A 122,268-nucleotide genomic window follows, 5' to 3' on the forward strand; every position below is an offset into this window, starting at 1 on the left:
TGCTCTACAAGAAACGACGCGCTTCACTCTATTTCGGTTAGTGCATGGTCGCGAAGTCACAACCATGCTAAAAAACACACGTGTCGATAAAGTACATTTCAGTTCCCTGAAAGATATTGTAGGAGCAGGTTCGTAAATTCAACGCCAACTCTGCTGCTCTCACATTTCCGCTGTTGTACACACGAGCTCCTGAAACAACAGTTGAGTGTCACGCATATGTGCTTTCTGTCCCGTGTTCTCTGCCCGCTCACGGCTTCTGGACAGGGGCTGAGAACGGAGCAACCCGTCTGGTAACGCGTATCTCGGATGTGTCGCCTGCAGGAATGCGCAATGCATGGGGCATTTCCCCTGTTTTCTTCAGTTTTCGAGGTACTAAAATGCTGCACACAGTCGCGTCATGGTAGGTAATCGGGTGAGGGTTGCATACGGGTGCATGTGAACCGGTCTGCAACTCTCCACCGCTAGACTGACTTTCTAGATCTTGTTATCCTGTATTAAGCTACGTAGAAATTGGTCCGTCGTTTAGCGTCTGTGTCCATAAAGTGTATCACATTCTGGTTATCATATGCCAGCCATAGGCGGCATATCCGTTAAAGGAAAATATCGAGAGAGTTGCTAAAGATGCCACATCGGAGACGAACGATATTCAATATGCCAGCGGAGTGCCACCGAAAAAGCTCTTAGGCGATCCTCGGTAAATCGTTTGAATGCGTTCGTTAGATCCAAGGTTTACACACTGAAATTTGTTATATCCGAGGTCAACGCACTAACTTCGTTACATGCGAGATCCAGAGAGGAAAGTTCGTTGTATGCGTGATGGCATAATTATGTTCGTGACATCCGAGGTATGACATGAAAATTTGGCACATCCGAGGTTAACACAAAACAGATATCGTCGCGGTTAACACAGAAAAGTTCGTTATATGCGAGGTGGCATAATTAGGTTTATTATATCCGAGGTTAACACACTAAACTTCATTATATCGGTGGTTAACATTGGAAGGGTCGTTATATCCGAGGATGCGTAGCAAGGTTTGTTATATGCAAAGTAGTATACCAAGTTTATTCCTAGCTCGGTGGCTGGTTCCCACCTGCCACCTGCTACATCCACCGGCTGTCGCCATTTCCGCTTGCGCAGTCCCTCATAATGCTAACGAATTCATGAAATGTCTCTTCGTAAAATATGTAGCCTATTTTGTCAGTAAAGGCATTCCCGTAGAGTAGAGGCATTTCTACCACATATCTTGTCAAACGCAGTAGATGCTCTGCCGCATATTTGCGTATTTTTTTACGCGTTTAAAACTCTGGCTGCCTTTCGACATCCTTGACAGAATAACCACCAGACGGCTGTCGTCAGCCGCGTAGGCATGTGACTAAATGGTGTTTTTGAAATGTGCCACCATTGTGAATCGAGCAATTTTAAGGGGCAATAAATTACCACCTGACTTTCCGTTCCAGCGCTACGCTTGGGACCACGCTTCGAAGGCTGTTGCTGCCTGTATCGCTCTTGTTCATAACCTCTGCCCTACAACCACTCCTCCTCCCTTCTCGTGTACAGGCACCCCGCCATGCTACAACGGTGCACCGGGAAGACATGACAATGACTAAAAAGGCTGCATTGCGTTTTACCTTGTTTTTCAGCGTTGTAGCTTTCTCTTTACGAAAAAAAACCGTGGTCATTGTGTGCGTGTGTGGGCGAGCGTGTGTGTGTGTGTTCCACCTTCCAGATGCATCCGGCGGTGCACCATCATGCCTCTCGCAGCTACGAGGAGCCCTCACACACCAACCACCCACCCACATCCTCCCTCGAGAATTCCATGCAGAATCAAATTCCAAGACGTTATGACAAGGCGATCAATGTAAAAGCAATCAATGTACAGCTGTCAATGCTAACACAGATTTCCAGCATGAAATCGCATGATCGCCTGTGAATTTTTGACTCATAAACTGCTATATTTCTCAATGACACTGCAAGAAGCCGCGTTCCTATTTCATCTCAGTACGAAGAAACACGTCCAATTTTTTATTTGAGCAATGCGAGTTGGTATGTCTGCTCCACCGTGACGTACACCAGTACACTTCGAAGTTTGAACATCTACATCCCGAAAAAAGGGAAGAACCGAGTGAAAAGGTCAGAACACAGTACGAAGTCGAAATTCCGTTGTGTTTATAACGTCACACGCGTTCGCAGAACACTTAGAACATCGAAAGAAATGAAAGCCTCGTCGATTCTGTTCAGCAGCAGACGTCATGCATTCTTATCTTTTTCTGTAGTGTTTGGCGCGCCGCATCGCTAGACCGACGTGGAAGCCTCATATAAGTTCTGTGAGTGTCAAAATATACATAGCACTCTGCCCCGGATGATTTCGGTGTACTCTATCACACAAAAACAATGAACAATGAAGTGAACGAAAACAGCCATTACAAGCTGCTTTAAAGTTTAAGTACACGTTGCATGGTAGTATTCTTGTATGGTTGCATGGTAGTATACATAGTTAGACGCCATATTGAGCTCGCTGCCACATGAAGAAAATGCGAGATATGGCACGCAATAAGGAAACGCTTAGGAGAAAGCATAACGCATTTTTAAAATATACACGTGAATAAGTTTGTCCCAGCGCCGAGCTGTGTGACTTTTGGCATCAAGAACGTACGATAACTTCTACATTTACAGAAACTACTTTCATCAGTCCTCCAACGATTATAGGTCCTGGGTATGATGTTGAGCCCATTACGTGGCGCAGTGTCAAAGTTTATAGTTTTTATCACGAACTCATCGCTCCTTGAACCTTCCTTCCTGCTCTATTTTAACAGGTTGCCGTAACACTTCAGGGAGCAAGAAATAATTACTACACTATGTAAGGTTTTGTTTAACTACAATTACGGCGGCTTTTAAAGAAACTGCGTATTGAGACAGTCAACTGAACAGCCAGTGCTCCTCGGATTACAACCATAAACAAATATGGGATGGGAAGTCAGTAGCTTGGAGGAGCAGCAAGTGATAAAAAGGGCATATTTGGTACAAATGTGGGCCAAAGCCCTTTGCAAGATTTTACCGCCATTTGACGTTTTGTTCGAGAGTGACTGCGAATTCGCCAAATGCCCTGGACGTTTCCCTTTGCCGGATCAATCGAACCAGTCTACATGCCAGGCTTTGTCGACATAGGCTCAGTCGTAAAATCCGCTTGCATGATGCTCAGAAGCCCGTCAGCCGGGCTATGAGCTCCGCAGAGGCGTGACCATTGCGATCTATGGAGCCAAAATCACTTTCGCAATATCCGGCCACGGTTGACTGCGACCAGCTACTAGGATAGGAATATTGCTTATTGAGGACCAATATAATATGCCTTTCCGGCACCATTGTGTGTCACGTGTTCTTAGGGACGACATATGGAAGAGTGAAACCTTGAAATGAGTGGTCACATCACGAGCCACCACAGACGACAGCGAACAAACAGTGACCACTGACGGGAGTGATCCATTGAGTTCACCTTGAACTCAACTTCATAGGACGCATTTATAAAGCAACGTTCGTGGTGGCTCATGGATTTGGCATTGGGCTGCTGATCCCAAGGTCAAGGGTACGATCCCGGCCACGGCGGTCATGTTTGGATTTAGATGAAATACAAATCTGCTAGTGCGCTGTGCAATGTCATCGCGCATGAAACAATTCCAGGTGGTTTACATTAACCTGGAGCACTCTACTAAAGCTTCCCTCACCGCTCATGTCTCGCATCGAGGCGTTAAACCCCACAAATTAAAATCTGAGTTGTTGAACATTACATTGCTTTTCTGCAGATTAATCTTTAGACCCACAGTACTGCTCTGCCTGGCTAACTGATTCATTATGTTTTGCAGTGTTTTTCATTGCAGTTCATTATGTTTTGCAGTATAGCAAGGCAACGTCAATAAGAAATGCACAGCGACCATAGTCACTCTCAGAAAAAGTGACATTTGAATAAATAGGCCTTTGAAGCAGGAAAACAAAATATTTCCAGTATTGTTCAGTGCGTCTTTACAGGAGGTATTCACAGAGCTCTACTGCGAAGACATGGTGATAAAAGTTAATGTTAGCTTTTCGTGTGTTTTATGGGGGGTTAACGTCTATAAGCGACACGGGCTATGGGGGACACCGTAATGAAGGGCTCCAGAAATTTCAACCACCTGGGGTTCTTTAAGGTGGACTGACATCGCACAATACACGGGCCTCAAGAATTTCGCCTCCATCCAAATGCGACCGCCGCGGCCGGGGTCGGACCGGCATCTTTCGGGTCAGCAGCCGAGCCCCATAACTGCTGAGCCACCGCGGCGGCCTAATAATGGCAACTTTTATCCCCAACTTGGTAATCTCTGATTTTCTAATTTCGCCATGATAGGTAACTCAGGGTACTAGTTGAAGAGGATCATTCAGGGTTTAAGGAGACGGAGAAAACTGCGTATATGAAAGTTATTGTGAAGAAAATTCCAGTAATGCTGCGCAGTTTGTGAAAGGGACAAGAGTTTACGCTCGGCAGAGAAGCATTGGAGATAGTAAAGGAATGCATCCATCTGGGGCATGTAGTGACTGTAGCTTTGGATCACGAGGAAGAAAGAAATTGGCGCAGAATGATGCGAGTGAGCTCACCAGGTCATAAACAGCAACATACTCGTTTCTGTGAAGAGCGAAAGAAGTGGTACTATGCGACAGGAACTCGGTTGCGTGGGTGAAAAGAAGAGGCTAAAGAGAAAGCTTGAAATTAAAATAAGAACAACCAAGGAGGGTTTGGAAAGGAAAAAAATAGTTCTCACGGTAAGAGAGCGCAAGAGGGTAGAGTGCATTGGTGACGAAACTTAAGTTAATAACTTTTTATTTGAAACAAAAAGAAGCAAAATACATGGTCATGGACAGAACATATAATTCAAAGAAGATATAATCCATCGTTCCTTAAGCGGGCAAACTCCAAGAGCGGGCAAAACGTAACAGGGTCAAGTATGAGGACGAGATTAGGAAGTTTGTTGCGATATGATTGCCGCAGCTGGATAGCAGGTTAGAGGTCAATGGAAGAAGCCTCTGTCCGGCATGGACGCAAATGTGTTGCTGATGATGGCGGTCCGGCTGTCGGAGTTCTTTTGGAACACCGACAGCCGGACCGCCATCATCGGAATCGTGAGCGCTGTTGCCCTCAAATTTCGCACGAAAGCATAATGTCTTGTAGACACATCAGGTAATTAAGGCCCTGTCGCACTGGAACAATCAGTGAAACTTAAGCACTCTGCCACTTTAACTTGAGACCGACTTTCAGCCAGATTTATGATCATGAAGTCCGTTTTACAGATTTGGGGCTCTGCCTGCGGCCTGTGTAATGCAAGTCCTTTGAGCTCCTGGCCCCACTATACGTTTGCAGACAGACTTCCATGGTCGTCCATTTTCGGAAAGTGGCGGCTGAAATTTTGTATCTTAGTACTAAAGGAGCGTTGTACCTCAAGATCCAAGATCACCGCTGATTCTGTGCTTTTACAACCTCATATTTAATAGTGTCGCATAGTCATGTTTCTCTCATGGTTGTCTCATAGTACAGTCGGTGAAAAGCAATACTGCACGCAGTTTTGCAAGCATGCAAAATGTCATTATTAGTGCGAAAACACTAATCCGGTGATTCTGGCCCAAGAAAAATCCTCTCACATTTCTGTGTCTGTACGAGGGCGCACCGGATCGTACAAATTCCCCCGGCGGCAGCACCTGCCATCTCAGGGCACTGGCGCAATGCTCGAACCGCTGCACCACAGCGCCAGGAGTGGTATGAGGACTCCGAGGGATCTATGAATGTTACTAGAGAAAGACCAATTCTGCATAAAAGGATACGCCATGTTTTCGCACTGCATACGTATGTTGTAAACATTCTCATTTTCTTAGCTTGAATTTATTTAATGCAGCGTAGGTACCTACTTTTACCCAGAGGATTACCAAAACATATATACAGCTAGTTACCCCTTGGGAGTGCAATACACCTGAAAATGCGCGCGCTAATTTCGCATAATAGGTTGCGCACGTATTTAGTTTTTGTGAAGTTCGCCTCGTGCAGCCTATTGCAACGGAAGTATACTTTTTCGTGCAGTGAATCAGTACAGGTGTAACTTGTGACAAAAATGTTTACAGCCGGGCTAGAACACGCAGAAAGAAGATAAAGGGTTACGTTTATCGAAATTAATGTATATTTAACACCCCATCAGAGAGAGTCAATGCACTGACGCATACATGTGCCTAGTTTAGTGATAGCTTTATTTGCTTGTTTATTTATACATGCTTCATCCTTCAGCCGATGACACTTGTTATTTTAGGGTCGCAGTTTTTGAAGACAGACTCTAGGACACCTATGAGATCTTTTGATTTCTAGAAAGCCCCTGATCGAAATCCACCCATGAATTTACCTCTTTTATAAATAAAGTTGAAGGTCTGCTTAAATTTCAAGACATTTGCTCGCTTCTAAAAGACTGAGTATCAAAGTATAAAGGCTCTGCTATTACAAAGAAAGTGTCCTCGAAATGTCAGAAGAAAGCTTCACCTCTACATATCTTTTTTGGCCACTGCCTGACACATATAAGCACAGGGCATAACCGCAAGAAAACAGTATAATATAGACAGGCTCGTGTTGAGCCCTTCGCTCTTTTATGACCACTGCAGTGACCTATGATATGAAAGGTGATTTATAGCTGATGCATTTATTTGTGGCGACAGTTTCACCATTTGCTTTCTGATAAAATTCTCAAAATATGTAAGTGTAGCAAATGACCTTCGGATTTCGCTGACAACTGTTTGGCTAAGAGCACGTGGGCTTATCGAGTTCAGTGTACACATGTCCAGAAAAGTTTTCAGAGCACCGAAACCACACGAACACTATTTCCTCCTTGACCGCAGTCGCTGTGCCGAATAGAGGGGTGCATCTTGCCGGCCACGCTGGAAAGTGTAAAGAACATTCTTGGGGTTGTGGCTACAACGTTATTTTTGACCAGAAATTAAAGGTCCAATAAAGAGGATGCTGAGCTCGTCTTTTCACCCCGGGAACCCGATCTGCACGCTACAAGCATTGTTAGAAGATTAGAATTACTGTCTTGTGCGGCCTATTTTCCTATTAAATAGGATTAAACGTCTCAGCTTTCGCCTTTCTTTAACTGATCTCGAGAGTATACGGGGAGTCAACCAACGCATTGAGTGTATTTCAAGCATTCGTGTCCCAGCCTCACTTCCGCTTTTATTTTGTTTTTTAGGCTTCCTTGAATAAATAGCTTCAGTCGCACGTCCACGGAACTGAGCCCACGGAAATAATTATACGTGTGGACTTTTTCTTTCTCAGATCACTCCGCGTACTGCTATGTATTACTCTGCCGATGGCAGAGCGGCAAGCCGCCATGCGACTGGCTGAAAGGCATTCTACGCATCGTTTGACTACTCCTAATCTCGGAGGTCAGTTAAAAACAAGGCGGGTGCCGGGACGTTTAATCCGATTTAATAGGGAAATCGGCCACACAGGACAGGAGAGTCAACGATGACTCTCCTGTTCTATGTGGCCGATGACTCTCTTGACAAGATAGTCATCGGAGTCACGGTGCTCTGCCGAGGCATGCATTAGCGCTTCGAACATCTACATTCCGCAAAAATGGATGAACCCAGTCAGACGTCCAGAACACGGGACGAAAACAAAATGGCATTCCTTTTATAGAGAAACGCGCGTTGACTAGACACCGTCCGCTTGGTATGAAATGAAAGTCGCTGCGACTCTGTTGAATAGCAGACTACATGGAATGTTCTGTTTTTCATCACTTTTTGGCGCGCCGCATAGCTACACTGATGTAGAAATCGTACCTCACCGAACCCTGAAGAGCGTCACAATCTAAGCAGCCCTCTGCTGTAAGGGATGTCAGTGAACGCGATTAGTCAGAACACCATGAACAATCAAGTGAACGAAATAGCCAAAGCAAAATGCTTTACTTTTTCAGCACACTCTCAATAGTATTAGTCTTGAAGCCATAGTTAAATGCCATATTCATCTTATTTGCACATGAAAAAAATGTGATAACTAGCACGTAATTAGACAGGAAACGTTAAGGCAAAGCATAACCTGTCGCCAAAGTGTACACGTAAAAAAAGTTTGTTCCAGCGCCGAGCTGCGTGACTTTTTGCGTTGCCCGCGCACCAAACCTCTCGAGATTGAGAGGAACTGCCTTCATTACATCTTAAATAATTAGGGGCCCGCTGAAAGAGCCCTATTACTTGCCTCAGTTTGCGTAAGATTGTCCAAGAACCTACCTCCTCGGGAAACCTTCATCCGTGCCCTCATTGAACCTGCGGTCATAAACTTCGGTGAGCAAAGAAAATATTAACTGATCAATGGCCAATTAGTAGTTTTGACAATGACCGCGTGGCTTCAACAAAACAGTGGTTCTCGCACTGAGTTAGTCGACTGAATATCCAATGCGCCCCGTATTCAAAGCAACCTGTACTGTCTTGACAAATATCAGGTGCAAAATGAGTAGATGGGAGGAGAAGCAAGTGGAAGGAAGGACATATGTCATATGATTGTGTAAAAAAGCCCTTTACAAGGCCTGACCACTGTTCCACGTACTGTTCTACAGTGACTGCGAACTCGCCAATTGTCCTCGATGTTTCTTCTTTGACGAATCGTTCGAGCCTGTCCACATGCAAGGCGTTTTGAACGCAGGCTCCGTCATAATAATCCACATGCATGAGCCTCAGTGGGGCGGCGAAGTCAAAGGAGGCGGCGCCATAGTGGCCGACTGAGCCAAAGATCTCTTTCGCGATATCTGGGCGCGATTGATGGCGAGAGGCTATAGCGCCGACAGATTGTCGAGTAAGGTCTAAGAAGAGAGACCTCGCCTGTACCACTAAGGATAAGTGCTTCTAGAGGCACCCGTCGTGGTGGCTCAGTAGATTTGGCGTTGGGCTGCTGATCTGAGGGTCGCTAGTTCGATCCTGTCCAGGGCGGCCATGTTTCGATGCATGCAAAATGCAATGATTCCCGTGTTGTGCTGTGCGATTCAAGCTCATTCAAGAACCCTAGATGGTCAGAATAATCCGGAGCCCTTCATGATGGTGTCCTTCACAGTTTAGAATTAATTTTGCATGCATAACGGTTGAAGGTGTTCTTATCTTTCAAGAAATATAACTTACGATGTACGAATGGTTTTCTTATCCTCAGGGTTTAAGACTATGGGAAGGAAAACATACCTAAACAAATTGCTCTTCTGTGTAATACGTACCAATCCCTTGTATGAACTGCTTAAGGAAGTGCCAGAGTGTTTATCTTCAAGAAAAACTGAAGATGCTCTTTCCTCGTGTTTAATATTTATCTGTAAAAGAAACTTACTATTGCTCTAAATATTTATCGTTTTGTTGTTATTGTTCATAATTTCAGTTTATTTTTCCCCGAGTCTTCGATTTTATTACTGTAATGTGTGTTTTTAGTTTTTCAAGTGTTTGTTCCAATCTAGGCATTTTACTGCTTAGAGAATTCACCGTTTTTTTTCATACTGTTACTGCTCAGATTTTTGCATTGTAATTCTCATTTCACTGCGCTTAAATTTTAATTTTCACTTCAGTGTGTGTTTATTTGAAAAGCGTTTTTTATGAACGCGTTTTCCCGGTGTTATGATTTCTAATTCAAGCCGTAGGCCTCCTCAGTTGGAATGCTTCGTATGTCTCGTTTAGCTTCTTATCGAGGCCATACTGTGTAATAATGCCAGATAAACACTTCATCTACATCTGCTAACTACAGCAACGGCACTGCAACCACAGCCATCCACACGAAGTGAAAAATTGCCACGAAGGCTTCCGACGTTTGTTTGTTCGTGCTAATAGCTGCTAGCTTTATCCTGGCTTCATCGCTTTCCTTGTGATGAAAGATGCGACCAGATTTAGGTTTGGTTTGGTTTTGTGGGGTTTAACGTCCCAAAGCGACCAAGGCTATGAGAGACGCCGTAGGGAAGGGCTCCGGAAATTTCGGCCACCTGGGGTTCTTTAACGTGCACTGACATCGCACAGCACACGGGCCTCTAGAATTTCTCCTCCAAAGAAATTCTAGCCGCCGCGGCCGGGATCGAACCCGCGTCTTTTGGGCCAGCAGCCGAGCACCATAGCCACTGAGCCATCGCGGCGGCACGCGACCAGATTTACGTCGAATGATAGCAGCGACGTGCAATTGCTTCGACGTTGTTCGAAATTGTTGCGGTCGCATTACGTGCTTTATCTCGAAGGTTCTTTATGAACATCAAATTGACCTCGGCTGAGAACAGGGGTGATTTCCTTCTATGACGTCCGTCGAGCGTGTTTATTGCAATCGTCGTCACCGAGCTGTTCAGCTCTTTGCGGGCTAAAGTCAGCCCAATATAGTGCTTCTTTTGGAATCCTTTCGCTGTCTTCCTCGGACATCGACCACCACACGCGACATCTGGCGGATATGATACATCGTCGTTTTCACATCCGCGCTGCTCTGCGGGTCTACAGCGCCTCCAGCGAGGCAATCAAACGAAACCCCTGGCACCTCCGTGATTTGACGTTTTGGGGACTGCACAGTTCTATCTAGGTCGCAAAAAAAAGGATAAAACCCTAATAAAGAGGCCAGAAAACAAGCAATTATTTTTCTTTTCACGCGTAATGTACGCTAAAACACGGCTTTTGTACTAAAGTAAGCAGCACATGCCTACTAAATAACAATACTGACATTAAAGGTATGAGCTCAATGTTATCCTTGGCCCAAAGCCTCGAGGACGCAAATTTATGCCCACAATATCATTACAAAATGCTGCCTCGTGACGGAGAGCATGTGAATAGAATTTCAGGACGGGTGTCAATTATAGCACAGAGCGGGATACCTGCTCAAGAAATACAACTAAAGACAAAATTTTAGGTTTATCCGCTCTGTGTAGCCAATTTCAAAACAATAACGGTATGGTCTCTGTACTTTCTATAACACCTGACCACAACAATGGAATATTTAGAGGAGTTCCTCGCGCTGCAGCAACGACAGGAAAGGCATTTTCAAAATTCTAAAAACTGGTATGAATTGGTATGGATATTGCACACCGTGTACAAGCCTCTCAATAACAAGATGCCCTGCAGTAATAGTTAAAAAGTCAACTATTCAATATTAGCTAACTAACATGCATGTTAGCACGTCGTAGCTGTACTCGGATGCACTATACCGCTGATAATGCAATGCCGCAACAAGCGTTGTTCTAACTCAAAATGAACACTTTTTAAAACTGCTGACAGTCTTAGGTTAAACACCTTTCATTCACTGCACAACGCTTCGCCATCTCTACGAGGCTGCCGTAAAGGCGCTCTTGAATTTCTTGAATAAAGTTTGGATTGCATGAAAAATTATCGGAATTGTGCGAAAAAATAGTCACAGGGCCTTTCCTCGAACCCGCATAACCACCATCGAGTCCTAGTAGTTAGCTGTCTAGAGCTCTGGCAATCTCTGTTGCCAAATCATATCAATGCTTTAAATATCAGACGCACCTTGCTTTTGCATCTCGTCCTATAGACGAACATTAGTGAGGTTTCATTAAGCGTGCTCGATAACTGATCAGCTCGTTCGCTTACAACATTCGTTCTGAGAGGCGCTCGTACACAGGCAACAACAATTTTTCGCGGTCATGGACGGTGAAAAATCCCACGACGCCACCTGGAGGTCTGACATCCCAAACGCCCTTGTGCTGAACAATTCGCACATTAATCATCCCCAGGTGGTCGAAATTATTGCGGAGACCTCCACTACGGCACCTCTTTCTTCCTTTATTATTTCATTCCCTCCTTTACGGCTTCCCTTACGGCGTGGTGTAGCCAAAAATTTTAACCGGCCATTTTCACATGTTTTGAGTTTCTTGCGGCTGGGCGATTCTTATACGCCTATTGGCTTCCGAGATACTCAGCTTCGTTGAACGCTTTTTAAAAGTGAAGCCGACAGAAAAAAGGCTTCCTTTAAGGTGCATTGAAAGGTCAGACTACTTCATATTATCAACCATATTAAAGCGACATTTTCACTACATTAGGTAAAGCCAATTTCGCGGTGGCCGCAAGTTTGACCTTCAAATGACCTTCGTAACCATGTTGTTTTAGTGGAGATGCGAGATGCCGCGGCTAGCAACACCTGACCCTTACATTTTTTAAAGGTCAAACTTGCGGCCACCGCAAAACTGGCTTTACCTAGCGCAGTGAAGGTTTCCGTTCAATATGGTTTATAATATGAAGTAGTCTGACCATTCAATGCATCAGAAAAGGAGGCCTTTTCCTGCCGCCTAAAGCCCATGCCACGCTGCCAAGAGGTAAAGCAAGGAATGGTGCATGACTGGCCCCCTGGGACAGTGAACACCTTAGCCGCGCTTTAAGCTACAAAATCGATGGAGAGCGGGAGCTTTGAAAGCAAAGAAAAGGCGCATAATCCCTGGGACAGTGGACATCATTGCGCTTTAAGCTTCGAAACCGATAAAGGTGGCAACTTCGAAAACAAAAGAAAGGCGCATAACTGCCCTCTTAGAACAGCGGACACCTCAGTCGTGTTTTAAGCTACGTGGCGGTAGTGACAGATGTACGCTGCATGCGTTGGCATTGACAACGCTATGGCAGACACGCGGCACTGAAGCCATAGGCCGTCGGCGTTCATTGTGTTCTTTGCCGTTTGCGTTGACAACGTTCTAGACTCCGATGATTTTGAGGTAAGGAAGTGCGCATAACTGGCTCCCTGGGCCAGCGAACGCCTGAATCGCGCTTTGGGACACCAGAACCGCGCCGTAAGGAAAGAGATAAAGGAGGGAATGTCCACCGAATTAACTGCCACCTGCCAGGTTTGCACGGTGGGCGCGCTGCCTAGCCAGTGTGCGGAACGCATTCAAAGTTCCAGATGCCAAGCCGTATATAGTTGCCCAATACGCCGTAGCTTTCGATCTCTAACCAGGTTCAAGAGAAGCTGAACCGCTGCTTTTTTTATCTGCATGGTACTGTGATGCGCTTTTTTTTCAATTGGAGCCTTTCGCTTGGTAGGCGGAGTGTGCAAGCTCTGACGCCAGAGACGCGACTACGACTGCCCACGGCGAAGGCAGGAAATAGCGCGAATATAAGATGCATCACTTTCCCTGAAACTATAGTTAACGTACTGAGGCGGTGTAAAGACCGCTGTAAAGGTTACTAAAATAAGACCAGAGATATCTAACGCCGATATTAGCAACGGTATTTAGTCGCCATCGGCAGCTCGGCTAACCACAAAATAGTGTTCCCGACGCCGATGACGTCGCCGCTGTTTTCATTGGGCGAGTAAACCGTTTACAAGCATTTCAAAAAGCTAACGAAAAGACAGCTAAACCTACAAGTAGTAATGAATAATGCCGAGAAAAATCATTAAGGTGCGTGAACATTGCTCCAACGAGAAAAATTTTATATCCCCCTTGGCCTCTTTTATAAAAAAGCTGCAAGTTCATTATAGTCAACACACTCCGCCTAAGAGACAAAATATGACCGGAGTACTCCGCCACCGTCGGATCTAGACTCGCCTCGGTACAAATTGAAGATACGAATTACTGACTGAGCCACGCCAGTTTTCCACTCGTTTCTGCCACTAATGAGCCGGGCCTGCCAAAAATGCCAATATTTTATTCGTTACCTAAAGTAGCTTGACTCTTCAAACTTCAATCAAGTTATCATACGCGTTTTATACCTGGGGGGTCCACGGATTTTTCGCACCGTTTAGTTAGTGTGCATTGGAGCGTTGTGGCCAGAAATGTCTTTGCTCATAAATATGACGGAGTCCTCAAAAGTATATAGTAGTTCTTGCTTGTGTCTTAAGCAATTGCCTATGACGACAGTTCCTCATTTCGACAATTTGTTATTTCGGACGTTTGTAGTTTTTTGAAAAGTTTTCGAGAAGGAATGCTTCGTGAGATAAAGCAAATACTGCTTTAAAACTTTTTGCATTGTCTCGACAATTCTCTTGGCGACATATGTTTCTCAGGTTGACACGTGTCGTTTTTTTTTCTTTATACCTCGATGCACACAAAGGAATGAAGCATCGACTTGAGTAGGCTTTCTTCACAATCGGCCAACTGATACCTAGAAAATACAAAGAGCGCGCAGAATAACGCAGAACACGGTCCATATGTCGACACTGACATTTTAAAACCTGAGCTAGCAGCGCCATCCTCAGCAAGATTCCAGCACTTTTCATTTTGGCGAGAAGTTGCTCTGATGTGATCTCTGCTGGTCGCGTAATACAATATAGTTGCGATATTTTGCTTTCGCATCAGTTTAAAAACTTGCACTTCCACTGTCTTACGACGAAGAGGACTAAAGGTATTTGGTACCAATTCCCGTTATTCTCACCACCTTAATGTTTCGTAGACGAAATTATTGGATTGTTTCTTCATTGTATATGTGGCGTTCGAAAATGTATAGCTGGAAGTTTCAGTACCAAGAGTGCTTTCGGCCGAAGTAAGTTCTGACTAAGCTTTCCATGTTCGTTTGCTTATGAATGTGTTGCATTGAAAAAACAGAAATGCTGTTTTCAATGTCAGTTTCAGGTTTCAAAGATAACCTGACTCCGATGAATGCAATGGCATCCGCAACTCCATTCGCCATTGTCATTTTCCTGTGCGGTAAGTTATCTGCATTCGTAGTTAAAAAAAAATGCTGTGTTTTGAGTGATTCCAGTGTTATGGATGTCTTTCTGAAAAGATGCTGTGACAGTTGTGTTGTGCCATCTGCCGAATGCCTTTCACTGGAATGCTAACCCGTATTAAGACAGAATCCCGACATTCTTGGAGGCCAGTACATTTAGCCGCATATTTTTATTTACTCAGGTTCCTTAAGTGTCGTTATGGCCCTTTCTGCTGGGAAACCCAATAAAAACCCTGTAATGAAATCCCTCCTGAACTGTCTAATGTCTGCCCGCATATGGAACCTGATTATTACAATATGCTGGATGCCAGGTCACTGTGGTATACATGCTAATGAGAAAGCTGATAAGCTTGCTGCGTCAGCTGGCGAACAAAGTCTAATCAATGTAAATCAACTTCCATACCAGGACCTCAGGCCACATATTAGAAATGCACTCCGCTGAGAGTGGCTACAGGATCGGGAGAAAGAAAGAGAAAACATACTGCACACAACACAGTCACGCATTGCAAGGTACGCCACAGAAAAACAAAATAAATTCAAAGAAGTTGCTCTTTCTTTGCAGACTGAGGGTACGAAACGCGTACAATACGCACTCAAATCTTTTAAAAGGTATACAGTCACCACAGTGCTCGAGAGATGTAGAGCCCACATCTCAGTTCACACGCTAATTATGTGCCCGAGAATGAAAATAGAAAGGCGACAGCGCTTCCCAGAACTGTACTCATTTAAAATACCAGTTCATCCTTCTTTTTTTTAGCTGATTACCGCATATTTTCACTGGATAGGGCTTTTAATTTTTAACTCATGTAGGTTATTTACAAAAGATATCTTACCCCAAGTGATCTCAGCCCCTCTTCGGTGCTGAGGAGAAGGTTAAGCTTAGCCGCAGGTCCCAGATGTCTCACCCTTCTTCCCCAAGCAAGGACTCATGGCTGAGGCTCCCTGGCTTCGTCTTTTGTATTTGAGAACTCTGACCACAATTTTCAGTCGCTACGGACTGCTTTAGGCCATTCCACCTAACTTATGCACCCTCACAACTAATTGTATACATGCGCATACTCACTACCCTTAGGCCTCATACACACGGAGTACGTGAACATGTTTTAGCCTGAGCCGACTAAAAACCTTGTGTTTGGCGCTCTTTGGCTTTATATGCTCTTGCGCAAAAAAATCTCAGCATCGTCATGAAACAGCCTACATCAATGTAATATTGCCGTTGAGATGCCACTTTGCAACCGCTTACAATAGTGTGAGCTTTTTGTTCCTGCATGTAACTAGTCCCTTAAGAAGCATTAGGCGGATGTCCGCCAAAGAAGTTTGCGTAACACTTCGACTTAATTGGTGCTTATACTCTTCAATATAAAGAAGCTTTTGCAGACGTTCCTAGCAGGTTTGTGTTTTAGACATCTGAGGCTGTGCGAGCCCTGTGCCGACAGTTACACTTGCGGTATAATTACACAGAGATATTTGCAGCTTTGGTCAGTACGTGCTGAAAGACATGTTTGCGATTAACGCTATTTCTGTCGCATGGGTGTCTTTTTTTTTCAGCATTTCAAGCAGTGGTCGGCTTTTCTACATCTGAAGGTAAGAAAGTGAATATGCACATCGTGTATATGATAGCTGCCATCTGGAAGCAATTGCTCTGCTTGAGATCGCAAAAACTTCGTGCTGCAGTGCTTCACGATTGTACCCTTATTCCTTCACCCTTGATGAAAGCTGGAACTGAGCCCGATCGATATGTACCCAAGCGTTAAAGTTTAAATGCTTCAAAAATCCTATTGAGAATTCTCCTCGAACCCTAAAATGAGATAACTAAATTTCAGAGTTGTTTTAGCAGTTAGCAGGTATGATGAGGCGTGTTTAAAATTTGTTGAACTAGCATCCCAGTACCCGTTCAGGTTTATTTGCCAGCCTTATCCTTAAAAGGAAAAGTCACTTCTATACGGCAACACTGCGTGCAAAGCGCGTGGTTGGAGGCAATTCCGTTTAAAGCCCCCTTGATTAACTGTGTCAGCAGCGACCAGCAGGTGTCATCGCAAAAGAGAGAGCAGTGTCCATCACTTGGGCACCTCATCATCATCGTCATCATCATTTATTGTACCCTTAAAGATCCCGTGTGGGACACTACATAAGGGTAGGGTAGGGGGGGGGGGGAGACAGTGGTGTGAAGCGGTCATACAAAGGCATATGAACTTAACAAAAGCATATCAAAAATAACAAGAATAACAAGTTTGACGTGAAAGTAACGTCAGGTCATCCGAATAATACATAGAATATATGACAAAGCAGTAGTATATAAAATTATAAAGTATATAAACATTAAAATATGCGGAAATTAAATAAGTGAGAAAACACTTGCGGGGGCTGACGCAATCACACAAGCAGTTCTAATTGCAAGCAGAGCAGCACGAGGGAAGTAGCTATAGTTGGTTGAAGTGGTATGTTAGTAGCTGCCTAAATCTGGTGGGATTAGATTCGATGGCAACGGTTTCAGGAAGGTTGTTCCATTCTTCTATAGCGATAGGAAGGAAAGATTTGTTGAAAGCGTTATATGAACCGTGCAACCGCTGAATGCTGAGGGTGTTGAATGATCGGCGATATGAGCGTAAGGGAGCATGTAACAAAGTTTGGAGTAGTGCAGAGAAGTTAAAGTATAGTTTTTGTAAAAGACAAAGAATTGATACTTTTCTGCGGGTGCTAATGGTTCACGGCCGAGAGACGATTTTAGGTTGGTAACGCTGTGTCGAGACGAATACTGCGACGATATGAAGCGAGCTGCTCTGTTAGCATACCTGAACTTATCTAAATTTTTAACCTTTCCGCGTCCAATTTTCTTCTTTTCTTTCTTCAGTTGGCTATGATTTCATAAAAAAGACACACACAAAAAGCTGGTGCATGTTCCGGCTATGCAAATGAAACAGTCGTGCGACGGTACTTAGGTACTGCGGCCAGAACATAGAAAGGTTAAAATAAGTACCTAACCACACGACAAACGTTTCAGGACGGCATCCGAGCAGATATGAATAATAAAGAGCAGCCTTATATTAGAGCAGCCTAGAGACCGACGCAGTCAAAACTTGGTGTAGGAAATATAAGGAAAGACACGAGCTACAATTCGGAAAACCCGGCGACAGCCGATGTGGACCCGCATAGAAAAAGCAATCAGAACCTCTTGAGGAACACATGGGTACATGGGAACAGCATATCGCTACTAACTCTCGGCGCCAAACAAACGTTATTGTGTTTGGTGCACTGCGTTTTTGCATGTTTCACAGGGGGCACTGCTGAATACATAAATAAGGGAAGTATTCAGTAGTTTGGGGCTGCCCTAAAAAACTGTAAAATAAAAGGCCCCAGCCTGTACCGCATCAACACAAAAGAATTAATCCAATCACAACATGAAATAATCCGTCTAAAGGATCCGTCTATCATTGGAATAATCCGTCTATCATTGGAATAATCCGTCTATCATTGGATACAGTGGTGAAAAAAATAGGTAATGTGTTGCGGATGGAACAGATGGTGAAGATTTGCAAAAGCAATCGGGTTGCCATGACATGCACCCTGAACGATATGCACACGCACCCAAATAATTAGCGTGAGATGGTTCTCGCTGCCAGATCACTGAAAGCTTGCCATTCTTCTCCTCCTTGTAGAACTGGCAATACCTTCGCGTTCATCTATTTACACTTTGCTCCCCTGAGTGGTGTAAGCGGTGTGCAGCATAGGAAAAAATAGCTTCTAAATTTATTTTTGCAAGAGCTCCCTAAATCGTTTGTCTTTTTGAAAAGGAATAACAAAAGAATGCCGAGAACAGCACAGATGAATAAACTCTTGGGAAAGCCTGTGAGCGCCAATCTGTAAAAAGTGCGCGTTGAAGGACGTCAAAGCCACCAGAACGCTAACTAGCAACTTATATGGCACATTGGTTATTCAGGGGGTCCTAAAAGGCTATACTATCTAGCTAGAGTGACATGTTAGCGTCACATCACAACAAATGCGTAATTTTATTACAAACAGAGCATTTCTCCTCGAGAAATTAGCGTAAAAGCAAAGTACACATGAAGATACAGCTAGCGGATTCCGAGAACTGCGCCTGAGCACGTGGATTCATCGTCGGTCACGATTAGTTCGTCGGTTTCTCATGCAATGCTATTCGCTCCCAATGGGCACTTAAGGTCGAAATACAAGGTGATCAAAATTAAGCTTTGCAGATTCCTTGCAGTTAGGCACCTGAGCGATAAGTAAAATCCACGACTCCGTACAAGTCGTGCGGCCTAGGGAGTACAAGGTGAGATGATAATTCTCACTACCTGGCTGCTAATTAACTTACATATAGTACTGAACTTTGTAGCCACTGCGGCTAGCGTGAATGCTGATATTATAAACATAGAGGAAGTCACATTTTTAGGCTACTCTATTTGACAGAATTCTCTTATAGGAGTCGTCGTTCAGATATTCGTCCCGAAAGTTTCCACCGATTTCACCTAATTACGCATGCTAGGCGGTAACTGTCGAGGCGAAACTCCTCCCAGATGTGACGCAGATGTGGCTTCGGGTGTTCTTTCTACCTCGATCGCCGAAAGGGAATGGGGAACAGCTGTCAGCTGCACCGGTAGCTCTCTACGCCATTTGCAGACGAAATGCCGCGACAGACAGGGAGGGGATTCGCGCCGATCGCCACCGCCTCGCATGCGCAATTAAGCCGATCGAATTTGTACGCGAATGTCTCGGTACAGGCGTGATCTAGAATTCTACAAAATGGACTAATCTAGAAATGCCGCCACCTGTATGTTTCTAATATAAAGATTCAGGCTGGGCGCAGTGGTTAAAAAGTTCAGTAATATATCTTACTTAACTATGGTTGCCAGGAGGTGACGATTTTTATCTCACTTTGTCTCCCCTTGTCCGGATAAGTTGTGTAGAGAGGTGGATTCTATCTATTACTCAGGCACCTAACTTTAAGAAATCTGTGCAGCTTAATTTTGATGACCAGGTACAAAAAAAGCAACGTGGCGAGCGTTATCAAGAATGGGACAAGTCTCATGACAAACATGGGGCAAACCAGACAGCGAACAGAAACACAAGACACAAACATAAGCGCTGTGTCTTTGCCCTCGCATTTTATGCACTCAGCTGGCGTGTAGCATTGTACGAAAATGTTCAGAACCTTATACTCTCAGCGGCATTCACGTTTGGAAATATTGCCTTCGCTGGAACGAGTACATTCCGCGAAGACAGATCATAAAAATTGCGTAACTATTGCCTGGTTCTGGGAACCGTGAAAACGGAACAAATATTGGGAACTTCATCTGTCGTTTTATCATCAACGCCGCTGCCTTTCTGTGCACAAAATAAAGCGCTTTGGTAGTCTTCCCAAGGCATAATCAATCCGTCTGTAGCTTAAAGTCTTGCTTAGTTTTTTGTTTTCTTTTCGTGTTGTTTTGAAGAAATCAGAACAAGAAAAGAAATATTCTACGCACTCCTTCAATTTGCATTCATACCGCAAGCCTCTTTCAACATAAACAGGTGTGTTTACCTGCTAGTATGTCCTGGGGCACTCATCAACGGATGAAAAAAATTAAATAAAATGCATGAAATTATCAAATAAGAATTCCGGTGTAGCCGCCGCGGTGGCTCAGTGGTTTTGGAGCTCGGCTGCTCACGTGACAGACGGGGGTTCGATCCTGGCCGCGGCGGTCGAATTTCGATGAAGGGGAAATTCTAGAGGCCCGTGTGCTGTGCGATGGCAGTGTACGTTAAAGAACCCCAGGTGGTCGAAATTTCTGGAGCCCTCCACTGCAGCGTCTCTCATAGCCTGAGTCGCTTTGGGAAGTTAAACCCCCAGAAAAAAAATTCCGGGTAATAAAGTTACATTGCAAAAGAAAAGAAGTCTAGGCTATGTTGTCGGGATCGTGTCACCAAAACGTGTCCGCAGCGGTTGTGACGTTCTCAGAAAAGGTAGCATCAAACGAGTCGTTGAAATCGAAAGAGGATAATGCGAGGATGCTGCGCAAAAAAATATGTCGATAGCGTGATTAGTAAATTAATGAGAGCAAAAAATGTCGAAAAAACGTCGAAATAGCGTGGACGTCGATATAGTGAGTGGATGGGAAAACAGCCGTGGACGGCAAAATAATAGATAAAGAAGCAAAGGAGTGAAAATAAAGCTTGAAATCAATTGAAATGTATTAGATGAGTGATAATTAATCAATTAAAAGGTTTAATTTACATAGAGCAATTAGTTAATTATCAGCAGAACCCCCTCGACGGTTGGATAGGCTGGACGGGGATATACTGCGGCTCCAAATTTGAAAAACCAGAATGGTTGGTTGAGATAAAAGAAGGTACAAACAGAGTAAAAAATCGATCTTTAATTAAAGAGTGAGATAATCACGCTGATTCGCTAGTTAAATTAAGTAACAAACAAAAAGAAAAGGATAAAGAGAGGCAAAGAAGGGTAACGAGTACCGAGGAGGTGAATTTCGCATTCTCCCAGTGCGGGTTGCCGCAGAGATCTCTAATTTTTATTGCTTTGCTTCCTTATTTCTTTATTACGTGTGTCTTTTACGAAAATATACTGAATGTCCTTCTTTTCTACGTCCAAAAGACCAAATATAGTCCTTCCATTTTCCTTTTTTTGTTTTAACTTTCAGCGCCCGATTCATCGGAAGAGGAAGATTTTTCTGAAGAAGACTGCGACCCTCCCAGTAAGTGCTCATACACCGAAAAAATAGTATTCAATCTTTTTGCGACCTGCGAAAATGTTGACGACTACCCTTCCAGAAGGCAGTTGCAATCGTAAATCTTTTACGCTTCAAGGAAGCGTAGAATTTGTCCGGAATAGAAAAAGGGTAGGGGTCGCTCTCAAAAAGCGTGTTCCACAGGGATCTTCCTCTCATATATGTGAACGAATACTCCTTGAGCGAAAGCAGACTGAAGGTTTTTACGCATATTTTACAAAATGACGATGACTGGTGGCATGATTTTCGCTGATACATATTTGCTTGTAGCTTGTTCACTACTTTGTGGAGAGAAATACATTTTTTTAAATGCTGAGGCTTGAGGTAGACCGTAATTGTTTGAGGAATCGGCCACTTGCGATCCACTCACCGTCTCTGGGGCTCGGTACCAAGACGCTGGTCACTCCTGTTGTCCGGCGTAGTTGCTAAGCACCTTTGTTTCAGACATGGCAAAGTTGTGCGAAAAGAACGCACCCAAAACAAAATACTGGAGGAGCGCGACACCGAAGCACCGAAGCTCGTCCGAAGCGATGGTCTTGTGATAGGGCATCCGCCTCGCATTCGCGAGGTGCTGAGTTCGATCCCCGTGCCGCTGGGTTCCCACCGGTTTTCCAATAGATACAAGATTTCCTCCGGCCTGGTGCTCAGCTTTGCGGGGTGAAGTGCTTGGGAAAACGGTCTTCGACCAAACGGGGGATAGAACTCAGAACCTCCCGAATGAGAGGCGGGCGCTAATTCACAAGGCCACCGTTTCGTCGGCCCCAAATGGGCTTTTACCGCACGAGGCGGATTTAGTGTTCGTTGACGGCGGAGCAAATCACTGCTCGTCAACGCAACGGTTTGGTACAAGACCCTTTTCCCAAGCGTTTCACTCCAGAAAAGCCGCGCACCAGGCCGGAGGAAACCTTGTATGCATTAGAAAGCCGGTAGGTACCAGGCGGCACCGAGGATCGAAACCAGCACCTCCCGTATTCGAGGCGGATGCTCTACCACATTTTTACTTGATAACCTGCGTGTGCAGACAGCCAGCTATCAGAAAATGACCCTGCCAACGTTCCACGCAAGAATATAATCAATACAACCGAGAGCTACGGCGTTGGATGCAGAACTAAAGGGTAGTAAAGGCGGAAGTTTCGTGCTTAACCAGGTTAGGAACTCTAGTGTGGCAGTTGTCATATTAATAACGGCTCGCATTTGCACATGGCCACGTGGCGTGTGTCGATGCATAAATACATACGAGAAGCGCAGTGATATTTAATGGCACATAGGCGGCAGTTGAGATGGAAGTTCCGTGGTGCTCGCATTCATGCATGCGGATTAAACAAGCTCGTGCTAGGTTTCATCATCATCATCATCAGCCTGACTACGCCCACTGCAGGGCAAAGGCCTCTCCCATGTCTCTCCAACTAACCCTGTCCTCCGCCAGCCGCGGCCACCGTATTCCCGCAAATTTCTTAATCTCATCCGCCCACCTAATTTTCAGCCGCCCCGTGCTACGCTTGCCGTGCTGGGATTAGTCGTTGCCAACAGTAAACCATAAAAAGAAAGAGTATATCTTCGTATCCAACTTGTACGATCCTATAATTATCTACGCGCCCCATTTGCAAGTATCTACTGTGGTGGGAGCTCGTTACAATCATAATCTCATACCGAAATAAAAAAATAAAACAGGTCTCCTTATACGTAATCCTTGCGATGCCACTCAGTATGATTGGTTACTTGCTTAAAGATCATTGAAATACGCATCCGCCCTTTCATACCCAGAGAAAGCGTACCTCATTACTCTCAAGCTGACCAAAACAAAGCCACCCAATTCATTCATCGCTCATACTCATACGATATCAGCGTTTGGTTTCCCAAGCCACACTGCGAATTATGCACTTTTTCCCGCCATCGCCGCGCTTTCTAGCCTCTGATTATTTCCGAACTTTGGTCTCTTTAGCGCAGGCAAGAATCATGGATCTTCACATGTCTCACCGTATTGTCCATTCGCTAAAAGTTTCACGCCAGCATGCTTCGTTCAAGCAGCAAGAGTCTGAAACTTCCTTCCCCACGAAATCGCTGCCATAACCTGCTCATCTGCTCTTCTTGATAATGTAACAACACACCGTTCATCACGAAAAGCTGCTTGGTCTCTAATGTTCGCCACGCTCCTTATGTAACATCTTTAAAAAAGAAGCTTTTAAAGGGACCCTACAGACAAATAGAAGTCGGGCTCTTTTGGAAAGGGCACCGTGTTCTAATCACGGAGTCCACTCTCACCGGAAACAGAACAAAAAAACGAAATACAGGTGCGCCATCATCGGTTGATCTCTGAATTAAAGTGCTTTCGTCGGCACAAAATTCTTGGTACAGTTCCTAGAGGCTTGGGTACGCCTCTGTTCGCTCGAAAACTGTTGTAAACAGTGCCTCTCGGTGTAGACGGTACGAGGTTGAGTGAAGTTCTCGAGAGATAATTTTCACTTTCTGCACCATAAATGCGGCTTTCGCTGTCGAACAAACGTTAACACAAGCAGAAACGGCCAGGCAACGTATTTATTGTGATGATTACAATAAATAGTATATATGGCGAAAGCACACCTTTGGCTATTGCATCCAATTGTACCATAGGTGGGTACCCGGAGGCACAGGGGATTCAACCGCGCAACTCCCGCATGCGGCGAATTCGTTTTTACGCAAAAAAATAATTTCATCTTGGTCTCCGCAGTGCCCCTTTAAGAAATTAAAACTGAAAATCAAGTGATATAACCGACATATTCGCCCTATACATATAAATGGGATGTAACCTGGAGGCCAACAGGCCAAGAAGCTTCAGGTGTCATCAAAGGAAACGTTATGGCGGAACAAATGGTTGCTGAATTTCGGAGGCTAAGGCTAAAGGCGCCCATGGAATAGCAGACAAGCGCGCACTGATGGCGTTTTAGTTAGAATTCCGAAAAGAAAGCTCATCTGGGCAGAAAATTGATATGGAAAACATACAGCTGGCGGTGCTTAGTCAGAAAATAGCGCGGGAAGAAAGGTTGGTGAGGAGCTCGAGATAAGGCAGGTGGTCAAGAGGTTAAGAAGTTCGCAGGCAAAGACAGCCGCAGTAAACGCTGGAGAGGGTTGACGGAGATCACTGCAATAGGTTTTCTACGGCAGTGCAGTTCATCCGGCTTATGTGCCATTCGTAAGATTACTTGTACTTCTCATGAAGGCAGGGACTGCAGGCAAGTAGGTGGGAATAGGAGGTTAGAGAAATTTCCTAGTATAACTTGGCTGCGACTGCCACTGTGCAAAGCTAATTGGCGATCACTGGCAGACATGCTTCTCTCTATAAAAGGAACTTGACCAGTGATAATGGCGTGTTTCGTAAAACGGCCTGTTGCTATCCAATGTTGGCCAGATATTTTTCAGCTTGCGTAATTTTTAGTTCTAAAGGACTACTTAACAGGGTCAAACCCAACCAAGGATCTTGTGGGAAGCCACAGAGTAACTCGGGTAAGTTCGAGTAAGTTAGGAGGAGCGTCGCGGCAGCTGTAGCCCATTAGAGGACGGCGTCGCGCCAGCTGCCGCTATGTGAGAGAGGTTGCGAATATGAAGAGCGAGAAACACGGTTGCTTGCATATGCAGATGTGCGAAAGAAGAGGTGAATAAGGAACGCGTGTTTTCGCACGTCTACTCGGTTTAAATACATTAAAACCCTACACTTTTTTATATTTTTGTCTTCGGTTGGCACTTCTTCAATTCGCTCATCTACCTTGAGGCATCTGGCAAAACACAGAAGTCAGCTGAAATTATATATTATATACGGTGCAAACGAAACAAGAGCAGCGATCCAGAATCACTTTCGAAATTAGCCGCAGAACTGTGCAGACTTCGTTTGACCTGGGCGGTTTGACGCAGCGATTTCACGTCATCCTGTTTCTATGCATACAATCCTTACGCACACGTAATGAGCGGCCAAAGTCACTATACATGAATCACGAGAATTTTATCAGCTCTCAGGCAGTGCTGTGCGCTCGTGCCTTTACTAATTTACCCTGCGCATATGGCGGGTAAGTGGGCACGTGGTGTGCGCATATTTATATGGTGATTGCTCATTTCTTATAACACTAAGAACTTGAGTAGCGCAACTTTACCTGTTAAGTCCCCGCTACTCACACAAAATCATTATAAAAATAATTTTTCTCCTACTGATAGGGTCTTAGATATCTGAGTTTTCAAGGAATATTGTCATTTCCCTCCTACTGGTGAATGATTAGGCGGGCACACTAATCGAAAAGTGTCTGACAACTGACTCAGTTCCTCTGGCTCTTAAAAGGCTGCAGGAAAAAGTTAATCCAAAGGTCTCAGTTAGTACTAGGCTTTAGAAATAATTTTTACTGAAATGATTCCTCAGAATACTAGCACAGTGATTCGTCTACGGTTTGACCGCCAGCTTACTGCTGATTTCTGCACTCCCATATTGACATGCATCTCTGCTGCTCTTTATTTTTCTCTGCACTCACTAGCCGACGACAGCAGTTGCATTATACAAGGACTCAATACTACGGGGCAACCGGTACGTTACCTTTTTTTTTTGCGGTTTCATGCATACAGTAAAGAACCTTATATAATGTACACCGCCACAGTTTATTTGTCTTTATCACCAGCTGTTACTGTAAAAATCAAGTTTTCAGAACTGCACTCCTGACAATGTCTGAAGAGTTTCAAATGGAACATCACCTTCAGGTTTCAAAATAATCCGTACTGCTGGCGTTGCCATTGCTCCAATGTCCCGAATTCACAACATTCCTTAGTTCATAACCTGCCACCCCGAAAAAAAAATACTGGATTTGCACCTGATGATGTTTCGCTGAATCTCAATCTACTGAATCTTAACAAGTTGGGAAGTTGGGCTTGTTGGTATTGCCTTTTGTACAAAGACGGCGTAGAAGAACAGGATGAAGAAAGACAAGCGCTAACTGACAACAGAAGGTTCCATTCTAAAATCACACTCGAAGAAAAACAATCCCCAACAATGCGCCTGCCCTGCCGGTACAGAGAGAGATTTTGATTACAAAGGCTGATCATGGAAAAACAACAAAACACAATCACACACTCAAATGGACGTAAGGAAAAAACTCGAGAATGCCCTACCACGTAGCGCAAAAAAAATACGAACAATTTTATTTCGAATTATACAAGCGAAGTTCGTTTTGCAGCACAGTAAGTGACGTATCACTAACGCAGGTGACCTTGCCAAACTTGCGAATAAGCGACACCTCAAGAATTTTTCTTGTCAACTTGTCTATTCATTCACTAGCAACGTAGGCATTTCTCAACAAAGAATGGCAACCGCAGTCCTCGCAATGCATTGACAGAAGCCTACCATTCAAAACTTGCTGTGAATTACCATGTTCGCTTGAACGATCGAGTAGGCGCCGACCAGTTTTCCCTATAAAAACACGCCCGCACCTTAGAGGAATTCTGTAAACAACACGCACTACGCACTCAACAAACTTTGTTGTATGCTTGATATTAGAAAGTGCTTTTTTTTGGCCAAACTCTTGGTAGTAAGACTGCAAAGTCTTGAAAGCTTGCGGGATTCAGTAAAGGCCATATCTAACTCGTACATTCCTGCTACTATTTTCAAATTGCGAGAGATGCTGTGGACGTAGAGCAGCACTCTAAATTTCTTATTTTGCTTTCTTTCTGGACACAATTGGCGTTAGTTCGTGTTTCATGTCGAAACAATTGTTTAAGAGGCTGCCTGCCACAGCAGACGTTTAACATGGAGGCCAAAACCTTAACCCAGTCTGTGACAGAAAGACTTAAAATGCGCGGCTTTAAATGCAAAAGTTCATCACGCACTACTCAATAAAATAACTTTTCAACGTTCACTGAAATATCACAGTTTGTCCCATGCAGGTCTTCACGAAGCACTTCAACAACTAGGTTTGCGCCGCTCACCTTAAAGGATCTTCAAATTGTGGCTTCGTGAGTTGAAGGTGCAAAAACTTGCCGATCTCAGCTTGCCAGGTTTCGTGCTCAGTAACAATGGCTCTAAAGGCACTCTATGGTTTATGCGTATTTGCACTAAAAAGAACATGGGCTTCACTGTTCTTCAGACTTTTGCTAAGCTCTTCCAAACTTACATTCCTGAGAAGAGCAAGAGCCCTGGCCTTTCCTTTCTTCGGCTTTGAAGTTTTTCTCATTCGCCAGCTCGTGTTTTTCGTCAATGAAGCCTTTTGGTAAAGCAATGAAACTTTTTATCCGCAAGCACTTGCGGGAGATCGGACTCACGAAAGTATACAGAGGTGTAATGCAGCACAGATCGGTGGTAAATCTGGCGACTATACCTCCTGCTTAGGAATCCACGCCTTCAGCTTGGCATCATTCTTTGTGATCCTTTCGTGTCTTTGCTGCGACTCTGCGGACTGAATCTAGCCACTAATGCTTGTAAACCGCTGCTCCCAAGGCAACTCTGGACCTCGTTGCAAAACTCGTTCGCTGACTGGAGGGACCGGGGGGCGTCTCCCAAGAAAGTGACGGGAACCGGAGGTGTGCTTTCCGCTGCAATTCTAGGAATTCCCAGAAGGGCTCTCTTGCCTTTCTTCGTCTTGCTCTTCCGCGCTACGTCTTTTTGTAAAATAAGTCTGCTGAAATCTGGTACTATATGCAGCGCAACACAGCCTTGGACGCGGACATCGGCGTCCTCACTCGTTCTATCTCTAAACTCTTCTGAACGAAAGAAATGTGCGTTTTAGAATATACTAGACTACAAAAAACAGTGACGGTAAAAGTCAAAATGGCAGACGCGGAGAGAAGAGCCTGGATCACGCTTCGGCGGTCAGCTTTCTGACGCGTTATCTAGCGAAATTTAATGAATGTTGATACGTGTGCAAGTAATATTTGTTTTTGCTGTTGCATATAAAAACACCAAATATTTAAATTTCCGTTAATCAATGCGATAGAAGAGATTGAACGCGGCAGCTTGGTCTATATTATGTCCAAGACCAAGCTAAGAAAGTAAGAGGGCAGGTGGGCACCAAAAGAGACCAACAGGGTAAAAAAGGTGGTGTCATTTAAGCGAGTAGTACTTGTTAGTATAATCAGAGGTGAAGCATTATCTGCTTTTTTTTTTCCTCGTAGAACTTTTCTACTACAGAGGAGAATTAGAGAAAGGTACATATCTTCTCTTTGCATGCTTTGGCCGCGCTGAGGTAAATGCTGATCTGTAATCTCTGTTTCGCATAAAACGCACTCCACTTTAAGGAATTCAATTAAATTAAATGGACTAAGGGTGCTAACAATTCGTAATGGGGTGCAGACGTTACAACGAGAAGGCTTCGCTTCATCATGACTGCAGAGGTAGCCCGATAATCCCTATTTCACGGTTTATATATAGGTTCATAAAGTTTGGAGGCCACGAATGCTATGGATAGCCCTTATGACTTGGAAGCAGTCTGGGAGACGCATAATGTCAACTCGTGAATACGTGTGTGGCATTGTGATGGTCTGTTTAAGTGCAATTTAATAAACAAGTTTGCGCTTCCGCCACCTTACCGCAGCTCTACCCTAGCGTTCCCGTGCATTATTCCTGCCACAAAGAAACTTTTGATCTTCATCCATCTTTTTTGTATTGAATATTTTTAACATACTAAAAACTAGCCGCTTCTACACGACCTGATTCAAAGGTCATTAGTACCGTTAGCCTCCATCCCACTGCAGCATGCTTCCAAAGCTACATTCTCCAGTTTTCAAGTGTTTTTTGTGACTTCGTAAAGTTTTTTGTGTGCGTAACGGCATCGATAGATTGCTTTGACTCGAAAGCTGAAACACCTGTTATCACTTCTTGGAAAATGCGCCTTACTGAATGCGCCGCCGGTAGTTGGAACCCACCGCCTCTGTGGCATACCAAAGAAGCAGAAATGTGGAAACACTGGTGTAATGCAATTGCAATGCACAGTAAAGCGCCTCAAGTGGTCTAGGTTAATGCGAAGCTGTTGTCTTAACGATTATTAAGTTGAAATAATTTTTTTCCTTTGGAGTGAACTTCGTGCTATTAAAAACATTGATCCTGTGCAGGAAAGTTTACTGTAAAACAGAAAATAAAAATAAATCACACCAACTGGTAATTCGAAACGCAAAACCTACGACTTTGCCTGTGATTTTTTATATTTGGCGGAAGCATGTTTGTCTTATAAGCGGTCCTCTCTTTTTTTAACAGCTTAGCGTCGGCTGTGTGATCACGTGCGAGAATTATACACTACACTTACCAAACGGAACAGAATGCTTAGTAAGTGAACCTTTTCCTGTCCTTATTGATAAGAATGCATACAACTTTAAGTGGCGGCAGAAAACGAAACAACTGAAATTCTGAAGCGACCCCAAGTTTTGCATTTAGAGCTGAATTGTTAGATTATCAATATAGCCGGACAGCCGGCCTTCACTGCGACCGGTGTGAGCATTGCGAGCAAGTAGGGCTGAGAGCGACAAATTACAGTATGCCCTTTCCACAACATCGCAGGCCTCGTCAGTCTTCACTGGCTCACACAGTGGTGCGCGCAAGCGTTGTGATCTCACAGTAAATTCCGATCAGTACGCGTTAATGAGATATATCACGCTTCTTCCCGCTTCGGCAATCACGTCGATGCTTCTGTTCCCTGTAATCTGTCAGGCGTCCTTGCTTTCCGTGTATCCCGAGCGACTGCCAGGATTTGATAAAGCACCTGGGCTTTCAACTGTAAACACGTTGCGGGCCCTCGGCATAAGCACATGGAATTCTTCCTACGTCACATGTCTATACCCAACGTTGGCTGTTCCTTAGAACACACAGAAATCAGTTTAGCAATGTGCCGGTTAAAGCAGCTATCACTGAAAAAATCACTGACTTGCACTGTTTCGCGGAGCGTTGACACTAATGCATCTAACGTGCTTTCTTCCTACAAAAACGTACACATTGCGGAGCTCGCTTGGATGTCGTGGCCGTAAATATGCCGGGTGTTTGTCAGAAGAATTTTTCTAACATTTTTCGAAAAAGATATGGCTTTTTCGGCATAGTATTACTAGTGGTGTCGGACACCAGACAGCATGTGAATTGTGTTATCTAGTTTCTAAAAATGAACTTTCTAGCTATTAAATTTTAGGCGTCTGGTTAAAATTACAGATTTGTAGCCGGTCTTTAGTAACAGCGATGCCAGTTTTTAGATTTTTCAAAACGTGATTACCTTGGGCGCAGTGGCCCAAAACATTTCGACTACAGTGTGCCAAAATACATGCGCTTTCGAAAAGCATGCTCGCAAAGCAACCACCTAACTAGCCAAAGTACCCAAATTTGAGGAGCCACAGCGCCGAGGGTAATCGCGTTTTCGAAAATCTAAAAACAGATATGGCTATTATTAACGACAGACTAGAAACCTTTAATTACAACCAGGCGCCTAACTCTAGTAGATAGAAGTTTATTTGAAACTAGTTAACCAGCTTACTAGTTAAAAAATTCACTGGTTTTCTGGTGTCCGCTAGCGCTGGTAATAATATGTCGCGAATGCGCCATTTTTACCCCCAAAAGCCTATTTTCGGAAATTACTTAGTCTTCCCTGAAATATCTGGCATTGTAAACCCTTCAGGGCACTTACTTATGACCCGCACGACCACCTTACGTAGTCTGATGTTGAAACAGGTTTGGAATATTTGTTGCTGCTATAGCGTTTCGCGAGGAACAATAATCAAAGAACCCACCAGCATGTCACCTCTCGGTGACATGCTGGTTTGAAATAGCTGTTAAAATTTGCAGGAGATTATCAGTGCCCACAGCCGCGTTTCAAACACGATGTGAAACATTGCTGCCACTATTCTTACAGACCTGTATTACGACATTTGCTTCAAAAAGAATGTAGCTTACTGTTAAGAGTGGACAACGTGGTCCTGAGAGCCGGGTGTGTCTCATCGCAAAGCAAGGGATATGACGAGGCCTGGCGCCGGCGGCAGAAGCATTGACGACGACGGACGGGGTTGTTGCACTCCAAATCACCGAACCTCCGAACCGATCGAAGGGCGCTGTGTCCCACGGACCTGGGAGAAATTACTGTCAGACGAGTGTCGTCGTTAGGCAAAGATGCGGCGACAGCTTGCGACAGCAGCGGCAACGGTGAAAGCAGAGATGCACAGCAGCACGGCGGAAGCAGCGGTATACGTTGGCCGAGTCGGCCTTCGGGTCACCGAACTGGATGATGCTACGCAGGGTCACGCTGAGCGAGGCTGCTAATTGAAAGACGCTGTGTCGAATGGGTCTCGTGCTTCGGCCATCCGGCGGGGGAGTTCGAGGAGGTTCAACCACGTGCGAGAAGACTGCGGGATTCTGCTTTCCCACGGAGGCAACGCACAGAAAACTTGCGGCAGTGGTCAAGGTGACGCATCTGTGTTTGATGACTGTCTTCCCCTTCTCATCCCCCGAGCTGTGAGAGAGCGAGAGGGCATCAGCACCGCCCTGCCGTGGGTGGTACCGCCAGCATCATCAACTGACCATCCGATTGGACAACATTCTTCAAACTAAATTCCCCAGTCAGGGATCTGGGGAATATGAACCGTATATAACGGGACGTTGTTTGTGATCGGAGCATTCGATTCCATTCTCTTCTGTAAATATGTAGAATAAACCCTCTTGTACAGTTTCCTCGATAGCGCAGTCCGTCAACGTCATTCGGAGCCGGTACCTGTGAGGCTAAACGAGTTAGTCATCTCCAGGACCCCTCCGTTCTCAACACTGGTTGGCAGCAGCTGGGATGGACCGTGCGACATCGTGCTTTCTCCACGGGTGAGCGTTTTGGCTTTTGCTATGGGATTCGCCAGGCTTTAGTTTCAGAGAAAAATCTTGACTGGGAATCAAGGGTTTGTCATTTGAGAAGGGTTATTCTCAAGGCATTTTTTTTTTAGTTAGCAGAGCCAAAGCGGAGAAAGCGTCACAATGGACCTAATGAGATTGTTGAAGTCGGACTTGCTGTTGATATGCGAGGAACTGTCAGTGGAAGTTCAGAACAAAGTAACCAAAATTGAACTGGGCGAAATCATTCTTAAACACGTCAAGGATAACGATCACCTAGAAGTTACATGGAACTTGATACAGGAGGAAAAAGAAAAAGCCCGTAGAGAAAAAGCCGAACAGGAGGAAAAAGCCCGTAAAGAAAAAGCCGATCAGGAGGAAAAAGCGCGCACAGAGAAAAAGCGCGTAAAGAGGAAGCTGATCGGCGTAAAGAGGAAGCTGATCGGGAGTGGGAAAAAGAGAAAGAAAGAAAAAAATGGGAAGCTGAAAAGGCTGAATGGGATCTAAAGCGTATACAGCTTGAAAACGAAAAACAAAAAGAGGGCGTTGGTGCGAGAGCCGGAACTCCTGAAAGAGCAAGCGATGCAGAATCGTATCGAATGAACAGGTACATGCATTCGTATGAAATTGGTCGGGACATAGGACTGTACCTGGGCAATTTTGAGAGAACTTGTGAAAGAGAGAACTTTGCTCGCAGTACATGGCCACAACGGCTTCTGACCCTCTTGCCATGTGAAGTAGCTGAAGTCATAGCGAGACTTAGCACGAAAGACGCAGCAGATTATGACAAGGTAAAAGCCAGCCTGCTGAAAAGATACCGGCTTTCAGCCGAAGCTTTCCGACAGCGCTTCAGGAGCACAATCAAAAACGATAGCGAGGGCTATCCGGATTTCGCGTATGGCCTTAAGGCTAACCTGCTAGAATGGCTAAAAGGAGCTGAGGTTTACGAAAGCCGAGACAAAATCATCGAGTGTTTTTGCCTTGAGCAATTTTACCGAAGCATTCCACAAGCAGTGAAACTGTGGGTTCAAGACAGGGAAAAGGTCGACACAGTTGAAAGAGCCGCTGAGCTGGCAGAGGAGTACGTTTCGCGCAGAAGGTTGAGCACTGAAGGGGGTGCGTCACACGCTCGAAACACAATGCGAGATCAAGGACCTAGCCGAAAGAAGCAGCTTGCTAGAAGTTCTGGACAGTCGGAGGCGTCAAAGAAAGCGCCAGAAAAGCAAGAAGAACAGTCAAAGAGAGAGGGAGCAGACAAAGCCGGGAAAAAAGAGTTCGAGGCTAGTAGGCCACAGCGTTGCTACAACTGCAATCGTGTTGGGCACTTTGCAGCCAAATGTCCAAAGCAGCGTGTTGTGTTCTCGTGCATCAATGATAGCGACGAGAATTTAGAGCTCCTTAGGCCGTACTTGCACGAAATGCAGGTTAACGGGAAACCTTGCAAAGTGCTTCGTGATAGCGCCGCGACGATGGACGTTGTCCATCCGTCCTATGTTACAGCGGACGATTTCACGGGGGAAGTGTCGTGGATAAAACAGGCGGTAGAAGAACACAGTGTATGTCTGCCGATGGCTAGAGTGAGGATTTGCGGGCCGTTTGGAGAGCTGTTAACTGAGGCCGCAGTTTCGAAGGCCGTGCCACTTCAATTCCCATACCTTTTCTCGAATCGATCCGACCAATTGCTACGCGAGAGAGGCGAGAAACTCGGAAGTGGGGTGATACAAGCTTTGACAAGGTCTAAAACTCTCCAGCTCGCTTCTCAATTGAGCCAGATTCCCGAACTTCAGGTAGCTAGAGATGCACCAGCCAACTTATCGTTGGAAGCCAATCAGGAGGGTGAAGAGCCACCAGGGCATAAAAGGCAGACGGATGACCGAGCAGATGAGCGACCAGACACTTCGATCACTGAGTCGGTAAATGAGGCAGAGAGGGCTGAAGGGTCCGTTTTATCTCCAGCTTCGCGTAACTTTGATCGCCTTCTGCAGGTGAACAGGGAGTCCCTAATAAAAGAACAAAAACAGGACCCTACATTGGAAAGATTGCGCCTTACAGCCGAAGAGGGAATCGCGAGACGCAACATAACGATGCATGAGAAAGGAGGCTTACTGTACCGACACTATCAGGACAGAAAAGGCAAAACACTTGATCAGTTGGTCGTGCCTGAAAGGTACCGAGCGGATATTCTGAGTCTCTGCCACGGTAATGGCTGGTCAGGACATCTCGGAATCAATAAAACAAAGGAGCGGCTGTTAATGGAATATTACTGGCCAGGATGTTTCAAAGATGCAGAACGCTACGTGAAATCGTGCGATGCCTGCCAGCGCGTGGGCAAGCCGGGAGAGACATGGAAGGCTCCACTAAAAATTGTGCCATTGATCTCGGAACCTTTCCGCCGGCTTGTAATAGACACAGTAGGCCCGTTGCCTAAAACAAAGTCAGGCTATAAGTACCTGCTCACTATGCTTTGTCCCGCCACAAAATTTCCCGAAGCAGTTCCATTGAAGGATTTGAGCTCCGCAGAAATAGTTGACGCTCTTTTGTCGGTGTTCGCGCGCATAGGATTTCCGGCCGAAATCCAGGCCGATCAAGCGACAGTCTTTACAAGCGCTTTGACGACCACGTTCCTAGAAAGGTGCGGAGTAAAAATGCTACACAGCTCGGTGTATCATCCGCAGTCTAACAGTGTAGAAAAGTGGCATTCGGTGCTGAAGCGGGTGTTACGTGCTCTTTGTTACGAGCACAAAGCCGACTGGGAGGACTGTCTGCCGGCCACACTGTTCGCTTTACGAACAGTGCCCCACGAAGCCACGGGGTTCACCCCAGCAGAACTTGTATACGGAAGAACCCTCCGCTCTCCCCTACGAATGCTGAGAGAAATGTGGGAAGGGACAGGAGAGAACCAGACAGTGGTTGTGTACGTGCTTCAGCTACTGGACCGCCTTAACGATACAAGGGAGTTAGTAAACCAAAATATGAAAACTGCCCAGGAGGCCGCCAAGGTCTATTATGACAAAAACACCCGCCTTCGAGCTTTCACCGTGGGCGATCGCGTGATGATACTTCGGCCATCGAGAAAGAACAAGCTAGAAGTTCACTGGGATGGTCCAGTGGAAGTTTTGCAGAAACTTTCAGACACTAATTATGCGCTAAAGGTTCCAGGCAGGGGAAAGCAGGTGAAAATTTATCACTGCAATCTGATGAAGCCGTTCGTGGAACGTAGCGGGATCGTCAATCTGACGCTAAATGAACCGGAAGAGCCGGACGGCGAGAGTCCAGATTGGAAGGAAAGCGTTGACGCTAGTGGCCTCATGGAGAACATCTTGGCTCTTTCCGTAGGTGCAGAATTTCTAAGCTCGGCCCAGATCGACGCGCTAAAGCAGTTGTTGAGCAAATTCGCCGATCTATTTAGCAGCCGCCCAGGAAAGACATATCTCCTGACACATGAAATAGAGCTCACGTCTGATGAGCCGATTCGGTCGAAGCCCTACAGGGTATCACCACGGCAAAAAGAGGTAATGGAAGCTGAAATTCAGCGCATGTTAATGTTAGGGGTTATAGAGCCCGCGGAAAGTGACTATACCTCACCGCTGATCCTGGTTGAAACCCCAGGCAAGGATCCTCGCCCATGCGTGGATTACAGAAAGCTGAATGCGATTACCAAGGATCAGCTTTACCCGATTCCCAACATAGAGGAAATGATAGAAAGGGTGAGCGGCGCAAAATTCATTTCCACCCTCGATCTCGTGCGCGGATATTGGCAGGTTCCCCTCTCGGAAAGCGCGAGCCGGTATGCTGCTTTCATATCGCCAGCAGGCACCTTTCGACCCTTAATGCTTAGTTTTGGGTTGAAGAATGCCCCCTTCAGCTTCTCGAAACTCATGGACATCGTACTAAAGGATATGCAGGGCTTTGCGCTCCCCTATTAAGACGATGTCGCTATTTTTTCGGACACCTGGGAAGAACATCTAGAGCACCTAACGAGCGTGCTTTCTAGTTTGCGACAGGCCGGACTGACGTTGAAAAGGGAAAAGTGTAGGTTTGGTTGCGCTCATGTGGCCTACTTGGGCCACGTTGTAGGCCAGGGAACTAGGAGCCCATCCGAGTTAAAAATTGCCCCGATAGCGGCATTTCCGCAGCCACGGACGAAGACAGACATTCGCTCCTTTTTGGGATTGGTTGGATACTACCAGCGGTACATACCGAGCTACTCACAGCGGGCAAGTCCCTTAACTGACGCCATACGAAAGGGAGCACCCAGTGACGTACACTGGGATGACCTAAAAGAAAACTCCTTCCGGAGCCTGAAGGAAGCGCTCGTGTCCCGACCTTTGCTTCGGACCCCTGACTATGGTAGGGAGTTTATAGTTCAGTGTGACGCCAGTGATAGAGGACTGGGTGCTGTTTTAAGCCAAGTGGGCGACGACCACGAAGAACACCCGATTCTGTACGTCAGCCGCAAGCTGACCTGTAGAGAAGAAGCGTACAGCGCTTCAGAAAAAGATTGCGCGTGTTTAGTTTGGGCGGCACAGAAGTTGTCGTGTTACCTGTACGGCGCAAAGTTCATCTTTGAGACTGACCATTGCCCTCTAACCTGGCTGCGACAAATGTCTCCCAAAAATGGTCGCTTGCTCAGATGGAGTCTAGCTCTCCAACAGTACAATTTCTCGGTGCGTTACAAGAAGGGAAAACTGCACGGAAATGCTGATGGTTTAAGCCGACTATTTTAAGCGGGAGAAATTAGGACAACCTACTGTGTGTGTGTGTGTTTTTTTTTCTTTAACCTTGGCCCAAGAGGTCCGTCTTGGGCGATTTCAAAGGGGATATTTTGCGCTTTCTTGGCACCAAAATTACGCCAAAATTCAGTAATGTTTTATTAAACATTTATTGCAATTGTGGGAAGCCTGGTGGGTCTTTGGCAAATTCCGAGCGCTTGCTTGTGGGTCAGTGCCCTGTCTCGTGGAACAGTCCACTGATGCCATTCTTTGTTCAATGTTCGAGCTTGGATGCCATTTCTGGAAACCAGCCCTTCCACCCGACTCCGGCCTCATCTCTTCCTGCCCAGCGGTCGTGAACGCTGGCCATTCGAGATTTTTCGGGCCGCGGACGAGCTGTTAAGAGTGGACAACGTGGTCCTGAGAGCCGGGTGTGTCTCATCGCAAAGCAAGGGATATGACGAGGCCTGGCGCCGGCGGCAGAAGCATTGACGACGACGGACGGGGTTGTTGCACTCCAAATCACCGAACCTCCGAACCGATCGAAGGGCGCTGTGTCCCACGGACCTGGGAGAAATTACTGTCACACGAGTGTCGTCGTTAGGCAAAGATGCGGCGACAGCTTGCGACAGCAGCGGCAACGGTGAAAGCAGAGATGCACAGCAGCACGGCGGAAGCAGCGGTATACGTTGGCCGAGTCGGCCTTCGGGTCACAGGACTGGATGATGCTACGCAGGGTCACGCTGAGCGAGGCTGCTAATTGAAAGACGCTGTGTCGAATGGGTCTCGTGCTTCGGCCATCCGGCGGGGGAGTTCGAGGAGGTTCAACCACGTGCGAGAAGACTGCGGGATTCTGCTTTCCCACGGAGGCAACGCACAGAAAACTTGCGGCAGTGGTCAAGGTGACGCATCTGTGTTTGATGACTGTCTTCCCCTTCTCATCCCCCGAGCTGTGAGAGAGCGAGAGGGCATCAGCACCGCCCTGCCGTGGGTGGTACCGCCAGCATCATCAACTGACCATCCGATTGGACAACATTCTTCAAACTAAATTCCCCAGTCAGGGATCTGGGGAATATGAACCGTATATAACGGGACGTTGTTTGTGATCGGAGCATTCGATTCCATTCTCTTCTGTAAATATGTAGAATAAACCCTCTTGTACAGTTTCCTCGATAGCGCAGACCGTCAACGTCATTCGGAGCCGGTACCTGTGAGGCTAAACGAGTTAGTCATCTCCAGGACCCCTCCGTTCTCAACATTACGCAGAAGTATTCCCCTGTTAACACCCTGTTTTCTGTGCTTTCCAGAGCCTGTCAACAGCAGCAGCAGATGCAATGCAGAGCAACGTCAACTACACATGCCCCGTCGGCTTATGCTATAACGGCCAATGCGAGCACAATGGCCTTGGAATTGGCTGTTGGCATGATACGCCACCACCAAATTCTACAAGTGTAACTACAAAGGCTCCTACAACCACAGCTACATCTGCGACTAGTGTGTGATCTTTGAAGCCACATCCCATTTGAAATGGGCGAGGAAGCCTTTCACTTCTTTTTGTCGCTGAAAAGTAATAAAAACTTATATGCCATCGCAGTCTAGTTTTGTTTACTTTCATTATGCATTTAAGTAGCGAATTTGCCGGAAGTAGCCAGGCTTCCGCGACTACTAAAAAAATCGACCTAAGAGTGGAGCGTCGTTGTTGTGGTGGGCAGCACACGTCTGCAATAATAACCTGCGCGACTTGAACCTGCGCCATCGCTGTCCTCCAGTGCACGGTAAGCCTCCTCATAGCAAGGAGAGCAGCAAAGACAGCCTGATTGTTTTGACAAAGGAACCATGTAGCCTGAACAGCAAATAGAAAGCGATGAGAAATCGGAATGGAAAGCCGCGTGACCGGTCTTTCCAGGTATCGTGGAGAATATCGTAGAACTTAGCCTCATGTATTTCTTATTTACTTGTTTTTACAGGCGGTACGTAATGTGAAAACTATATAAAGGAAACGGGCGATCTGACTTGCTACGCACTGAGAAATGTAAAATAGAGTGATGAAGTCTAGAACTTGAAGAATAAAAAATTACAGGACGATCAGACGCGACAATCCTGCGAACGCAGCTGTATTTGCCCTCGTCGATTGGTTTGACGCTTTTACTCTCAATTTTGGGTTTACTCTAAGCCGAGGCTTCACACGCGACAAGATTTCTCTGTAGTGTGGAAGTAGGCGGAGGTGTGTCGAGGGTGAGGATGGGTGGTGTGGCCGGCGCTTTTGCGTTCTGTTGCTGCTGAGGGGGTTTCTAGCGGGAGGAAGCTTTGTGGAGGGGGGAAGTTAGGTGGATGATGGTGGATAGCTCTTTGGTGGTGGATGGCGTTTCTGCAGGGTGAAGGTGGGAGGAGGTGGAACCAGGGTGGCGGTGGGCGAGCGGGTGGCCCCATAATTAGGGCCTCCGGTATACGCAGATGACTGAGGCTCTTTCAGCAGACTTCAAACTTGCAGGGGGAGAGAAGTGACGCTAGCGCCGGTTTAACAGTAAAATGCATAAGCATGCTCTCTAAAATCAGGCACTTCTAACGCAATAGCGTCGAAGTTCCCGTTCTGCAGAAAACCCAGCGTCGTCGTCAGCGGCGTTGTAAGCGAAAAAGCAGTTGCCCCACCCACTACCTAGGTCACGTGACCTTGTGATGTCATGACAACCTGCCCACCGGACAGTGAGCAAACTCGCCATTGTGGTGCCTGGCAGTTAAATTACATATTGCTCGCGTGAGTTTCCTAGCAACCTCGGTCTCAAAAGCCCCATCGATGGCTTTGTTTGAAACACCCATCATAGCGGTGCATCACTTAAGCTCCGCACCACTGCTCCAGTAGTGGTATGAGAACTCCCAGCAAACTATGAATGTAAATTAGAGACCAATGCCTCATATATGAGTATTAATCTATTAACGCTCCCTCGTCCCCTTCAGTTTTTCTTCATCATTCTTGTACAGGAATCTTTACACTTTAAAAGCAAAAGACTGGACACTCTAACGAACAAAAGCACATCTACTGTCGCCATGATTTAGAAAGGATGCCGTAAGAAAACACTTCCGGCTTAAAAGAGTTGGCACGCGCTGATCTAGAGCGCAACTGCTCTAGCAGTTACGCAGGACGTGCCAGAAAACAGAGAACGTTTATTTATCGCCAACGGTCGGTGCGGGCCGTGGCTGGTACACACGGCACATCTGTATCTGATAAGATATATATTGCCCTCTTGATCAGCTCTTTGAAACATGTCAGCGATTCACGTGGTTTAAGTTCTGACTGTAGTTAAGCCAGTTCGGCTGGCCCGTGTTTCTGGAGGACCGCCATACTGTTGGAGTTGACGCCCGTCCGTGGATAGCGCAACTACATGTCTTCGACTAGGCACATGCTCATCGGCGGGCTCGCATTCGCTGTTCGACTCGTCACTTTCAACTATGCTACACTCGAATGGTTTCAGCGTCGCGTTTATGTGCTTGCTGTGGCGGCGAAGCAGCTTAATATCGTCGTTAGGCACCCGGTATGACCCCGGTGCTGCCGGCCCCTATACTCTCGCTTTGCGACTCCACTGCTTGTCACGAACCCTAACCATTTATTGCCTGGGGCTCGATAGAAATTTCGCATCAGCAGCCAGCGACTTGCGTTTGAAGACTTTGGCTGTCTTGTCTTTGGCTGTCGGCTGAAGTCCAGAAGTCGCGCGCGTAGTCTTTTGCTTTGCAGGAGCTTACCCGGCGAGCGACCGTCTTCCAACCAAGTCCAAATGTAAGAAAGCATCTAGAAGTCAAGCTGTGTCGCTTGCAGTAATTTTTTTTTTTTTACGAATCGAATGCCTTTCTAGGGAAGTTAATTACATTTTGGGATCTGGAGCTGGACGTAACTTGCTTAAACTCGTACCTGGATGTAAAAAACAGCGGAATCGTGAGAGGAGACTAGGGGCCAGTTGTCGCTGAAAACTTGTACTAGAATCCCGTAACGGGCAAAAATGTCGCCCAGTTTGTCAACGACAGTGTGAGCTGCGGTTTTTGGTTTGCTTTATGGGGTTTAACGTCCCAAAGCGACTCAAGCTTTGAGAGGCGCCTGAGTAGGATGCGGATAATTTCAATTGCCTGGGTTTCCTTACCGCGCATTGACATCGCAGAGTAAACTGGCTTTTAGAGTTCGACCTTCATTAAAACGCGACCGTCGGGCTGGAACCGAACCCGCGTCATTGGGCTCAACAGCTGAGCACCATAACCACTGAGCAACTGCGGCGACTGAGGTGTGGTGTCGCTTAGTTGTTCAGTTTGTCGAAGGTTGGATGCGGCATCGTAAAAGCACTGGTAAGAACCACCGCCGTGTTGGAATATAACGACGCCGACTGTGTACCAAAAGGACTGTGGTCTTGGCTGCATCAAGAACGGCTCGCATTGTTCTTGGTATGCAGATTTGTGGCAAAGAACCCGATCTATTAACATCCTCTGGATATCAGAACTGAGTCCGGGCTAGAGAACTACCTGTCTAGCTCTTGCTTTACTTTTTTTCAAGCCCAAATGGCTCTCATGTGTAGCTTGAAGAATTGACGCTCTCATGGACTTCGGGATGCGTACTTCGGTCCATCTTAACGCTGTTCCTTCTACGATGGACAATTCTGCAGCAAATTCTTTCATGCTGCCGAACAGATTACAGTTGTCTCTTATGTAACGTATAACTGGCTGCAGATCAGTATCCCTTGCAGTGACCTCGACAACTCGATTCAGTGTTTCGCTACTCTCCATGTCTCTGACCGCTTCAAAGGCATGAGCCTCTACGACGTCTGGGGAGCCGGCGATGTCCGCTGATTTCTTGGGCGATGACCATGACAGCATGTCGGCCAACAGCAACTCTATTCCTGGTACCAACTGAAGGGAATAATCGCACTTCAACAAGTGCAAGAAAAGCATTGAAGTATTGGCGGCATATCGCCGACTCTGCCGACGTAACCGCTAGGAGTGGGCGGTGGTCGGTGTCAATAACAATTCTACGACCATAGAGGAAATGGGAAAATTTTTCGCTCTTCAATTTAATTCACCATTGCTTCTTTTTCTATCTGCGATTACCTTCGCTCAGTTTCATTCATGACACGCAATGCGTATGCCACAGGTAGCCTGCTATCCCCCTAACGTTGCAAAAGCCGTGCTCCTAGACCATTCTGCAGAGGTGGATGTTCGCCACCTGCTGTGGGCTTGTGCAGGGGCAAGGAAGGATGATTTCACCATGTGGCTCACCGACAATAAGAGCAGGAGCCTTCTTCGTTTCCTGCTTGAAATCGCCTTATATGAATTCTTATAGTATACAGCGAACCCAAATTATGCCTTTATTGCAATTGTGCGAAATTTAAAAAAAAATGTGCACTGCTTAGAACAGCGCAAATAGCTTCTAACTCAGCGGCATGCTTCTCTGTCCCCTGAAAGATTGTGTTCTTTTTGATAAGATCTCGCAACGCCATTTTTGAGCCCTAAAGATATTGATTCCTCATGGCAGCCCGATGGGGAATATACTTCCTATAGTAAATGGGCATCCCCCCCCCCCCCCCCCCCCGTATTAGCTGAATCACTGTCTCGTCAGCTGGACGCTTGATTTCGGCAAATGATGTACTCAATGCGGGGATTAGGGTTTCTCCCGTGTTGGCTGATGATGTTGCCCAAGAATTCAACTTCTGCGCACGCGTCCCTGCATATGGTTGTATTGGACGGTAATCCAGCCTGCCTTGCTAGTTACAGCGCCACACGAAGGCGCACTTCATGTTCTTCCTGTGTAGCACCCCATAACAGGACGTCAACAACATACATACGTACACCTGGTGCTCGGAAAAATATTTCGCTCAATATTTCTTTGAAACACTTTGGATTGCTGAAGCAATTCCAAACGGAGGTCTTCAGAAGTGGTAACTACAAAAACATGTCACGAACGTGGTTTATCTGGCCTGGTCGAACGGGATCTGATGAAACCTAGAGTATGCATGGAGGCGGCAGAAGTATTTAGCCCCAACGAGCTGTATGTGCCTACTCATCACGCTTCAGCTTCTAGTATTGCTCCCGCTTCAGGAACTCTTTGATGTTTCTAGGATTAACGCAGACCCGCAGTTTTAACGAGGTAGCTTTAAGGCTCACATTCTGCAGGAAGTCCGCTGGTGTCGTCGGCGTTGTTAGCGAAAAATCCTCGCAGTAGTAACGTAGGTGGGCCACCTAGGTCATGTGCCCTTGTGGCGTCATCACAACCTGCCCTCCGGATTGTGAGCAAACTGGCCACCGTGGCAGGTGGCACTGAAAAGGACGCGAGAGTTTCCTTGGAAAAAGCAGCCTGGGTCACAGAAGCCCAATCGGTGGCGTCCCCTGCCATCGCTGGGAAGTCGCACATCGCTTAACCGTTGCACCACTGAGCGAGTGGTGTTATGAGGACTCCCAGGGATCTATGAATGTTAAGAAGAGAAAGACCAATTGCGCATATATGGGTATTAGCCCATCACCTGTAGCGTCATACCCTTACGGCAGAGCTTAATTGTAATAATGTGTTCATAAGACCCACAAAAGTACACGTAGGAGAACCAAATTCAGTGTGAGAGCATAGTCTCCGTACGTAGTGGTGGGAGTGAGATTGGCAGCTTGGAGCTGTGGGCCTGTGCGGCAAAGGGGTGATGATGTAAGGGTGTGGGAGAGGACGCTCACGTCTTCTTCGGTGTCGACAAGAAAACGGAGGCCAGAGGTGCGGTCATGAATGAAGAAGAAGCGGTTGGTCTTCGTGCCGACACCACACGCTGCTTCTGGGGGTGCTCGTGGAAGTTTCGCCAGAAACTACAGGGCGGAGCTCACCGACGCGCCTCATTCCCGAATGTGCCGTGGCACCAGCACTTGCCGTCTTGAGCAGGTGGTGTTAGGCTATGCCATTCAGATGACAGCCGACGGCGAGGAGGAGAGCAAGCGCCGTCAGTTTACAATGCGATGAGCTGGTCAAAGAGATTGGTATGCTGTGCGCGAAACTCGTCACGAAGGTTCTAGAGGTCCAATCGGGACGGCAGAAATGACGTCGGACTGAGAGGTAGCGAGACAGCCCCTAGAGAAACCCGGGAAGAGGATGCGTCGATGACGGAATCCGCAAGCTCGGCGAGCTGCTCCAGAGACAAACCACGGGAGGTGGCGGGCACAATGCGGAGTTACGAAGGAAAGCGCTGGTGGAACAGCTCACGGATGAAGGCTTGGTGGAAGGTGGCAGCCTTGTCGCCTAGGAGCTGCTGGAGCTGCTGGAGCCGCCACAGCAACTGTGCAGGATTGCAGTCCCTCAATTCCTCGAAGTAGATGAAATATTGCAGCGGGCGGTGCACCGTCGCTGTTGTTCACTTGATGAGCTGAGCAGCCAACGCGTCAAAGCGCCAAGGCGGATGGTGTTATGAGAAGATCGCGTACCTCGGCGGCAACCTTGGGCGGGAGCGACGCACCGACGTGGTGTACCTTCCCCCTTTGTGAGGTTATGTGGGCCACAGAGATTTGGCTGAGCCGCAGCTGTGGATCGGCAGCCCAGAATTGGGAAAGACGAAGGGACAGCGAAGAGACGTCGCCATAGGCACCATCACCAGACAGGGAGGACTCGTTGCCGTCAGCGTTGGCCATCCTATGTGCGTGCGTCCTATCTGATATCCTGAGTCACCCGTTTGTCGTGTCAGCGAGTATGAGGCCGAGATGAGAGAAACATCGGCTGATTTATTGGCAGCAGTTCCAGGGTACGAGGCGCTGCCTTAAGCCAGCAGAATTACAAAAGAGTAAGGAGCAACACAAAATGCCAACGCATTTGAACGATCCAGCGAGGATCGCCAAGCAGCTCTTATTGTCAGGCAAAGCACGTATTTTTTAACATTCCTTTTTATTTTGGTTTCATTCGGTCCAGTCCTATCAGGCCTTGCCTCCCGGGGTTGCACGTTGTGGCCTATAACTTCACACTGGTTGTGGCAAAACTGTGCCCATGATGATGCTCCTCACACTGATCCCACAACACTGGCGGACCAGCAGTGACGTAAAAGAATAACACAGCACAACACATTCTTGTATGCCTGACAAGCTTTATCGGCCCTGCTTCCATCTCGAGGGGAAAGCTGCGCTGCGTTTGTGCGACAAATTATGGCACCTCTAACCCGGCCGGACTGTGCGCAGCGGCGGTACTGGTGCTAGCAGCGTCACCGCGTACAGACCGGCTGAGATTATTTGGCATGAGCTTCCCCCACCACTTGTTCCTTCATAACGACTGATGTACATCTAGAGCAAATAAAATAAATACGAAATTAAACATCGCAGTAGTGACCCAGGTACGCCCGTGCATGAAGAACCAAATTATGTGGACACTGCATGAGGATGCGGATACAGTCCAACAGACACAGGAAAGGGAAAAAATTGTTTGCACTTCGGCAGGTTGGAGTTCAGAAAATATTGCACACGTCTAAAGCCCAAATCATTTAAGGCCTCCCGAAAATGAGGCTAAAAAGTAATGCGGTCCTCAAACATGGGTTCCTACTTGTCCAAGAGACCGCAGGCCTGGGCAAATAAATACGAAATTAAACATCGCAGCAGTGACCCAGGTCCGTATAACACGATAGCATAGTGGATAAATTCTCATATATTTGGCTGGTCGTTCTCTACATCACATTCACAGATCCCTGCGAGTCCTCATACCCCTTCTGGCTCACTACGACGATGCCAACAACGGCGACACCGTATTTCGTGGTGAACGGGGCCTGTAACGCTCTCGCGTTAAAATTCACTACTGCACTCTTCAAGCACAGCGACTTACCTGGTATTGAACGCTAGCTAGAAGGCGGGGGAAGAAAGAAGAAACCCAGAAACGTATGAAATTCATTTTCCTCTCATTCTGCTCGACTAGGGTATCTGCGCACCGTCAATATCAGCAAAGCATTTTGACACCAAACGCCGAACTCATTCTCGCATCAGGATACCAGCTTACTCAAATTATAATCCTCACGTGGGTTCCTAGGCGTGCCTTGATATCCCTGGTGATCAGCGCCTTCATGCACTGGCCCAGGAACTATACTTCCGCGTCCCGGCGGATCGGAAACCCAAGCCCAAGCTGCAAACCTCGCGGGTTCTAATCGCGTGAATACGAACAAACCGCCCCTCATTAAAAAACAGCCGCTTCAGCCTCCCACCACCTCACCGTACACTAGTTTCAAAATACAGTGCGATCTGGCGGTAACTGCAGACAAACTGTTACGTCTCACGCTACCTCTTTAAATCGCTACCACCGTTCCTCGACCCTCCCACTATGATTAACACGTTGGACGGCCAAGGCTCCCCTTATGCTGTACCCGTGTGAATGCCCCCAACCCATGGCAGTAACCCCCATACCCGCACATCCCTTTCCTCACGGGAGGCTACTCTGCGAGTTGCTGAAGCACCTGGCCAAACGGAGCTAGTGCAGGTCTCCGTGATGCCCAGGCCTGCGGTCTCTTGGACAAGTAGGAACCCATGTTTGAGGACCGCATTACTTTTTAGCCTCATTTTCGGGAGGCCTTAAATGATTTGGGCTTTAGACGTGTGCAATATTTTCTGAACTCCAACCTGCCGAAGTGCAAAGAGAATCTCAGGAAATCTCTTGTAAATCACTTCCCGTGTTTGTACGCCTGCCCTGCTCCGCAACACTGTGAATCAAATTTCTTTGCCCCTCGACGGGAGAACAGCGCGTAGTCTCATACACAGATCTCTGCGCAGTGCAGAAGCCGAGCAACGCAAAAGAGGAGAGTTAAGTTTGAAACCAAAGAACACGGTCACCTCAATACTTATTCACGAAGGCGGGGACCGCTTAGACTAGAACAAAAAGAAAGCAATGAACGCCGATATTTTGAGAGCTCCCTAGCGCCATCTGTTGAACGCGGAGCGAAGCACAACTTTCGGACTGCCGCGCGAGGCGACACGACATACCGCGTATACAGTACCAGCGGCCAGTCAGAGCGCTGTATATGCTGTCATCATCATCATTATCATCAGCCTGACTACGCCCACTGCAGGGCAAAGGCCTCTCCCATGTCTCTCCAATTAACCCTGTCCTTCACCAGTTGCGGCCACCGTATCCCCGCAAACTTCTTAATCTCATCCGCCCACCTAACTTTCTGCCGCCCCCTGCTACGCATGCCTTTTCTTGGAATCGACTCCGTTGCCCTTAAGGACCAGCGGCTATCTTGCCTTCGCATTACATGCCCTGCCCAAGCCCGTTTCTTACTCTTGATTTCAACTACGATATCATTAACCCGCGTTTGTTCCCTCAACCACTGTGCCCTCCTCCGATCTCTTAACGTTACACCTATCATTTTTCTTTCCATAGCTCGCTGCTTTGTCCTTAACTTAAGCTGAACCCTCTTTGTTAGCCTCCACGTTTCTGCCCCATATGTGAGTACCGGTAAGATACAGCTGTTGTATTCTTTTTTCTTGAGGGGTATTGGTAAAGGGCCATTCATGATCTGAGAGAACCTGCCATATGCGCTCCACCCCATTCTTATTCTTCTAGTTTCCCTCTCATGATCCAGATCTGCGGTCACCACCTGCCCTAAGTAGACATATTCTCTTACTACTTCCAGCACCTCGCGACCAACTGCGAACTGCTGTTCCATTGCTGCGCTGTTGAACATTACTTTGGTTTTCTGCACGTTAATTTTTAGCCCCACCGTTCTGCTCTGCCAGTCTAACTCATTGATCATGCTTTGAAGTTCTTGTCCTGAGCGGCTTAGCAAGGCAATGTCATCAGCGAATCGCAAATTACTCTAGTATTCTCCATTAACTCTTATCCCCAACTCTCCCCCTTTAAGGCCCCGGAATACTTCCTGTAAGAAGGCCGTGAATAGCATTGGCAAGATCGTGTCTCCCTGCCTGACACCTTTCCGTACTGGAATTTCATTGCTTACTTTATGGACAACTATAGTAGCTGTGCAATCGTTATAAATATCTTGCAATATTTTCACTTAACACTCTTTCACACCCTGATTCCACAATGCCTGCATGACAGCTGAGGTTTCCACTGTGTCAAATGCTTTCTCGAAATCAATGAAGGCTATATATAGGGCTTGGTTATATTGTGTTCATTTCTATATCCCCTGATTGATAGTGTGAATATGGTCTATTGTCGAGTATCCTTTACGAAAGCCTGCCTGATGATTGGTTGACTGAAGTCTAAGATTGTCCTGACTCTGTTAGTGATTACCTTAGTAAATACCTTATAGGCAACGGACAGTAAGCTGATCGGTCTTTAGTTCTTCAACTCCTTGACGTCTCCTTTCTTGTTAAGATAATGTTAGCGTTTTTCCAAGTTTCTGGTACTCTCGAGGTCACAAGGCATTGCGTATACAGGGTGGCTAGTTTTTCTAGCACAATCTCTCCTCCGTTCTTCAACAAATCTACTGTTACTTGATCCAGCTGCTTTCCCCCTTTGCATTGTTCCTAAGGCTTCATTTCATCCTTCGTTACTGGCGGGATGTCCCATTGCTGTGCTCTACTCCCTCTCTCTGTAACTTGATTACATTCGCTGCTGTATAGATTTGTGTAGAACTCTTCCGCTACTTTAACTATTTTATCCATATTGCTAATGACATTGCCCTCTTTGTCTTTTAGTGCATACATCTGGTTTTTACCTATGCCCAGTTTTGTCTTCACTGATTTTAGGCTACTTCCGTTCCTTAGAGCATGCTCAATTTTCTCCATGTTAAACTTTCTTATGTCGGCTACCTTGCCCTTATTTATTAACATTGATAGCTCTGCTAGTTCTATCCTGTCTGTGAAGTTAGACGTCCTCATGCTTTGGCGTTTCATAATCAGATCTTCAGTCTCCTGAGATAGCTTTCCGGTATCCTGTAGAACCATCCTACCACCTACTTCTGCGGCACACTCTGTAACGATAGCTGTGAGATTATCATTCATTGTTTCAACATTACGGTCATCTACTTCAGTTAAAGCGGAAAATAATCTGTTCTGCGGCGATATTCTGAATTCCTCTACCTTCCCTCTTAATGCTAACTCGTTAATATCCTTTCGCTTCACTAGTTTCCCCCGTTCCCTCTTCAAATCTAAGCTAACACCAGACCTTACCATTCGGTGGTCGCTACAACGGACCTTACCGAGGACCTCCACATCCTCTACGATGCCAGGGTGAGCGCACAGTATGAAGTCTATTTCATTTTTTGTCTCATCATTGGGGCTCTTCCACGTCCACTTCCTGTTTGCTCGTTTGCGAAAGAAGGTATTTATAATCCGTAAATTCTTTCTATCTGCGAACTCTACTAATAACTCTCCCCTACTATTCCTAGAACCTATGCCATAGTCACCTACCGCCTGGTCTCCTGCCTGCTTTTTACCTACCTTCGCATTGAAGTCGCCCATCAGGTCAGTGTACTGTGATTTTACTTTGGTCATTGCTGATTCCACATCCTCATAGAAGCTTTCAACTATCTGGTCATCGTGGCTTGATGTAGGCGCCTAGGCATGCGCCACCTTCACCTTGTACCTCTTATTAAGCCTAAATACGATAGTGCCACTCACTCGTTAATACTAAAAAACTCCTCGATGTTGTCAGCTATATCCTGATTTATGAGGAATCCCACACTTAGTTCTCGCCTATCGGCTAATCCACGATAGCACAGTACGTGCCTGCCCTTTAGTACTGTATACGCCTCATCTGCCCTAACCTCAGTAAGCCCTATGACATCCCATTAAATACCGGTTAATTAATCCAACAGCACTGCTAAGCTAGCCTCACTTGAGAAGGTTCTTGCGTTAAACGTTGCCAGGTTCAGTTTCCAATGGCGACCTTTCCGGAGCCAGAGATTCTTAGCACCCTCCGCTGCGTCGCAGATCTGACCACCGCCTTGGTCAGTTGCTCCGCAGCCGCTGGGGACAGAGGGCCGAGGGTTAATTGGTTTGTTCATAGAAGGTTGCGGCCTAGTACTACACCAGGGTGGCCAAATCGTGTTCTGGTGAGAGAGTGCGTTGTCGGTAATGGTCCCCGAGGTCAGGCCGCACTCCAGGCCTGGTTATGCAATTCCATCGACACGCGGAGTTCTTTCTTTTATTATTATTTTTTTAATCCGGTGGAGAATTGCAGGGCACCGGGGTTCAAACCCCGGTCCTCTTGCACGCGAGGCGGATGCTCTACCTCTATGCTATCGCTGCAGCCCCTATGCTGTATGACGCCGTAATTATTGAGACAATTTCCAGTAATTGAGTTTACCTATCCTGCGATTTTCAGTGGGACCGCTGTGTCCACTGGCTATGGCTTTGTAGCCCTTCGCCTCCATCGGGTCAAATGCCTTCGGCGAATGCATGAGCTGTGCATGCGATTTTCACAAACCATGTGTCGTTAGAAGTTCGCGAAACGATTCAGCCGACTTCAATAATGCGGTGAGTATTGCTAAAGACTGTTCATCTGCATGCCTGTTCTTTGCGCGATAATTCGGGTATTCCTGCACAGCTAGATAGCAGATGTCATGCGGTTTTGTCAGGCCATCTCAAACTCTCCGAGGATGGCACCTGTTCCGAGCCACGAATTGCGAGCGAACACGCCTGGCCGCGAAGTTACGAAATCCGGAGTTACGATAAATCGAGTAACAGTAACGAAGCGTTACCCATAATAGAGAGAGGTTGGTCAGATGATTCTTGATAATTACTAAGTTAAATGTGCTTTCTTTCACAAAGTGAGGGAAAACCTTAGGGTGCTTGCCAACGTTTCGACAAGAAGGCTAGTCTCCGTCTGGGCCACGCTCCGTTGCCGAGCGTTATACAGCACATCAACACTAGGGCTACAAAAGCAAACAAGGCGGTTCCAGCGACCAAAATGGGCTCATCGCGGATCACTAGACCAAATTAGTTGGCTTCTATGTTCCACCGGTCATACTGCTAAACACCACGCTTTTTCAGCGCGACCACACAGACCATGCTGCTAACGTGCAAACGAAGCAAACCAGCGCTGCAGCGGCGGGCTGCACTTGTATTTCTTGTGTACCTGAGGAGCAGCATACCTACAAGGTTTCGCTTGGAGCGTGTTGTGGTTATTACTGTGGGCACAGGCCACCAACCGCACTGTGCACGAACTTCGCGCGAGCCGCCAGCCCCGACCAGCCGTCACCAAACACGCACTAGGGCACCGCTGCAGCGCACTCAACCTTCACAGGGAGGAGAGCGACTAAGAGGCTCGCAGCAAGGAAAGAGGAATCTAAGTCCAAGAAGGAAGCCCTCATTCACGCCGTCCTCCAGCTACACACACACACTTAGTCACCCCGTCCGGAATGCTCCGAGCATAAGAAGCATTTTCCTATAACATGGTCACTGAATGCTAAACGCACTGATATCGCCACGCAGGCAGAGCGTTTCAAACGCCGCACTTACTTGTTCGTACTTGTAATTCTTTTTTTGTGCCGCAACAATCTTTGACTCAGGTCGGTATGTTTCTCTTTATATGAACTCTCGACACACGTCGTGAACATCGCACGCAGCGCCAAACAACCGTGCTGCTTCTTTTCCTGTTGTAGTTGCTGCACCTGTAGACAGCACTGCGATGCCCAGATGACTTCTTGCACTTCCAGGAGGACTACACGGACAAGTTTTAGCGCTCAGAGAGGCTACAAAGCCCGCTTTGGGCATGGCGCAGAGGCACTTCCTGGCGAAGACCGGCGTGAGATGGCGTCTGATGCCTGGTTTTGAGAATACGCACGATCCGGTATTGATGCCGGAGTCCCAGAGTGTCGTATTCTCTGTCGTGCGTTAGACCATAGCGTGCTTAACCTCCGCTCATGCCATTCGAGGTTAAGAGCGAGTAAAATAATAGCAAAATCCACCTCCACTGGTCTCTTCCGGGAGGAAATCTAGGCGGCGACAGCAGTAGGCACAGAGCTGATTTATGTTTGTTATTCCAAGACGCTGCACAGTACCAAGAAAAACGTGGTGTGCACATATTCGTTCCTTTTCGATCGCTTTCTCGAACCCCTAGCCTCACTTTTTATTGCTTCCCCTCTTCTTGAGAAATACCAATCTCTTCAAACTTCGGCTGAGTTGCAGTGCACAGTTGAAAGCCCTTGTAAGGAATATCTCCAATTATTTGATGCCACGTTTAAAACTTAGGGGGCATTAAAGAACAAAATGCCGCATTTTCGCACACTCTCCTCTACATCTGTAGCGCTCTAACCTAAGCAACCTGTTCCAGCTTTGACGAAAGATGTTTTTGCTGCGAAAGCAGCCAGCTCTACTATGCACTCTCATGCTGATATATTTTGCATGTTTTGCTAATTATTCCCTGCTCGCCGCGATCGCGCAGCACTGAGCAGTAAGCAATGTTGAAGGCTGCCCCACGTGGAAAAAGGACGGATTCATTTATTGATGCGTATGAACAACAATTTTTAGCGCCAAAGAAACTTGATTCTCCAGCTTTTCTGCATTTTATGGGGCTTTACTTGAGCAAAGTTGCTTATCCCACTTCGCTAGGGTAACACTAAAAAAAAGCGGTAATATAAATGCAGGTGAGTATGCACACCGCCTTCGCCAGTGCCCGCAACTTAAGTCGCAGATTTCAGCCGACAGCAGTGGCGCTCAGCGCTCAGAAGTAACCAATGGCAAGCGACCGCACGCCGGGCGATTTCTGTGATCCGCAGAGCCCTTCGAAATCGTCAAGGTCGATGTCGTACGCCATTACCGACGCGATGCCCATTCCATCGTCGTACGAGTTCTTCATCCGATTTGACATGGACGTTTCAGTGTGGAGCGTCGCAATCTGCGTAGATACCAGGGTTCTGCTTTCAAATCTGACGCTTCATACACTGAAAGGTGCCTCGTACCTTTCACGGGCTATTTTTACACAATATTTTAGAGCGAAAACTCTACTCCGTGAGGCAAAAATTGTGGCAAAATACATGGTCTGTTCTGAAAGTAGTAGGACTCATTTTTTTAAACAAAATTTATTCAAGAGAATAGTACAAACGATTACAATCTTTCAAGGTAGCAAGCACCCTTCCTCACCTACACGCTGCTGCCAATGAGTTTTGCAGTTTTCGTACGCCTCCAGGAACGCCTGGACCGAAATGCTGTTTAGCTCCTTCGTCACGGCCTGTTGAACCACCTCTACCGATCCCTGATGTTTCCCCTCGAGCGTCGATTTTATTCTCGGGAATAGAAAAAATCTGGCGGGGCCAAGTCGAGGCTGTAGGGGCGCTGAAGCAGCGTTGCCGCCTTGTGCTGGCGAAAAAATCGGGGTCCTCATTCACATGATGAAGAAGATCCTACCAGTTGGCCTTTCCCTCCTCTGACAACACTCCCGGCACCAACTTCGCGCACGCTTTCCTCATGGATAAATTTTCTGTCACGATCTCAAAAACTTGGGTTAGAGGAATGTTCAAGTCATCAGCAATCATTCTGATACTCATTCTACGATCACTGTTAAGTAAATGTTTCACTCGCTACACATTTTCGTTGGCCTTGCTGGTCGAAGGGCGTCTGGAGCGGTCGTCTTCCTCCACTCTTTCCTTACGTTCTCGGAAAAGCTGGTTCCACTCAAAAAACACCTGATCTACCCATGGAATCGTCAACGTAGGCCTCCTTAATCATGTTGTGAGTCTCTTTGCCCGTTTTACCAAGATATACTTAAAATTTTATCGCGTATCGCTGATCCAGTAAACGCTCTACGATTCTGCGTGACGAGACGTTTCGACAGGGGTTCACAGTACAAGCGACCTCCTCTCTTCACGGCCGAGAGGCTACTGCCGATTTTCCCAGCATTCCCAATATCCCCCTTCAACGATCCTGCACGCGCCGACAGCCTCTCGTCCGCCCGTTCGCCCAGGACAAAACCAGTCCTACTACTTTCAGAACAAACCCTGTATGTGGCGCACGTTTTACCTTCAGCCGGCTCTGACTGGCCCGGAGAAAGAAAAGACAGAGAAAGTGCTGATTCGGCTAACACAGTTTGCTGGGAGTGAACTCAGGGCCAGAAGCGTAGCTTGTTGGGCCATTTTGTGCATGATAAGTGGAAAACTAGCGGAAAGGACGCGTTCATAAGCAGAAGTAGACAGCGCAACGCTGAAAAGCAAACAGACTAATGATGTACTGGTGCGGAAGATCGTTTTTTATGCAGTGGGAATAAAACTGGGCTTTGCAGGAGAGGTAGGTTTGTTTGGTTTCCAGCGTTCTCCTGCGTAGTTCTCCTGCTTGTGAGTGCGTCCTTTCCGCTGGTTTTCCACTTCATGATGTGAAAATAGCGCACAAGGAACACAAGGAACGGACAGGACACGACGCAGACAAGCGCTAACTCGCAACTGAGGTTTATAGCTGACACGCGCAATATAAGGTAGTCACTTTAAAAACATACAAACAGAAACAACCACACGCAGTCCCTCCTCGAAAGACCAAGTCACAGGGAAAAAAATGGAATTGAAGCATCAGGCGCCACTCATCACTGTGGAAGGATCAGTTAAAAACCGTTATCAAAAAAGGAATTCAATGCAACGCTGAGGCTAAGAAATGGATTTCACAGTCTGCCATGTTAACAGAGGGCTCACTGATACAAAGATTCTGGCATTTCCTAATATGGTATGCCTCTATTACCTCGCGTACGCGCTGATCACGATGTCTGAAAAGTGTGATGTACTAGAAAAAATCGGTTTGCAAATTTTCCTCTTGTGCTCTTCTTTTTTGCTACATTCCCGGCAATGCTCAGGAAGATTCCCATAATGATCTTTTCGGGAATTACGGTGTTCACCTAGCCTAACGTTGAGGCATCGCCCCGTTTGCCCTACATAGACAGCTCCGTAAGACAACGGTAGTTTGTACACTGCACCCAAGCTGGAGGAAACAAACGGGGCGCGGTGTCTAACGGTGCACCCACGCCTCTTTCGCTTATCGCCAACACCTTCTTGCCTTTTCCGTATCTGAGAGCATAAACTGCTCAACTTACTTGTCCCGGAAAAAACCACCTGGACGCCATAGCGGCTCCCTACCTTCTTTAACCCATGTGCCATTCTATGCACGTAGGGCACCACGCCGACTTTCTGCCGCTCCCTTCCAACATCTTGGGATTTGTATCCCCCTTTAATCCAACGCACCAGTTTGCCGCACGTCATGGAGATGACATGCATGGGATACCCCGATTCCTTGAGCCTGTTCACCTGCGCAGAGACACTCTTTTGGAACACTCCCTTGTGTTCCTTGTGCGCTATTGTCACAACATGAACGTTATCCAACTTGCCCAACTTTCGGCTTTGCTTAAGGTTTTTCACTTGCCATGCACCAACTGGCCCAACAAACTACGCTTAATTCTTCAATACCATGCTTCTTCTTTGGGCATCTTTCTACATGTTCAGCCTCCGCCAGACCAGGCTGCCTTCTGCGTCAGCACCATCGCCTACCTCTCCTGCAAAGCCCGGTTTTATTCCCAATGCATAAAAAACGATCTTCCGCCGCAGGACGCCATTAGTTTGTTTGGTTTCGATCGTTGTCTTGTGTACTTCTCCTGCTTGTGAACGTGTTCTTTCCACTGGTTTTCCACTTATCTGAACCAGAGTTCTTGCTCAACTTGTAGCGATCGCCACGATCGGTGTGAAGGTTCTGTAAATAAATTGTGTATACTCTGGGAATTTACTTCAACTTGAGAACGTCTAACCGAACCCGCCTGCGGGGCTGAAATTTGCCTGTCGGCATATGCAAATGCCATAGGCTCGAGCCAAGTCAGTCCAGCAGCACGCGGTGGGTTGGCTCTCTAGAACTCCCGCGAATGGCCCTTAATCCCCTTAGAGGTCGGGAATAGGAGTATCTGCACAATATAGCAGCAGAGACAGGAGTTGGGCTGACCATGTTCAATGCGAGGCTCGACTCGACCCACTCATGTCGGGCTCATGTAAACGCCGTTATACTGTCCGAAGCAGAAATAACTACTTTTTCTGCAAAATATCGTTGCCGAACACCGAACCATCAACAGTATCGGCATCGGTCCAATACCATAGCGTAAAAACCTGGGAACATCGAAGGTTAAATGTGCGTCGTACTTGCACGATGGTCAACGCGTGACAACAATAGCCTCAAACAATTTCGCCGGTCGTACAGTCGTCCAACTTGCCTAGCGGCTACGCTTCCTAATCGGACTATTACCGCTTGTGACAAGTTGTTTCTCCGTCTTTACTTGTTTTCGATAACAAAACGACATCCAATAATGCTTGATGTTTAATGTTGAACGAACTCCTGGCAGACCGGGAAAAGGTGCATGTGTCTGAGGTCCCATGACCATGTTTTCAGTGATCTTTTTATATAGGATGTGCAAAAAAATTCAGGGGGCACTTTGGCTCTCTAAAGTGCTGCAAGGCGAAAGCGTTTCCTGGCACACTGTTTGTTTTTATTTACTTTTTCATTTTTCTTATTTTGTATTTTTTTTAAATTTTTTTGCTCCTTTTTCTATTTTATTGTTTTTATTATTATTTTCGTATCTTAATTTTATTATATTTTTAGTTTTGTTTATTTCCTTATTTTAATTTTTATTTTTGTTTCCTTGATTAGATATTTCTTTACTCTTTTTATTTTATTTATGAAACCCATGCATTCACTAGACGCGCCTTTATTCACGCTCGAACCTTGAGCCTTCGTGGCGGGAAACCAGTTCTCTTGCAATCCAAAAAGCAGCTGCGGAGCCTCCCGAGTGGCTCTCAAGACTAGAGCCGTTGTGTATGTTGCGGGAATTTTAAGCTGACGAAGCCAGTCTCGTGCTGGCTGACCACGACAGTGTCGTATGTATATAGCGTTATGTGTATTTTTGTTGTGCAATGTCATGAGCCAAAGACAGGCAATAAAGAAAAAAAAAGCCTTCGTGGCGGAGTGGTAGCGTCTCCGCTTCAAATGCCAAAGGCCCTGGTTCGATTCCCACCCTCGACGCAGTTTCTTTTTAAGCACTGACGCCGAAAGGCGGACAAATCTGCCGACACGGCTGCCGACGCGTCTGTCGGCACGATTTCCGACGCGTCTGCTAACGACCGTAGGAGGCATTAAAGGCTTTCGCCTTAATAATGATTGACCTTAGTTTCGCAAGAAACGCCCTTGTCTGCTGTACAGGGCACTGATTGTTTCGAGACTTTACGACGAACCCCGAAGCAGAGGGAATATTTTTCTATGCTCCATATGGAACGCAATATCAATAAATTTCTGAGATGGTCACCCATGAGATGGTGACGCGACTTTTACTTTTACATTATTTCCTACTATTTCGTCTACACGCCCCGCCCCCCTATCCCCCCCCCCCCCCAAAAAAAAAATAAATAAAATGATTTGTAGGAACTTGCCCGATTTCACAGCTAAGACTTTTGAGAGAACGCAAAAAAAAAAGGCGGAAAGTGGGCGCTGTGTTGCGTCATGCGCTAGAGTCACACGTGAGCAGAATAATCAATGCACGCCTTTCCGTCATGCATGTCAAACCTGTAGCCATCATATTTATCGGCTTTGGCGAAAAAAGCCAATTTATTTAAGTGCCAATTTTTTTTAGCTGAAAACCAGCTTTCGACATGCTACAAAAAGAGAAATTATTCCGACAGCGCTCCGGGAATTCGTGTCCGTCATCGCTCAGCGTTCTGACACGAATTCCCGGAGATATACGTACTGCACGTTCCCACGTATTCGGCAGCCGTGGGAAAAAGTTGTTATATTAGTGCGAAAGCACTGATCTGGAGGTTCATGGCCTAGCAGAATCGTCTACCGTTGGTCTCTCTGAGAGCAACCTGGGTCGCACAGATTCAGGTCGATCTTGATCTGGACACTGAGCAGGAATACACAATGGTAAGGGTTCTGCCTCTCAGGCGCCGCGACCCGTCAATACATGTACAGTCGGGGATAAAAGTCTCCGGACCAAGTGTTCCTCAAACGAAGCTTATAGCTCTACTATTAGACAGCGGCTGGAGACTGCACTTGCGCACATGAAAGAACAAAAAATTGCCTTTTACCTTCACAAGTGTGGTCTCCATCCGCCGACTAATAGCAGAGCTATCGGCTTCGTTAGATGAACACGTGGTCCGGAGACTTTTGTCCCTGACCGTACTTAATGTGTATCGCCCCCCGCATAAGCCGCGTGTTACTTTCAGCGAAATTTTCTATCATGCTCTCAAATTGGCTGACAATGAACCCCTGGTGATCATTGGGGATTTCAACGCACCCAGTATACATTGGGGCTATCACTTCGAGAAAGCCAGGGGACGCAAGCTGGCGGAGCTCATCTCCACCCTTCGTCTTACGTTGCTCATGGATCCGGCTTGCCCCACACGTGTAGGTAACTCGGTCACCCGTGACACTTGTCCTGACTTATCTCTGGTTAGGAACACTACAAACGCCACATGGGAGAACCTGGGGGATACCCTGGGCAGCGACCACTGCCTTCTCCGCATCACGCTTTTGGCGAAGGCAGCCCGCAAAAAATGGGGACTGGCCAAAATAACTAATTGGCAGCAATTTCGAACTCGGGACATCCCTCCCGTACTATTCTCCGACGGCTATGTGGAGTGGGCAACGCAGGTCACCAACATACAGAAACAACACACGCGAACACTTCACAACACCGACGAGATCCCCGTAGTGGACAATCATCTCCTGCATCTGTGGGAAGCGCGCCGGAGCTTAACAACACGATGGAAGAAACACAAGACGAATCGCAAGCTTAGAGCTCGCATTGCACAACTTACGGAGCAGGCTGCGGCTTATGCCGCCAAGCTCACAGACACCAATTGGATAGAACGCTGCAACTCGGCAGCGCGTCAGATGAGTTCGAAGGGGACTTGGCGTCTCTTACGCAGCCTCATCGACCCTTCTCAAACGAAAGGGGAGACGCAAAAACAGCTCCGGCCGGCTCTGCACGGGTACCAAGCTACGACGGCGCAACTTGCGAACACTTTGTGCGCCAGGTATCTCTGCTGCACAAATGACCCGGTTGGGCCCGAGTACACGTACTCCAGCTGCCGCTGCGGTGGCTCAGTGGCTATGGTGCTCGGCTGGTGACCAAAAAGACGCGGGTTCGATCCCGGCCGCGGCGGCTGGAATTTCTTTGGAGGAGAAATTCTAGAGGCCCGTGTACTGTGCGATGTCAGTGCACGTTAAAGAACCCCAGGTGGTCGAAATTTCCGGAGCCCTTCACTACGGCGTCTCTCATAGCCTTAGTCGCTTTGGGACGTTAAACCCCATAAACCAAACCAAACGTACTCCAGCAAGCCAAATCAGGCTTTAGACGCCCCTTTTGAGTTGCATGACCTTAAGGTGGCCCTGGCTAAGATGCGCCGAGGTGGGGCACCAGGTCGGGATCGCATAACAGTGGAACTGTTGGCGAACCTCTCCGACTCTGCATACCTCCATTTGCTACAATACATAGATCAGATCTGGGATAGGGTGTCCACTCCCACTCGAATCGAAAACATCGCTTGTAACGTTCATCCCCAAAGCAGGTAAAGCCGTGACTACGGACAACTTGAGACCCATCTCATTGACCTCGTGTGTGGGAAAGCTCATGGAGACGATGGTTCGGGATCACCCCTCTCCATACATGGAGGGTAAGGGCCTCTTTGCAAACACTATGTCTGGGTTCCGCCCGCACATCTCTGCACAGGATTTCCTACTAAAACTACACAGGGACATAATACGATCCACAGCCATGGAACACAACGACAAGGCCATTCTCGCCCTCGATCTTAAGGGGGCGTTTGACAATGTTAAACATGGTACTATATTCTCTAACTTGAACACCACGAACTGCGAGGCGAAGGTCTTCGCCTATGTCAGAGACTTCCTCTCTGCGCGTCAGGCACTCCTCCGGATCGAGGACGAGGAATACGGCCCGTACTCTATGGGTACACGAGGTACACCACAGGGGGCGGTGTTATCACCGCTCCTTTTCAACATCGCCATGATGCACCTGTCCGGCTGACTGGCTGAGGGGGAGGGCATAAAACACGCTCTCTACGCAGACGATATTATAATCTGGGCCACCGAGGCGAGCCTTGGGGAGATGGAGGACCGCCTTCAGCAGGCCGCCTCCATAGTCAAAGCATATGCTGCCGACTGTGGTCTCCAATGTGTTCCCGCAAATCAGAGCTTCTACACGTCAGGACAAACCATAAGGACAACACGTCTCTGCACATATCTCTGTCGGGCGGTCCCATCAGAGAAGTGGCAGAGCTCCGGATCGTGGGCCTGTTCATTAATAACAAACTTAGGCCGGACTCTACTATAGCGAAACTCAAGAGCATAGGTGAGCAGGTAGGGCGCATGATCCACCGTGTTTCCAACAAGCGGGGTAGTCTGCGAGGCAGGGACGCGCTACGACTCGCCCATGCCTTCGTGACCAGCCGGATCCTATACGCCGTGCCGTACCTACGCACCACCAAACAACAAGACGAGCGCATTGACGCCATCATCAGGAAGGCAACAAAGCGAGCACTGGACCTCCCGGTGGCTACCTCCTACGCCAAACTGAAGGCGTTGGGAGCGGTAAACTCCTATCAGGAGTTGCGGGAGGCCCACCTCGTGAACCAATATACTGGGCTATCGCAGACGGTTCCTGGGCGCCGCCTGCTAAGCCGCTTACACATCCAACACACATGCATATCAGAGGGGACGGAGAACATCCCGGTACTGTGGCGCCACATGCTCTGGGTCGTTCCGCTCCCGCGTAACATGGACATGGCTTCACATGAGGGCAGACAACAAGCGCGGGTTCGCATGCTTGAGAGGCAACATGGATATAAAGAGGGCGTCTACTACATGGACATCACAGGGCCGTCGCCCGCTGGATTCTTCACGGCTGCCGTAGTGCACCGGAGAATGAATGTCGATGCGCTATTTTTTTGGGCCCCAAATTCAACACGAGCGGAGGAAGTCGCAATAGCTCTCGCTGCCGCCGATCCAAAATCGAGAACGGTTATCACAGACTCTCGCCGGACGTGTGAACATTGTCTTACAGGCGAAATATTGCCTCTTGCCTCCAAAATTCTAAGACGAGCTCCCGCCGATCCAACTCGGACAAAAGTTATTTGGGCTCCTGGCCACCAGGGTCTACGAGGCAATGAGGCCGCTGATGCGGCCGCCCGAGCGCTCACACACCGGGCTCCTCATCCTAGCTCTCATGGCTCAGAAGCTCATAAACCGCTTCTGCGGTTCCGCGAAATCCTAATTTGTTATTGCGACAGCCACCGTCTCTACCCGGCACCTGCCAAGGGGCTGAGTAAGGCGGAGGCGCGAACTCTGCGGCGCCTGCAGACAGGAACCCTTCTCGGTCCTGCAATAGCAAAACACTTCGATCCGAACACAGATGGCCGCTGCCCGCACTGTGGAGAGATCTGCGATATCTTTCACATGGTGTGGGCATGTACTCAGAATCCTCACCTTCCCCCACCCCCACCCGAGAGGCATGGGAGACTGCCCTCCTCAGCTGCTCCACACTGGAGTCCCAAAGGGCTCTAGTAAAGGCCGATTCACACGACGGACCGTTCGTCCGCGGCCCGCGCAGTACGTGTGCATACGTCAGCACTTTGAGAGGCGCGCTAGATGCATGGATGGATGGCGGCAGACAGCGCGCCTCTCAAAGTGCTGACGTATGCACACGTACTGCGCGGGCCGCGGACGAACGGTCCGTCGTGTGAATCGGCCTTAAAGCGGGCGCGAGACGGGGCCTCGTCGTGCGGTGTCCCGGACTAAGGATACCGACCATGCAGCAGGGTTTTCTGACCCTCAAACTCTCAATGAGTATTAAAGTTTTTCACCACCACCACCAGCGGGAATTCGTTTGCGCCGAGTAAAACTCACGTGGTAAATGCCGTTGCCGACGCTTCGTGAAACAAGGCCGCACTCCAAGAAACCAGTTTCGAATAAAACTGGGCTAGTACAGAATGCTGCTCCCACGTGGGCTTTTCCCGGTTGCAGAGTGTAGTTGTCCCAGCGGGAAGGTCCGGAAGAAGGTACCCACAGGCTCTCCTCCTTCGAAGTGAAAGTCTCCGCCCCCACCTAGAAAAGGAGTTTGGGAACAGTGAACTCGTGCGTTTCTGACTTACAACGCTATATCTGCTTTGCTCAATTGCAATGACTGATACCCTCTCGTTAATGCTTCAGAATTCCATTATGCGTGTCCGCCTCTATTGTTATTTGTACGGAAAATGAAAATGAAAATTGGTTTTTGAGGAAAGTAAATCTGTCTCGCATATCTCGGTGGACACCCGAACCGCACCATAAGGGAAGGGATAAAGGAGAGAGTGAAAGAAGAAAGGAAGAAATACTTGCCGTAGTGGAGGTCCCCAGAATAATTTCGACCACCTGGGGATCTTTAAAGTGCACTGAGAACGCACAGCACACAGGGGCCTTTTGCGTTTCGCCTCAATCGAACCAGAGCACTCCGGTTCAGTAGACGAGCGCTTTAATCACTGAAGCACCGCGGCGGGAATCCAAGCTTAGTTCTTGTCTGTCCGCCAAACTACGATAATATCGCATATTATCGTCGTTTAGCATTGTACAAGCTTCATCTGTCCTCCTAAGTTGTCTATGCACAATGACATCCCATTTATACCTGCTAGTTCCATGAACAGTAGTGCTAGTATAACCTCAATAAACGAACTTCTAGCGGTGAACGTTGCCAGATGCAACTTCTAATTGCGGCCTGCCCGGAGCCAGAGATTCTTGGCTTATAGTAATTATAGCCTTAAAAATTGCTGGCGATTTAGCATTGCTAAGCACGAAATTGTTCGGAAGCACAGTTTTTTGCAGGCGGACACCACCGCCACGTACTTGAGAGCGCGGTTGACGTGCCCACTGATCCAGGGAGCCAGTTATGTGAGTCTTCGACTTTTCACTGTCAGTATCAATTTACCAAATGTACGTACGCCGTTGGCCTACGCTTGCAGTTCCGCGTTTCTGCAGCAATGTTGCCCACGCCAACATGCAGAAGTGAAACGCCTTTTTGAACGCGCAGGTCCCGGCAAGAGCGAAGAAAAGGTGGGCTTTTTACCCACCTACCAGGTGTTAGAGCCTCTTTCCGTTGATGTGGTCACCGCTGTAGAATTTACCACGAAAGCGACCACCCTCGAAAGGGCCCCAAGTACCAGAGCTCGACAATGCGATCGGTAGCTACACGCCTTCTGCGGCGGCCACCACGATACCATGTCAGTGACGAGCGGAAGTCTACGGGAAGTCAACAGGGGGAGCTTCGCTGACTACTGCACGCATTCCTACGCGTCGCATCGAACGCGCGTTGTTAGTAAAGAAGTCCACGAGGCTTTGACTCGTGGAGTACGGGAGCCTCGACCGCAGAGCCCCAAGCCGAGACTTACGCCACCGCGGTACGTAGCTAAAGACCTCCGGTCAGCCCCGCCAGGAACCCTACGTTCCACCCCAACATCCGCAGTGGCCCGCCCGCTGATGTTCCAGCAAACTCCGCCAAGGAAAGCAGACCACTGGAGACTGGAGGACCCCCGTCCAGCGTCTCCCTCTCTCTATGACTAGGATATAGAGGTGATGAATATGATATGGAGGCTATATGAATAGCTCGGGGCAGTTAATAGTAAAGCCCGCAAACGGAAGAACAGGAAGTGGGCGCGGGAAGGCTTTAATGGCGAGAATAAAAATGCATTAGGCCTTGTACCATACGATCACTCTGGCATCGTGCAGTATACAGAGGTGGTCGGCATAGTGCGATGCAGTGATCATGGGATTTTAAGGGCTCGAATTAGCCTCGACTTGAAGACAGAACGAAGGAAACTAACACGGAAGAAGCCCATCAACGAACTGCTGGTAAGATGGAAAGTAGAGAAGTTCAGGATCTTGCTGCATGAGGACGACAGCCTTAGTATTCAAGGAATGAATGATGATCTTAAAAATCATTAAGGAATGCGCATTAGATGTAGGGGGTAAAGGCTAGCTGGGCAGTGCACTGGTAAGCTCTCTGAGGAGACGAAATATCTAAGAAAGACCAAAGGATGAGCGCCTGTGGCCCATCAGACAGAATACAAATGGCCTATTTATCAAGGTTAATAAGCGTAAGGTGAAAATTTTATACGGTAAGATCTCTCAGAAGACGGAAGATCAGATTAAGAAAGACCAAAGTATGAATGCCTCTCGCCCATCAGACAGGATAAAAATGGTCGATTTGTCAAAACTAGCGTAAGGTAATTTACATAAGGAAGTATAGTACAGCGAAAATTGGGCATGTTCTAAAGAACGGGGGTCGCCTAAAAGCGGTGAATAGGAAACTGGGCATACGTAAAAATCAGATGCACGCACTAAGAGACGAAGTGGGCAGCGTGATTACCGAACTGGATAAGGGAGTTAAGGTAGCCGAGAAGCTCTGCATAGATATACGTATGCAGCAGCCGAATTAATCAGGACGTTAATGAAGAGGCAGTAATGTAGAGCAATTAGAAATCTCGCTGGTAGCTAAAGGGAAAGCAAAGCAAGCCTTACAAGCAATGCAAGGGGGAAAGCAGCTGGTGAGGAACAGGTAACAGGTGATCTGCCGAAAGACGGTGAGGAAATTGTACATGAAAAACTAGCCTCAAGACATTCAGCATGCCGAAATTTTAGCGGACTCTAAAATTTTACTAATCTGCAAGAAAGGAGATGTCAGTGGCCTGAAAAATTAGATACCGTTCATATTTCTGTCCATTGCTTAAATGTATTTATGAAGGTAATCGCTGATACAATCAGAGAAACCAAATGAGTAGGCTGGGTTTCATAAAAGCTGCTAGACAACAGGCCATATTCACAGCATCAATCACGTAATAAAGAAACTCTGAGAATATATAGCCCCAATAGATTACGAGAAGGCATTTGACTCAGCCGAAACCTCAGCAGCCATGCAAGCACTGCAACACCAGGGTTTACAACACGTGTATGTAAAGTGCTGGAAAATATTTACAGCGGCTGCACCACCACCTTAGTCATTCATAGAGAAAGTTACAAAACCCCAATCAAGAAGGGAGTCAGACAGGCAGACACGATTTCTCCAATGCTATTTACCGCGTGTTTAAAGGCAGCATTCAGAGCCCTTGATTGGAAACAGTTGGGTATAAGAGTTATTAGTGAATATGATGATAATATCCGATTCACTGAGATTATTGCCTTGTTCAGTAACTCGGGGGACGAGCTACAAAAGCACGATCGATGGCCTAGACAGCCAAAGCGAACGGTTGGTCTAAAAAATAATATGAATAACAGTTTACGATAGACAGCGAAGCGTTGGAAGAGGTAAGAGAATGCGTGTGCTTAGCGCGTGTAGTGACCGCAGATCAGAACCACGAGAGTGTAATAAGTAGGCGAGTAAGAATGCGGTGGAACGAACTTGGCAGGGACTCCCAGATCATCGATAGCAGAGCGCTGTTAAGATTTACCGGTATTCTCCAAAGGGGCAGAAACTGGTACGCTTACGAAAACAGTCGAAATGGAGTTGAGTACAGCGCAGCGAGCTATGGAAAGGAAACTGATAGGAGTAATTTTAAGACACAGGAAGAGAGTATTGAAAGACGGAGAACAAATTCGAGTCAATGACATCCTAGTCTGAGAGAGAGAAAGAGATAAGAGCGTTTAACGCACAAAATGGCTGGGTGGGTCCTTACTCCGAGAGCCCAGTGTTCACCAGCGAAAGCTGATCACCAGCAAGGTTCACCAGCGAAAGCTGATCTTCCGAATGTGAGCCGTACAGCGCCGCCTCCAGGTCCTCATCCTAGTCGGGATCAGAAATAAAAGGGCATGGGCAGAGAATTTAACGCGAAAGGAAGAAAACCGGCGGTCGTTAAATATAACTGACTGGATTCCAAGAAAAGGCAAGCCTAGCAGGGGCGGGAGAATGCCGAGTGAATAAAGTTAGGAGTTTTGCGGGGATAAGTTGGCCGCGCCTGGCACAGGACTGCGTTAATTCGCGGGATATATGGGAGAGGCCTTCGTTCTGCAGTGAGCGTAGTTAGGCTGATAGTGCTCATATGCTATTCGAGCTTTACCCGCTACAGAGGGGAGGCGGCTTTCCGTGGTACCGAACAGCACCACGGCAGACACCACCCACCAAGAATTTGTATGGAGCCACACCTGAAGATTGCCTTCGCGGATCCAGTGGTCCAAACTCCATTGAAGGCGAAATTCTGCAGCGTTGAACGGCCCTAACGCCACCGCGGTACTTTCTGACCACGTTCGTGAACCGATCGAGCCATCTATGTCCTCGTGCTGCCTGCGCCGTTTAGCGCCCGTCCCCTCAAAGGTGTACGCGGAGCACCATGACAACAGCTTGCGCCAGTCGTGTACGTAGGTGGACATTTCACCCATGACTGTAGCAGCGGCGCGGCTGGCAAAAAGCGGATTGTATTGCTTGCGTCGTTACGTTGGCTCATATGACCGATTTGATAAGAGGCGTGTGTATCATGATTAAAACTTTACGCTGACATTTGCTGCCTGCGAAGTGCTGGTACAGTCAAGTGGACCCACGCGCTGTTTGTGATTCCACAGTTACAACGGCGTGCGCAGCCTTATGTGCACAACGATCTCAAAAGCGGCACACTCCGCTGCACCGTACCTCGACGCGGCGGCCAGTGTGGTCGTGGCGGAATTGTGGCGATGACTCTTCGGTCGTAATTTTATTGCTACTTGCGGAGCGAGGTTTGGTGTTGAATGAACTATCGTTCGCAAAATGCGTAAGAAATGAGCACACGTCAGTAAAGTGGCGTTTCTTATCTCTGGCTACATTATAATACATTTTTGGCGGTAAAAGAAGGTAATTTTTCTTTTGCGAGATTGCGACGCAAGGCTGCATGCAGTGACTGACTAGATGTGTAGTCAGCCATATATCTTCTGAATCACCATATAGACGGCCATCCTGGCGAGCGAGAGACATTGTAGTTTGCCTTAGGCGCAAACTACAATGCCCACGAGGTCATCCATGAAGACACACGGATAGTGCAGTTGCAACGTTTAGAGACACCGGACACGTCACCCGAGCAGTGGGAGGTACAAATACCCAGTGTCATCAATGCGACAGTGTCACACTGCTGATGCGCTCGTTGGCCATAGCCACTGGGGTTCTGGACTGAGGACTCCAACCACCAGCTCAGTCAACTCTTTTTCGTGCTCATTAAAGGTTTTCCTCCTTCTCCTGTCACATGGCAGCCGCTGGTGATATTGAAGAAATAAAGAATGAAACGCATGGGCCTGTAGTCTGGCCCCAAAGGGTCCATTATCGCTACCCCGTGTAGATTGGTGTAGTTTGGTTTATGAGGTTTAACGTCCCAAAGCGACTCAGGCTATGAGAGACGCCGTAGTGAATGGCTCCGGAAATTTCGACCACCTGCGGTTCTTTAACGTGCACTGACATCGCACAGTACACGAGCCCTAGAATTTCTCCTCCAAAAAAATTCAACCGCCGCGGCCGGGATCGAACCCGCGTCTTTCGGGTCAGCAGCCGAGCACCATAACCACTGAGCCACCACGGCGGCCCTTGTAGAAACAATGGGATTCACTCAAAGTTGTCTATTACAGCCGGTGTCCTCACTTGAGCGGACGCTGTTGTTGCGACGCGCGTCGGTTGTTTCAATCTTTGATTTTGCACTTTTCAACCCACCTCTGTCTGGACGTGGCAGCGATTGGGGCCTGCCCGTGCACTTTCGTTTTCAGCCTTACTTCAGACGCAACAACAAAAATAACGTTAGCGTCCTCATTTCTAGCATCCGCCTGACTGTCCTCCCATGGAAGGCCTGATATTATTGCAAAGTAAATGAAATGAAAAAGACAAAATGCTATCAAGACAGCACCCATTATTAAACTTTTCAGCTAATGCTGCATCGCAGGTAGTCTGAGTGGAAAGCTTCCCCTTTTGCTCTCTAAAAATTAAAAATTGCTTAATGTCTGAAGGTGTAGGGGCAGTGAACCAAAGTATTGCAAATTCGCCTACCGTTCTCGCTATAGCGGACCATTTCGCTACGCGTCAAGCAGTCTCGCGCAGAATATCACTACACTCAATCTCTGCATCAGCAGCCTTCAGTGAAGCGAAGGCCTGCAGTATTTTTTCTTTTTACAGTAAGCCCCAACCGACTATAATAAACGCAGTCCTTTCCACTGCTCTTCCACGCTTCGCACGTAAAATCCTCATCCCTCTCTCCCTTCCTTCCTTAGCATTGTAACGTGATGGATGTGTCATTCCACTGCACGTATTCACGCGACTTCTTTACCGCAGTTAAAGAGGCTGTAGTTTCTGCGTGAGCATCCCATAGTTATTCGGGTTATACTGGCCATTTTGTGCACAGCCAGAGATGCAATAGTCTCATGCATCCCGCTTCCAATACTGAAGTTATTTAGTAGCACCCCGGGAAAATAAACGCGGCTTTGAAGGGACCGCGGCGAGACAGCGCAGCAGTTACGGCATTTCTCTTGAACTTGTCTGAGCATGCCAAGCCTAAACAGCCGGAGTGTTGAAAGGTGGGGTATCCTGGGGCACTGGGGCCGAACGCACCTTTGCAACTGCTGCGCCACGTCGTGACCGCTTGCGGGCTGTCTTCCCGCTGCAGTTTGCCGCACGCGCCGAGCCGACGCGGCCCGCACCGCCCAAAAAGCTAACCACCCCCTTCAGAACTACCGTGACTGAAGAACTGCCATGAGCTCACGCTGCGCCAATACCAGGACGCCACTCAACCCACTCTCATACACTCCTGCTGTGCAGGTTGCTCTAGCGCTATTCAGGACTGCTGAAAACACCTATTCCCAGAGTCACATAATACTGCCATCGTCGAGAAGAGTGCCCCTCTAAAGCATGTAAAGGTGAGCCCCGTAGTTGCGATAGGCACAGTTTCGTCTCATTCAACAGGGAGCGGCTGGCAGATTGTTAGCATCATGAAGTCACCGAGCACACGTCGCTTAAAAATTATTGCTTATAACGAAGTAAATACAAGGAGATGAAATGTCACACTGCAGTTGGTGAATCAAGGCCGATAGACTGGGAAACTTCATAAAGCTACTGGAGTAAAACAGAAAATGCGAAACTGAAGTTAAATCTTGATGCAACTCTGTTTCGCTGTCATGTGCAGCACATGGGTAGAATCGTGATAAATTTCTGAGAAATGTCGTTTTTACAGCGCGGAATAACTACTCACAGATACGCTGTATCCGATCTTGTGCCAGACGGTTCTGTTGAGCTGATCGCGGATCTTGTTAAAGGCTCTTGCCGCGATCTGGCGCACCCCACTGCAGCCGACGTAGCCGGGCAGGGTGAGCGTGTGCGTCTTGATAATCACGAATTCGACGACCTGCAGAGTCTCGTTGAGGCTGTAGTGTTCCATTCGGCTCTCGACGGGTGGTACGCTGATCATGACAGGAACGTTCGCCAAACGGAAACGGCCGATTAGCTGAACGAATTTTGCGATGTCACCGGCGTTGGAGCACGCGTCGCCCGGGTAATTCCAGTCGAGATGCACCCCCTGCATAGTATACGGGATGTTTCACCTAAGAGTTAACACAATTCTAAAGATTGTGTAAGTCAGGGGAAACATGGCTGCTCTTGGGTGAATGCCAATGAGTAATTTGCTCCCTTATTGTAGACTTTTTGAGTTAAAAAAGCGCTTTTGCCGGCATAGAATTGTCAGCAGTGTAGTGCATGAGAATACAGTTAAGCTGTGCTGACTAGCAGAGCGGTTAACTAATACTGAATAGTTAATCTTTTTAACTATCACTGTTAGGCTCTTTAATTATTGAGAGGCATGTAGCCCACCGTAAGTAATATCCATATCAGTTTTTAGAACTTCGAAAACGCGGCTACCCTCGGCGCTGTGGCCCAGCAAATTTTCGCTATTTCGACGATAGAGTTATGTGCACTGGAGAGGTTGGGTTGCCTGCAGGGTTCTCCAAAGTGCATGTATTTTGTCGCGATGTAGCAAACATTTGTGGGGCCACAGCGCTGAGGGCAAGAGGGTTTCTAAACTCTAAAAAAACTTATATAAATATTACTTAGGGTGGGCTACGCGCCTCTTAGAAGTTTGACAGCCTAACGCTAATAGTTAAAAACTTAATTATTCAGTATTATGTAATGATTTTGCCAGATAGAACGTCTTGGCTGTATTCTGATCTACTTCATCGCTGACAATACTATGCCGAAAAAAAGGGCTCTTATAACTCAAAAAGCCTGATTTCAGAAACTGTTTAACTTGTTAGGTGAAATACCTTGTACATCGCATGAATAATCACAAAGTCGTCCACACACTTATCTAGAGCACTCAAACGGCGTGTCCTGTTGTGCATTTATGATAATGGCAGCTTTCTGCAGGACTCTATACAGCTTTTAAAGACGCGCGTATTTAACGAGGATTCAAGCGAATGTGTATCCACGATAATTCCCAGTTTCTAACCGTACGTTCACTCTAAAAATGACGCGATTGTATTCCCTGATGCGCTGAGCGCTCTAGATAGGTATGTGGACGACTGCACCTGCCGGAACATTTCAGCGGATCATGTCGCACACAAACTCGCGCGAAGAGCCATGCCGGCAATGAACCTGCTAAAGAAGTGTGTCGTTTGGGCCATAAACTTCTTGTTCCGCCGCAAGACTCTACGACGTTTCTAGGCCGATGTTTAAGAAAACGCAAAGCGCAACGCAAACTGAAAAAAGAAGGAATTATGGAAAACAGCATATTCAGTAGAATAGGAGAAAAGAAATGTTCTGGATCCCCAAACGAGGAACTTTGACAAATATTAAATGTGTCCTATACTAACTTTGACAAATATTGAATGTCTCTTATACTAACTACTGGTGTTCATTATGAAAAAAAATTGGAAGGGACACTAAAGCTCCGCCTTAAAGGCATGACGGGATAGAGTAGTGGATTAATTCCCACATAGGCAGAAGAACATTCTTCGCTTTACATTCATAGATCCATGGGAGTCATCATATCCCCGCTGGCGCTGTGGTGCAGCGGTTAAACGATGCGCAACTGCCCTGCGATGCCACGTGCTCTCTGCGGCGGGCCATCTGCGGCCCAGGTTGCGTATTCGCCAACTGCAGCCTGTACGGCCACAAGGCTTGAAACCACGGTGAATTGATCACGGTGACTGAAGATTGTTACAACGGCTTACCTAAAAGGGATAATAAATCCTCTTAAACGGCGTTATATGCCACTAAGCATCACGATTTGCGACCTAAAAGGGAAAAAATGGAAAAAAATGAAATTAAAAAACAATAAAATTACAGTACAGAGAGCGGAGTCGAACGGCCGACCTTCCATACGCAACACGAGCCTCTAATCCACTGCGCCATAGCAGCGATGCCAAGCCGTCGTCCTGAATGAATATTTATAACCAGCCTTAATGTGGCTGCTACCTGCCGGTGGGCGGCGCTGTCATCGCTGGCTGTACCGGCTGCATTTGGCGAACACGCGCCCAGGTTGCTCTTCTCCAGAGACCAACCATTAAAAAAACTACCACCTGCTGAGATGGGGAGTTTACTCACTATATGGTGGGCAGCTTGTGATGACACCGCAAAGTCATGTGACCTTTCTGACCCAACCTGCCTTCTAGGTTGCTCTCTGCGGACCACCTGTCAGAGCCACGCCCGTGATTTTTCGCTCAAACCTGCCGACACCGAATTTCCTGGATAACGGGGCATTTACCGCTGTCGCGTTAATATAAGCACTAGCACATAGTTTCTTTGTCACCTTGTTGCGCCATTCTTTCGTTGTACACTTGCACCCCCCGGTTTTACGGTTTTAAGTGTGTGTGTGTAGGTGCGTGTGTATATATACCAGGTGTCCCAGCTAAATGTAACCAAGCTTTTAAAAACACGGGATGCCCTTGCTGTCTGAAACCAAATGAGATTGTTTAGAATCGCGTGACCTAGTCTGAAGTATTTTTTTCGTTCTTCACGGTTGACTAATTAGTGAAGCTTGATTAACGAACTTTTTAATTACTGACTTGAGGAACAAAGTGTCAATGGAAAAGTTGTAGATCGCTTTGAGAAACAGCTTACTGAGACATTGGCAGCAAAGTAACATTTACGTAAAGTAGTTTTTTACCGGCCTTTAACGATAACCCGCACAATAAGAAAAAGCTTCCACATGACAACTGTGCCACTTCAACGTCCCAAGACGCACCTTAAAGAATAAAATCCGTTTTTTCTCAAGTCCTCTCCTCGATGAGACTTTGGGTGCACAATGGGGCAGAGAAGTAAGCGAGCAGCTGGTCACGTGATAACTTTCTTTTAAGGACAATAAATGAAGCTATGTAAATCGTAACTTGACGGAAACAGCACTACTAGCGGTTTTTCGAGGCGATCTAAAACTTTTTCATTGACACTTTCTTCCTGAAGTCAATAATTAAAAACTTAGGTAATTATACTTAAGTAATAAATTAACTTTGAAGAGCCAGAAAAATACTCCAGACTAGGCCACGCGACTATGAACAACCCTCAGTTGGTTTCACTGGACTAGGACACTTCGCCTTTTTTAAAAGTTTTGTAACATTTAGCTTGGACACCCTGTGCATATATATATATATATATATATATATAATCAGACTGTCTCTCCTCCAACCAAATGAGCTTTCTACAAACGCTTTCTGGATGACATATTCCTAGTTAGGACAGAAACCGAGGACGAACTCATCCAGTTTATCAATTTTGTTCTATGGGAAATGTATTAAAAACGGTAGCCTTACATCTTCGCAACACGAGTTTTTTTTTTCTACACTGTATATTTGCCCTTTATGCATGTGAGAAATGCAGCTTTATGAGTGTTTTAAACACATATATATGTTTTATGTTTTCTGGCGTATGAAACAATTCCTTCATTGTACTTTACTTTCAAAACACAATGTTTTCATTTTGCAGATGCACTACGGTCAACTGCAGAGGCACAGAGGCCTTGTCAGGCTTTGTAGCGTTCTCAGCACCTTTCATAGGGCAGGCTTTGCATGTGTACTCAAAAATAAATAACTGAAAAAGAAACAAGGAGGCCTAGCGTTCCCTGGGTGAGCTTAACGTGCCTGGTGACGTCAACGGCGATATCCACTCTCCGAAATCTATCCGATTTGATCCTTTCTTGCATGCCAAAGCAGCATTGAGTGCTGTGTGGGACAAAGCAAGGGAGGACGCTGGGTGAATTACTCTTAGGGCGGGCAGTCCTTTCACACGCAGCTTTAAACTTAGGTGTACCATTGCACTGACCGCTATCGAAGTGGGGCCGCCGCATAGTAAGGAGGCGTCCTCAAGCACAACCGCACGCTTAGCAACAGAAAGCCATAGGAGACTGCAGCGCGTGAATTTACGAACCTCCTGACGTGCTTTGTCAATCTTGGCTTCAGTGTTTGCGACGAATGCGCTCTGCCTGACATCGCTTTCGACGACGAGGGAAAAATTCCTGCTGTCCTCCGGCCGGCCGCCGATGGTTGTGAAGAAGGGCATAGCCTCCACGTTGTGATGGAGCTGGTTATTTCTGCGGAGGTCTCTGAAGTAGTCCAGATAGTGTTCGCCGCTCGCTGGCCTCCAGGTGATGTCGTTTCTCTGCGCGTCTACGGCGTACCCGGAGAGGACAAGCACCGAGCAATAGGTAGTCGGCAACAGCGACCCCAGGTAAGGAGAAATTGACCTCCAGTACCTGCACGCAGATAGAATATAACACCTCAAGCAGTGACGGGACATGTTTCGGCAGAGGGCAGTTCGCTGCAGAGTAACAGCCTGTGGGAGTGTATTTTTACAGGCGCTTCCACGTGATGAACACAACTCTATCCCTAAAAATATTGCTGGTAGTCAATCATGAGTTGTGGTGGTGCGGTGCGAAAGGCGTCGGCTAATGACAAACATTGAAGGGCAACTAACGACATTAAATGAGCGATGGAAAGCAATATAGAATGTATAATTTAGACGTAGAAAGAGAGCAGTATGTGTTGGCCACAAAATGCAAGAACGCGATATTCTTCTAAGAGAATTCTGGTGTGGGCTAGTTGGTTCATGCTTAGTAAGCAGATTCACAGGCGCTACGGAACGAGGACAAGAAAGAACACGGAAACACAGGACGGGCGCTGCGCCCGTCCTGTGTCATCGTGTTCCTACTTATCCTCGTTCCGTAGCGCTGTATGAATCTGTTTATTAAGCGATATTCTTGCTGGTGTAAAGGGCCTCACGCTGTGCTTCGGACGTATGATGATTGGGAATACAGAAAAGCAGGGAGCGTAGTAAGAGAGGTCGGATTGTCCGTTAAGCAGGAAGAATTTAGCGCTTGTCACCAGTCTCACCAGTCAACACAGCAGTGAGCAACAGCACCACCCATGATTCCATGTACAGATAGTTCGAAAATTAGTACTTTGAGGCCTCGTCCTCAATTGCTGTTTTTTTTATGCGCATGGCGAGGAGTATATATTTTTGTGTCTGTTGAAATACAAGTAACCTTTTCTTTTCCAACAATATAGACCAAAACTGTGGCTTCGACCTATAGTATAGTTGAGTGCGATTTGTAACTTGAAACTACTTTTTTGTGTCTTCACCAGATATAAGCTGGCTTTATTATTTTCTAGGCCCTTTCGCGAAACTTGTCAAAACTGCAACTGTGTATACGAGAAGCCGAATAATACCAAGTAACAATTTGTCCCAAAAGAGCCCTGACCTTTCCTCGAATGAGCGGGTGACCTTGTAAAGGGCGTTTCACCGAAGATGTTCTGCAATTTTTAAAACTAGGCTTCGTAAAGAGTGTTTACCGAAGATGTTAGGCAATTTTTTAAAATAGGCTTTCTGATATAGAAGAGCTCTTTTTCGGCAAAGCATTGTCAGCTGAGGAGCTTATCAGAATACAGGTAACATATTCTAAACAATAAGCTGGTTAACTCATGTCGAATAGTTAGCTTTTTCACAATTACTCTTAGTCTGATCATTTTTTAGCGGCATCTAACCCATGGTAAGTAATATCCACATTAGGCTTTCTAATTTCGAAAACGCAGTTACCCTCAGCGTTGCGGCTCAACGAATTTTCTCGCGCCAAGATACTTCAGCTTTCGTAAAGCTTCCAGGCAAAACAACCGTCATAGCGACGGCACTCGCCCCAAAATCCAAACTGTTTTCGTACACAGCGCCGACAGTAAAAGCGTTGCCGAATCTCAACATTGATATGATTATTACCAACAGTGGACTACACGCGCCTCAATAAACAAAGTGACTATATAGCAATAATAGCTAAAAAGGTAAGTATTCAATATTAGTCAAAAAGCCAACAAATCAGCAGGTTTCAGCTTCATTCTGATGCGCAACACCGCTTAAAATCCTAGGCCGAAAATGGCGGTCTTCTAACTAAAAAAGCCCATTTTTAAAACCTGTAGAGTATTTTAGGTGGAACGCCCGGCATATAGCGCACCCGCAATGTCACTCACTGTGTGTCCAAGTGACACAAGACATGTCGGTACTGGACTAGCATCTTGGGGATGAAGTTTGGTGTGTTGGGCATGGGCCCAGAAGGTTTGGTTCGAGGATCAGGTTCCACCTGCAGCTCGCAGAACTCCTGTAGGCTTAGGTTAGAGGGAACTCGGACGTCTTCCACGAAGTCTGCCGTCAACCACGGAATGGACGCCTGCGGTAAATTGCGGGTGCGAGCGTCATGAACAGGTGTTACAGATTTGCTGCCGGAGCAGATGCGTTTAATCTGCGGGAAATTCTTATCGAACCGGGGAGCACCGCACACGTTTGTAACATGTGCACGAAGGCCCCGCGTACAACCTTCACCAAAAGTAAATTGCCCGAAAGCTTTGCTTCTGGGCCGTGCTCCGTTACTCTTCATGCATCGCTAGCGTTCCGAATTTTTCGCAGGTTAAAACATTTCTCCTCCTGATCGCATGGTAGTAGCCGCACTACCCAGCTCTGAAGAATATCCTATGGTCGTTTCAGTGCGAAAGCACTCATACGCTCACCAACAACCACCAAGAATCTTATCATATTTGGATCTAGTGTCGTTGCCTAGCATCAGCGACGCCGCATTAGGTTAAAAAATGAATAATATCAATATCCACGACTGGGAGTCGAACCCGCGTCGGCGCGAACGGATTAGATTCGCAGGCCGCTGCGAGAGTACACTAGGCTATGGCCACAGCCAAACGCACCTCGCCTTGAACTGCAACCTACCCTCGCGCTGTGCGCTGCACACTGTCTTTTACGAACACTATTGCTGCCCGTGCTTTCGCACTATAACCGCTTTAACCAGGTAAAACCGTAACACTTTACGTTTTGACAGAAGCTTTACCATATAATGCGCATCTGTCGTTAACAGAGTTTTCAATAACAGTTTAACATCAATTTTCCAGCCTAAGTTACACACGAATTCCAAAAGCACTCAAGTTGCACCAAAGTAATAAATTTATGAATGATTGGGGAGTTCTGAAAGCATTCAAAGTTGGTTGCTCTAAGTTAGCTTCCTGCTCTCAGCGACCACACAACTCCCAAGTTTATCGCCCTTCGCCACCAGATTATTTGTGCTTTGGCCTTTGAGAAGCATAAGCCCGGGAATGCATTTGACACATATGCGTCGTGAGACCTTACTGCTTACTTCTGAAAGCGCACATGTCCTTAATCGACAGCATGGAGAAGGTTAGCGGTTGCTAGCTTTTGTTGCGTGTATGGAAACGCCCAAATTTGAATACTACATTTTCATATTTTCATTAGTGCTGGCAGAGGCATTGCTCGCTCCGGGACAGGGTGCGCGCAATTGGATAAAACCTGACGGCGCAAGCTATAGAACTGGCTTGAGCTCAGCAAAGAATCAAAAAGAAGCTGTTCCTTCTGCTCACAAGTAAGAGGCTAAGTAAACGGACAGCGGAAAGCAATACCAGCACAGCGTGGCGAGCTCAAAGCAATACCTATTGCGCGACTCCATTATTGCGTTTAATGGGGTTGAGGTGAAATGCTCCAGGTTACTCGTGAAAACAGGGAAGTCGCCAAATTCCGCCATACACGAGTCAGGCCGTTGTGGCCGCGCGTGTGCTGGACTACAACTGAAGTCGAGAGTGACGAAATCCCGCCTCCGGAAGGATACAATCCAAAAACAGAGACGCCGACCAGAAAATGAAATTTGATGCTGACGTTTCAGCGCCCAGAACGGGGGCCTTGTTCACAGTGGAATCACACTGCAAATTTCAGGCAAAAACTCTACGCGCGCTTTTCGTTGCAATCCTGGTGTATTTCGAGAGTCACTTGCGACATTAACGAGAACCATTTTAACGAGGCAATATTAAGGGTCCTGTTCAGCGAACAACCCGATGTAGTCCGTCAGCGTTGTCTTGAGAATCGGATTGGTCGGAAAGGTGGCTACGTGGCTACGTGGCTAGTGTCCGCAAATTTTTTGCCTCTTTTGTCTTCCCCCCATCCTGGCAGTGTTTTCAGAATTTCAGAGTTTGTTCAAAAATTTATACAAATTTACATATGCAAAAAGAGCACAGAAAGCTCTCTCAAAGTTAGGCACTATAGTGGGACCTCATAGCATTGTAGTGGAACATCATTTACCTTGTACAAGAGACTATGCGTCTTCGCTTGCACTGCGACATTATCGCGATGCTACAGCCACTGTCGGCGCTTTACTAATAATTTCTTTCCTAATTTGCTTGCGCGTTAGTCGAGTAAGGCCGGCACTCCTCAGTCGCTGCAGCTGCTGTGCTTGCTTTCTCTGTCGCTCCGGTCTTATTGACACCTCCCACATGTAAAGCAGAAATAATCAGCACAAATCACAGCCATCTCCGCGTCCAAGCATAAATGACACTATAGAAGTAAAAATCTAGCGTCAGGATGATTTCTTTAGCCACAGCCAAGTGTGCTTCTAGGGACTCCTCAAGAATTTATCGTCTCGCCAAATCTCGAAGGACACTGCCGACTACTGTTTCCCTCCGATTCACCGGTGGCGCACACCTGGGATTAACCGTAATATCGAGTGCCAGCGCTAAGGTTTCTCGATGTGCTCTTCAGTGATGAACAGATGTGTGAGGAAAGGTAAGCTTTCGCCCACTTGCATTGGATTTTCCCGCCGTGCTCTTTGTGGTGGGAGTGCTCTCGCTGGCAGCCCTGGTGCGGCCGGATGCGTACGGCAGGAGCAGAACGGAGAGCGGGATAAGCAGCGTGATGCATACCACCGAGGTCAACGCCCACACAGCTGGCCAGAGCTTGCTCTCGACTGCGGCCAGTGGCACTTCCTGCACACGCGGCGTACGTTGCGGAGAAGCACTGAAGAAATTTTCTCTTGCAGCCGACACTGAGCGCATTGGAAGATCAATCCTACATACTCGCCGACTATCATCCACTGTGTTGGCTTTCCTCCCCCAAGGACCCATCTGGTCGTCTCGCCCGTTGAGCTTTACTTCTCCAGCAGTATGGCATCCACATAATTTATCGCTCTGAACGCAAGCACCCGACGCCGACACCCTTTCCCGTTCACCGCTCCCTACTGATTCCACCTCTGACTTTGTCTCTGCTTACGACTTCTCGCCGTTTGACGTCACCGATATGGGTTCTGTGCAGTTGAAAGACATTTGGCTTTCTTTCTCGCTCTTCACTTTCCTGTCTGCTCCCTCACCGCATCCACCGTCAAAGTCTCTTTGCTGCCAGGTCCACCACTTGGTCGTTGGCCATGGAGTTTTGTACCGCCGCAAGTTCATCTCCAACGGGCTCAAATGGCTGTCGGTCATTCCTCGACACCACCATGCTGCCATCTGCGCCCCTTTTCACACTTACCTGAATGTGCCCAACAACGGCGTAGCGAAAATGTATGCCTAATTGCGTCTACTCTACTACTGGACAGGAATGTAAAGCTTCATTCGTCAGCACATCCCGTCGTGTATCGCCTGCCAACGTCGCAAAAAAAAATATTCCTCACGAAGCCGCTCCGTTATAGCCCTTACGCTTCCCTGGCCGACCTTTGGAACGTGTCAGAATCGATCTATACGGCCAATTCCGACCACTCCATTTAACAACTGGTGGTGCATCGCGGCCGTTGATCATCTCACGTATTACCTCGAAGCTTATAGTCCCTGCCATCTGCTTCCGCAAACGGTGTAACTTCTTTCATCCCGCACAGTCTAATTGCTCGCCACGGCGCCCCGGAAGAACTGCCGAGCTACCGCAGACGTGGTTTTCTCTCGGACATCGTTGAGGCCCTTCTTAAGCAACACCCCATCATTCATCGTTCTACTATTTGGTGACACCCTCAGACCAACAACATGGTTGAGCGGTTCAACTGCACTCTCAGTGTCATGCTCGCCAAGTAGTACGCTGACACTGCCCCACTTCAATTGGGAACAAGTCCTGCGTATGCGTATAACATGGCTACGCAGTCTAGAACTGGGTTCTCCTCTTACTTTCTTGTTTATAGACCGGCGCCTACGTCTGACCTGGACACCGTTCTTCCCTATCGCTCTGACACTTAACGTAAGAGAGTTTTCTCACAGTTATTATCCTTGCACTTCTATCAGACGCCCCGTGTCTGTCGTTATGTTCGCGGGTCGCACTAGTGAACACTCCTAGATAGGATACACGCAGCACAGGTACTATCAGCAGCAAGCGAAACGCGAACGGGACAACTGAAACGCGAACGGCAAAATGAGAACATTTTAGCTGGAGAAAGTTCAATACTAGCGCAAGTTAATTTTACTTCGAAGGCGCTAAGACTCTTCCACAGAAGTGTTTATGAGCCTTGCTTGTATTTCCTCGCCAGGTACTAATATATATGCGTTGGCATTTTAGTTCTTTTTTGTTCCTGTTTCATTGGTTGCTGTAAGTACACTATCAATAGAAGATTGAGCTGTTGCCGCCGTAGCTGAGTCGGTAGAGAACCGTACGCGACATGTGGAGATTGTGTTTGCGGATTCCACCGGCAACGCGTGATTATATTTTCTTCTACTTTATTGCTGTTTTACTTTTCGTCTAAAAATGATTATAATGCAATTTTCCAATTAATTCAACACGATCGATTACTTAGTGAATTCGAGAGCACGCCCTGATAAATTTGTCGCCGTAACGCTTGCTTCGAGTAGTTTTCCCGGCACGTGCTCAGGTTTACGTGCCTATGCATGGGGTCCACAGCACTAAGCCACGTTCGTATTCATGAGCAACGGAGCATGGCAGTGCCCCATTGTCATTATCTATTTTAAGCACCATGCACCTCCGTTGCTTTCTTCACTTCTTAAAACGAAAAACGATCCCGAACTTAGGTCATGGAACTGAATTGACTAGCTGCCATGCGTTAGGCGCTGTTTGTCAGAAGATGCTGTTGAAGCAGAAAAATTTATCACCAAATCAATCGTTCCTACCAGTCACAAGGTGAGCACGCAACGCAGTATTGATGATGAAATTTGGCTAATCACATTCAGATGACAAAGGATGATGGTGGCATTCCAGTAGACGTAGTTCCGCCGATACAGTGTCACCGCAATCATGGGCATTAGCAGTCTCCAATTAGGCACAGAACTCTCAGGTCTATCTTGATCATAAGAACCCAACGGACACTCACGAACAGTCCCACTCAGCCGCCTTTCTGGCCCTTGTGAAGTCCTAGTCGACCAGCTAACAGGGCAAAGTGAACGCTTGTTAGGAAATTCTGCGAGAACGCTATTTGCACACGTCTAAGTAACGTTTAGCTGTATCGCAGTAAACGCTGAGAGTTTATTACACTCAAGCAAACCGCATACAAATTTTTAACACCATGCACCTAGCATTACGTAAATGGTCCTCAACAAATCGTGCCCAACATTTAGTAGATCATAAACATACTACACGTTTATATTCCAGATTTATAGAAACGCATCTGAGTAACCCGGTCTGACTAGTAACCTTTAACGCAAAGCTCATAAGCCGCAGGTGTCTCGCTTTAAAAAAAAATATTATTATCATGACCACGTACCTCGAAGCTGTCGAAACTGGGTTCACCAACCCCGCGGTCTTGTCCCGTCGGCGACTGTAGTTGTTGCACCTGTGTCGGCCGCGCTGGCTCTCCGACTGTTGGCGCCGGTTGCGTTCGCACCAGCTGCTCCTTTGACCACTGCGTCGGGTTCTGTATCTGTGAATAAAGAAAATACGAGCCCCGGACCCACAGAAGTGTAGAGAGTCGGGCCAGCTGGTTACACACGGTGAGTATAGTTTAGCCCAGGTATAGAGGGCGAACAGAAACACACACAATAGCCCTCGTGGCGCGTTCCTACCCGTCCGGTGTGTCTGCACCAAACTGTTCTCGCATCCGCCTACCTATTAGGTAGAGACAGTCACCGCTGGTTTCATGTGGGAATGTGAAAGCACTACTGCCGCTTGGTGCATTGACACGCACCCACACAAGCGCGCGTGTGACACCACTCGGAAAGCTGTACGGCGAACGGCTGCATCACAATTTTGATACAAAAATTTGGTTTTTGAGGAAAGTAAATGACACAGTAGCTGTCTCACATCCCGGTGGACACCTCAACCGCCTATCAAGAGAAGAGGTAAAGCTTCTGGGAACGCATACAATTAAATGTGCATATGTCGTCGGTTCGAATCCCTCTCAGAAGCTAGGCTCCAAGTTGACTATGGCGTGTAAGCTAAATGCAACGAAAAATCGTATGACACCACTTGGAACGCTGTACGGCAAACGGTTGCTAGGAGCGTTGTCGGGAAAACTGGTCCCACACTGAGGTCATCTAGTGGGGATGGTGGTGGTGAAAAACTTTTAATACTCAAAGAGAGTTTGGGAATCAGAAAACCCCGCTGTATGGTCGGCATTCTTAGTCCAGGACACCGCACGACGAGGCCCCGTCTCGCGCCCGCTTTACTAGATCCCTTTGGGACCTAGTAAATTCTTGACAAATCAAATTTCCGCCTCCCACAACATCTTCGAATTTCGGCCGTTTCCATAAACTACCATTGTTAAAACTCTCAAGGACGTGGGAACAATCGGACACCGTGGCGTCGCTGCCTCCGGGTACCCTAGATGATCACCAAAAATTATAAATTGTTTGAGAAAATCCAGGTTGACATCTCTCCGATTAGTTATATTTAAATATCCGTCACCTCCCATTTAAATGTTATAGGCCGCTAGGCTTAGCGACGCTGCTACTCATTGCCCTGGATTCCTCCCAATGCTTACACTGCGCAAACCAGCAAAAAATGCTGAGAGCAGGGCGAATGGGTTTCCTAATATGTTTCGCATACCATTCTGGCAATAGAATGTAGAGCTCGACCTTTGGAGGTGTATTAAGTGAGCAGGAACTACCCCTCCACACATACCGCCCTTAACAACAGAAGGTGTAGTGTCTAACGCCGCAAGTTGTTTATCACATTCGCCACTCTGTAACTCAAAACATCGGTGTCCTAAAAAGGAAAGATGTCAGTAGAATGGAATTTCGGCAGTGTTAAAACGGTGCTCGTTTTACCTTGATGTTAGTCCTGGCCTGTGTGCGGGGTGAAACCGAGGGGATTGCCTGCAGGAGGCGGCACAGGGTAAGAAAGAATGGCAGCGTAAGGTGGTCCTTTGACGTACGAAAATTAAGTCTGCATGCGGGCTGAGCTCTTACCCGCTCGACAGCGTCCTGAGGGCTGAACAAAGCTACAGCAGTCATTCCGATACAAAGTCTTCAGGAGTGCTTGATCCAAGAATCGCGGTCACCACTGAAGTATGCCTCTTCTTCCTTCTTCTTCTCCCTCAGTAAAAATGGCACGTACCCACGCGGGGGGCATTGGCCAAGATACGGTGGTGAATTCCAAGGAAGTATTTGTGCGGGAAAAAAGGCCTGAGGCGGTGAAGTAGGATAGTGGAACGACTGAAACTAGAAAAAATATATATATTTATTAATAAAATATATTATTAAAAGTATAATAATGCTTGAAAAATATAAATACGTTAAACAACTGTGAAGTACCAAGAGAAGAATAAAATGGACTTTTAGGAGATTTGGCCGGACTTAATGTATAGTTAACAAGGTAACCAACCAGTTGCCATAATGTAACGATGAAGGCAGCCGCACACACTACTTAACGAGAATCCTTTGGCGCTCGCACCGAACGAGAGAAGAACTGGTAGAGATATTGGAAGTTTTAACCTCGAAAGAGGGACCTCCAAATATTGCTTTCTCTGAAATGCGAACCACCGGAAAGAGAGGAGAAAATGTTCTATTTTCAACTTCTCCGCACGAGTCACAAAGGTTTGTCGCAGCGAACCAACATCTGCATAAGCAGAAATTTAGGTGGGGGATTCTGAAGCGTTAGTGACACTTCACACAGGCTTGATTTGGACGACCGGACATTCCATTGGCACTTTTGGTTCCGCAGCTTAAAGCGCAGCTAAGGTGTCCACTGCTGGTTACAACGGGGACGGCGACGCAGCGAAACGCAGAAACGGGCGCCAAAGAGCTGCGCTCTAAAACAATGAGTAACCTGCATCTCGCACTTTTATTTAAAACTGAGCACTTATGGCTTGCAAAAAAATTTATTTTCTTTACGTGCAGAAAATCAACGGCATTCAGCAATGGGTCACCGAAGCTGGCTGTTGGAACCGCTGGAAACGGGAAGTATCCAAAAGGAATAGGTGAGGGACGGGATAGATTACAGGGGCACTGAGAGCTGACCATGCCAATAAATCAGCAATCAGCCACCTTGTTCCTGATTCCGGTTCTTCGTCTTCTAGCGTTTCCGTGTCATCGCCGCTCAGATGATTCTGTTTTGTTTTCTTTTTCGCCTGCTTCCCTTTAAGGGCCTGTTAAACTACGCCACCAGTCTACCGATTCGGTCTGCGAAAACCGTGTCGTCGTGATGTCTGGCTCTATGTCACACTGCGCCGACTAAAACAGTCGCCCTAGTATCGGCGTCGGCTCCAGGCCTCCCACAAGACGACAGTTACCGGATGGTCTGCCAGCTCCCGTGTCATACCATAGTGAGACAAGGTGCGGGACCTCCCGCCTACTTGGCCCTGTAACGTTCTCACCCGTGTTCTTGTGTAACTACCGTTGCTTTCATTTATTATTTTATTTTATTATTATTTCGTTCTCTGCGAAATTTATAGGTCGGACGTTTTATTTTTAACTCTTTTAAATAAATCCCCCCATAGTAAAAAAGTCCTCAACAATCGTGATTATGAACCTAGATTGAGTGCCGCCTAGTACTGAGCGCGGCACTGACTGGTGGGTCAGAAAGGCATGGCTCGAAAAATAAATCTAGTAGCTCACGGATAAACAAAAAGGGAGAGATTCTTTAGAACTAAAAATTAAAAACAAGATAATTAAAGCCAACATGTTAACTAAGACGATTCGAACTAGCGACCTCAGGATCGGAAACCTATCACTATAGCACCGACGCCACGGAGGGCAATTCTTTTCTCTTTATGGCATGGAAATAGTGCCAAAAAGAAAAATCTAAGCATGCTTACGCCACAAAACACCAGGCCACCATGCCCCTGCATGGCCCCAACTTCCAAAACATCAAAAGTCTGGGAGGCACACACATGCATCAAGATAGGGGAGCCAGCTAGGCGGCTCTTGCAGGGCAGCAGATGCTCCCCGCACCAAAGCGCATTGTTCGCGAAATAAAGATTTCGACGACCATGATGATTCGACGTTGCGGTCCATCATGCAGCGGTCTGTCACTGCTGCGCGGAGGCAAAGAGTATACGCTTCGAGCTTGAGTCGAGCTGCGCATCGATGCTTGCCCCTCCGTGTCACCCTGCTTGCCGTGGACCTGCAGTACGCAAGTGGCAATCGGTGCAGTAAGCCTGCCAAGTTATCGAAAATGTGTCGCAAGCTTTACATCGACGGCACGGAGGGCAATGAGACTCGCTGCCTTCAGAAGTGCTCATCAGAAGTGTGGCAGTCGTGTACACTCGCGACAGAAGTAAAGCAGGCGACACATGTGCGATAACTTGGCCGGCGCACTGCAGCGGTCGCCGCTTGCGAACTGCACGCCCACTGCAAGCTGGGTCACACGGAGCGGTAAGGATCGATGCGCCGCTCGTCTCAAGCTCAAACCGTACGCTTTGTCTCCGCATGGCAGTGACACCGCTGCTTGGCTTGGTGCATGTTGAGTTTGTGCCAGAAAAAACAAAACAGCCATATTATCAGAAAGACTGCATACTATACTCCAGCAGCGACAAAGCATGCCTGCGCAACTAGCAAAAAGCTTTCAGCAACGGCGCCGCCCGCGGTAGCGCCGGACTACGAGCTGCACCGCCGCCTGGCGGCCCTGGTCGTCGCATCGAAGGCGCAGCGGACGTCGCTGCGGAAGTCGCCTGCGCTATAATGCAAGGTACACTCTTAATATTGCTTTGCTGTCAACAGCGTCATCTCACAGTAAACTAAAAATATGGTCAATTTCCACTGCGCCTTGAGCAGCGAAGCTATAGCCGACCGCTGCGGGTGCCAGGCGAGCCGGAGCGCAACGGCGGGCCGGCGGCAGCTGCGAGGCGATTACGGCTAGACATTCGCTCATATCACAGTTATTACTTCTACCAGCAACTCGCTTTTGATCAACGATACACAAATATGATAAAATGTTCACATTTCTCTATCCCAGCGTTTATGATTTACATCAAAAGCAATCTTAAGCTGATTTTTAAGACGCCGGCGGACGGGATCCAGGCTGGCCGGCCGGCCAGCAGGCTCGGTCTACTCCACGTTCCCCGTCAGAAAAGACAGAGCAGCCATGCGATAAGAAAGGCTGCCTGCTATTCTCGAGCAACGACAGCATGCCTGTGCACGAGCCGAGCTTTCAGCAATGACCCCGCCTGCGGGAGCGCCAGAGGACGAACTGCGCTGCCTCCCCGCTGATCTGATCGTCACTAAGCCTAGCTGGTTTCGATCGATGCCGTAGTTGAAGGTGCTTCGGAACTAGCCAGCGCCGTAATACCGGAACTACCCTAGTCGCTCCTTTACTGCGAACCCGTCCAATAACAATATAAAGTTATGCTCCATTTCCGCGACGCTTTCGGCAGCAGACGCCAGGCGAGCCTCACCAAGCAGCAGCAGTAAGTGGCTTAGGATGAAATTTGCTTGTATCGTAGTTATAACTTATACCAGCACCTCGGTATTGACCAACTATCCTCAGAAATGATGCATTTTTTAAACTTATCTATCCCAGAGTTTGTCATGAACGTAAACAAAAAAATGGCTGTGGCTTAGCTTGGTTAAGCCCGGTAATTGCGAAAGCAATATCCGTAGCTACGCCATGGTTCAGCTGGTAGTGTAGCTGGTGGTGGTGTTTGTGGTTAGACTTGTGTTGATGCATCGGTTATACAATGCAATCCAATCCAATCCAATCCAATATGCTAATATGGTTGCTACCGGCCTGGCTACGCGACGGGCTGAAAGTGCAACTAGTATTGCTTTCGCAATAAAATACTATCGAGGAAACGAGTTCGTGTTTGGTGAATGTTTTAGCTCAAAGACACGGTCGCAGATGGTCGACAGACTGGTTTTGTCGGCGTCGCGGGCGTCAAAGCATATCATACTGCGAAAACATCTGGCCGTCGGTCGCGTTGGTGTTGCTGTCGGCCTAGTGTGACAGCTTGGTCTGCCGCAGACACGGTCTGCCGACCGGTCGGCCGATCATCGGTGTCGTCGTCGGGTCTGCGTCGGCGACGTGTCGAGGTTGTGTGACAGGCCCTTTGTTGGACGCCGCAGCTACAGAGACGAAGGGAAAGAAGATAAAATTGAATCATATGAGCGATGACACAGAAGCGCTAGGAGAATATGCCCCATGGAGTTATCTTGTAGCTTGTGAAAGATAGATGCTTTAAGGGTTGGAAAATTTATCACATCTGCACAAGACAGATAAGGAATCACTGTTACTTGGTTTGAAACACGCCCAAAATAAGCGCTTAAAAGACTGGCCACCTAGCTCGTTATTAGGAAATCATAACTGAAAGTGGTCGATCTCACATTCACCCGAAAAGAGGCAAAAGAAAAGAGCGCGAAGTAAAAATTACGACTAACGCCTCACAGTGACCATGATCACAAACACCTGCCAACGGGCTTATCTGCCATCATGTTGCTTTGATGATAGCGGCCTCCTTTGCGGTTTAGTTTGCTTTGCGGTTTAGTTTTCCGTCACTTGACGTTGTTAAACCAACGGGACGTCGATACCACCAAGTAAACCAAACGCACTGCAAAATGATTTTAAATGAGACTGCTAAAACGGAAACTTAACCAACATGGAATTTGAATAGCCTGGAGCGCTCGCAGCGGCCCCTGCACAGGGTGAACATTTGAAAAAGGAAGAACTCCAAAATGATGGAAACTGTGTCGACATCACAGCGGAAAGGGGAGTGCGCATCGAGCACCATGGCATCGCTCAGCCCAGCTGACCTGCCACGACCTGCCGCATTGAAACCAATCGCCCGAGCCGACGATTCGTCCAGAGAACCCTCCATGCAGACGCCGGTAGGAATATATCTCTGCCTATTTTACGCAGTGCTCGAGAGAGCCCGGCTATGCTTGGCTTATATGGGGTGAAATGCTTGGAAAATGGGTCCTTTATCTTACCCTGAGTAGAAGAAAATATCTTGTGCCATGACGCTCTTTGGCCAGAGATGCCCTTGCGCCATAAAAATTGATGGTCATCAACTTCAGTTTGCCGATTCGATTGAGAAAGGAAGCGTTAAGCGCCTGAACAAATCGTTACACACAGCCCGAAATGTCCGCGGCCAGTGCGGTTCGTTTGAAGTTCGTCATATGTCCCATTCTAGGAAAACTTTACTCTGTAGAATCGAGATACCACATGCATGCGTTTTTTTTTGTAAGCGCCCAAAGGGAATAGCTATTAATCCGTAATACCCAGTACATCGTATGAAAACGTCCCGTTACAGCGACGATTAACTTTAAATCTTTTATTTATGTGTTCACAGTAAACTGCATGTTCTGACTGGGGTGTGCAAAGAGAGTGGTATCGATTCAAGCTACAATAAAACATATCACGAGGAAGCGAAGACTCCCAGGCATCGACAAAAACTAACGGGCGGAAAGATTTGAACAGACCAAGACAAACGAGGTATCTAGCAAACAAACCGTCTCCAAATTCCTCGTAGGCCCATATGTACCCGACATATTCCAAAGCGCATTTACAGTCTTCGCGGAGAACATAGTATGTGAGGTTTAACGTCTTGAAGCTGAGCGTAGGGCATGTAGGACGCGGTATAAGGGAATACCCATGGTTAATTCTGGCCACCTTGTATTTTACCGGTTTCCTGTGCTGCCGTGTCACAGCGTACGACCATGCTTTGTATTTCTCGTCCACTGATATGCGGCAGCCGCTGACGCGAACCGATCCAACGGCATTGCGCATAGGAGAACAACACAATAGACATTCAACCATTTGGGCGGGTTTCTCGAATAACACGAACAATTGTTCAGTGGACACAGCTCCTGTATAAATTAACTCCGACAGAAGCCCCTGACGTTCACTTCCAGGTATTGGATTGCGGTTCTTGTCTTACCTTTTTATGACCTCGTGTCTATAAGTTGCATCGTATAAGTTGTCGCAGTGGAGCAATTATTGGAACATCAAGCCAACATGCTCTCATCTTTCTATAAGTTCACAGCCGAAAAGTTTAACACATCTTTAATTCGCGATTCGCGGTGTACATTCGACTTGTCCTTCCGCTTCCTTGGTCTCCGGCCACTTCATAGTTTCGCCTGAAAAATACAAACAAGGGAATATATAATGCTGAAAACTCATTTTACACAGACCACTTCTGGAACGGATCCGTAACAGCCGCAGCCAACACGCGTCGCGAAGCTCTAGAAGGCGGGTGCCAAAATATTAATGAGATGTGCAAAATGTCAGAGAATATTATTGCCAGATAGTAAAATGCGCCCATTGGATGATTAATCCGTTGCTCGCTAATGTACTGTCGTGCGAAGAGTGAGGCTGTCCCTTGCAAAACCATAGACCACTTTTGATTCCAGAAATTCATCCTATACTCTTAAAAAAGGTAGCACAGTTACTAACAAAATAGGTAGTAACTGTTTCTCATGTATATTATTATGGTGTTAGTAAGCTGAGCTAATAACTACCAGTAAAAAACATACAGGACCATTTGAGAGTCGTAACAAGAACTTTAGCGACAGAAAATAGCAAGCACTAATGAGAGCAAGTAACTGTTCGTTGATACGAAAACGTTGGTTACAGCGCAGCCTCAAATATGGTGCTGTGAGTGACTGCGTCCTGTACAGTAAAACCATCAAAAGCATTCATTGCACGTAAGTATTTGAATGAGGGCCATTATTGTGAAGTATTTTTAAAATAAAACTGATGGCACTTAGTAAGCAAAACCTAGTAGCTGCCTTTTGCATACGTTGTTAGCCTGCTAGCGCGGTGTGCTGACGAGGTGTGTTAAGTTTGGCATACTCGAAAACAGTTAAAAAGAAGAGTATCTTCGATGTGATCACTTCCCGGTTCTAGTGACAGTTAGTTGCAGTGCGCTGGTCGCAGTACACACACCTAAGCTAAGATGTGGTTGAGAATTGTCTCAAATTCTTTTTGCGACCCGCAAGCGTACAAAGCATGAAGGTAACGAGATCACGCAAGCAACTCTACCGTGCGCACATAAAGTTGCAGGAAACAAGATTACGACCGGTTAAAAAGAGGCGTACAATAGCAAGAGACTCACTACGCGTGCAAATAACCTTGTCCCGTTTTGTATCAAATAAAATCCTGAGTTAGAACCAATGCATCATGCCTGTTGACACGGCTCCCAATTACGGATCTTGGATTGGGGTAGCTGTAAATGAAGCAGCCGTATGACGCTACCACCATATATAATAACAAAACATTTCTAGTAACAAAAGTGTATTATCTTCCTTTTTAAAGGTTCAGCGAAAGACGAGTACGAAGGTAGTAACGAACAACCAGAGGTAGAAAAAGGTAGTAAGTGTCGTTTATTGTTTCCTCTACTTTTAAGACGGTAGTAAATATATTTACTAAAAAGATTGTAGCAAGTTGTCAGAGCAAGCACACGCTTCAAGTTTAATACTTTTTCACTGTTTCTTTTGTGTATGTTTCTGCAGCGTTGTGAATTGAGCAGAGAACGTGTTTTAATGTGTTTTATATCATTTTTCTTTCTAGTCACCTTTTATGGAACAGTAAAGAGTACTGAACCGTCAACATAAGGCAGTAACTTCCGGTCTTAGTGAAATTTATTTACTATGCTTATGTGTTCGCCCATGTAAGGCTGTACTACTGGGGTATCACTTAGTACTAATTTATAATAAGAAAAAGATAATTTCGTGAACCACTATTTGTGCAACGTTTTGAGAGAGCTCTTCGTAGCAGTTGTGCGTCAGAATAGTGATGTATTTTTTCCAGCAAACGGTTTCTGTTGCTTCCGGTCGCGCGTCTGTTATTTGTAGTCTAAATATTTGCCATTGACATTTGACCTAATAAGAAGACGCACTTGTGCACAAGAATAAGAAGAACATGCATATGACGCATATTCTTCCTTCAATCAAAGCTAGCATTGATCTGATTAAGAAAGCGTGCTTTGACCACAGCACCACTTGCTACGGACAATGAATTTATAGGTTCGGTTTGGTTTGGTTTATGGGGTTTAATGTCCCAAAGCGACTCAGGCTATGGAGACGCCGTAGTGAAGGGATCCGGACATTTCGACCACCTGGAGTGCATTTTCATTAACGTGCACTGACATCGCACAGTACCCGGGCCTCTAGAATTTGCCTCCATCGAAATTCGACCACCGCGGCGGGGATCGAACCCGCGTCTTTCAGGCCAGCAGCCGAGAACCACAACCACTGAGCCACCGCGGCGGCTTAACGAATTTGTAGAAACCTTCACTCGAATGAAAGGCATGTGTGCGTGTATGTTCCGGCGTTTCTGTACTGTGTGTGCGTGTGTGTTTTGTGCGGCGTTTTGTTCTGAGCACAAAATGCGGCCAGTGGACACCAACGCCAAACGCGCAGGTGTATTTTTAGTACCGCTTTTTTTTTTCGGTGTTTACCTCAGGCACATTGTAGCAGCCGTATCAACTTGCCCACCGCATCAGGTGGCAGCTCAATCAATCGCGACAGGCAGCTCGGGAAGAGCAACCTGGGTCGCATCATCCGATCCCAAGCAACTCCATCACTGCGCCGCGAGTGGCATGAGGACTCTCGGGGATCTATGACATTAGTGAACACTGGAACCGCAGTCGAAACCGACTTGCTAGCGCACCCAATTCGGATTTGGCCCAACTATGCAAATCGCCAGGACAGCAGCTTGGGCATGTTGGTTATTCATTCTTGATGGAACAGCGCAAAACATCGGGACAAGAGACAGCGCTTGTCTCTTGTCCCGATGTTTTGCGCTGTTCCATCAAGTATGCAAATCGACCATCATTTTTCGTTGGTCGGTACCTCAAAGGCCACTGGTACGGGGCAACAGGTGAAGAATGGGCATGACAGTTAAATAACCACGGCATCGATTGCGTTCTAGAAATGGATGGGGATCATATGATGCGCGGTGTCCAGCGCAAGATCATACCAGCCCCGAGATACTGTGACGAAAAATGACCCTAAATGACCGGCAGTTCTTGGAACGGGGGTGTGCACGGCCTTGTGTTACTTTGCATTGTTTGTGAAATGCCCCTCCTGCTAGGGCCAAAGCATTGGCCTGCAGTATGGTTAAATAAATAAATAAATAAATAAATAAATAAATAAATAAATAAGTTCAGGTGGAGACGCGTTGTACTTTTGTTTACTTTTGGCGCATTTTTCTGACAAGAGGTTCCCCGTGGAGGTTCCCGTCAAAGGTCCCTCATGTGTTTACTACATGTGCGTGTATGTTTTGTGAACAATAATAATGATAATCTGCTTCTGGTTTGTCTCCGTGACCGCCTCTTGTGTGCAGATTTTCAAACATTATACTTTGAAGGAATTTAATATCGTTGAAATGTAATGTTTTTGCTTACTGAGCTTGGATTAAGTCGGTAAAACCATGGAAAATATCTACAATCTCAATGCATGAAGCTGGGCTAGTTGGCTTTGCATTGTAAGCGCTCTTGCTGTCGTCTCTTTTCTAATCATAGTCTTGTTCCCTAAATTCTTGCACTCGATGTTCTCGACCTACTTTATATGGTGAATAATGCAAACATTTCGATGAGAAGAACATAGATGACTACAACAGGAGTTGAGAAATAGGCTAATGAAGAGGCATACCATAGCTTGAGCTCAATGCGAGCTTTAACGAGTTCGTTTATTTTTACGGTCTCGCGCCGGATTCTGCTGAAGTACGTTGGATTGTTCGCATCCCCACTGAAACTACACACACAGGCTATAGCTGTATGCAGCCAAGAACACAACTTCAAATTCCTGGCAAAAAATGTCCAACAACCAAGGCACCGATCTATTGTCATGACATGCCGCAGCGGTGGCTCAGTGGTTATGGTGCTTGGCTGCTAACCCGAAAGACGCGGGTTCGATCCCGGCCGCGGCGGTTGAATTTCTTTGGAGGAGAAATTCTAGAGGCCCGTGTACTGTGCGATGTCAGTGCACGTTAAAGAACCCCAGGTGGTCGAAATTTCCGGAGCCCTTCACTACGGCGTCCCTCATAGCTGTTTTAGGACGTTAAACCCCATAAACCAAACCAAACCAAACCATTGTCATGACATCACGGCTAATCCCTTCACACCTCCAAATGTGACAGTGTAGCGGTGAGCAGGTGCAAGAGATTAATCACGACGTCATGCCAGCTCGCCGATCTCATTGGTTTGAGGGCCTCTCTTCAGGTGCACTTGCCGCTGCATTCCTAAGTTGATTATGAAAATAGCAAGCACTTCACGATTAACCTCCCGAAACTGTGAGCGGCAGCAAAAGCGCATATAAGCCGGCGGCTCTTACCCCGATATGTATGGCAACCATTGGGTCTTCCCAGGCGTTGTCCACGGTGAGAGAAACTTTACCATCAGGGCGAACATCGATCACCCTTCCGCTGCAACCAGTGGAAGTCTTGCTGCCAGAAATGACGTCGCAGTACTTTCCCGGCGGTAGGGATGTTTGAAGAACCGTGTCTAGACGGAAGTCTTCATTGTTGATGGCGATGAACGTGGCGTTTCCGCGACCGAAAGCAATCGCGTGGTAGCCGTTGTCCCACCAATTGGAGACAGGCATGAAACCCGCAACGTTATGCAACTCGACCAGGTTGTAGATCTGGCGCCACCTGTCAGGAAAACCAAGGCGATTAAAAAAGGAAATTTTTAATACTGCGTTTTAAGCGCTTTCATGCGTTCGTTGACTAAGCGCCATAATTCGTACACCAAGAACAGACATATTGCTGGTGCGCGGCAGATAGTAAAGAAGCAATTTTCAAAGTTATTCCCATTCAGCGAATGACTTCATTTCAAATTCATTTCATTCATTCCAAATCGCCGAAATCGAATGCTGGCAAAAACTGCGCCTGTGCAGGCCACTACGCCTATACGCCAGCGGATGGTCACGCAACGCGTACACTACACTACATCTTACAGCTGTATGCGTGTCGCATAAACCTTAAGCCGTACATGATGTCGGTCAGGTTGCTGCAATCTTTCAAGCACTGGAAGGCTGCGCGAAAGGCACAAACACAAAGCAGGACACGCGTCAAGCGCAACCGAATATATGCGCGTGGAATTTAGTTCTTTTAGTCGCGAGCTATGCACCGCCAGCAGGGCACGCTTTACCTTGTGCACCGTTACTTTGTTAGGCAGCGTGTGATTCGCGAATCGAAAGAAAGGAACAAGGACAAGACACAAGCGCTTGTGTCTCGTCCTCGTTCCTTTCCTGTGGTATGCATGGTTGGGCACTATTTTTTCGCTAATTCAAGTATGCACCAACTATCCCAAAAAGAGGTGTTAATGTTAGTGCAAGGCGAGCGGAAAATTCTAGGCACCAGGCTTACGCTCACGCGACAGCAGCATGCTACGGGTTACTCTTTCGGTGCGACGGGAGCTTGTGGACGCAAGAGCGGAATGCTGTCCACCGGCATCGCTGCTGCTTCGTTTGGACTGTGACGTGAACTTTTTTTTTAATACCATAGCATTAGGTGGACCATAAACACGAAAACTGACCGGCAGCGCCATTGCCGGCGGCGTCTCTGTAAATGGCGTGAAGCTTCCGCCTGCAAACCGTGGCAGGTGGTGTTTAGGGGGATATCCCTCTCTCCATCGTTTAATCTCAGATTCAGCGATGCAGGACAACTATACCGCGCCTTCTTGTTTGAGGCCGGTACGCGCGGGGATAACAAGCGCATGAGCGCTGGCCCCAAAGATAGCATTGAACCTAATTATTAGTGTGTAAGCATTAGTCTGATTCTGCGTCATATGTTCCGTTCTTTGTTCGCAGCTCGCCTAGCGCCAGTGTATCGCCCGCTGCACTGCCCGCTCATCGTCTCTTCTACGTCGCAGAAATCCGTGCTTTCGCACTGATTCGAATGTAGTAAACATTCTCTCTAGTTTTTGCCCTGCAATTCGTCGCGCCATGTCCAGGTTTCCAGGTTGTTGCATGTTACTGGTGGGGTTAATGGATTCCGCCGGCAATCGCTCCACCGTAGCGAGACTTAAACGCTAAATAAGGTTCACAAATCAGGCCCATACATCAGACCTGACTGATCTACATAGGTCTAAGCACAATCACCTATAACATCGCAAGAACGCACTTCGTGGAAGAACACTAGCAGTGACCTCTTTCGCCATTTTCGCCGATTATGCGGGTCAAAGTTGACGGATGAAGAGCGCTGGCGCGTGCGCGGGACGCTACTTCGCCTAAAACATCCTTTCGTTTACTTTTCGCAAGAGGAATGAAATCGATTTCTTGAGCATCTGCATCCAGGCTATCCAATGTCGGCACCCGGCTCCGCTCGCACATGGGACGAAGCGCTGGAGGGCAAACCTCTTTTAAGCGATAGCGTGAGGAGCCCGTTGAGGCGTTTTCCCGGCGTTGGTGTCGTATCGCTGTTGGCAAATATTGCTGGTGGCCAAATTATCATACTAATGCGGGAGTAATTGCGCCCGAATCTGCGTGAGATTTAACACCGAAGTGGTGTCGCAACTTGCGTCAGCAATCGGTAGTGAGTCGAACAAACAAGCAACTCAAGCAATGTAGAGCGGGCCGCACTACGGGTATCAATGGCATGGGTGCCTATGGTTAGAGGCTATGCTGTCGCTTTTTCACACGAAATAAGCGGTTACACTTCTCCTTTGGGGGTACTTTTTCCGCGAGAAAACGAGAATCGACAACCGCCTCCTCTGCTTCACGTCATTCTCCATGTAGCCTCGCGGAGGCACCTTCGAATGAAGTGCTGAGCGCAACGTGCACCGCCGCGCTATCGTAACACAATGATGTATAGATGGAGGTCTTTGTTTCTGCCCTCTTTTGTCTTCTTATTACTACATTGCCGTGACCGCGAAAAGAGTGCCTAAATATCAGTCATCAGCTGTGCAGCTGCGCTACAACTGGCAATCTTTCCTGTTCTATTAGTGATAACCTGAGGCCTGCATGTTTGTTCTTTTTCTTAACAACAAAACGCGCAGGAAACTACGAAGACAAGAAAAAAAACATAGAAAAGCGCTAACTTCCAACTGAATTTTGTTGTAAACGTAAAGGGAGGGAGGGGGGCAGGAGGAGGATGAAAAACAAAAGAAAAAGAAAACAACAAATGTTTTACAACGCAAAAATAAAGATAAATTATCATACGGTTGGGGCACAGATATCGGATCTCCTTTGGAAACGAGCGACAACTGATAACACGCTTACGCGATCACCGCCGGTACCATCTATCTCCAGCGCCTCAAGTACTTCGTGTAATCTGCGCGCGCTGGCTGTCGATAACTATACATCTCTCGAAATTAGGAGCAGAATGGCCGCCGGCCTTAAAGTCATGGTCGGGACAATAAATCATGAGAGTTTCACGCATTTTCGTACACTGTTTTGCATGTTCCCGCGCTCGGTCATTAACATACTGTCCGCGCTAGCCAACGTACGAACGGCCGCATGACAGTGGTACCTAGTAGACGACACCATCCTTGCAGCAGACATACCTGCTGGAATGCTGCGACTGACAACCTGCATTTCGATTCCCCGATGGCTTCGTCAGCCTACGAAGCCTGCCTAGTTTGTGGGGCGCTGAAGGAACGACACTTAGTTCAGGGCATGATTTCGTGATGATTTCATGCCCGCGAATGATTGACCAAAGTTTTTTCAAGCTGATTAATCGACTAAACTCGTGTGGGTATCCCGCTTACCTGCTTTGTGCTGTGGCTGAGAGCACCGTCACAAAGCAAAAGGATCACCGCGACAAGGTGGCTAAACAATAAAAAAAAAACAAAAGAAAGTGTCGGAAGCGTGCCATCCATACGCTATTGTCCAATCTTATGAAGACTGCTCGAAGGGTCAAAGCAAATGTCATTCTTTCACTATCTCACAAACTTGGCAGGCTTTATAGGCTGATGAACCCATCGTTGAATTGAAGTGCTGGTTGTCAGACACGGCATTCCAACAGGTATGCCGATTCTAAGGAGGGTATCATCTACAAGATACCATTGTCATGCAGCCGCTCCAACGTTGGCCAGAGCGGACGACATCTAAATGACCGACTGCGAGAGCATGCTAACAATGCATGAAAAATGCGTGAATTGCGATTCACTGTCGCGACTGTGACTTCGAGGGCGATGGCCACTGTGCTACCGATTTCGAGAGGTGTATACAGTCATTGACAGCCATCGTACGCAGGTCACATGAAAAATACTTGAGGCGCTGGGGACAGATAGGAGAGGCAGTGACTGCCTGAGGCCATCAGTCGCTCTTTCGCAACAGGTGATTCGATATCTGTGCCCTCACCGCGTGCTAACTTCCCTTTGGTTTCGTGTTCTGAGTTATTTGTTGTTTTCTTTTCCTTTGTTTCCCTTTTTCCTTTTTTTCATCCCTACCATGTTCCTATATATTTCGATCAATATTTACAATTATATTCAGTTGGAAGCTAGCGCTTGTCGCTGTCTTTTCTCGTCTTTGTCGTTTTCTGCGTGCTTTGTGGTCAAGAATGGATTACCAACAAGACCAAACCCACACCTCAACGCTATTTTTGTTAAGGTTTCATAAAGAGAACGCGATACGACGCAATGCTAGCCCTATTATAAAAGGAAATATTTATACACAGCATAGCATCAACATAACGTCAAATAATCACAGCCATTCCAAAGGGCAAGCATAGTCTAAATTCAAAGACACGTTTATTGCATCAGTTGACGGTAAGTGATCGTCTTGCCGTCCCAGAGTGAGCTTAAACATTGGCTCTTGTGAAATACGTAGCTCTCGCTTCATCCGCGGCATTGCGCTTTTTCCCACGCCAAACAGCTGAAACGGCAGCTTTGTTCACCGTCTGCTGAGTCGGCCTGTCGCTTGAAAGAGGTGGCTGGCATACTTGAGGCCCTGTTTCAGGTGTTTGCCCCGCTAATTGCTGTTCCTTGCCAGTGGAATAGTTGTTACGTTCTTTCGTTTCATGGCACCATGATTTAGGAAAACTGCTTTGTGTGGTCCGCGACGCTGACTAGGTGTCCTCGCTGCAGCAGTACAATGGCACCGAAAAATCATGTTCCGTACGGCTGCTGCTTTCAGTTTTGTGTGAAGAGTGGGAGATTTTACGCTCGATTATGTGAAGCTGAGGAAAATTGCTGCAGGGACTGTAGAAAAGAAAGGGGATGTTTACGTGCATTCATTCACATATATTTACAACCATTTAGAGTAATCGCGTATGCAATACTTTGCATGTGCCTGCTGCTATATACATTTCCACTCTTTGTATTTATTGTCTTTTACATTTCTAGAATTCTGTCTATTTGCTTGTACTTAGACATATTTATACGTATAAGAAATTTTTTGCATTGTAGCGCAACCACCTGTGCACGCGCGAAGAGGACAAAGCATCTCGCGAGCGAACAGAACACAACAGCGAACGCAACAGAACACACCCAACGCCCGTCTTGAGGTGCCAGTTTGAACGCCCTCCTGTGTTTGATCGCCCTCTCCAGCGACGTCGACCTAAACATCTTAACAGACTCGAAAGACACGTGTAAAAACTATACGAAGGGCAGAATTAGCGGCATGGCCCTCAGGATAATCAGTGGGGCAGCAGCCTCTGCTGAGAAGACACCCATACAACACATAATCTGGGTCCCAGGCCACGCAGGCGTAGCGGGGAACGAAAGAGCAGACAGCCTAGCTCGAGGGCTTACATACCGAGCAGGCATGTCAGATGTTCTGGAGCTTCAGCTACTAGCATGCGAGGGGGGATACACAGAGACATTACAACTATACAGGGGGACTAGATTCAAGTACCCACCACCACACAAAGCCCTCACGAGGGAGGAAGCAGTCGGCTGGCGTAGGCTACAAACAAACTCCTTCCCCAACTTGTACATCTATAACAAGATGTTACCAACACAATACAGAGCAAACTGCCCCTGGTGCGGCGACACACCCACACTATACCACATCACATGGGAGTGCGAACGGTTTGGTTGGTTTGGTTTATGGGGTTTAACGTCCCAAAGCGACTAAGGCTATGAGAGACGCCGTAGTGAAGGGCTCCGGAATTTTCGACCACCTGGGGTTCTTTAACGTGCACTGACATCGCACAGTACACGGGCCTCTAGAATTTCTCCTCCAAAGAAATTCTAGCCGCCGCGGCCGGGATCGAACCCGCGTCTTTTGGGTCAGCAGCCGAACACCATAGCCGCTGAGCCACCGCGGCGGCGCGGAGTGCGAACGAAATAAAGCATTCCACCAACACGAATTCCCGAGTGCGGAGCAATGGGAGAGCCGGCTCACCAGCAGCGAGCTCGCGGACCAAAGGGCCTTAGTGCGGCACGCTACTGATGCAGCGCGACTCAGTGGAGCCCTGGACTAGGGGCCCAACCTTGCTGAAGAGAAGCCTCAAGTCGCCGGCGCCACGAAAGACGACGGAGGCTTCGAATCCGCGAATCTCTTAAAAGATCTCAATAAAAGTTTTCTACTACTACTACTACTATCTGCCTCCCTTTCTTCAAGCGCTTTTTTTAGTTTTCCATCGTTTCATTAGCGCATGATTGTAGTCGGGACCAGGAAGAACGTCATAAAAGCTTGGCATCCGCTCCTGCGCCATGCATTTGCGAATAGAGTTCACATAGAGTCCACGGACCGAGAAAAATCTGTATCTAGTTGTCGTAACGAAGACAGCTCATCTTGCAAAAAGTGCAGCTACGACTTGAAATCTATTGCTACCTGATGGTTTCCAAAAGTGCCTGCTCAGGAACGTTTACCATGGCTTATTTATTTCATTCGACCATTTTTGTTACTGAAGGCGCTCGTCTACCGAGCCGGAGTACCTGGGTTCGAACCCGACCGCGGCGGCCGCGTTTCGATGGAGGCGAAACGTCGGAGGCGCCCGTGTGCTGTGCGATGTCAGTGCACGTTAAAGATCCGCAGGTGGTCCAAATTATTCCTTAGACCTCCACTACGGCACCTCTTTCTGTCTTTCTTCTTTCACTCCTACCTTCCTCCCTTCCCTTACTGCGCGGTTCAGGTGTCCGCCGAGATATGTGAGACAGATACTGCGCCATTTCCTTTCCTCAAAAACCAATTTACATGATTGAATCGCAAACGAATATAGCAAAACTTATTAATAGCTACCTTTACCCTCTGATTCCATACTTACGCCAAGCAATTTCATGGCCTCTCCCGGAATGTTTCAGCGCTGTAGCTAAAAGACAAACACGATTCGAACAAGTCGCCACAGCCTTTCGCTGCAATGCCAACGCCGCTGCATCGCACTGTCTCTGGCTTATTTTAAAACCAGCGCCTGCAGCGGCTCCACAATGAGAAGCGCCAAGGTGACCAGCGCCACGAATGGCGCACTCTTTGACGCGTTCATACCTCACAGGCAGCCGGATGATGAGAGATGCAGAGTGCCGCCTCACGAAAAAAAAAAGAGAACGTTTTAAAAAATTATTTTCGTCTGCTTTCCGACATCAGGCGCCACACAAATGGTACTCTCCCCCCCCCCCCCCTCCCAGACGCAGAACAGGCGCGAAGGCTAGCCGACCGACGGGGGAGAGTAGAAAAAAAGGATAGGAGAGGGGTTTGGACTGTTGGATCGGCCGTATTCGGCAGGCATTGTAAAAATAGAGGAGGCGCTCGCTAGGCAGATAGAAAATTTTTTATCGCATCTTGCGCCGACAAACGATTCCCACCTGTGTTCGCAAACCCACCCGCCACCGCAGCTGTTGTCAGGGTGGCGAATGACCCGCTTGATGTTCCAATCGGCGTCGGATGGCGGCCCGTGCCAGTCGTTCCGATCCACGCCGTCACGGAAGTCGCGGGGCCAGCGGTAGCTGCTCATCACGCGAGGCAGTCCGTACGGCCAGGCCAGGAGGAATGCGGTGGCCATCTTGTACAGGCGGGCGTCGAAGAAGGTCAAAATGTCCGCGCCGCCTGCTCCGTGTCCCCGCTGGTTGTCGTGGTTGTCGACGAAAACCACCGCGTCACCGCCGGCCAGGAAGCCCCAGGACTCGCCGAAATTTGTGAGGTGCTTCAGTAGCATGCCCGGTCGCTTGCGGAAGATCGCGCCTTGTGAAAAAAACCAACAAACAAAGCAGTATTTACATATCAACATCGACTAGAAGTACGTCAAGAACACAGTTATGGAATGAAAATTTCTTTTGAGTAAAGGAAGGACGTAATAACTGTCGTAGTGGGTGTCGACACCCAAAAAGGGTCATGAGGGAAGGGAAGGAGTGACGAGTGACAGAAGGGAGAGGAAGGGAAGAAGAGAAGTGTGAGGTGGTGGTGGTATTTTTATTTCTACGAGTATTTTAGATGACGGAGAGTTCGTGGTGCCCTAGCTCCGTCCAAGACTCCACTGGAGGCTGCTGACGCTCGGGCCCCGATGACCAGGTTCCTATGGTCAGGATTACTTTCGACCACCTAGGGTTCTTTAATATGCAGTGACGTCGCACAGCACACGGGCATATTCCGCGTTCGCTTCCTTCGAAACACCGCCTGTGCGGGCCGATATTTGATCCAGCGCCCTCGCGCCTCAGAAACCGAGCGCGCTAACCCCTAAGCTACCGCAGGGGGTGTACTATATTATAAAGGTTCCGGTATTATTTATTTGTCTGTCTAGATTAGTTAAATTTTCGCTGCCCAAGAAAAGCTCGCGGTCGACACTTCTGAATTTTCTTCCAGCTATGCACGCTGGTTACACCAAGCAGGGCATCATTGCTCAGTAGAAATATTCAGGGCATTTTCCTTTATCATTAATGTAAGGAGATACATTCGGTTTTATATCGTAGAAGTATTTCTGTTCCGCCGTCTAGTGCCCCTGATGAAGCAAGCGCAAGGGAAGGCCTCATAAAAACGACCGCTGAAGCATTTTGACTCAAATGAATGGCATTCTAGTGCTAGCTCCCTGAGTGCTGACATCTTTAGCAGCTGTCACAATGCTTGAAGGCAATACGCAAGTAAGCGCCTAATGGGTGACCACAAACCAGAAACCTTGCATCAGAACAAGGTCGTTCTTTAGCTTACATACGTTGCTTTCAATCTATTACGCATTCATACACTCCCATATTAATTACTGTATCACTTCATGGGGTAGCACATACAGAATTCATCTTTCTATACTCCTTTCTATGAAAAAAATTAGGAGCCACTTTGGCGACTAAAGTGGTGCAAGGCGAAAGCCTGAGTACAGCATTCTGCCACGAATGTGGTTGTGAATGATGATTGAAGTGCTGCCAGCGAATGACGCGTCCATTGGCTGTCTACTTGTGTCACTGATGTGTGGTGAAGATGTTGAGCTTCGCCTCTAAGAGTGGAAGGCGACAGCGTCTTGCAACGCTGAAAGGGAGTCCACAGAACGCCATCGCCCATTCGGTTCTACGCCTTGCTGGAAGGGAAATTTATTTTTGAGGAAAGGAAATGTATCTCTCTCTCTCTTGCATACCTGGGTGGACATCTGAACCTCGCCGTAAGGGAAGGGGGGAAGATGGGAGTGAACGAAGACGCCGTTAGCTAGACGCGCCTTTGTTCATTCCAAACCGTTCAGCTGGCATGGCGGAGTGGCTAGCGTGCTCGTGTCGCACTCCGGAGGCCCTGGTTCGATTCCCCAACTCTATCAATTCCGTATTCGGTTTTATTGATTTATGTGGTCTGACTGGAAAGGTTAATTAGGCTATTTGATATTTGTACTATTGCAATTCTATCCATCGCGTTCTGTCATTCACCTCTCAAATATTGGAACTGTCTGGGATGTTCGACACAATGTATATGAAACGAGAAACTGGGTGGAGAAGTAGGTGGTGGTGGAGCGAACGAGGCTTCGGCCGGTTATGTTTTTTTTTTTTTTTCGGCAGCGTCTGTGTTTGCGGACGCGGTTGTTACTGCTACGCGGCTCTTTATATTCTTTTCTTTTCCTCTTTCTTCTGACCTCTTTATTCTTCTCTATCTTAGTAGGCTAATTGATTTAATTAAGCAATTAACTAAACTCAGTCCCTCTTAGTTGGAGCATCACTATACGATCCCTTTAATTGGTTGCATGGTTACTAGCCAAAGTACAATTGGCCCCATTTGAAATTCGCGCCCTGTGACGTCACGGCCGTTTCGACCAATTGAAAAGCGTGACATTTTCTGTCGACAACTCCTGCTTACAACGATGAGGCATTAAAGGCTTCCGCCTTAAAACAAGCACTTAGAATCATCACTTTCTCTTCTTTTACCCAGCCGTCTGCACCTTTGTTCCATTCACTACATGTCCTGCCCCTAGAACATTTACACAAATTTCAGGTCCTGGTTTTTCTTTTCAAAGTCATCAATAAGTATATATGTGTTAATTTTGTCCCTGAAAATACAATTACTAATAGTAACGTCCCGCGTTTTGCTTTGTCGAACAATTTATTGTTGCCAAAAGTACGGACTAATTATGGAAAGCAAACTACATCGTTCTTTGCCATGTCCACTTGGAATAATTTGCTCCCTTCACTGAAATCCCCAATGTCATTGTACAAATTCAAAAAAATGTTAAAACACCACTTGTTTGAATCTTTAGATGTTTAACAACGTTTTTGTGTTTGCAGTCACTATGTAACATTCATTTGCTGTACACTTCTTTCCTTTTTGTCTCTTTATTTGCCTTCCTTTTTTCTTTTTTTTACCTCGAATTGTTGTGCATGCGCCGGTTTATGTATTCTGTTCATGTAGCCATAGGAGGCCCTATTTGCAGTCTCGACTTTTGGGCATCCTGATGTATATACCCCATAACCATGTACTGTAAATATGAAATAAACTTGTTTTGAAAACAGTAAAAAAAAAAGGTGAGCCAATGCATCATTCCTGCACGGTTTATGTCCGCGCATATAAGAAAGCGTGCAGTAGCTAAGACGCTTTCATCCCTCAGTTCGTGGACTGAGGGACAAATCTTGAACCCAAACTCGAAGATGCAGTCTACGTACCTAGCTTGGCTCCGTATGAGAACTCGGTGACCCTTCCCAGGTGTTGGTAATGCCAGCGAGCCACCGGCTCGCCATGTCCCAGGTCAATGACCTCTTGGTAGATAAACGGCTTTGTGTTCGCGGGGAAGAATTCCGTGCTAAGGTCCTTGAGCCTTCCGTAGATGGCTTCCAGATCAGCCGGCCACATGTGCTTGGCGGCGTCGACGCGGAACCCGGCAACGCCGAAGTCGATGAGCCGGTTCATATAGTCCGCCACCTTGACCCGAACGTGCTCTCGGCTCAAGTTCAAGTCTCGCAACCCGACCAGCTCGCAGTTGCGCACCTGGATCGAAGTTTTTCTTGGTCGTTATCGCGTCAGCTGTTCCGAGGCGAACACGTTGCGTTTGAAGATGCGGCCCGGCAACGCACCAAAAATGTTCCTCATTGAAAGAAGTGGTTATAGCGCCAAGCAGATGCTTTAGTGGCAATGAACAAGAGCGTTCATAGCCAGTGTAACCGTGCCCTACATGGCCGAACACACGCTATACGAAGCCATCCCACCCCTAAAGCTTCCTGGCGTTTGCACAACGCCACCTTACCTACTTTTAAACTATGTGACTGACTTTCAACACCTTTCAATTTTTTCCAAGAGGTGCTCCTCCTTGCCCGCAATGAGTGGAAGGTGCCTACAGCGGAGACACATTATAACACATCCTAATTAAGGGCAGAAACTTTCAACTGTCACAATTTCCATTACTTTCATAAAACATGCAACAGCAAGCCTGGACAAGCATTAAGGAAGTTCAATGTTCTTCTACAAAAATATGCAACGCACCACCATATCTTAATCTCGTAAAATAAGGTGTTTGCAACCTTTTTCCAGTCCAACGAGTGAAAGGTGTTCATTAAGAGCGTCGAAATAACATACCTCAATATTACTCCTTTTCAATCATTATGAAGCAGGCCCGCACCTGGGTGGCGTCGCCGTAGCTCTCGATGGTACCCGACGAGGTCCCGCAGTGCTCTTTCCTGTTGAAGTCTTCCGGGCCGTAAGGCACGGCGGGATAGCTGAACTCCGCATAATCGAAGCTGGAGCCAGCCGTACCTTTGTTTATCTTCAAGCCACCAGTCATGTGGTTGATGACGGCGTCAACGTACACCCTGAAGCAGCAAGAAAATACAGCAACTGAAACGCAAAAATGACACTCCTAAGAGTATCATCGATGCAGCGATGGCGTAGAGGTAGATCATCCGTCTCGCGTGCAAGAGGACCGGGGTTCGAATCCCGGCGAGGCGCAAATCTCCACTGGGTATAAATAAAAAAAAACTTGGCTTGTGGATAGAAATGCGTAACCAAGCCTGATCTCAGTGACCAGAACCGACAACGCACTTCCTCACCAGAGCTGGATTTGGCTACCCTGGTGTAGTACTTGACCACAACCTTCTATCAGCAAACCAATTAAACCTCGGCCCTCCGTCCCCAGCGGCTGGGGAGCAGCTGACCAAGGCGGCAGTGACGCAGCGGAGGGTGCCAAGAATCTCAGGTTACGGGCAGGCCACCGGCTCACTCTGTGCTGGAGGGCAACGAGCTTGCCCACCAGTTCGCCCGAGAGATGGAACACCGGGCAGAGGAAGGTGAGCCACAGTCCATTATTAGTTATAAGGAAATTACGAACTATTACAAGACGGAGAGGCGACGTTACCCCGATCTTCACAAATCGCTTACCAGAGAACAGCAAGCGATCTACAGGCAGATACAGGCAGGATCCTTTACGCACCCTCACCTTCAACACAAGATGTACCCGGAAAGGTACCAGAAGGAATGTGATTTCTGCAAGACTGAGTTAGGCACGCTCCAACATGTCATTGGAGTATGCAACTTCATCAAGGAAATCCCCCCACCTCTTACCTGCCCCACTACCCCACCCCATCCCCCATCGTCCCTTACCGAGCGATGGGAGACCTTGCTAACCAGCCCCGCCGTGGAAGACCAGCTCGTCCTGATCTCCAGGGGCCAGGCGGCCAGGGATGCATATGGGTCCCGTGAAGAGGGAACCACTCCCATCGACGGCCTCTAACTAGACGTCGTATTTACCTCGAGCAAATAAAGTTGTTTCTCTCTCTCTCTTCGGGCAGGTAGCAGTGCTGTTCGAGGAACTAGCGTGTATTAAATGGGATGCCATAGGGCTAAGTAAGGTTAGGAGGACAGATGAGGCATGTGCAATACTAAAGGGTTGGGCACGTACTGTGCTATCGCGGATTAACGAGCAACGAGAACTAGGTGGGGGATTCCTCATCAACCAGGATATAGCTGGCAACATAGAGGAATTCTATAGTATTAACGAGACGGTGACAGCTATCGTAATTAGGCTTAATAAGAGGTACAAGCTGAAGGTGTTGCAGGCCTATGCGCTTACATGCAGCCATGATGAACAGATTGTTGAACGATTTTAAGAAGGCATGAAATCGGCAATGAACAAAGTAAAATCAGAATGAATTGTATTGATGGGCGACTTCAATGCGAAGGTAGGCAAGAAGCAGGCCGGAGACCAGGCGGTGGGCGACTATGGCATAGGCTTCGGGAACAGCAGGGGAGAGTTATTAGTACAGTTCGAAGAGAGAAATAATTTACGGATCCTGAATACCTTACTTGCAAACGAAATAAAAGGATGCGGAGGTGGAACAGCCCCAATGGTGGGACTGAAAATGAAATAGCCTTCATGCTATGCGCACACCCTGGTATCGTGCAGGATGTGGAGGTACTCGGAAAGGTGCGCTGTAGAGAAAGACAGAATGCTAAGGTCTCGAATTAGCTGAGACCTGAGAAGGGAACGAAAGAAATCAGTGATTTGAAGCCCATGAACGAGTTAGCGGTAAGAGGGAAAGTAGAAGAATTCAGGATATCGCTGCAGAACAGATATTCGGCTCTAACTAAGAAAGACGATCTAATGTTGAAAGAATGAACGATAATCTCACACCTCTCATTATAGAGTGTGATTAAATGTGATTAAGAAACGCCAAACCATGAAAGCGTCTAACCCTACGGACAATAGCACTGGCAGAGCTATCAAAGTTAATAAATGAACGCAAGGTAGCCGACATAAGGAAGTTTAACGTGGCGAAGATCGATAATGCTTGCAAGAACGCCTAAAATAAGTGCAAAGAAAACTAGGCCTAGGTAAAAACTAGATGTATGCGCTAAGAGACAAAGTGGGCAATGTTATTAGCAATATGGATACGATAGTTAAAGTATCCGAAGAGTTCTACACAAATATATACAGCAGCCAATGCAATAAGAACGTTAATGAGAGAGGTAGTAGTGCACAGCAATGGGCCAGCCTGCCAGTAACGAAAGAGGAAGTAAAGAAATCCTTAGGAGCAATGCAAAGGGAGAATACAGCTGGTGAGGATTAGGTAACAGCAATCTCTTAAAGGACGCAGGCTAGATTGTGCTAGAAAAACTGGACCCTATTTACGCAATGCCCTATGACCTCGAGCTTACCAGAAGCTTGGAAGAACCCTAACATTATCTTAATTCATAAGAAAAGAAACGTCAAGGACCTGAAAAATTACACTGATCAGCTCAGTGTCCGTTACGAGGTATTTATTAAGGTAATCGCAAATAGAATCCCGAAAACCTTAGACTTCAATCAGCCAAATGATCAGGCAGGCCTTTGTAAAGGATACTCGACAATGGCCCATGTTCACGATATCAATTAGGGGATAGAGAAATGCGCATAATACAACCAACCCCTACAAATAGAATTCATTGATTACGAGAAAGCATTTGACGCAGTTGAGACCTCATCAGTCATGCAGCCATTGTGCAATCATGGTGTAGAAGCGTCTTATGTGGAAATACTGAAAGATATCTATAACGACTCCACAGCTACCATAGAACTTAAAGCAGCAATAAAATTCTAAGGAAGGGTGTCAGGCACGGAGACACGATCTCGCCAATGCTATTCACCACCTGTTTAAGGCAACAGCGGGGATAAGAGTTAATAGAGGATACCCAAATAATTTGCGATTCACTGATGACATTGACTTGCTAAGTCACTGAGGAGATAAGCTGCAAAGCATAATCGATGTGTTAGACAGGCAAAGCAGAACCGGTAGGTCCTAAAATTAACATGCGGAAAACCAAAGTAATGTTATGCAGTCTCGCGAGGGAACAGCAGTTCGCAATTGGTAGCGAGATACTAGAAGTGGTAAGAGAACACATCGCGTCTTTCGGGTCAGCAGCCGGGCGCCGTAACGACTGAGAAACCGCGGCGGCACTAAGTTTCGTTGATTTGTCGCCATGGAATAAGTGACAGGTCGGAGCGGCTTCCTCTTCGAGGCATCATTTGACCAGAGACAGCGAGTGCACAGGAGGCTTGCTGTGCCCGGTTACTGAGAAGTCCGACTTTTAAAGCAGACTTCGAAAGACGGAACATGTCAAGCGTTAGGGACACCTCAATTTCACTGCCACCCAGATAACTGTTTTTTTTTCAATCAAGCGCTCTCCCGCTACCCGTCTCTACACTCTGCTGTTAACTAGCCTTCACACCAGTTATGTATTTGCATGAACAGTGACATACCCCCTTGAATATTGAGACATCCGAGAAAAAGGATTTTTAATTTTATTTCCTGCGCGAGGCATACCAACTTCTGGCTCTCTAACCTGATCTTATAGTACTGTAATTTGCTCTAAACTGGGCGAGTAAACGAGCAGAAGTGACCAAAGGGTCCCATTGCGATGCGATCGTTGTTGGGGGCATTGAAATAGAGAAGGGTATGGGTGTATTTTATAGGAGCAGGAAACAGAACGACGCAGCTGTTTTATTCGCAAAAGTTTCCGAACAAGCTGTGAGGATTTTCACGCCAGTAACTAGCTAGCTACCAGACAGAGTAGGAGTAGAAAGCAGTATTTGCTTATGCGAGGAAATAAGTTTTCAACGTCGCATATGCGGCGGAAAATAAGTCTACTTCTGCTCCTTCAAAATCGATTCTCGGAAAGAGCGTACTGAATCTTCCGAATTGTGTTCAGCTAGCTACTACGCGGCGAAGAAGTCAAGGAACGCAATATACATGGTGCCGAATTTCTCAGAAATAAACTTTTATAGGAACACCTTTTTGGTTTATCCCAAAGAGAATGAAATAATGGAACTAGTTACCACCAATGGTCTTTGAGTCCAATAACTTCTCACAATAACTCAAATGTCTTTTGTCATGTGAAGATGCCTTGAGTTGGATTTATTGTCTCAATTTGTCTCCCTTTTCTTGCAAATATGCCTTTTTGTTAATCTGCCGTTTCAACTTCTGTCCTTTACGCTGTACACCATATTCCCTGCTCAGTTGTTTTTTGTGGGCTTGTTGTAACGCTTTTCCTGCTAAGGCCGTAACATCTGCCTGCAGTATGATTAAATAAAGAGCAAAACACGAAATTTGTCCTTGTATAAAGTGCACGCTGATTGGAACAAATAGGTCTCCGCTGTCGAGTAAGCACGCTGTCATGTTGTGGATAAGCCGCTTTGCGTCATGCATGAGTTACGCCACAGGGAACAGCAGCGCGTGCAGCAGAGCACTGACCTCACTCCGGCCTGGTTGCAGCGGCGGACCATATCCCGGAACTGAGCCTCGTCCCCGCTCCGGTTTTTGATCTTGTAACTCACGGGCTGGTAGCGCTCGTACCACGGTCGCCGCACCGTGTCCCCGAAAATGATGCCGTGCTCGTTGACTGGCGATGTCTTCTCGGTGCAAACAGGCAGGCACCGACGTCCATTAGACAGAAGAGAGATAGCCATGAGAAGAAAGAGCAGAGCGGACGAATGTAAATTAATATCGAAACTACTTTCTTTATATGCAAGCGTAAACTTAATCAGTGACCCCAGCAGAGAATATAACGTGAAAACAGCCCTAAGGCGACCGACCTGAACACCGCCGTAGCCACGTGGTCCGAGGAATGTCTCGCACTCGTAGGCTATGTCGTCGAACCGCCACTCGAAAAGATGGACGATCACACTGCGCCCGGGCACCACGTTCGGTTCCTTGTTGCGGTCGGCGCCGAGGCAGCAGACGAGCGACGACGCCGCAAAAGAGAGCAACCAGAGTAACCCCATCGCAGTGGCGACGCTTTGCCGGAACGCGCGGCAGACCTGTCGAAGGGTACGAACGGCCAGCTGATGCAAACCTAGCGGCAGCGTTCTTTCAACGCTGTACGGGTGAATTCCACGTATTTCTCCCCAATGAGGGTGACTCGCATTACCACCGTGTCCGTTTTCTGCGTCACTCAAGCAGCGGCACGTGCGCAAGCGACGATGCGATAATGTGCGCCGAGAGGCACGGCAAGCACCGCGTTCTGTAGACCGTCTATCTGATTGTTAGCGCGAGCCCATTTCCCACGTTCTCTTACATAACTTCCTGGAATATCTCGTCCAAGTTCTCTTGTCATCTCGTGGACAATCTACAAAGGACTCTTTTTCTCAATGAACAAGGTCCGCTGTGGCGTCGCAAAAGCATGATATATTACAATTGTTTCTCCTTGACCGCAGATTGCTACGAGGACTCTTCACGCTACCCATTGTTCTTGGTGCATACAAAGGCTCCATTCCCGCCCTGAAAGTTTCGGGTTCTGGCGTTCTACGCAACGGTAATGAGAACGCACAGAGAGAGGTGTGATTTTGACTTGCACTCTTCCAACTTGCAAACTGTAAGAATTTGAAAATTTTCTTTTTTTTCTTCAACTAAACACAACTTCCATTCTCTGAATAAGGAAACACGCAGGCAGACAGGCATGGCAGACAGGTGCATATCAAAAGGAATAACTTCCCGCAATATTTTACCAGAATTCTCTTCATTAGCATTTCCTACAATGACCTTACTCGTACGGGTGACTGAAGATAATCAAGAGAGTCTATTCCTTTTTTTTTTAAACTAAGCACAGACTACACGCTTTCCTCCAATCAAAGTGAAGTGAACAATTCGCAGACGTGTGGGAGACTATGTGCTGAGTGATAGTTGCGCCGGCCTACTTTTGTATGTCGGGCGCCGGCCGGACATACAAGTGTCCTAGCATGAATAAAAAGAACAAAGGAATGTGATTTGGAGCGTTCATTGCCTCCCGCTAAAATACCGCTGCTACTGCAACACGTGAGATGTTGCAGTAGCAGCGGTATTTTAGCGGGAGGCAATAACGCTCCAAATCGCATTCCTTTGTTCTTTTTATTCATGCTAGGACACTTGTATGTCACCTCGGGCAAACAGCATAATCATATTCCAGTAATCGCGCGGGCAAAGTTAAGAACGTGCAAAACGCAGCGCAAACGAACGACGACAGAAAAAAGAAAAACAGCGCTAACAGGCACGGCGCTGCGTCCGTGTGTGTCTTTTTCTGTCTCCCTACTTTATCGCTATCTTTTCACGTTCCAAAGTGCATTAACACGTGCAGGTATCAACGCCGAGGGAGTCACCTTCTGCATTGAAAATGTGGATCGATTTTGAGGGGTCGTTCGTTGCTGACGGTGCATTCCATGGCTCAGCGTGACGTCTGACAATGGCGACCTATATACAGCCTGAAACACGCCCGTAGTGGCTATGGAGTAGGCCGTAACGTATTTCCAGAATTTAAGCCCATTTCCTTGCTGCTCTTTTTCCTTTTTTTCCCCTTTGTTCCCCTCCCCAAGTGTAGGGTAGCCAACTGGGCATCGCCTGGTTAACCTCCCTGCCTTTCCGTCCTTTTCTCTCTCTCTCTCTCTAAGCCCATTGATAACCACCACTAGCCGTGCGGACACGCAACCAGGATTCAAACCATTCCAATTGGTGCCGGTACGCGTGACTATTCGGCTCCCTCTGTGTTGCTCCGTTTCGTCAGGTGAGCTTCTACATCGCACTGTACGTAGCAGGTTCTACGCGATGCAATACTAAAAACAAATTTACAGGAAAAAAAAACAAGCACAGCGGGCACAAGAAACTGGTAGGGCAGACGCAGCGACAACTTTAAAGTGTTTTAATGTAGGAACCAAAATAAGGCGGAATACTTAGCTGCGTAGCAACCACCGTGCGAGTGAATCAGTAATCGCAAACGAAGTAACACTGAAGACATTATTGACGTATACAGGAAACATCGACACGCACTCCAGGGCAAAACGTAGCTATATATATAATTAAAAAAAACAACAAAAACGGAAAAACGTCCGTGCCTAAAGGTTCAGCATTACGAAAGCCCCTTTGGCAATGTAATGAGAACGGCATCACCAAAGCCATGCCTAAGAAAGAATGGGACTAACAGGAACAGCTGTACAGGAGAAGGCAAAGAAACGCTCAAATGACGAAAGATCCCTAAACTGAAAGTGATTGTGATACACAAATTAAAAGGCAGTCCGAAAACTTGGCTTATAACTTACTTGACGACGTGCTCAAGCGACTCTCCCATTCACTGTAGTCACCTGCCCTTAAATCGCATCTCTTCTAAAAGCCAGTCGCAGACATGGGCGGTTTCGAAGACACACATATCTTCGATACTATCTTTCGATACATTTTCTGCATCGGTATTAGGTGTCACTTGCCGAATGTTAAAGTATCCGAGTATCGGCATCGAAAATCCTTTTTAGTGTATCATGTTGTTTAATGATAGTCATAATAAATAAAATTAAACGCACCGCTGATTTTGAGGCTGCCACGAGTCGGACTTCCGGCCGGCGGCGTTTGTTCAGGCGTCAGTGTACTGAAAAAATTCGAAGAATTAGAAACAGAAGATGTCAATGTCGTTGGCCCAGTGAGTCATCTTCCTTCCTACTTTAGTCGTTTGGGAGATAGACGACATATATGTTGCTTTTCTACACACTTGGTGAACAAGGGACGAGGAGACAGGCTCACCGTTATAGTAGAAACATCACCCGTTCACCCCTATTTCAAGCTGCGGTGGTTGTCCAATAGTAATGGAAATCTGGCGTTCATGCCAAGGAGGTTACAGAACGTTTATTGTTTACTTTGCAAGCACTACAAAGGTCAAGCACGCTTGCACACGCGAGTCACTAGGATCATCAACGCCGTCGGCGTCAAAGGCATCAGCTGACGTATCTCTTTTGTTTGAAGAAGCAAGCGATAGTTCCCAGGTGGCGCTAGTGAAACTTTAGTTTCTTAAATATACCGCCTGGATACTCGAGTCCAAGTGGCAATGCTTCTCTCTCACCGATTGATACTTGCACGTTCATAAAATACAAGGCAACGGGCTCGTGTGCGCCTGAAGAGAGTTTTTTTTTTCATTTTCTTAGCTTAAAGCACGGCTGCACGGCGGAGCTCTTTCGGACCCAAGTTAAAGTACCCCAGGTGGTCGAAACATCCGAAGCCCTTGACGACGTGATTCGCTTTGGGACGTTAAACCTCTCTAACTAAAACTAATGACATTATTATGAGACAGCGAAAAATTGTAAACTAGCGCAGAAATGCTGTCAGTTTTAGTGACCCTTTTTAAATGCTATAGTGTAAGGGGTTTAACATGCTGTAGAGACTTATGGGCTGTCATGGACGTCGTAATGGAGTACTGCAGATTAAATTCGACCACCCAGGATCATATGGTTTGGTTTGTAGTTTATGGGGTTTAATGTCCCAAAGCGACTGAGGCTATGAGGAAAGCGGTAGTGAAGGGCTCCTGAAATTTCGTCCACCAGGAGTCCTTTAACGTGCGCCAACATCGTACGGTACACGGACTTCTAGCATTTTGCCTACATCGAAATACGACCGTGGCGGCCGGGATAGAACCCGAGTTTTTCGGGTCAGCAGCCGAGCGCCGTAACCACTGAGCCACCGCGCCTGCACCAGGGTCCACTTAAAGCGCGGACATTGCACAGAACACGGGTGTTCTTGCGTCTTCTCTTTTTAAATATTTCCAGCGATCCGATAGAGGTTGCTTTGATAGCAACGTGGTGATTGTTTATGCATCAGTGGCCCTGAAAGGCGATGTTAACTTCTTTCTGTTCCAGCTGTTCTAACCACTTACAGGTGAACGTGACTCCTATTGCCTGAGCTCGGTTTCCTGCCCCATGGCTGAAAGGGAAGAAGAGAGAAAGGCCGCCGCAGTGGCTCAGTGGTTATGGTGCTCGGCTGCTGACCCAAAAGACGCGGGTTCGATCCCGGCCGCGGCGGCTAGAATTTCTTTGGAGGAGAAATTCTAGAGGCCCGTGTACTGTGCGATGTCAGTGCACGCTAAAGAACCCCAGGTGGGCGAAATTTCCGGAGCCCTTCACTACGGCGTCTCTCATAGCCTGAGTCGCTTTGGGACATTAAACCCCATAAACTAAACTAAACTAAGAAGAGAGAAAAACGTATCGGTTTCCAAGCGGAGAACAGAGTGGAGGGCGTTCGCAATTCAAGACGAAAGATAAGCGTCGAGGAGTAAGCCGACGCCCCATTGCCCGATGATTGCGTGCGTTGTGGTTTGTGTCGCAAGAGGAAATAAGCGACGATGTCGCAAAGAAGATAACGCACGTCTGCATCCAAATAGTGGCACGCTGACTGCAAAGGCAGCTCTCTAGTTGACGCGGAGGAGCAGTAGCCAAAAGAGGCGACCATGCAATTATCACTGTCAAGATCGCCGCAGCGCGATCTCCTATGCTGTTGTTTTCTGCCAGCCCCAGCCACGTTATTTCACCAATCTTTCTAAGCTGTTAGCTGTCGGCCGCGCTCGATTAAGTTTCGTGTTTCGCTCCTGATACACGCTCTGCCACTGTAATACGACCGCGTGCGGCAGTTCCGCGCATTGCATGTCATGACGACTTCGTTTCACTAATTTTGCCTAGTGCTTTATTTAGTTACGTATTTATTTCGCACCTGTAATATCCTTTCAGGCGTTACGCCATTGAAGTAGAGACCAACAAGAACTCAAGCAAATAATGGAGCAGTTAAAGCAAGGTAAAACATCAACAGCCATGAGGCATGAACCGAGCTCAACTACCAGGTTCATATTTCGTCCGTATGATCGCCGTTTTTCACCTCGTGCATTGTCACCTTTGAATGTAACCCCCCTGTCCGTGTGCAGTCACGTGGATTAGCTGAAATTCTTGCACTGCATTGTCAGTTCACTTTATCATGTCCCATATAATGTCTATGCTATCCCTGATATTCCCCAATCAACCAGGAGTTATCGTATCCTTAATGTTAAGCCATACTTCGCTCGTACTAATAATTTCAAGCACAGTTATTTTCCTCGCACAGTTGAACATTGGAACTTAATTCCTGGTATAACGCGGTCTCTTGCATTAAGCTCATTTTTAAAAGCTGTCGGTGTCACATGTTGCTTTCTTTTCAGTTGTGTTCATTGTGCATTGCTTAAATTTATTAGTTACAGCCTATCTATCACACTGTTCGCGCTATGTATGCAGACATGTTAGATTAAGTGTTTCTGAGTGTGCTGTACCCTGCTGTTTTACATTACTGTCAGCCCCACTCCTGCGATAGTCCCAATAGCGGCTGCAGTATGTAAGAATAAATAAATAAATAAATAAATAGAGGTGGTTCTAACAATGTCCAGAGAAATTTCAGTTACCAGTTGCTTGAATAAGTAAGGAGTACCCTAGGACGACCATTTCTGAGAGAACTAGCAATCATAGGCTGGCCCTTTATTTTGGTTGATAAAGTAATAAAAGGTAAATTTAAATCATACCCCCCCCCCCCTCAAAAAAAAAAGAAAGTCAGTTCATTCCCTATTTCTCGGAGCATTCTACGCTAAGGAATAAATGGTGGAATTTGTTTAATTATTTTCGCTAGTATCGCCTCACTGTTCGCTACAGCAATCGGCCAAGTATCAAATTTATTTTTCATAACACGCTTCAAAATAGCATTTCCAAGTATTGTAGTTCACCGCAGCCGGTGGCAATGGCCTTATTTCAGGAATTACAGTTTTCCACAGAGTGGGGCTTCCAAATCTCACAATGTGCAAGATCTGAAAAATAACCAGTGGCTTCAGAAATTAGTTGCCAGAGGATCCACGCTGCATTGATGTTGGTTGCGAGGGAGCATATTGAATACTTGGAGTCTCTCATGTTGCTTTTAAAGTTTCATCATTTTCTAATGGTGAATGGCTACGCGTTATGTTTTTGGTGTATTAAAGGTATCCAAAAGCCCTACTATACTATACTACTATACTACTATACTACTATACTATACTATACTATACTATACTATACTATACTATACTATACTATACTATACTATACTATACTATACTATACTATACTATACTATACTATACTATACTATACTATACTATAGTCATACTATATACGGTTATTTGTGCATTAATTACCCAACCGCAGAAACATCTGTATCACTGTTTTGATCACTGAGCGTGTCCACAGCGCTCCTCATTTGGTCTGTCAAAGTGCCGGCTTTGCAATCGCTCCAAACCCTCGAAATCAACGGTCCTGCATAGTTCTTCATTCCCAAGATACTGTTTAAGCTCGACAAGTCACTGGATGAAACAGACATCACAGTGGAAATGGTAGAGTATTACTCTTCGTTTCTGCTCGTTCGAGAAAGTCACAGGTGTCCTTGCGGCATCTCCATTTTTCTTTACAATTCTACCCAGCAAACCTTCATCGTAAAGGACAGCTGTGCACGAACGAGCTTTAAAGTGCTTGAAACACTCCAGATTGAGTTCAAGACTGGAAACTTTCAGAGTGTGCCCAGCGTACCCTGTTAGTTACGAACTACGGACACGTGAAAAAGTCATCTACCTTCCTCTCTCCCCCTTCGATCTATACCTCGTCCAACTTCCCACGCGTAGGGTAGCGTACTGGGCGTCGCCTAGTTAACCTACCTGCCTTTCTGTCCATCATTTTCTCTCTCTACTCAGCATATTTATCTGGAAAAGCACTGTGCTGCCATCATACCTCGAAAAAAAAAACACCTAAAGATTCCTCTATGTCGAGATACTCATGCACCAAAATCTACCGACATTGTCTATGAACTTTTGCAACTCCCTCGAATATACGTTGGGGGTTGCGTGTAATGATGGCGATCTATGGCAGTTTGAAAGTGTTAAATTCTATAAAACAATTTGAGGTGTAAAGTTCACATCACCTTCAGTACCCTCTACAGGGAAAAAATATATTCATCTCTATCACGTTCGTTTTGTTATTTACACACTATTTCTAGCGTGGTGCTGTGGCCGTAATGGTAAATTTTCGGGGAAAGTGAGTTTAACGTCCTCAAGCAAGGCATGCGCTATAGGAGCCGATGGTAGTTGAAGGCTCCGGCTTGATTTCAGCTAGCCCAGGTATGTACACAGACGTTGAAACACGCTCGTGTTTTTTTTTTTTTTTGCATCTCGCCGCAATCGAAGTGCGGCCGCAGCAGCTCGGATTCGATCCCGAAACCTTGGCCTCAGCAGCAGATACAAAAGCCACTCGACTACTGCGGCGGATTAAATTAAATTTTTGCCGCATTTGCTTACATAATTTCTTCAGTTACGGCCTCATAGATTTGCTATGGCAACATGTATCACTTATGCGCTTTCTTTTTCAGAGAGATAAGTAAGCCGCTGCTCATAATGCGGCTTTTCAGCTCACAGAAAATTGCCCTTAGCATGGACGAATATAATCAGTAATAGTAAAACCCTGAGGAGGGATGGCGAAGAGGAGCTACTCATTCGTTTGCAGTACGGCTACGGTGATCTGAAAGCCTTTGTTATTCGCTTTTCTCTCAATTATTTTACCTTCAGCGAAGGCGATAGTCCAGAAATACAAGACGACACCTCCAAAAAAAACCGCGGTGTATCGCGAGTACTCGAGTGCCATTCGGATGGCGTGCAGTAAATTCCATGAACTGGCTTAAATTAGCCCCAAGTTACGCCACTTTCGTGCCGCAGAATGCTTCAGGCGTACGCCATTTGCTTCTGGCAACAGCTCGCCAGCGCTAGTGCATGTTGTGGAAAGTCCCATTTGTATCCGCTTTTCAAGAGTGAAAACCAAACTAGACGCAGTAGTCGTTGCCGAGTAGCCGAATTTAACAGACTGGTCAACGCATATCGTCGTCTATTTGAATGCCAGCCAGATCACTGGCTTCGAAATGTGACAACAGGACACCATGGTTCGTTTACCATGGTGTCGCGCTAGTTATGTGGTTTGGTTTATTGGAGTTTAACGTCCCAAAGCGACACAGGGTATGAGGACGCCGTAGTGAAGAGCCCCGGAAATTTCGACCACCTGGGTTTCTTTAACGTGCACTGACATCGCACAGTACACGGGCCTCTAGAATTTCGCCTCCATAGAAATTCCGCCGCCGCGGCCGGGATCGAATCCGCGTCTTTTGGGTCAGCAGCCGAGTGCCATAACCACTGAGCCACCGCGGCGCCTGGCTACTTATGTGGACCGGCAGCTTAGGTCATAGTACGATGTGTTGGCGTGACTGTCGGTTGGTTGGTTTATGGGGTTTAACGTCCCAAAGTGACTGACTATGAGAGACGCCGTATTGGAGGGCTCCGGAAATTTCGACCAGCTGGGGTTCTTTAACGTGCACTGACATCCCACAGTACACGGGCCTCTAGAATTCCGCCTCCATAGAAACTCGACCTGCGCGGCCGGGATCGAACCCGCGTCTTTTGGGTCAGCAGCCGATTGCCATTACCACTGAGCAACAGCGGCACCTGGCTACTTATGTGGACCGGCAGCTTAGGTCATAGTACGATGTGTTGGCGTGACTGTCGAATGCTCCTCTATAAAGCATCGCCATGCGAAGAAAGCAAGAACGATGTCTACGCTCATTATTTGCGCCATGTGGCAAGTATGGGGCGCTCACTCCCTCTCACTAAACGTGCGAAGAGAGCGCGAAAGCTAGCAAATGAAACAGAATGGCAGGAGAGGCCTTGGTTTTTGTCTAAATAACTGGTCTGGCTGGCATGATTTTCAAAGAACGATCCACTGATAGCGACTGTTAGGAAGAAATTTAGGGACGCATGGGGATATCTTGATGAAAGGCCTATCTTGTACTTAATTAGTATGGACCGCAAGTATAATCTGCTTGATAACGATAAGCGAGAGCTGACTATTGCGTTTTCCCGCAGGCAAGGCAATTAAGCAGGCCGACTGACTCGGATATGAAATGGAATGTCTTTATTGCGGCATACAACGGGAGCAAGTCCATGGACGAAAAGGCCAGCCGGTGGCTGTTGCCTCTCGCTTTAACAGGCGCCATTTCAGTGGGCAAGAGGAGAACGTGACTGAGGCGATGTAGGCCACGCAGCTTTGATAGCGGTTGTCTGCGGTACAACATTGATCTCGGACACCCGTTCTTTTGCAGATTTTGCAGTACAAAGACACCTGAGGCCAAAGGCCGGTAAGCGCCAGGTGAATCTGCAGGTGTTCTAGTGCAGAGTAGAAAACCGGGACGTTTTCCTAGTTAACCTATTCACGACCTTGCTCCTTCACTCTCTCTCTCTCCACACAGGTGACAAAGATATGGTGCGGAGGTCATTCTGCTTAAGCCTAAACCAGCAACAAAACCTGCTGGTGTGCATGACAACTCCAAAAGGCAGAGTATGATTTATGAAACCAAAAACAGGGAGTAGGCGCACAGGTGCCCAGAAAAGTTCTCGAAGCAAGTATGCTATAAAAAAGGTGAGTTTATACTCTCGCAGCAAGTGTCGCTTGACATAGAGGGCCGCTTATACAGCTGTTGCAGAGAAGTACAGAGTGCACGTGTAAACTTCTGTAGTCACCTGAACATGCGCTAGCGAGCGTCAGGCTGGATTGTTCCGAGGAAGGTCATCACGGAGCAGGGCAGAGAAATAGCATAGTGAAAAGAGTGACTAAATACTTCTGGAGGACAAAATGTTGGGCAATTTGGTTCGATTCTAAAATTCTAAAGCGCGAAAGACGAAGGCAAAGAAAAAAAACGAGACCCTTCGTTTTCTTTTCTCTTCGTCTTTCGCGGTGTAGAATTATGGATGTGACTAAATGCGAATTGATTTTGCACAGCTCTTACCAACTAGACGCGTAGTTCCGAGGAACCGAAGCAGGTGGCCCCTAGACACTCTAGCCGGACATGCGCTGTCCAAGGAAGCAGGGCTCGAAGAGCATTAAAGAATGATCTGATTTATACCCTTATTTCAGCCAGATGCTGATTCATTCACACGACGTCAACAAGTGTACTCCTTCCATATATCTCGTGCGATATGTTATCTTTTCGGCTTCCACTAGGCTCTTATCAGCTTTCTACGTGCTCAACCCTTGAGCTGTGACGCAAGCGGTAATCATGTACCGAGCATTGGCCTTGCGCCAGTTAGGTCGATGCGAGACAGTCAAAAGATAATTTTTCGAGTAGAGTCTACGTGCCTTTGATTTCTTTGGAATGATGATGTCTCTCGTTCAAGGCCGTGACTTTTTAATTCTCTACAACGCCTTTCAAGGTTACTCCAGATATTTATATAAAATTCGCTGGCGCATCACGCGTGTACTACATTCCGTATGTTTTCTGTCCGCACACGAATTCTCATAAAACGCACTTTAAATCATCTATTGCTCAACACACACAAAAAAAAATTGACGGACCATTACGATAGCCGGTAATAAGAAATTTGAGTGCAGCTCTTGAAGAGGCACCTGTAACTGCTGGCAGATGGTGTGTTACGCTGCTGGCAACCTACCAAGATCTTCCCATGGCACCCATCTTCCGGTTGTCCATTCCCCCGCTTTCCCCGTGGCAGGTGGCGTTTTGCTCTGCTAGTACCTGCCACTGTTGCCGGGTGGCGTGCTACACCGACAACTACGGCGCGGAATCCACTAAAGTGCGCCTGGGAGCTGCGCTGTAAAATGTTATCTATACCTAATGGTGGTATAGTAAAGCATAGTTAGTACCATAAATGATCAAGAAATTAATACCTGGAACCAGCCCTGGCACGAAGCGCAATTTGCATCATACTTTCAGTCTAAAACGTGTGGCCTATCCGCTTTCCATTAGAGAATGCGCAAGCACATCTCACTAGTGCATTGCTTGTTGTACGCCTTTTAGTTGTACTTTTGTGCCAAGTTAGTAAACACAAGTGCGCTGGATTCGTATTTCTCTGTTTGATGACAAGAATGCTGGAAGTTCGTCTACGCTATTAAGAAACGCTTGGTGCTGAGAAATTATCCCTGGAAAGACTACGGCCGTTTATTTGACTCTGTATAAAATGCAGCACCGAATGAATGATAATAACCAGTGGATGACAAGCAATGAACGATAATCTCACAAATATCATTAGGGAATTCGCAATAGCAGTAGAGGCTATGGTAGCTAGGCAGGATACTCGTAAACTGTCTCAGCAGACGAAAGATGAGATTGAGAAACCCCAAAGCCTGAAAGCCTTTAAATCCATAGATACAACTAGTTAGTTAGTTAGTTATATGGGGTTTTATGGCGCATAAGCAACTAGGGCTATCATGCGCCAAACACAAGGTTAGATGATGTTATGTCAAGTGTACAGAGGTTACATTATAATAGATTTAAAACATTGGCTTTCTTTAAAAACTTACAAACAAGTGAAAATTCGACAGGTGCTTGCTCGCCTAAAAGCAATGCGGGATGAAATGGAATGTGTTCAACGTAAAATACCGTAAAAATTTTTTTTTCAAAGTTCTTCGAGATGTGAACAAGAAATTAAAATGTGATTTACTGTGAGCTCCTCACCACACATTTCACACACAGGTTTGTCTTTTTTTGTTAATAAGAAGTTATGGGTGATGTGTGTGTGACCTATGCGTAAACGACATAAAATTACTTAGATAAAACGTTCTTTATGGCGGCATGATTTCCATTCTTTTAAAATGGGCTTTATGGTATGCAGCTTGTTGTGTCCTTCATTTTCCCAAGAAGCTTACCACTTGGCTCTTAGTCTGCTGTGCAATAACTTCATGTAATCCCTAGGAGGCAAATTCACATGTTTTATTTCCATGGTTCTGGTTTGTGCAGCACACATGTCGGCTCTCTCATTGTCCCTAATGCCAATGTGACTGGGAACCCAGCAGAATTTTATGACATGTTTTCGTGTTTTGACCTTTACTATATTGCGTATGATGGTTCCAATCAGTGGCTCTGTGGCATTTTTGGAGTTTAATGCTGTAAGGACGCTCAGTGAATCTGTATAAATCATGCTGTTTTTGATCTTTTCATTTGTTATTTTCTGTACCGCAACACTAATAGCATAACACTCCGCGGTGAAAACTGTAGCACATGAGGGCAGTCGTACTGCATTTTCTATTTTTCCTTGTATTACTGCGCTTCCTACATGAGCATGAGTTTTTAACCCGTAAGTATAAAATGCAGTGTAATTTCTGTATTTTTCTTGTAGTGCTAGATATTCTTGTATTATATGGTCGTGTGGCGTACAGGTTTTACTGAAGCGTGTTAGTGTGACGTCACACACTGTGGGGAGAGAGTACCACGGTGGTAGCGCTTCGTGTCTTGGGGCAATATTTCTAATTTCGTTTAGTATGTTCAGAGCCTGGCATCTTTCTTCGAAGCGCAAGAGCAACGGCTTAATCGCGTGAGGCTTGTTATTCAAGAGTATTCGAGATGGTCATTTCGTCACAATTGGGTAACAGAGATGTTTGGGCAGAGAAAGGAGTTTGAGGATGTATGTACAAGTTAGTGCAGTTCTTCGATCTTCTAAGGAAGGTTCATTCGTTTCCACATACAGACTTGCTATTGGTGAAGTTCTGTAAGCACCGGAAGACAACCTTAAACCAAGATTGTGGATAGGATCCAGTCGTTTTATGTAGGATGGTCTTGCTGAGCCATATACGATGGACCCATGGTCTAACTTAGAGCGAACCAGAGAACGATATATATGTAACAAGCATGCCCTATCAGACCCCCAGCGTTTTCTTGACAGTAGTTTCAGTATATTTAGGGCCTGGGAACCTTTTTTCTTTAAGCTATTTATATGTGGCAAGAAAGTGAGCTTTTTATCGAAAGTTACTCCTAGAAATTTATGCTCTTGTTTGAC

General features: G+C 47.0%; 3 protein-coding genes and 1 pseudogene across 8 annotated transcripts; 2 read left to right on the plus strand and 2 right to left on the minus strand.

The window, feature by feature from the left end:
- Window positions 1-14,223: 14,223 nt before the first annotated feature.
- LOC149362681 (uncharacterized) lies at window positions 14,224-38,496 on the plus strand. Of its 4 annotated transcripts, none has more exons than XM_089569786.1 (7): window positions 14,224-14,338; window positions 14,560-14,640; window positions 16,211-16,246; window positions 21,319-21,372; window positions 25,899-25,948; window positions 29,600-29,668; window positions 38,211-38,496. In XM_089569786.1, the coding sequence occupies exons 2-7, from the start codon at window positions 14,589-14,591 to the stop codon at window positions 38,403-38,405; spliced, it is 456 nt and encodes a 151-aa protein (XP_089425912.1). In that variant the 5' UTR covers window positions 14,224-14,338; window positions 14,560-14,588; the 3' UTR covers window positions 38,406-38,496. The 4 variants fall into 4 exon arrangements, with proteins under 4 accessions (XP_089425912.1, XP_089425913.1, XP_089425910.1 ...); XM_089569787.1 differs by having other exon boundaries at window positions 14,236-14,338; window positions 14,566-14,640; XM_089569784.1 differs by lacking the exons at window positions 14,224-14,338; window positions 14,560-14,640 and adding an exon at window positions 15,074-15,172.
- Window positions 38,497-52,254: 13,758 nt separating this feature from the next.
- LOC149362682 (endochitinase-like) lies at window positions 52,255-80,915 on the minus strand. Its single transcript, XM_089569789.1, has 5 exons — window positions 80,769-80,915; window positions 73,181-73,505; window positions 69,021-69,344; window positions 61,714-61,911; window positions 52,255-52,675 (listed from the first exon to the last, which is right to left on the minus strand). Exons 2-5 carry the CDS (start codon window positions 73,310-73,312, stop codon window positions 52,502-52,504), a joined length of 828 nt encoding a protein of 275 aa, XP_089425915.1. The 5' UTR covers window positions 73,313-73,505; window positions 80,769-80,915; the 3' UTR covers window positions 52,255-52,501.
- On the plus strand, window positions 59,918-61,605 carry LOC149362683 (uncharacterized; annotated as a pseudogene).
- A 7,507-nt stretch (window positions 80,916-88,422) lies between the features above and the next one.
- On the minus strand, window positions 88,423-120,193 carry LOC149362684 (alpha-amylase-like). Of its 3 annotated transcripts, XM_089573163.1 has the most exons (9): window positions 119,268-120,193; window positions 111,947-112,011; window positions 109,220-109,444; window positions 108,879-109,036; window positions 104,276-104,465; window positions 103,326-103,647; window positions 100,068-100,443; window positions 92,710-93,028; window positions 88,423-88,512 (listed from the first exon to the last, which is right to left on the minus strand). In XM_089573163.1, exons 3-9 carry the CDS (start codon window positions 109,406-109,408, stop codon window positions 88,501-88,503), a joined length of 1,566 nt encoding a protein of 521 aa, XP_089429289.1. In that variant the 5' UTR covers window positions 109,409-109,444; window positions 111,947-112,011; window positions 119,268-120,193; the 3' UTR covers window positions 88,423-88,500. The 3 variants fall into 3 exon arrangements, with proteins under 3 accessions (XP_089429289.1, XP_089429290.1, XP_089429291.1); XM_089573164.1 differs by lacking the exon at window positions 111,947-112,011 and having other exon boundaries at window positions 119,268-119,388; XM_089573165.1 differs by lacking the exons at window positions 111,947-112,011; window positions 119,268-120,193 and adding an exon at window positions 109,555-109,572.
- Between the last annotated feature and the right edge of the window lie 2,075 nt (window positions 120,194-122,268).

This window comes from Amblyomma mixtum, chromosome 2 (assembly GCF_055824585.1).
Source record: "Amblyomma mixtum isolate Tamu chromosome 2, ASM5582458v1, whole genome shotgun sequence".
NCBI lineage: Eukaryota > Metazoa > Arthropoda > Arachnida > Ixodida > Ixodidae > Amblyomma > Amblyomma mixtum.

Excerpts from the sequence above, each read along its gene's own strand:
- LOC149362681 (XM_089569784.1), top strand. The coding sequence starts at position 15,091 with ATGCACTCCGCTGAGAGTGGCTACAGGATCGGGAGAAAGAAAGAGAAA. Across the intron at positions 15,173-16,210 it reads ACACAGTCACGCATTGCAAG|CATTTCAAGCAGTGGTCGGC; the intron begins GTACGCCACAGA and ends TTTTTTTTTCAG. Across the intron at positions 16,247-21,318 it reads CGGCTTTTCTACATCTGAAG|CGCCCGATTCATCGGAAGAG; the intron begins GTAAGAAAGTGA and ends TTTAACTTTCAG.
- LOC149362682 (XM_089569789.1), bottom strand. The coding sequence starts at position 73,312 with ATGCCCTTCTTCACAACCATCGGCGGCCGGCCGGAGGACAGCAGGAAT. Across the intron at positions 69,345-73,180 it reads TTGACAAAGCACGTCAGGAG|GGGGTGCATCTCGACTGGAA; the intron begins GTTCGTAAATTC and ends TATACTATGCAG. Across the intron at positions 52,676-61,713 it reads TCGGCAACGGCATTTACCAC|ATTGCGACGCTCCACACTGA; the intron begins GTGAGTTTTACT and ends GTATCTACGCAG.
- LOC149362684 (XM_089573163.1), bottom strand. The coding sequence starts at position 109,408 with ATGGGGTTACTCTGGTTGCTCTCTTTTGCGGCGTCGTCGCTCGTCTGC. Across the intron at positions 100,444-103,325 it reads CTCATACGGAGCCAAGCTAG|GCGCGATCTTCCGCAAGCGA; the intron begins GTACGTAGACTG and ends TTTTTTCACAAG. Across the intron at positions 93,029-100,067 it reads GGGTGGGTTTGCGAACACAG|GTGGCGCCAGATCTACAACC; the intron begins GTGGGAATCGTT and ends TTTTCCTGACAG.